Source organism: Seriola aureovittata, chromosome 11 (assembly GCF_021018895.1).
Source record: "Seriola aureovittata isolate HTS-2021-v1 ecotype China chromosome 11, ASM2101889v1, whole genome shotgun sequence".
In the NCBI taxonomy this organism is placed as follows: domain Eukaryota; kingdom Metazoa; phylum Chordata; class Actinopteri; order Carangiformes; family Carangidae; genus Seriola; species Seriola aureovittata.
In genome coordinates, this window is record NC_079374.1 from 7,260,627 (window position 1) to 7,392,711 (window position 132,085).

Here is a 132,085-nt window from a genome sequence, read left to right on the forward strand (position 1 = left end):
GAATAGATCAAATCATTTTATTGATTAAACTGATAGATTTACTGCAGGGTTGACTGCACCTCTGGGATTTTTTTTTTGGCTGTTGAGAGTTGCTGCACAGAGCTGCTGCGTCTGTGTTCACCTTGATGAAACTACTCTACAAACCAATATATGAAGAAATCAGCTGCAAGAGAAGAGTGATCACACAAACAAACATCAGGGAATGAAGTGTGAAAAGTCTGAGGACAGCTGAAGGATGGAAAAAAAAGAGCCAGAACGTAGAGAAAGGAAACATTCATCGCTGTGTGTGTGTGTGTGTGTGTGTGTGTGTGTGTGTGTGTGTGTGTGTGTGTGTGTGTGTGTGTGTGTGTGTGGTGTGTGTGTGTGTGTGTGTGTGTGTGTGTGTGTGTGTGTGTGTGTACGGTTCAGTTCAGCTAAGTTCAGTTAGTGGCCATTCAGCTCTGTTGGCTGCCTCTGCATGCACCATCACCTCATCAGTCACTGGCCTGCCTGGACGCCCAGCAGCCTCCGCCCTGTTGCTGCTGCTGCCGCTGAAGCAGCCGCATTAGGACTGCGTCTCATCAGAGTGACCCGCCACCTCATATCTCAGCGCAGGTATGGGCTCATTCATGAGTGCTGGACACAGATTTAACACGAGGCCGTCGGTGGGATGACTGGTAGCCTGGTAGGCTGATGGACGGCCTGCCTGTCGGTCGACGCTGTTCTGCTGTCTGACTGGACGCCGTTGTGACGGTGCTGAGGTCATCGCAGGCAGATGAGCCAGAGTGTGCTGCTCTGAATGAGAAGCTATTTCGATGAGCTAGTTTATTGTACGGCTTAGAAGAAACATACTGTCGCTGCCATGTAGGGGGATGCATGAAACATTAAATCACATCACAGCTACAGTAAAATCCAAACTAAAGTCAAGGCAGAGCTGGAAATTCAATTTGCATAAGTTAGAGGTAAATAATTCCTGGAAATGAGGCAGGTAACAGTGGTAAAATGCATTTTAAAGAAATAACCTTACGCAACATATCTTGGGAACAAGAAGTGTTATTTTAGCTTTAAGGTTTTTCTTCCTTGTGGTTTCATGTCCATGAGATCAGATGGTTATTTTAACTGACCAAGGAAGGTAAAATATTTACTTGAACTTACAAGTGACTATTTGAAGTGAAACAATTTTTGGTCTGAATAATTTGACCAAACTATCACTGTTCAAAAAGCTGTAAAAACAATTAACTTTTAAAAGACAAATTTGAGATTCCTTTGAGAATTACAATAATTAGAAGACAACCGGCTCAAACTTTAGGTTTCAAGAAGTGTTTAAATATAAAGCTTCTAGTGATGGTCCATGTTTCAACAAATCCCACGAAAAGGGCAAAAACAATGTGTTTAATCCATCTCTAAATACTTTCTAACTTCCCTACCCAGGCTGTGGCTCTCATTTCTATCAAAGACATAAATCTTTGAGATGGATCACAAACGTTTAGTTCAATTTACTCTTTTGAAAAAGTCTCAGTAATTTCCTAAAACAGAGGGGCACTGTAGTTTTTCTTTTAGCAAACGTGCGTCAAAGTGGAGAAAATAGTGCTTTTGTTGGGTACTATTTTCAGCTGTGGATGAATACATCTTTGGTGCCTTAATATTTACAATCAACAGGAAGCGTTTAACAGTAGACTACAAACATCACTTCCTGTTGAGCTGGAATGTATTTTTACTCTAATATACATTATCTTTAAACCCATTTGCTTTCTGTATTCTAACATGGCAGATCCTAATTAGAAACACAAAATCAGAAGCCCATTTCACTGGATATGCTGCTTATTAAAACGTATTAAAATAGGACAGACACGTATCTTTGTTGTTGTATCGCTCCACTCCAGTCGGGCTGTCTGAGAGTTGTTGTGCAAACTGTTCTACAGAGGAACAGTGCTGCTGTAACAGGACGCCCGTCACCGCCAGCAGCATCTATCTCAAGAATGGGTCATACGCATTTATAGCTCGTATCACATTCATCGGCCATAGACACCACCAAATCAAATCAGCAGCTATGAGTTGATCATATCCTGCAGTATATAATGTCATGCAGGCCGAATGATGACAGACTATAGCGGCGTAGACCGCATAAAGTAACACTATCTGCTGTCCATCAAAATGTAATGCAAATACCGGCTGTAAAATAAGCACATTATGCTGTGAGGTGGAGGCACTAACACTCGCTGCCTGGTAGCTGCTTCCAGGTGATGTGTTTAACATGTCCCATTTGTGTGGACCAAAAAGTTTAAGTAGATAATTATCATGAGCAGTAACAGCAGCATGAAGACGAGAGCACCAGCTACTAAAACATAAACTTGTGACTCAAACTCAGAGAGGAAATTTTCTTGAGGCCGTGCTCCTCAAACTAACAGATATGTTTGTTGGTCTGTGGCTCAGAGCCGACGGGCACTAAAAGTGCCGGTGATGCCTTGTGTGGATATCAGTGCAGAGATGACTACCCCTGCCCTGAGTATCTCTGCCTTGTGGCCGGCAGCCAGAGCTGGACCCCGTCCACCTCGCAACCATTATGGGCTGAGCGCTGCAGCAGGTGGTAGGAGGCGTGTGAGCTCCGAGTATGGAGCAGGACATGAGCCCACATACCAAATGGAACAAGCTTGAACCAGTTTAGGAAAAGGCAAGAGTGCCATCTAGTGACTCAAAGGTAGACGTCCTGTTCAGTGTCCTGATGTGGTTTTTCCTTTTCTTTTCTTCCCCACTGAAATTAGAGCAGAAATAACTACAACAAGTTGTATGTGACTGGACTGATCTGTCATCTGAACAACAACATTCTTGCAAAATATGTTGTAAATATGTTTAAATTTAGCTTTTAAATATATTCAAAACCTTGTAAAACTCGATAAAACAACAAAACAGCCATAATTTAAGAGAATTTGAGGCTTTTCAAGTAAGATGATGTATAAAAGACTAAACCAAGTGAATTCTCGATGTGATCAGTGTAGAGCAGGTAGACATGTCAGGTGGGTCACAAATCCACCACACAACTGACAGATTAAAGTTTGATAACTTGGATTAACATGATCTGGTCGTTTAAGTAGTTTGTCTTAAATGAAAATGCTGTGTGTAAGTTATTTGTGGTTGTTTCACTACATGAACAGGATCACTGCTGAAGCCTGATATAAACACGAGCTGTAAGATCAGCAATAACTCACTTGCAGGTTCACTGGTGTTTGAGGAAAAAACAATAAATAAACAAAAATAAATTAATAAAAGCTTCTAAATAACAATAAAGTCATGACTGTTTGCAGGAAGGACACACGAGTGAACTGGGAGAAATGTGATTATTTCATTTTGACTGTATGAGTTTCTTTTACTGAGATCAACACACCCAGATAATATATCTGTGCGATGTCACATTCACATATTATGTAAGATGTAAAAATACCAAACTTTGTCTCATACTTTAACCTCAGTTCAAATTCAATTAAGTGTCATGTAATGGTGTTATTTAAAAGTTTGGGCACAAATGAAACGTGAAAAACACACAAGAAGATTCAAGGATTCACTTCAATGTTGCATTTTTCCCTCTTTAAACACAATTTGTGACGGGTAATTGAAACTGCTGCTGGGTGCTAAAACGGCGTCCATGTTGTAAGAGTGTGTGAGCGTGCGGTCTGGGATTTTCCTGAAGAATTTTTAATTTTGGTAGGTGTGACATTTACAGCCTTGAGACCAAGTCCAGCCCCATAAAGAGCTGCTCTCCCTTTTTTTTTTCTTTTTTTCTTTTACAACTCTGTAAATACAGAGTTAATTTGCTTTTTGTCCGTGGTGAGATTAAAACATGAACAATGAGCGAGAGGTGTTTTAAAGGGTTCATTTCATTATTCCACAGCGCCCCGCAGGCAGGATATAAACACGGTTGTGGAAAATGAAATGTCTGATGTGGGTGTGAAACTTTTCTAAAGGTCACAGGATTAGAGAAAAACGCACGCTCACATCCACAGTCATCTATGAGCAAACACGGAGCTTAAAACTGAGAACCAGGATTTTCTCCCCCCGCTATGAAATATGTTTACCACATCCACCCGGCCTCGGGACTATAAATTCAGGCAAAGTTACAAGGGCTGTAAAGTCAAGCCACATCTCCCTGATTCCAGTGGAGGGTGGCTGCAGCGAGGCCAGCGGAGACCAAGGGAGTGTTTTTTTCCTCAGCGACCAGCAAGAGACTCGCTCCGTGGGGCGGTGCGGTCACACCCAGGTGGTCTGGAGCTCAGGTAGTCTCTGACAGATTTCAAAACCCCCCCGACCATGTCCAAACCTTTTTCAGCCTGGTTTGGCTCTGGGCCTGAATTGCTCCCTTTAGGCCTGTAGGAGTGAAACCAGCTTAAATCATACCTGCCCTCTGGGTGGGGTGATCGTGTAGTTCTGCTTTAAACATGAAATCTATCCACTAAGACTTAACAGAATATGGATGTATTTTATATAGAGAGTTAAAGCCGCAGAGGGAACCGCTGTGTATACACACTACATTTCTCTCTGACTTGGGGGATTTATTTGTTTTGAAAGCCTCCAACAAAACTTGAATCACTGTGAGAAAAATCCAGACAGTTTATTTGGGAAAATGAAACACATACAAAAAACCAACAGTGTAATCCTCCTGGTCCACCCCTGGAACACAGCTGGGAGGAGATGTTTATATATACAAACAGTCAGAAATCTCTGTTATGATTCAAGCGATGGTGAGGATGGCTCGCTCCCTCTTCCTCCTCTTCTTCTTCTTCTCCTCCAGCCGGCCCGTGGCGTCAGCGAAGAACATCACGTCCTCTTTGCTCTGGATCTCCCGCTGGAGGAACTGGAGGGCCGCGCTGTTGAAGCCCATCACGTCCTGAAACACGCAAAGAAGAAGAAGAGGTGAGGAAATGGGGAAAAAAGGAAGGGTGTGATGAAGACGATAGATCTGTCTCTTTTTTTCCAGTTACTTACTCTGATTTCGTGCACTTTTGAGAGAGTATTCATCCGTAGCTCATCGATGACAGACAGCAACATCTGGTTACTGGAGATCTGGCCAAAATGGATCCTAGAAAGAGACAACAAGTACACAATGACTTTCTCAGCTCATCCAGTTTTCTGTTGTTCATTTTTTTGTCTGACAGGCTGCCAGATTTCTGAACCCACACCTCACCACCACAGCCAGCCAAGGATTTCATCTGACTACCAAACACAACACCCTTTTCTTTTCCACTCACAGACGCAGATCACTCACTTGAGCAGGAAGAACAGGCAGCGGCAGACCAGCTCCACCTCCAGGCCCTGCTGGATGTAGCTGTTGAAGAGCCTCAGCAGCTCTGGGACGTAAGGGAACGGTAACACCAGCAGAGAGATCTCCAGCTCACTGGTGATCACAACACAAACACATGGAAAAGGAAAAACAAACCCCACAGAGCGTGATTACATATACAGAGAAGATGCAGATGGTGATTTGGTTTATTGAAGTCAGAGTGGAAAATCACGTGGGTTTGGTCTGGTCACCCCGGGCTCACAGCTTACCTGGATCTGACCTTCCTTATGACATCTAGAACGTAGCGGGACGGCTGAAAGAGAGACAACGATGGACTCGGTTACCTACAGCTGAAAACAACCTCTAAATAATACATTTAAATTGATTGTATATATCACTCTTCAGTTACTGGAGGCAACGCTGGCTGCTCTACTCACTGAAACATTTCCAAAGGCCACCAGGATAGGATTGGGTTTCGGTGGAGGAAGCTGCAAAACAACATCAACCATGATCGTGAAATCATAAAAATGCACAGAAAATTAAAAATAAAGAAACTGAGAGAAAGTTTTCCCATCACAGCAGTCGTTTAGTTTTAGTGTTGCATGGTAGCTGTAAGGTTGACTTGACGATGGGGCTCTACCTCTTTGCCTGCATGCTCACAGGCATATTTATGCTCCTCCATCTTCCTGTTTTCCTCTTTGTAAAGCTCCAAAGCCTCCATTATTCGCTCTGCCTGCAAAGAAATCACAGGACAACAAGAACATCAACAAAGAAGATAAAAACCTGCTAAATCTGTAGCTTCTGTACAGATCTAATAATCCTGTTTCCCCTGCTTGAGTGCTTAGTGGCACTTACAACAATCAATATCATCAACTACAGCCTCAAACTGATGCTCTGAGTGAGATTCAGCAGGTGTTATTAAGAATGAGGAGGATGTTCTTGGTAGAGGACGTGAAGTGGACTCACAGCTTTGACTGTCTCAACAGTCTTCTTGCCGGCTGGTGCCGCCTCTCCTTGAGTCTCTCCAGGTACCTGTGGATTAAAAAACATTAATGCATCACTTACATCCAGCTAACACAACAATAAAACTGATTTGCTTTTATTTAAAACAGACCCAATTTCATTTTTAATTTCCTTTAATTCGGCGAGCGTGATTCCATTCGAACTGTTATTTAGGTGATTCAAGATCTGAGCATAACAAAGTAAAGATTTAACTAGTTTGGCATTAGTTGTGAGAGGTGATTTTGACCCTTCCACCAAAAACTCTGTCCTGACTTGCTTGAAAAAGGCCGGTGTGAAGCTGTGTCACTCAAATATACATGTAAGTAACGTCTGAAACAATCGAAAGATGTTGATGAAGTTTGGAAGTTAAAAACTGAGCACTCACCACAGGCACATCTCCTTTGGCCATGCTCTCCTCAAACTCTGCTTCTCGTTCCTGTGAAAACAAAAAACGGTTTCATTCAGCGAGGCGGAGAACCCGAGCCGTGGACAATCTGTTGACCGTCAACCTCTGCCTCACCATCTCCCGCTCCTCCTCCAGGATGATGGGCTCCCTGGTTCTTTCCCACAGGCGCAGGGACTTGTCGTGGGATGACGACACGATATGGTCGCCGTTGGGGCTGATGGCCAGACACCACACCTCCCGATGGTGTCCCTGTGGAGAGGTTTGTCATTGTTACAGTGCCGGGGAGCAACAGGGGCAAAATTCCTGCTGTGCAAGGGCATTACTGGGCAGGAAAAAAAAAATCACTTATTAACAACCAATTCATCTCTAAACTTTTACTCAGAACCACCTAACAACCATCATGTCACACCCTAGCAACCAACATGTTCAGCCACAGTAGAGATGGGGCTATAGGTATGATGATGTATGTCGGTCGGCCCATTAGTCCATGTGTAATTTTACTTATATCAACAGCTATAGGATGGACTGCCTTAAGTCCTGTTAAATAATCATGCAGCAACCACCTGGTGTAAATGCACCAAATCTAGTTTAGGGGTCTCTGTATGACGAGTCTGAGGTGTGGTCAGTGTTGCATTTCAGCATTTGAGGTCCCGCCAGACGAAGCTTGGGCTGAACCTCCTGAACTTAAATATCAAGGCCGTGGAGAGAAGCGTCACCTCTAGGGTCTGGATGTGCTCAAACTTGTCCGCGTCCCACTGTTTGATCTTCCTGTCCTTCCCTGCTGTGAAGAACAGATGAGTCTTGGGGACAAACTGGAGGAACATGACGCTGTGGAGGACAAACGGGGAGAGAGGAAGAGAGAGGAAGTCAGAGAAGCAAATAGAAAATAATCCAAAGGTTAAAAAACAGGGAGCAGAAATAATAAGATGGATGACAGAAACACAAAAGCAAGTTAACTCTGCAGTCACTTGAAAAGAAAGAAAGAGAAAAGCAGGGAGGAACATGGCAGGACAAGATAGAAAGTTAACAAGCAAGAAACAGCAAAAAAGAATCACAAGATCAAAAGAGAGGCCTGCAGAGAGAAAAATAAACACAGAAAGGCTAAAAATGAACCAAAAGGAAAATTAAATAAAGTCAAGGCAGAAAAACAGCAAGGACAGAGAGCGAGATGATCCATGAGAGACCAGATGAGCGGGTGAGATGAAAGAGCAGCTGGTGTGAAGTCACAGGGCAGGCCGAGTTAACAGGACACGGATCAGAGTCCCTGACCACAACAGATGAAGTCAGAGCTGGAGACTCAGCAGCTGACAAACTGATTTCATTACCACACGTTTGATAAAAACTGCTCCAGTGAAGCTGTGACCGTTTGGTTTGTGTCTGTGTTGTTGGGCGTTACCTGTCATCATGTGCGAACATGGAGCGGTGACAGTCGCCAAAGTCCAAGCCCCAGATCTTCACGTTTCTGTCAGCGGATCCGGTGGCGATGAGTGTGTTATCCTGGTTAATAACACAAACACTAGGTCAGAGTCTTTGGGTCAAGATGACTTTCTACATGAGTCCCTGTGGTTTCTACAAGCTGATGCAATGAAAAAAGTAAAGACCAACATCAAAGAGGGGCCCAGATGTAAACGAGCGAGGTGGAAAGTGGGACTGGTGACATCTAGAAAAACCAGCGTGGTTTGCTCGTATTTAGATCTAGAAAATGAAAATGAGGTGGTATGTAGGCTGTGTCAACAAGAGCGAGGATCCAACGCACCCAGCTCACAGTCTGCCATTAGGGAAAGATACAGAACTGTCAAACCCCGAACTAACAGACTGAGGAACAGCATCTTCCCCAGAGCTGTAGCCTCCATCGCCCCCTCACTCTCCTCCAACCCTCCAACTTCTCTTATTTTGCCTTCTAGTATTTTTTGTTAAATATTTGTTTCTCGCTGTTGGTTTCTGACAAGTACCAAACATAATGTTGCTGTACGCCTACAATGACATATTAAATGTGTTATTGAAAGAACGCTGCAGGTTGCTGGCGCTGCTAACATTAGCCACACTCGGAACAACACAACACTGCAGACGCTGTGAACCCGCTCGGTCTAAAAAGGTAACGAAGCTCATGTTTTCTGAGTGTTTTGTTACTTTAAAACTAGTCCACTATTCTGAATTTAAATTTCTGCTTAACCGACAGGGAAATGAGTGGTTAACACGCAGAGGAGGCAGAGAAGAAGAAGAGCTAGTAAAGCAAGCTAGTCAACATAAATGTAAACTATTCTGGATTTAAAATACTTTTAAAAAATGGCTTGCAACATGTTTGTTTGACCTCCAGGATACACTCAACATGTTTCAGCAAGTAATAATGGATGTAAACTTGTTTGTTTACAAGAAAACTCCACAGAACCTTTGAGGATGATACGACATGTAGAGTTATTGATCTAATTAATCTAATCGAGTTAAAGTTGTTTATAAAAATTCAACCTTGGTGTTTTTGTTACCGATAAACAGCTGAGATCAAAGAAAAGATGTGAAATACTCACATGTGAGATGTCCAGACAAAGCACAGGCAGCTTGTGTCCATACAGAGACAAGAAGAACTAAAGCAGGGAGAGGGAGACGGGTTCAGTTGTCATGTAAACAGAATCTCTCACTTATATGGCATTGGTGTATCTAATACAGGTGATGTCATGTATGTGGCGCGCACCTTCAGTGTGTCTGTGTAGAAGATCTTGACGGTGCAGTCTAACAAAGAGACGGCCAGCAGCCTGTGGTCCGGAGAAAACTTCACACACAGAACGTCTTCCTCCAGCTGCAGCGTGCGTGTGTGTTTCACTGTAAGCCTCCTGCAACACACACACACACACACACACACACACACACACACACACACACACACACACACACACACACAATAATATCAATCACACAGACAAAAACAAAAATACTAAAGAAATCACCTTTATTATAGAAATGTTTTTTATAATTTCACTGAAATGAGATCTGCTGTGTCGGGGGTTCACCAACTTTTCACGTCAATGAAAAGCAGGTAGTAGAGATCATTTCTACCCTTGAAAAAACTATTTAACAAAGGTTTAGTTCCAGGAGACAGTATCTGTTGTAGCTTTATTTAAGATGTAAGGAAATATGAGACTGATTCCTGAACATGGAGCAAGGTGGTGACTTACTTCTGGCCGGTCCCCTGGTCCTTGATCAGCTCAAACTCCCAAAACTTCACTGTCTTGTCCGCACTTCCTGTCACGATCCCCCTCTATGGTGATCACACACACACACACACACACACACACACACACCATAAATAAATAAAACACACAGAAAAGCCAGTACATATAGTTGCAAGATTATTTAAATATCTGACTAAGACAGACTACGTGCTACAGACAGTCAGGGTTACCTGATCTGGGGCCAGGCACAGGGACCACAGGGCTCCATTATGGGCATCTACAGTCTCCAGGAGGCTTCCTGAGGCCAACTCAAAGATCTGCAGCTTCCCGCTCTATGACAGGAAAAAACCACACTCGGTGAAAAGGTGTAGATCCTGTAGATTCTTCTTCTTCTTAACAGGTCTAAAGGTTTTACAGCCACACTAGCAACCCTGTTCTCTCATTCCACATCCACGCGCTCTTAATTAAATCTTCTGAATGAAATACAAAACTAAAGAGCTATTCATAGAAAAGTAGAACCCCGATGCAGTTCTACTATAAACATATACTGGTTTGTGTTGGAATACCTTCGTTCCCAGGATGATCTGTCTGTCTCCGGGCACGAAGAGGGAGCAGAGGGCGTAATCACAGGACATGGTGCGAATCACCTGCAGAGTTGACCTGTGGCGGAGGATGGTGACGTCCAGTTAGAAAATCATCATCATCGACCAATCGATAACTGCAACGAGCTCTGACAACGAGTGTGATCAAATGGACTTTCTGAGGCGGTTTCACCTGTTCCACACTTTGACCGTGTCTCCGGAGGCGGACAGGATGGCCAGGTTGTCGGAGCTGAAGGCCAGGGTGCGGACGTCGGTGCGGTGGCCGCCGATTGTGAGGCGAGACGTCTTATTGGCTGTGGGGGTCTTGCCTGATGTCTTCAGGCTGTAGGTCTCAACGGTGTTGTTCTGCAGCAGCAGCGCCACCTTCAGCTCGCCACCCGCACACGACAGGCAGTCTGCCCACCTGAGAGGGGGATGGAGGGGAGAGGTGTGTGAGGTCTGGATGAGGATCTCTAACCTCTAAGCTCCTGTTATGTTCGGCTCCACGCTGACCTGATCTTGGCGGAGGCTTTGATGTTTGTCAGTCTGATGATCTCGTCTTTCAGCATCCTCTCCACCACCGGCTCTGCTGCCTCCTCTGCTGCCTCCTCTTGAGCTCTGCACAAGAAGTCCTGAACTTAAAACTCCACCACTCAGTTCAGACTGCAGCACAGCAGTGGCACAAGGTTTAAAGGTTGGTGCAATAATAGGTGAAATATTTAAAATGCTAGTTTAAGGGGAAGCAGCAGCAGTAGCACTTCATCACAGTAATACAAAATAACAAGAGGTACAGGTGGTGACAGTTGTAGAGAGAGAGTCAGGTAACTGCAGGTATCAGTATCTGTGTGTTTGTCGGCTTGTAAGTAACAAAAAAATACGGCACAGAAACAAACTACAGTTGGTCTGAGTTCGTTTAGAAACACTGTCACTGTTACACAGTTAGTTTGTTCTCAGAGACTCAGACCTGCAGTACGGACCAGGCTACAGACGGCAGTGTGCAGCTCTTAAGCTCTTCTCATCAGTAGTAACATGAGTTGTGACAGCGAGCTTGTTCTTACTTGGCCGCCTTCTTTTTTGCTTTCTTCAGCTTCTTTGTCATTTTCTTCTGCACCTCCTCCTCTGACAGAACAGTGAACAGCTCCAGGACTGAATCATTGCCCTGATGGAGGCACAGGGAGAGATACGTGTATGGCACTATTTATATTATATTTATATTATTTTAAAGACACAAGGCGCACCGATTGCATAGAAAACTACTAAACAAGAAAGTAAAAATCTCTCTGTAATAACAACAACCAACCAGTTTCCCCTCATGTTGAGAAGAACACACTGATAATAGGATTGATTTGCACTCATGCTGTCAGGCTGTGGCCTTTTGGATGAAGTTTAATGATGTTTAAACATAAGTAGAAACTGCATTAAATGAGCAAAATCACTAATTCACTTAAATAAAAAGTCACAAGAGCGCATTCAGTCCAGTGTGACAGAATTGATGGAATGATTCATGATTTCTGGGTTGTCTATTCCAGACGTTTCACGACCTTTCGTAAGGAACCGGAAAAAGCGCTTCGACACTCACGTGACAGGCGATGACTCTGGCCTTCCTGTCTGTGGTCAGAGAGACAACTCTGTCTCTGGCCTCTCTCAGGATGGAGCCCGCCTTCTTACAACTCAAGATCCGCTGGGAGACAAAGACGGAGAAAAAGTTTAAAGCCAAGTATCTATCTGAGGTCAGGAAGGTGGACTCCTGCTGTTGTAAAGTGTATATATATATATATATATTTATGATCCAGGTTTTCCTTTAGTGGCTGCAAATGAACCAGAGATGCTTTCTTCATCCGTGTGAGACATACATGACTAGATAAGGAATTAATTGAAAACATTATATATCTATTTATTCTTTATCTTTTTATTACAGTATCACATTAACGACTGCTTTTTTTACCTCTTCAAGATTTTCGTCCCCCCCTTCCTCATTGTCTTCATCGTCGTCGTCACCCAGCAGAGTTTTCCCCTTCTTCACTTTGGGCTCACCCTCAGCTTTTTCCTGAGCAGGGAGCAAACACAAACACACAGACAGAGACGGAGCCTTTACAACAACTGATGCAACTTCATCAACATGTGCACAAAACTAATATTGATACGATTTACAACCAGGTTCAATGTTCAGTCAAATTAATGTCAGACTGAAATTTTCTTTTTAGTTATGAAGCAATTCAAATTTTTTTTTTTTGACAAAGTTTCTGTAGGTTGGACTCTTTTCTTTGGCTATCGGTGCTCGAGCTAACGTCCGCTTCTTCTCTGTGTCGTCAGGCACCGGCAGGAGAGACACCTGCATGTAGCAGAGCTGCAGCCTTCCTCACCTCCTGCAGGTAGCTGATGTCCCAGGCTCGAAGCTCGCTGTCAGCTGAGCCTGTTAACAGCCTCTTCTCCTGGTTCAGCAGCGCCATGCTCCACACCTGACACACACACACACAGACACAACCAGACACACACACACACACACACACACACACACACACACACAACACACACACACACACACACACACACACACACACACACACACACACACACCAACAAATACCATCACATAGATTCATCTCAATCAGGGAGGACAATGTCAAACTGAACTAAATATCAATTTTCAAATGGGCCGTTTTTCCTCATCAGTGTCTGACAGGAAACCAAACAAACATCAGGACAGTTCAAACGTTTGTGCAGAGTTGTTAATGATACATCGTACAACACGTAACGTCCTCCCTTTCTAATAACAAACTTCAACCAGTGAACATGTATCATGTTAAAAATGGTGATGCAGAAAAACAAAAACACGTCTGGATTTCTACTGGCTTTGAGTTCATTACTTAATTTGTGGATGGAGTACAAAGGTTGCTGACGACAACGACAGAGAGCTGTTTCCCAAAGAGAAGTCGCAGAGATCTAATCGTCAGCCTCCGTTCATTTAACTGAATCCATCCCATTTCCCTTGACTAATGTCAACAACTGATGTAATACAATCAAGTGATCAATTATCAAATTAAAAATCAGGACACTCATACGACGTTATCTCTGATCCAGAAACGAGCAGAACTGAAAGAGACCGATGAGACTGTGAGAAGTGAAACCTGCCTGGGATTGTTCTGACAGCTCTGGTTATATTTACATGTTTAATACCCTGATCCTTTTTCCAGAAACTACTAAATGAAACCTTGAAACTGATTCTATTTAATCAGCTAAAGCTAAATCCTGTTAATTCTCAGTCAGCCGTCCTCAGTGACCTCTGCTCATAGAGTAAGAAGCCCCTCACCTCACTGCGGTGGCCCACCATGGTCTTGAAGCAGTGCTGCGTGTCCAGGTCCCACCACTTCACAAAGCTGTCTTTGGAGCTGTATTCAGAAAATCACATGAAACATCCAATTACATTTAAGGTTTTAATGATTGAAACATAAGCCACGTAGTGCAGCTTAGACTCACAGCCACATACATACAAAGTAACACCGTGTATTTGTTGTGTGATAACAGGTGGAAATTTCATAATCCTCTAATTCGTCTAAAATTAAAATGGAATTGCTTTTGCTTGGAGAATGAAGTTTCCTCTTGTCCCGACTCCTCGACTGTGTGTGTGGGTGTGTAGCTGTGTGTGTGGTGGGATCTCTTAAAGCTTTATTAATGGGTGAATAATCTCATAAAACTCTGCAGATGCATTCTAGACATTCTGAACTATCATTGCAAAATAAATTACAATAAATTAAGTTAAAGTTAGTTTTAAAAAATAAGCTACAGAGAGCCATCACCACTGAGGACACAGGGGACATAAGTTTGACTTTTCTGTGTGCTCAATGATCCTTGATGATTCATGATTGTAATAATCTGTTGTCTGTTTTTAGACTCTACTTATTATCAATGAATTTGTCAATCATCCAAGGCATCATGGGAAAGGTGTGTTACCTGGTGACCAGGAGGTTCTTGTCTCTGAGAAACAGCGCCTGTGTGATGACGTCTTTATGGCCTCTCAGCCTGTACAGGCCACACTCATTGATGATGTCCCACACTATCACGTCTGTGTCCTGAAGGAGGAGGAAACGGTGATAAAAGCTTAATGCACATTATAACAAACAGGCAACAAACTACTATCCCACAATCCATGTAATCTGATTCATTTTATCAGGTCTCAACAAAAAAGGATTCGCCTGCAAATAAAGTGCCTCAAGAAGGTGAAACCCAGGTAATCTTCTACTGATTTTAACACCTGTGCTTCTCAGGTGAACGTGCAAAGGTATAATTACATTAAGAATATGTACGAAAACAAACAGCAGTAAAAACCTGCCTGACTTACCCTGGAACCAGTGACGAGCCGCGCTCCCAGTCCGTCATATTGTATAACGGTGACAGCAGACTTGTGGCCGTTGAAGGAGACGTTGGTCTCGCCGTTCATCAGGCTGAAGATTCGCACAGCACCGTCCTCGTAACCCACGGCGATATGGATGCCATCAGGTGAAGGGCAGAGGAAGGTGACCTCGTGTTTCTGGCCCTGCAGGATCAGGACCTTGACGAAGAGACAGAAACACAGAAGCTGGATGAAATCCGGAGACGATCTGAGTTGGGAGAAGTTTGTGCAGGAGACCTGGAGCTGGACCTCACCTTCTCTCCTTTTCGGACATCCCAGATGAAGACCTGTTCACATGCGGCCACGGCGACATAGCGCCCTTTCTCTCCTCCTCGGAGGGTCACATATGTGATGTTGGCTTTCTGGCTACCGATTACTCCGAACACTGCGCTGGCAGCGTAGCGCAGGTATTGTTTGGTCAACCCCATGACCAGCAGCCTCAAGGTGACGCTGATTCCTATTGCAAAGGGAACATTGGTGATAGTTATTATGAAAATACACTGTTAGGCTTTGACTAGTCACCCCTTACACATAGTGTATGTCGCCCTGAATGCTGAGCAAATAGTAACTTCATTCTACTATATTTAATATTTCATCTTAAAATATGACTATAACATTTATTTGTTTATCAAAATAGTCGTAGATTAATTTTCTGTGGACTGACTAAACGATTAATCGACAAATGCACGTATGTGATTTAGCCTTTGGAATCTAAACTGATATCTCATAGCTCACTGATACCGATAGGCCGATTCAAAATATTGATTAGAAATCTTACTGACTGAGAGTGTAACTGTTTCATTTAGTCTCTTTTCTAGCCTGCAGGTGAGGGCGTTCATGTCATGTTATTGAGCATCTTAATGCATACTTTAAAGCATTTAAGTATACACTCTGATCGCTGTTTATAGAAACACAAGTCCACCTGTTTGTTTGAATACACACCTGAATATTTATTTAAATCACTGAAAATGTGTTTATTTTGTTATTTTATTTTTCTCTTGTAAATGAGATCTTGATTTCAATGTTACTTCCTGATTAAATAAAGTATGTGTGTGTGTGTGTGTGTGTGTGTTTGTGGGGGAGTCATTACCATTACAATGTAATTACACAGTAAAGAGAGCAGAGTTTGACTGACACAATTAATTAAACACCTCACAGAACAGGAGCATGAGTCATTAAAGATTAAACTTATGACTGACATTAGTGTGCTATATCACATTATTAATGTGCTACGACTTATAATGAGTCTGCCAGGGTCCATAGAGAGTTTAGACTGTTTGATGGCATTTTAATCTCCGGAAGTGTCACTTTGATATTTCTACTTGCCGGTTTCTGTAATTAACATTCGTATACTTTACTTTAATTAAGTAATAATTAACCTATAGACGTACTTTTTGGTAAATTTCTAGTGGATTGAACACGATAATCTACACAGGCAGAGGAGCGTTCGTTTTGACACAATGGACTCAGCCGCGTGGTCGGTGTTTAGCGCTTCAGACCATTGAATCGACTCGACATGCGGTAAACCCCGCCCGCCCAGATACCCATGTACAACAAATCGAGTACACGTAACCACGACACACCGGTTGTCCCTGTACCCACGTGGTGAAGTTGTTGGTTGAAACGCAGCACATAAAATCACATGTAACGTAGATTTAAGTCGGTAAATGTAAAACACAGAGTCCAGATTTCTACCGTCACTGCAGCGCGTTTAGTGTTTGTTCGGTTTCTTCTCTTACCTCTGAGGAGCGGCTGCTAGCTAAACTGTGCTGTGCTTCCTGTGGTCTGAGCTGCTGTTTCAGACCCGACCAATCGATCACACATCGACAAATTAAAAATAAAAAAATGATGGCATTACTCACTATTTTCTGAATTTTTACAAACAAAACAATAAGCTGATTAATCAGAAAAAAATAAGGAGATAAATTTATAATCTAAATAATCATTTGTTGCAGCCAATAGTTAAAATTAGCTGGTATGAGTTATAATAATCTAACGATATATATAATAGTCACGATGAGTTCTTCATTTAGTACTTTTAATATTTTGGTGATTTTTCTTACATACATTTATTTAAATAATATTTTCAATACAGGACTTTAACTCATAATAGAGAGTTTTTATAGATATATATGGTATTAGTACTTATGTAAAAGATCTGAGTACTTCTTTCACCACTGAGTGTTTTTGATCGATCGCTCTCTTTCTGTTGTTTTTGTCTGGAGTCCACGACCCCCCAGATGCTCCAGATGAAACTCAAACACTTGATTAGGCAAAGCTTTTATTTTATTGAACTGTGACGAAGAAATCCTCATATTTTAGTTGCACAGTTTAGTTTACTGATGTTGTTATTGACAGAAAAACGCAGTGACTTCCACAGGTCCCTAAAGAACCTCAGCGGAAGTGTTTTTCGCTTATTAGTCAGCTGATTAGGAACTGAGGAGATAAACCAAGCTAAATAGAAATTACAGGAATAGTACCGGAAACGGGCTACAAAATAAAAGCGTTTAATATTGATATGCTCACTTTAAATTCTTATTTCACACATATACATTCTGCAGTATAAAGGAACTTCTAGACTCTTTCAATACAGTATTAATCTAAATTATTTTTAATAATGTAATTTATGTAATTAGATACAAACAAATGTGTTGAGTGAGTATTTTACTCACACAACTATTAAACGCATATTTAGTATATGAGTGTGTTAGACATTGAAAAGTTAATTAATTGTGATACAAGGGTCTCTTCCATTCACTTAAAGTCCTTCTTTGCTCAAAATGTGTTGTACTTTCTTTGTTGTACTTATCATTACTGAATTTGTTGATGTTGGAGCTTCACTGTGCAGAATGATGTGAGTTCAGAGTTTTACACTTAGTTTTCACATTGACTGACTGAGGAGGGAAATGTATACAACACATATACATGGGAGCATGGTTTTGTACCATTTCAACCTGGAAGTCAAATTATGGTCCAGTATACAATTTACAAGCCTCCAGTGCACATATGCTGAGAATGGACTTTTCAGTGAAATTCTTAAACTTGAAATTTAGAGCATATCTGCATATTCATAGATACTGGGTTTTATTAATGAGGGAGAAGAAGTAGATGTAAATATCTTTTTTTGTGTAAAAAATATCAGACACAAACACATTTTCACAACTTATCATCTAAATTTTCTAAAAACTACATTTTAAAGAAGCGCTTGTAGTTTGATGAATCGCTTGTCGTTTTATTTTGAAACTTTAAACCGGATGTTGTTGTATATAGTTGCTACCTTTACGTGACAGCAGTGAGCACCTAGCATGTTGGCTAAATGTGTAAACCTGCTTAATTGGCACTTTTAAACTCATTTTTTGTGTGTTTTTGCGGCTACTTTGCTCGCTATTATGAGAACTGAGAAGAACGACAACACCTCTTGAGTCTAAACACGTCGTGTCAAGATTTATTGATAATTTTTTATATGATTTTTTGGCGTGGACATCACCTCTGCCTGGAGGAAATACAACTGCCTAGTTAGGTGGGTAACTGCTGATTTTACGGTTAATAGAGACACTGACTGACCGAGACACAGTCTCCGTCTATTTATAAAGGAAATATTACTCTTGTGGACTATCTTAAATATGTTTAGGAAAATAAAGGATTTAACATAAGGGGTGGAAATTGGTCTCTTAGGACCAGTCCTGCCTTTGACTTTCTCCCTACCGTCCTGTGTTATGGTTAATTTAATGATATGCAGCTGTTACGGAGCCTTCTAGCATTGAAACAGTGGAAAATTAATCATAATAATGTCGTGGTTGTCATGAAACCACGAATAAAAGCGAAAAATCCAGATATATACTCTCTGGAAAGCAACGTGTCTTCCTTATCTTTGATATAAACTCAGGTTTATTGGCTGTTCAGTGCTGATTAACCTTCTTCCTTTATAATGACCTCAAACCCAATGATGCCTTCAAACTGCTTGTTCAGTCTGAGCAACAGTGCAAACTAAAAGATAATCAAATTACGATGATGTAAAACAAATAAAGGCAAAGTTTTGATTATTTAATGTTTGGCATTCTTGCTTGATAAATGATTTAATCAGTCAATGAATGATTAGCATTGTCCATCGGCTAATCGATTGTTTCAGCACTAGATATTTGTACTAAGTATAACAGACAGAAAAAAACTGCAACTTCTCATTTTAGAAACTGGAAAGAGCTGAAAATGAATTTTTACTTCTTACATGACTTAATCAAAATCAAAATTGGTGATTCGTAATACCAGCTGATTGTGTTATCACTGACGAAATAACCAATCGACTTTAATCTGTGACACAACCTGTGACTTTATTTCTGTTGTCCTCGTGGAAGGGTCGGTGTGCTGAGTTCAGCTCAGGCTGTCACCACATGTCTGGACAGAGATGCTGCTGTCATGATGGTATTTGATGAAGCATGAAGCTCATCTCCTCTAATCTGCAGATAATGTTATTACATGCAGGGTTCTCATTCAGCTTGTGGCTGCAGTCAGACAGATGATAAAAAGATATATGAAGACTTAGTTCGTAACCCAAAACAACTGAATATTTTTAATGAAGTAGATGCAGTTTCAGTTATGCAACAATAGCTAACAATTATTTTCATTTTTGTTTAATCTAAAAATGTTCTTTTTAAATAATTGGTCTGTAAAATGTAGACCTGGAACAATACAATTATTTTTGGAAGCAACTAATCTGTTGAGAATTTTTCTTTTCAATTAATCTGTTAATTGTTTCATCTGTAAAATGTCACAAAGACAGAAACGCAGCAAATCCCAATGTCTGAGAAACTGAAACCAGCAAATGTTTTGGAATTTTTGCTTCATGTGTGACTTGAAAGATTAACTGATCAAATTATGGCGCTGAAAGTTTGAGTCCGTTCATTGGTTTAGTTGATCATTTAGTTTATCAACAGACAATTAATCTTTGTTTGGTAGCAAATAATCATTTCCATCTGTCTCTTAAGTTCTGCTGAACATTTTATTCATTATTTTCTGACAAAGTGATTCCTTGATTAACTGAGAGGAGAGAGTGATCAACAGATTATTTGATAATGGAAATTATTAAAACCCTAATGAAATAACTAGTGAAAGTTGTTGTCAGTCTGCTGTTGATTGACTGACTGTATCCAGGGAGAGGTGAACAACACTGACTGACAGATACTGAATTAAACTTTGAGGCAAATTTCCGATTTTTGATTCAAGGCTTCATGAATAAATTTAACTTGACTTTATATCTACTGCTAAAGTATAATTCAAATTTCTCTTTTCACCCTGTTTGCAGCGGGGCTGCTTGGAGACCAGGCGCCAGCCTGTAGAGCCAGAGGGGATGGATCCTCTGGGTGCTCGCTCCCAGTTTGTAGACATCCAGACTCTCCCCACGTGGCAGCAGCAGCTGGGCGAGGATGGTGAGGAAACACCGCGGGACCAGAACGACAGTCTGCTCAGTCAACAGGCCTTCCCCTCGCCCTTCCCCTTCAGAGCCGACATCAACCGCAAGATCATGCTGTTGTGAGTCACTTGTATATTTCTTCACATTGTTGCTGTCGGGCGAAAGTTAAAGTTAACAGACATGCCTCCAGTCGGGGATCAGATAATCTTTTAAATAGAGATACAAAATACGAACAACCAAAACTTCACAGTATTTTGTCCTGGATTGAATTGATCAAAACTTCCGTGTTTCTGGTTTGGTTTAGAGAAGTTTCACTAATACCAACACACCATGTAAAAAAGAGTCTTACCAAAGGCTGGAGCTTATTACCACCAACAAGGAGGTTAAGTTTCACCCACTCCTGTCGTTGGTTCGTTTGTTTATTTGTTGATCGTGCAAAAAGTACTGAACCACTTTGCACCAAACTTGGCTTTGCCAATTTCTCAGGAAATGGATCTGAATGTGGCCGATCATAATCTGGGTCTGATAGACCTGTGTAGGATTGTTTGGCCATGCTGGAAGTATGTGCTCTACTGAGTGCCAGTGTAGTTTTCATCATTTAAATCTCCTGATTATTTTCTCAAATTTAATGGATTAGGCATTTAGTCTATAAAATGTAAAAAAAAAAAATGGTTTGATGTCTTTAAATTGTCCAGAACCTACGGAGATTTAATTTACTGACACATATGTCAAAGACAATAAACAAATCTTCTGACACGAGAAGCTGAAACCAGAAAATGTTTCATATTGTCACTTGAAAAATGAGTAAAATGATTGATTGATTGATTGATTGATTGATTATCAAAATACCTGTTAAGTAAGTAACTATGAAAAAGCTTTAATTAAAGTGTTTGCTATACTTCTTCTGTGTTCAGTCACTCTGCTGAAAACACTAATTCATTTCATTAGTCTGAGTTTTTGTGGAAAGTTTCACTGTGGGTTTAAATGTAAATACTGTTTCAGACCTTGGCCCAGAACTTTTCTCTGTTTCCATAGTTGTTGTGACTGTGGGATTATGTTATTATGTTCTGTTGTTTTTGTGCCTTCATGCTGATGTTTTGGCTTCTTTGTTTAAACCTTCCTCGTGGAGTCATTCACAGAGCGAACTGACTGTCGTCCTGTTTGCACTTAAGTCTTTCAGTGACAAGATGAGAATGAAACCTGATGATAAAACATCCTTTATTTGTTCATCCTGTATTTATTTAATATTCTAATGACTGGAAAATTGATTTATACCCCTCACACTTCATTTTGCCCTGAGGTGGCCAGTTACTGAGAACGGGGAGCTTTGTTGTTTTTGGACACAAAGTGAAGAAGTTTCCAAACAAAATCTCTTTATTTGTCTTTATGAGTTTTCATTTGTTAAATGTTCGTGGGAATGTGTGGCTCTAACTCTTGAACTCATTATTACTGGCTTTTAATGTGTAGCAGTAGTTGAAGGTTTTTCTGTTTTCATGCCTTTGGAAGCTGCTGTGGATGAAAGCTGAACTGAACAGACTGAGAAGGGGGATTTTTTTTCACTTGAGCTAAATGCTCCTTTGAAATCATCTTTTCATAGACACCTTTTCATACTTCATGGACTTGTTGTGTACAAATACATCAGGTTTTCAATAGTTCTTTATATCTCAGCCAAGTAGTAGCCTCACACTGTGGTCATGCTGTTTTAAATAAGATTAAAAATATTTTTAGCCCATTTAAAGTCGTGATTTCAGTCTGTGAAATATTGGTTAATGGTATCAGAAGATTCTTACATTTACTCGTTATAAAACGATCCAGATTGGACATTAATGTTTCAGTAGCTGCAGAGCAGCAGCTTGGAAGTGACTGCTAGTTAACACGCGCTTAAATGGGCCGTGTTTCAGTCACGGTTTCACACTTGTGCCGTTTTCTGACAACAGAAACAGAAAAAAAAAGAAATGAGAACAGCGTTATTGGGAATTCAGCTGTCTGAAAATACTGAGAGAGCAGGAGAGAAGCGAACAGATAAAGACTGAAACCATCTGACACGAGGCAGAATGCAAATACAGCACGATGGTGTCAGTTGTTTACAGCGGCTCCTCAGACCTTTTTAAATACATCTTGATTTTTGCACATTGACCATACGTCCCAGCCGTATACTAGGTTTTAACTAGAGCTCCTGTAAATGTCACGGCCTTCACCAGAGAAAACATCATAGTTTTGTTGAGCGATGGAGGAGAGACGTGGCTGTGACGGTGTTTATTTTTGCTTTGCATGTGTTCTGTTCATCAGTGTCGGTCAACAGTGGTATCAGATGTGAGTGGCATCCTAGAAAGTGCAGGAGCAGTAACACAAACCCCCCCGTCAGGTTTTAGTAGCAGCTTTGGCTCTGTAGTGTAAACACTGCCTGTGTTTCTCCACGTGCTCATCCTGTTCAGTCCAGAGTCCAGATCACTCCACAAATCCTCTTTGTGGAGGAACACATGACGGCCTGGAGCCCGACTTGGCAGCGGTTTCTCTGTGAGAGCCTTGTTGTTGCGGCGACCTTCTCCTGCTCAGTCATCGGGAGCGAGCACATTCCTGCCGCACCAACATGACCAGGGAGAAAGGACCCTCGAGCAGCGAGGCCTTGTAGCTTGTGACCACTTAAAATAAGAAAAATCTCCTCTTGTGACCTCTTGTGGTTGCAAATGTCCATGAGTGGTGAGCAGCCCCAGTTGTTGATTGACAGTTGGCAGGATGGTGAGCAGCAGCAGCTTCATTATTATGGATGTGAAGGCAACAAGGTGGTAATGAGCAAAGACACTTTTAAGTGGTAATCATGGGACTGCTGTCAAAATGAAACCTAACTGAAGAGCAGCTATAATTGCATAAACAATTTTCAGCAAATTGAGTTCTACAGTGTGTCATTTAATTTAGTTTGAGTTTTATTGTTCAAATGACATATTTCCATTGCAATTTCAAATTAAAAACCATGTGTCATATATATATATATATATATATATATATATTATATATATATATATATATATATATATATAAGTAAGTCATTTGTGTTTGAAAGTTAAATTCACTGTAAAACAAATCTCTTGGTGAGAATCCAGCTCACTCTTAGTGAGTCTGCACTTTTGCAGGTTTGGGTTTAAGTTCCTGATTAATCAGAATTTAGTTTATTGCTAATTAGGTTTTCCACATACAAGGAATTTGCTTTAGTGTTTTGGTGCATATCAATAATCATAGTAAGAAGAAAAAGGAGATATAAACAAAGATAAGATAATTAAGATAAGTTTAATAAGATAATTTTAAATCAGATTTTTTTCCCCAAAAAAAATGATGTCAAATGATCAACAATCTAATCTCGAATACTTCGTTGCCCACACATGAAGGACAGGCCTCTGAATAAATCAGAATAAGGATAGCAATGGGTGAAAATGGGACACGGGACTCTGCATGTAACAAAACATGTTTGTAGCTGCTGGAGTCATGACACAGATACGTCAGCGTGTCATCATTCATATCACATGAGAAATGATGGTGCTGTTTTCATGTGTGAGTGTATTTTTGTTTATAACCCAATGCACAGTTAATAAGACGCTTGTCAGGACAAGTGCACACTTTGTATTTATACAGATGTACAGTATATGACTGAGGCTGCCAGCGAGTCTGTTTCTCACTAAGAGTTATTTTCTGGTTGGCTTTGTGTTGTGACTCATCTTTTATTAACCGAAGAAGGATGATGTAAAATAAAAAAACTAAAAAAAAAAAAAAAAAAAAGGCCTTCTCATTCCTGGAGGCTGAACTTGTCTTGTGACCAAATGCCTTCAACACATGGTCGAGTAGTTCCTTATTGTTGCTTCCAAACAAACCCCCAAGGACTTGAGAGTGAAGAAATGACTTTATTGAAGCAGTAAAATAAGCATTTTATTTTTGGCTGAATGCTGTGTCCTCGAGGTTGTTTGGATAAGTGTGTGTGTGTGTGTGTGTGTGTGTGTGTGTGTGTGTGTGTGTGTGTGTGTGTGTGTGTGGTCACCCAGTTACTGTTCCAACTATTTGGAGATGAGATAAAAGTTGAATAATCCCCAGACTGGGGATTTGCTGCAGTAAATAAAATATTAATAAGAATCTAGCAAACGGAGAGTGTTTTACCAAAGAAATACTGTTATTTGAGAATACACACCAGCAGCAATTGATCATGAAGACCCTTAGAAAAACTTTATGACAAAAACATACATAACACAATGGTATGACACCAAAATAATTGAGCGTCTCTTTAAGATTTCTACAAGATTTAGAGCGAAACTAAATCTTAAGATGTAATCGGAAGTGGCCAGATAACAACGCATACACTGAAACTTTAATGGAGTGACTTGTATTTCTTTCCTCGGCAGCACCGGAGACATCGCCCTGCTGAACTGCACCGCCATCGTGAACACCAGCAACGAGTCGCTCAACGACAAGAACCCGGTGTCTGACAGCATCCATCAGCTCGCGGGGCCGGAGCTGCGAGACGAGCTGCTCAAACTCAAAGGTAGAGCTGACCTGAAAAACTGGAGGGAAGGTTTGAGTTTCTCTTGTCAGCGATGCCGCAGGCAGAACAGCATAAATGTCAGAGGGAGAAGACAGAATATGAGTGTGTGTATTCACTGGTGGTTTTATATAGACTTAACCAGCCACATGATGCTCAGCCGAATTTAATTTGAAAAAAAAAAGGTCATACTGCTGTAAACGGTAAATGATCTTTTAAAGTGTTTCCACAGCTGTTACTCATTAACAAATGCAAGAGATGAAACCGAAATAAAACTTCTACAGAACGAGAACATTAATACAGATTGTGTTTGGAGAATTTTACGTCATAAAGTGTCAGTTTCTCAGATCTGTGCAGTCACCTGTCACCAATCATGCTCCAGACACACACACACACACACACACACACACACACACACACACACACACACACACACACACACACACACACACCCTGTTCCTGTCTGTGTCTTCACTCCACAATATAAATTATAGCAGCAGTATAATATAACATATAGAAGTGATTTTCACAGCATGTTCTATTATATAGAAGAAATGTTGCTGATTAGTGGATTAATTAATCAGTCGACTGTGAAATAATAATAATAATCTGCAAGTGTTTTGATAATCATTTAATCGTTTCCGTCGTTTCCAGCTTCTCAGATTAAACTATTTGCATCTTCTCTTTGTTTTATATGATGGTAAACTGAATATATTTTTGGTTTGGAGCTTCGGTTGGTCAAAAAATCAAACATTTAATCCATTAATGGAGAAAATAATCCGCAGATTAATCAATAACGAAGGTAGTCAAGTTGACAAAAACTAGAAAACAAGAAGCAGCTCTACTGTGAGCATCAAAAATATGTTGTTCATCCAAAACATACTCGGGTGGTGACACGTTCCAGGTGTTAAAGGTGAATATCTCAAAACTGAAAATATCTGCATGAGTAGACTCCAAAATGTTTTTTTTTTTTTTTTTGTAATTTGGACAGTTTGAACCTTTTTAAAGTCTTTTAGGAATCCGTTCTTGAAAAGTCAAATTTGTAAGTTGCCAGATGTTTTTCTCAGTCAGCTTCACTTTCATCTGCATGTTTGTGTGCAGGATGTCGGACAGGGGAGGCGAAGCTGACCAAAGGCTTCAACCTGGCAGCGAGGTTCATCATCCACACGGTGGGACCAAAGTTCAAGAGCAAGTACAGGACGGCGGCTGAGAGCTCGCTGTACAGCTGCTACAGGAACGTCATGCAGCTGGCCGCGTAAGAACCCATCACATCAGCCGCTCAGTCACTCAGTCAGTCAATCCTCAACTCACATCGCTTGTATAAACACTCAGCTCTCACTATTTCTAACGTTGAGTTCATCTGACAAAGCTGCTCGTTATACAAGGGAGTCCGTTCATTAGGGTCGAGCCATCAGGACACAATCTTTCAGATTTCAGCCTCTTACATTCTCTCCGCTCAGATTGTGTTTGATAAACATTATTTGCGTCTGACAGGTGCAAATAAACAGTGATGTGATGGAAGCCACTCAGAGCTCCGCAGCTCTCCTCAAAAAATGTATTAGGAGTAAACATCTGAGAAACACTGTTGGGAGAAAAGCTACATCTGCCTCTGGGGTGGAGGGTAAAACCTGAAATTTAGAGAGATTTATTAACTCAATTAAGATTTAAAATATTGAAAGAGGCTTGAGGATAATCAGTTAAATACATTTATGCTATACTTCCACTAGGAGGTTAATTGAAGACATTATAAAACAATATTTTCTTTGTGGCTTCTTAGGCTGTTTAATAACATGATGTAATTAACATGTAAAATACAATAAAAAATGTGAACAAAGAGTAATGTACTGCAACAATTACTTTTAACATGATAAAGTACTGTTATCATTTGGTTTTGTGTGTGTGTGTGTGTGTGTGTGTGTGTGTGTGTGTGTGTGTGTGTGTGTAACCCGTCACTGGTGTGAAATATAAATTGTGGTGTAGTATATGTGAGACTTTCTGTTTTTCTTGCCGCCACAGAGAGCAATCAATGGCGTCTGTTGGCCTCTGTGTGGTGAGCACGACCAAACGGGGTTACCCACTGGAGGATGCTACACACATCGCTTTCAGTAAGACACACACACACACACACACATACACACCCATATGCACACAGTTTTCATTTTATCAGCGAGTTACAGACATACACAACTTGTGGTAAAATTGGTAGTGATAGGATTTTATCATGTCGGATATCACACTTGTTTTTTGATACACAATCACACACACACAAACACACACACACACACAAACAATCCCATATTGTCACAATTGTCTTGGAAACTAAGTTATACTGCAGCACTTCATGACTTGTGGCCATATTTACTCTGAATTAGGTCAACAAATTGTACAGGCAGACAGTCATGAACACACACTGCAGATCACACGCTGACACGATAAGATCATAATCTGATAATGGAAGCAACAGAAACATCCATGTCTCGATTGCACCTGAACCCACCCAGTGACCTGAACTGCCTCCTGAGGAGGTGAAGCATCAGACCACATGAACTGAGTGTTCAGGACACGTGTAGGAGCCGCTCTGTATGTACATAGAGACACTTCACAGTCAGTATAACAGGATATAATTCAACAGCAGCACAAACTACAGAGTGACTACAGATAAATCAGCACCTCTCTAAAGCCGTTTGAACAAAAGCTGAACATTATAACCTTCATGAATGGAGGATTTACTGCAGGACTGTTGTATTAAAGTGCATTTGTTAGTTTTACAATTAGATACACAAGTAAAAACATACGTGTTTATTATTTTTCTAGTTTAGAAATAATTTGTCCAGGTAGCGACAAAGTTTGTCAAAAAGCGTTTAAGTTTCTTATCAATGCAAACATTCAAAACATTCAGTGGTTCCGTCTTTAACGTGTGAATTTCTTTTATGTCTGTGAAAGTCTTTTGGTTTTGCAGCAATAAGGAGAAAGTTAAGTTTCTGGCGTTAATGTGTTTATAGGAACAGTGCGCAGGTTCTTGGAGAATCATGGGAACAGCATCGAGGCGGTGGTGTTCGCGGTGACAGAAACAGAGGAGGTGTGTATTGTGTACATGAACGAGCCAAGACTCTCCACACACACACACACACACACACACACACACACACACACACACACACACACACACACACACACACACACATTACACTGATTATCTCATAACAGCAGCACATGTCACCGTCTGGGAAATGTTAGACAGTGAGTGAACAGTAGTGGGGTGCACCCTAGTCAACGGTGGTGAGCACCTACCGACAGTCATCTGAGGAGGGACACACCATGGCAGGGTGTCGGGGTCTGTGCTGTGTTTACAGTACTTAAAGGATCTGTTGCTAACGTCTTGGTGTCAGATTCCACAGAGCAGCGTCGGAGCTGTTTCTGTGGCACATGGGAGAACAACAGCATATTACACAGAGAGGTGGTCGAAATGTATTTGGCTGAAAGCTGTATTTTTAGAAAGACTAAAAGATTTTTCTCACTGGCCACTTAGAGTTTATTAATGTCAATGTAATGATGCTACTCAAACTGTAAAGTAAATGTGCCCTCTATATTTAGCTCTTACATTTAAACGTTGTCAGCTGTTTGAGGACATCTCCCTGATGATGAAGACGTAGAGGTCTGACTTTACAAGTTGATGCGAAGCGAACAAATGCAGCATCAGTTTCTTGGCAGTGTTCTGGAGGACCCGCCTCCCCGGGCTGCGTCCCTCATAAGAGTCAGCATCGTTCCTCTTAATCGAGGAAGTGTTAACCGCATGAAGGGAACAAGTTCATACGACATGTCAGACGAACACAGTTTCAGTACACTTTTTAACTGTATTTCCTTTGAGGGTTCATAGTGCTTCACTCATTCACACACGTGAGAACTGACAGAAATATCTGTGTAAAGAAATTCAAACCCTGCTGTACACCCGGCCAGTCGCTGCACGAAGACGGCACAGATACTTCAGATGAAGCATCCTGTCGCCTTTAGTGTTGGACTGAACCCACATGTTCCTCTTATTTAAAACCAGACTTCCTTATGCTTTTCTAATACGCCACTGTGTATATTTTGGGGCATTAATATGAATCCTGACGCGTTCGTGTGCTCTTCCAGCTGGTGTATAAGAAGTTACTGCCTCTGTACTACCCTCGCTCTGAGGAAGAGGAGAAGGCCTGCCTGCCTCTCATCCCCGCGGACATTGGCAACTCCGAGGGTGAACCCGTTGTCCCAGAGAGACAGATCCGCATTGCAGAGAAGCCAGGCAGCCTGGAAGGTACACCACGTCCACACAAAATCGTTTTTGTATAATGTGATGAAATGTTTCCCAGCATTACGAAGGACGTGTACTGTAATGTGCTTCACCCACATGTCAGTAATGTGTTTATATGAGTAGGAATTATATTTTTCCAAGTGGTTGATCTATAATTTTGGAATCAGATTTAATTCTCGTGTCAGTTATAATTAATCCATGATCAGCCGATGGGACTTTACGTCTGCGAAAGTCAGCTAAATAAACACACACAGGCACAATTTAACATTTGATTCCTCCCCATTTCTGTCCTCACTCATCTCTCGCTGAGCAAAATGAATCGTTTGTTGTTTTTGTCTTCCTCTAGATTAATTTCTTTCTGATAACGACCAGTCAGCACGGCCTGTCACTTCACCGGTTAATCAGCCAACAAACCACACAGTCAGTCAGCCAGTCGGCCATTTGGGCAACCCGTCAGTCACCCCTCACGCGTCACAGTCAATTACTCAACCGCTCGGCAACTCACCATGTCAGCGAAAACATCAGATGTAGCCCAGAAATGAAGGTCTGCACAAGCATTAAATTTTGATGAGGACAATATGTTGGAGCTCGGCCAGTCAGTGAGCCGGGCGGCGGACATGGAAGAGCAGTGTAGCAGGATATTTTGTAACCGTGTCAGTGGAACATCTGGCCGCCTGGATCCTTTAGGCCGCACTTGTACCTCCACACACTCACACACACCTACTTCAGCTCTCTCTCTCTCTCTCTCTCGCTCTCTCGCTCTCTCTCTCTCTCTCTCGTATCCAGAAAGCTGTGCCTGTTGTTGTGGAGGATGTCATGTTTTCCACAGAGCGTCATCTGCATATTACAAAGAGTTTCATTCGGTGACCGGCAGGCTTATCTAACACGGAGCAGGTGTTTCTGTGTTGTTCTGAACTCACGGGTTGTTTTAGGACATCCTGTTTATATTTGTCTCCAAATGAAATTTCACTTTTTCCTGGAATTTCCTCGAAGTTTGTGTCATCAGCTCAATTTAACAGCAAGGACGTGTCGCAGGCTGCTTTTATAGGTTTTATTTTAATTCAGAAAGACGTTATATGAGTTAGATAGTGTTTGGTGGAGGGCAAGGAATTCAGTTTTTAATTGTTTCAAATAACAAATGAAGCCTAGAGGATGTTTTGAAGGATCTTTTAGATGAGGGCATGTTTTCAGTGCTTAAAACTTAATCAGTGTGAATTAAATTTAGTTTCTTATTTAGTGTTTTTGGACATGAGAGAAGTCATTCCCATCTGTTCCTGAAAGTCTCATGAAGGAGGTTTCATTTACTGTCTACATGTGATCAGCTAAGAATCAATATGAGGATTTTATAAGAAGGATATCAGGCATGAATTGACAATTATTCTTCCTCTGAAACCTTGAAAGACACCGAACTTATTTCAGATGTCGGCATCATCCACTGCTCATGTACCAGGGTGAAGGATTTTTGTTACTTGTTGTTGATGTATTGGGATTTCTGTGTTGTGAGGTTGTTATAGAGGAACTAGTTTGGGAACTAAACCTGGGAGGATTTTAGTCTGGTTTCAGTGACGACTTGTAGTCTCTTGAGAAGGACTCAGTTTCAGTCTGGGAGTTAAACAATGTTGAGTGGCGAGCACTCAGTGATGCAGGGCGACGGTCAGGAGGGAGAGGAGAGGTGCCCGCACTGAACACTAACACTGAAAGGTTTGCACACAAAATACCGTCGTTACTTTAGAGCACTTGGCTGCAGCTGCTAAGCTGTTTTTTCCCCTCCCCTTTTTAATCAGTGTTTTATTGGCACTGCTGCGTTTTACTTTCTCTCCAGCCAAGTGCCAGACTGCCAACTTGGCAAGACTGTCCAGCCTTCAGATCCAGGTAGCACTGCTCCCCCTACTATAGACTTAATCAGGCCATAAATGGACTGTGTGTGTGTGTGTGTGTGTGTGTGTGTGTGTGTGTGTGTGTGTGTGTGTGTGTGTGTGTGTGTGTGTGTGTTGTGTGTGTGTGTGTGTGTGTGTGTGTGTGTGTGTGTGTGTGGTGTGTGTGTGTGTGTGTGTTGTGTGTGTGTGTGTGTGTGTGTGTGTGTGTGTGTGTGTGTGTGTTTTTAAGGACACGGAGAGACCGCAAATGCTTAGCTTCATCAGTTCCCTTCACACAGTAATCAGCCCAGAATAATACCGGCCTGCCATGATTTCTCCTGATTACTGCTCCACCACTCACTGTCTCCTTTGATGCTCTGAATGATTAACTTTATTATTATTTTTTTTTCTTTTTAATTAGATTGTATACAGAAGAGATCTGACAGGAAATGAGGAGAGAGAGTGATGCAGCAAAAGGTCCGTAGAAGGACTCAAACCAGCGATGCTGCAGTTAGCATCTTAACCCTCCGAGTGAAGTTACAGTGACTGGGAGGATCCGTGTCACAGCACGTTGAAGCTGCTCCGGAGGCTCGATGTGACACTTTGTGTAGACCTCATAGTTTTTTACTGCAGCCAACACTTACGACTGCATGTACAGCAGTTGGCTCCGTTGCATGTAAAAGACAAAGGAGAACAGAAAATGGAAATGTTTTTTCTGTTGGCAGCTTCAGTTCAAACTCCCTCCCAGGCCATAAACCCTCAGATAAACTACATTCTGTATGACCTCTCTAGTTTACCAGTCGAGGCTTTTGCTTGCACTTTGTCTAAATGTTAGTTTTTGTTGAAGAGGATTGTGAAAGTAACACCAGCCCATGTGTTCGTGAGTGTTTGCGGTTTTCTGCGTCGAGCCTGTCGACTCCGCTGACCTCCAGTCTGATGTCAGCTGGCCTGATGCTTCAGAGAGACGCAATGTGGCTTTGAGGTGTCGATCCAAAGCAAGCAGGCCGCCTACGAGTGAAACCCAATAACAACAGGCTGATGTGCACACACTGACAGACACACATGCCCATTTGGACGTAGATAAAATGCGTGGACATGAATACAACAGTACATGTGGTCAAAGACAAACAAGCAGGGAAACAGATTTGAACTTGAGCCTGAATCCTGTCAAACTGAGTTTGTGACCTCAGTCGCTGCTTTTTATACACACAAATAATTTCACGCTGGCAGATGAATTAGGATTCATGAAAAGAAAATAAACACAGGCAAGAAAGCACACGCATGAAAATGTGGTGAAGAGACGTACGACTTGAAAAATTTAAGCACACAGTTGAACTTTTGAGGAAAAATGATCATTTCAAAGATCAGAAAGAAGCCAGATCCAGGATTCTTCACTGTTTTCATTCTGTAAGCAGTGGACTTAGTGTTTCGTTTGTGGGAGCAGCAGAGCACTTATTTGTTTTAGTGAATATGCTGTAATATCTGCCCGATGTGCATCTAACTTTACTACTGCCATAATGAATCCATTAAAGCTGGGAAAGGAAATTGAATGTAGAAAATCAGTTATCATCTACTTGTTTGTTTGTGTAGATGATAGTGAAGAGGAGAGTCTGGAGTCAGATCTGGGTCAGGTGGGGAATCACGCTTTCGCCCGGATGGAGGGCGATGTGGATAAACAGCGGAAACTGATCCTGCAGGGCCAGATGTCAGAGGCAGCCATGCAGAAACAACACCAGAGGAAGTAAGAGTCCCACCTAGCGCTGAAGTCACTGGAACGTCCTATTGGGAATTTGAAATCTTATATGATAAGACGCATCGCTTCAGTTTTCAGTTATGGTCAGGTGAATATTAGCATTACCTATATTAGTGTTAGAAAAGGCCCAGACAGAACTTGTTGCATATATAAATCATAGACCACTTGTTTTTTCTCACAAATTAAAGAGAGTAAAAGAGTAGAAAACAAAAAGGCCACAAAATAAAATCCCATTTATAACACCGGCAGTTGTGTTTAAACTTTAATTTCTTGATGGATTTAATGTTTTGTGATCATACTTTATTCAGAGGAGTTTGACCTACAAAATTATTTTACTGAATAAATGAAAAAACATAAAAAAAAAAAAAAAAAAGTTTCTACAAGTCATAGCAGAGATCATTTACAGCTCTCACACAAGTGGACCGAATTTTACCTGATGATTTTTATTATCAAGATGGGTAGAAGTTGTAGTAGTTTTGCTGCATGTTTAATCTGTATAATATGCTGTTTTTGTGAGCCTGTGTAACTATTAAACTATTTGTGTGTGTGTGTGTGTGTGTGTGTGTGTGTGTGTGTGTGTGTGTGTGTGTGTGTGTGTGTGTGGTGTGTGTGTGTGTGTGTGTGTGTGTGTGTGTGTGTGTGTGTGTGTGTGTGTGTGTGTGTTTCCTCTCTGCAGTTATAATCGCTGGCTGTGTCGAGCGAGAGCGGAGGACCTGTCAGACATCGCCGCACTGAAAGCCTTGTATCAAACTGGTATGTGTTCGTGTGAGTCATGGACAGAGGAAAGTCCTATTTTATCTTTGTCTCTCACCTCTGCAGTATAAATGTGGAGGTGTTTATATATATATGTGTGTGTGTGTGTGTGTGTGTGTGTGTGTGTTTCCATTCACCTCACCTCACACAGCGCCGGTGTGGTTCGGGCATCTTTGTTTGCGGGATTAAATACAGCATCTCTTGTCTCCTTCCTCAGCTGGTTACAAGGTGCAGTTGAAAGTCATTACCAGTAGGAGGCAGTGTTGTTATTCAGTTTAGCTCCTGTTGTTATCTGACCCGCCTGACCTTTAAAATGATATTTGAAAACTTCCATGACTCTGCATTACCTGCTTTCTCAGTGAAATGTTAAAAGCCCATATGAACTCACTGACCGCACTCTTCTCTGATTAAGTTAATTGAAATGAAATTCTGTGGCATAAAACTAAATGTACGAGGACAGAAGAGACTTTACGAACAGAAATTACTGCTTTTTCTCTCACAGTTGAATTATCTAATGACACTGATCATGACTGGAGGCCTCTGTTGACCAAAGTTTACTACATCATCATGACTTAACTTAAAAAATATATGAATATTTATCACCCACATCCTGCGGCAGAAGATTCATTTTCTGCTTTGATATCAGCTGATGTGGGATGATAAACATTTTTTTGGTTGAAAATCGCATCTTCAGATAATGTATAAAGTTTTACTGTTATTTGAAATGTAAGTTAAGTACAGGTGAAATTAAATAATGTGTCTTTAAAACCAGAGTAAAAAAAAAACCCATAAACATATAAACTGGTGCAGGAAGATCAGAAAGTAATAGAAGACTGACTGTTGAAATAATGTTCGTATAGCAGAGTTAAAAGTTAATATAATAAGATACAATAAATTATGTATACTGCTGTTTATTGTTTGTTTCTCATGGTCAGGAATAAAAGGAGAAAAAGGACAAATAAGGGATAGAAAACAGTGGAGTGGGTACATTGGACACAGAGGACCTATTAAAAAAAAAAAAAAAAAAAAAAAAAAAAACGTTTTTTAAACAAAACACAGCCCTCAGAAGAATTTTTCCCAGAGCTGAGCTGCTGTAATGTTGACCACTGCTCAGGCTTTTCCAAAGTGAAGTTGTCACCTCCTTTTGTGGGGACAGGGTTTGATTTGCAAGGGGAGGCAGTACACCAAGTGCTGGAGGAGCAGAACGAGCTCCAAGCTGCAGAGCATGTCACCGAAGGGGTTTTACAGGTCGTTAAGTTTGCACAGTTATTACTAAACTTTTGGAATACACCAAAATGAAACACGAGATATCGATTGGCTCCGTCATTATATCGTTGCAATGTGTGGCAGACGTAGGCAGGTTACACCCACTGATAAATAATAAATAACATTTTTGCTTCAGGGGTTTAACCTCAATCATCCCCAATTCCCATTCGCTGGTCTGAAAACTCAGAGAGCAGCCACTTAGGATTATTTTCCTCATGGGGTAAAACTCTTACGTGTAACCAGCAGATCAAACTCAAAATACATGCAGTTTACATACAAACAAACAAAACTGTGAGAAGCAGCGAATCCTCACAGTTGAGAGGCAGTAAACAATGAATGTTTTGACATTTTTCCTTTTATAAATGATTAACTGAGGACTGCTGCCTTCTACTAACTGACTGACTGATTCAGCCCTGAAATGTCTCTTTCCCCTTTCTTGGAAAAATATAACCAAATCACACACATAAATATTTGATCTGTGAAGACTAAACAGAGCGTTGTTACAGTCAGCAGTGATAAGCATTAGCATGGCCGACAAGGGAAAGAAGAACTGCATCAACGGGAATTCTAGTGAGGAGGAAATAATGCTGATCAGTCATCACCCATGACTGATTGTAAAGAAGCTCCGCAGTCACCGAGCTGATCGTCAGCCAGAGTTCATCTGTCTGTTTCAAGACTGAACCTGTGTGTGTGTGTGTGTGTGTGTGTGTGTGTGTGTGTGTGTGTGTGTGTGTGTGTGTGTGTGTGTTTTTGACCTTTTTCTACTGTCCTCAGGTGTGGATATGTGTGGCAGGACAGTGATGGTGGTGGTCGGACGAAACATCCCAGTGACCCTTATTGACCTTGAAAAGGTAACAAAATAAAAAGAATTACTTCAAAATAAAATACTTCAGTCAGACTCAACTTCACCTGCGTGTCTGTGAACACATGTTCAACTTTGTGTTAATCTGAGATACCACCTTGTGCAAGTGTGTGTTGTGTTTTTTGAGCATCTGTGCATGTTTGTCTGCCCTTTCATGTGTCCATCTGTATTTACATGTGCTTGCGGCTTTTTGAAAATTATGCAAATGTATTTAATTTGCGTGCACGTAAGTTATGTTCTGTGTTACTGTTTGTTTCATGTCTGCAACTTTTGTATAAATGCAATGTTTGTGAGAGTTTATGTCATGTTAATCTTTCTTGACACATTAAATATGTTCAGGGTAAAACGAATAAGTTAACTTTTTGTTCAATGGACAAAAATTTTATAGGTCCCATATTTTACACTTTCCTTGTGTTTTATTTGAAGTGTTGAGCCATAAGAAGATATACTTGTAGTTTTAGGAACCAAAAACCATCTCAGTGTAGTTTTACATCTCCTCTCTCAGGCTTCTCTCTGGAGCTTTAGTAACAACAGCCAATCGGTGAGCCAATCAGAAGAGAGGAGGCTCTTAGCCTCTCTTCTGATTGGCTGACTGTTTTCTGAGTGATCCAATAGAAATATAACAGATTTCAGGTAAAACACTTAGAGAAACCAAATCCTGCAATGTTGGATGGTGGGTCCAGGTGGGCGGGAATTGGGGCGTGGCTGAGAGTGGTGACTGTATAATTGTGACATCACAAAGTTACAGAAGTCCTGACAGCTGGTTTTAAGGTTCAGTTTCTGAATACAGGCTGTGTGCATTTCTCTGTGGACTGAGGATTTGATACTTTCACAGTATTAATATAGAACCTAGACCTGATCTATAATCAAACAACACAAGATCAAATCTCATTTCATACAATATTGGACCTTTAAAATGATCTGTTTGTATTTTTCAGTACCTGTTGAACACAAATACTGAAGAGCTATTCTGAACTTATGTTATTGTACTTTAAAATTTACCACCACCTCTGAATATTACGGAAACTTGAACCAAAAAAAACTGCTATTAAATAGTGAACATAGTCATAGTGAACTGAAATTCAAACAAGAATGTAAACTGTAAAAGAATGAATGTAAACAGGTGGAGTGTCCAGGATTATAAATGTGCATGCACACTGATTTTTGTCTGTGTTTGCGTGTGCAGGCTCTGTTGTACTTTATCCACGTGATGGACCACATCACGGTGAAGGAGTATGTGATGGTTTACTTCCACACACTGACGGGCGAGCACAACCACCTGGACTCCGACTTCCTCAGAAACCTCCATGACATCGTCGACGCCAAGTCAGTCTGACATTTTACACTCCTTGTTAAACTGAGCCAGTCATACACTCAAATGAACATGATCTAAACCTTAGACTAAATGCATGCTGGGGTATGTTGCATTTCATAGATGTTCAACGTGTTAGTTCCCCTTCTTTTAGTCTTTCCGTTCTGTCTCATCCCTCTGCCACACACAGGGATTAAATAAGAAAATTTCAGAGCTGTTGTTGCTTTAACCTCCCCCACACAAGGGCACTGACTTTAATGTTCTGTGCTGTATGTTTTGGGTTTGCAATAGAATTAACGTCATTTGGCGAGCTCCACTGGCCAGCCTCATCTCTGGTCTTTAATGGCCAGAATTATCAAACGTAGAGCGTGAGGGTTTTCCTTTTTAAGAAATGATTCAAGAAGTTTTAGAAAGCTCGTCCAGATGGAACAAAGGTCCGACAGGCTTTGACAGTTCCCTGGTATTTGCTGTTGTTTCTCAGTTTATATTATTAAGACGATAAGTCTGGCCAGTTGCAGTATCTCACTGAAATGTAAAAGTGCTAAACGCAGCATCTTCTGCGAGGCTTTGCCGTCACGTGACCCCTGCTTGACCTTCATTTGGCCCTTCACTCGTTACCTCTCTGACTATGCTGACTTCTGCAAACGCGGTGAAGCTCAGATACATTGTTCATGCTACAGTACGACACCGCCAAGTACAGTTTTTGAAAAAACAGAATCTGCTGTGAAACGGTTTCATTATGGGTTTTTGAAAATCTGGAGCCAATATTTGGAACAGGACACCCAAAGTTGGAGCGAGCTCTCGGGGTGATTTATTGGCTGTAACTCATCCTTTATCAGAGGGGTGAAAGCTTTGAAAGCGCACCCTTGTTCTGAACTCGCTCCGTGTTAAAGTTGAAGAATCTCATGATATCTCTGAGCAGAGAGAGTCCACACTAGTCCACTCAGTTCAGGTTTACAAACCTGAAAAACAACATCTGAATCACACATGGACAATTAATCTTTCTGTTGATAAATACAGGACAGAGAAACCACTGTTTAAGATCAACACAAGGATGATGATTTGTGTCTGAACACCCGGTAGAGTCCGGACACCAAACCTGGATCTAAATCAGATTATGTTGAGAAACTTGAAAGATTCTGAACATGCTGGAGGAGGATGTCTGTTATCACAAACACGACGTTATTACATCAGATACTCTACACTGGGAGTCAGATGTTGAATCTGGGATCAATACAAGCCGAACATTGCATCTCTTTGTTTGCAGTCTGCTGTGAGGTTCTCCATAGATGAATATTTTCATCAAGCTAAATAGGAGCCACATCCTCCAAATGAAAACCAGAGCTGTTTACAGTTCTGTATTATCCAAAGTGATAGTTATGCTCTTCAAGCGTCAGACTCCCTGATGGTTCCATTGTTCTGCTGCGTGCAGTCAAGCGTTGTTTGAACCTACTTGACGTTTTAGTTGAGGGCCTGAAATTTTTCAAAGATACTGAAGATGACAATCTAAGCTGTAGGAAAATGTGGTTAAAATGATGCTTGAGGTGCCCTGTTTGAAGCAACGGTGCAGTCACGGAAAAAATGGGTTCTTAGGTTTTAGAGGACGTGCAGCATCCAGACGACCAGACTGGTTTCAACAAACCCGCAGGTTAGAGTTAATTTAGAGGAGAAAACATAGTGAGTTATAACCCAAACAGTCTGTTGTGAATCACAATCTACAGACTGACTTCCTACTTCAGCTTTGACCTACACACAGTGCGCAGCAACATTTAAAGCCCCGCCCCCCCATGTCCGTTTTACCTTCAGATATAGATGTTTATATAATCTGGATGGCAAAATCATTAATTATTATCAATAAATATCCTTTATTGTTTATTTCACTGTAAGTATAACACGCTGTAGCTTTAATAGAACATTTGAAGCAAGTTAAGATTATTGTATAGCACCAGTCAATAAACACATAAGGCACAAAACAGATAGAAAACACATAGGTGGAAACCACTGCTGGGAAAACTTAGAGAGGAACTTGAAGGCTCAATGAGTGAGTTCAACTTTTTTAAGTTCTTGTCTCTTTCTAGTTTCTAGAAACCACAACTAAACAAACTTTTTGTCAGTGGGAAACTCCGCGCAGCTATTTTGGCCGTTCAACCCCTGCGTTCCTCTGTTGATTACTTCCTGTGACTGATCATTCAGTTGGTTTCACCACACCTTTCTTAACCCGTGTCTGTCTGGAAAATTCAGTCAGGAGTTAAAGAAGTATTTAGAAGTTGCTTTTCCTTCACAGACGTACTTGAAATAGAGGAACATATTCCAGATGTTTGCACTTGTTATTTTCTATATTTCAATTATATAGTGAACAATTTGGGGGAAAACAAAGAGAGTACAACATAAAAATACCCTGTGCATACAGTCAGCTTTGAATACAGATGAAGACATCGTCACTCAGCTTCCTCTATCATCTAACTCATTTCTAACTGGGAAACCCCATTCAGTCATGAACTGTAACTGTGACTGCTCTAATACACTTTGCTGATTTGTCACAGACAGTAGCAGCTCTAGGCGTGATGCTAATTACCTTTTTAAAATGTCAAGGTTATTTAAAGTTCCACTAACTCTCTCTGCAAAGTTTTAGCTTCGGCTCATTAAACCTTATCATGAGAAGATGGAGCGGTTAGACTGTAGTCAGAACCGGTTTGACAGCCACTAACCAGCCGATTTTAATGTTATTATTGCTCTTTGATTAGAAAACAAAGAACCTGTTTGTTAGAAAGGGTTTGTCATTTAGCAGTGACTGTGGATTGGTAGCTCTCTATGGTTTGGTCAGCTGCCATCGTTTCTCTTTAATCCATGATTTATCTTTTATTAGGTTTTTCAGTGGATGGATTTATATAAAGGATGGTGGTTTAGTGTCGTGGAGTCTTGAACCCTCAGTGAGAATCAAACTCTTTCCCTTCTGGTACTTGATGTTCTTGCTTATTCTGGTCTGCAAAGCGAGCAGCAGAAAGTTCTGCTACTACTGTTTCATGTGTTTCATGTTTGGGGATTACATTTCATCTAAACACAACTTTCATCTGTAAACGTTATTTGAGGCTTACAGTTTCTATTTATGCCCCAACTCTTTTGTCAGGATGTGTGACTAATTTAGAAGCTTTTTTTTTTTTTTTTTTTCTCAGTTTCATTTCTCTGCTCTTTTGGTTTGGCGATAAACCGCTGGTCTACACAGGCAGTGGAACCACTAACCCTAGCCTGGCATGTCCAGCATGTTCAACCCACCGAGCTATAGATTGGCTGCAGATTCATTTTGGCTCCACACAAACTAACCAGCAGACTAAAGCCAAACATGAACACAAAGAGTTTCCAAAATTGTCTGGCTAAGTGGGGGAGATTGATTACTTTCTCTAGGAGACAGATGAGCTCATGTGGGGTTGATTATTATTATTTTTTGTTCCCTCAGGGTCCAGCGCTGGACCGGAGCAGAAGTCCCACGTCATGGTTTAGTCCTTTGAGTTAGTTTGTCAACTTGAAGATCGAGTTCCCTGCTCTCCTGACTGACTGTTTTGTATTATATGAACAGATGCCACGTACCACAGCCAGACCAACACTGTGTGTGTGTGTGTGTGTGTGTGTGTGTGTGTGTGTGTGTGCAGTATGACAATGCAAACTGTCGCAAATGTGGTGGGTTATTGTCAGTGTGCTGCCATGAATTGAACAGCCAAGTGTGCACTACCTCTGCTGTTCAGTTACTGAAACTTGAATATAGCTGAGGTTATTTGTTTAGTCTGTAATTCCAGTTTCAGGTACTTTGTTTTTTGGTGTCAGAGATTCACCGTCAGGCTCCAGCTGCAGGGTTTCACTGTGACTCTCGAAGGGCCAGAAAGGCTTTTGGTGGTTCCCATCTTCAGAACGGAGAGGGGATGGTTTCCTCAATTCATTAGGGAATCACCATTTGAACTGGCTTTTACTGGTTTGGTGACCTCAGGGTTCCTTCTGTGCTTTCTTTTTCCAGTAGTTTTATTCCTCCCCCTGACTACGACATCCAGTTGGAGCCGTTTGCAGCCAAGGGTGAAGTGGGTGGGATGAGGGGTCAGCACCTCCAGAGTTCAAAGTCATTTGCCAGATAATGGATGTGTTGCTCCCTTCAGGTTGGGAGCGAGTTGCTGCCATAAGAAGACGAGTCCTTTCCATCAGCGAGAGTAACATACATGAGATTGGTAGAATGGTGCACCATCTGTGGTTTTGGCTGCATTGAACCTGAACATTGTGGTGAAAAGAGCTTTGTCTGAAGGTGAAGCTCTCAATTTACACGTTGATTCCAATTCTCACCTCTGGCCATGAGCTCAGGGAATGAGATCATGGAGACAAGCCACTTAAATGAGTTTCCCTCACAGGCTGTTTGGACTCAAAATGTTTGAACTGAACTGTTGATCTTGTGTGCAAATTTCTCGATTAAGATATTTGCACATTCAAATGTCTTAGATGTGGGTCTGGAAAAAAACAGGAACGTTGTATGATCAATAACTTGTGATGCTGAGCAAGAGCAGTGCGTGGGATATTTCTTTTCAAGACTGAAGAGATATCTTGTGTACCAAGTTGACAATCTGATCTGTGGGTGCTGCTGAAAGAAAGGCCAGGAGGAAATCCATGTAAATCCTGCTATTACTGACTGCTTACAATATCTTGTCATCAACTTAGATGTTGGATGAGTGTTGGCAGTCGTGACGTCATGGTGGCACCGGAGGAAAAATCAAGGAAACCTCAAAACCTCACAGGATTAGAATAAATCCTCTGGGGATCATTAATTTCTAAAACAATTTTCATGGCATTTCATTTTATATAGTTGTTGAAATTTAACTGGATGAAACTACAGACAGAACAAAGACGCTGTCATCCCAGAGTGCAATTCAACCAGGTTAAAAAATACCCTATCCAGCTGAGAGAGTCATCTATTGGAGATGAATAATGGCACTGTGAAGTGATTGTTGGATACACTGGCATCTGTTGCATTAGATCCACAAGTGCAGAGTTTGCCTGTTTAATAACTGAACATATACAGAATGAATACTGCCCCAGATGCAGTAATAAGTGATTTTTGGATTCAAGTACTTTTTCCTGTCAGCAATAGAGCAGCACCTGAGAGGTTGACTGGCCGTTTAGGTCAGGGTGTCACTCCTTACTTAGTGCGCCACTTTTATGTCTGAAACATGTTTCATATTCATGCCTGGGCTCCTCCTAACATCTATCAAAACTCTTCAGTGCGGCCAAGAAGTTGTCCGTCATCTCTCCATGATATTTATCGTAGAAATAAAGGTCTATTCTTCTGTAACTGAAGGATGTGACACAGCGGGGATTCCACTTGTTTCCAGTTCATGGAAGCTTTTCAGTTTGCTGTATTTTTAAAAACCAATCCAAAGCCAGTGCATGCAGCACAACCAATACAATATGTCAGTCTGTCCTTAATATTTTCAGACTTCTCCAGCCTCCCTGTGGCACGTAGCTCAAAGCCCATTCATGCCTGGTAAAGACGGATCTATAAAAACGAAAATATACATTCAATTTTACAACAAAGTGAAATAATTTCCTTCCACATTTTTTAGCAAATGTCAGTCGAAAAGCAGGAAATGATGCATTTTGGAGCGCAATATTTTAGCTGCAGATTAATATGCATTTGTTGCTCTGGAGCCTGTTTAGTGCAGCAGGACAGTGCATGTGAGATTGACTGAAAATAAACCACGTTCATGGTAAAGAAGGAACAATGTCACTCGCTCACTTATGTGTTCTGAATCGTCTTTGGACACCAATGGCACAGAGGAATAAAATACTGTGTATAGGGGTTTGGATACAACACATGTTAAAGGTCCATTCATTGTTGGTTTTGGTGTTTTCATTGTAGTTGTTGACAATAACAAAAATAAACAGGTTCCTCAGATTATCCTTTAACATTGGGGCTCTTGTAGCTCTCACCTAGGAATCGATAGGTTACATTTTTTGCTTGGAGGTAAATTAACTGTATAATTACTATAAGCGCCATCATCATGAGGACGAGAGGACGAGTACCTTTACATACTAGATGTCAAACTTCACATCATCTACCTGTCTGTGTATACATTCTTCAGGCTATTAAATAAGGATCCACTGCACAAAGGCAGTTGTGAGTTAATTGACAAGTACATTGACCTTAAGCAGTCTCACACAAGGTTGGTGTGCTGCATGAGTAAGTGAAGGGCAGTGGGATGTTAGCGTTGTGTGTCTGTGTGCTACATGTTTCCACTCTGATGGAAGGGCTGGAGTTGATTGTCTGTGTTTTTCTTGGGACAGCACCTCGCACCTCTTGGAAACAAAAGCACAGTGACTTCACACTCATCCTGTCTTCTGTTTGAGAAGATTAATCCCTTTCACTTCATCTTTGTCACAGTCCTCGTTTTCACGCATCTTCTGTTTTTCTTGTCTCGTTGTATTTAAGAAACTGTGATTCACTGTGAAAACCTTGCTGTAAGTGTTTCTTGCTGAGGTGTTCTGGTTTATGTGTTGCAGGTTTAAGAAGAATTTAAAGGCTTTCTACTATGTACATCCAACATTTCGCTCTAAGGTGAGATTATGTCATCATGTATGTAACTGTCTGGTATTTGCAGTGTCAACAGAGCTTATTGTATATCTAGACTAAGAGGATCATATCAGTTTATAAATTTCTCTCAACAAGCACTAGAAATGTAAATGTTCGTTAATGTTGTAGTGACAGAAGTGGAACTGTTAGTTATAGTAGTTATAATAGAGTTAATGTCATTCTATTATTTACTTCATTGCATGTTCTGACTCATAACTCCTACAATATGAGACATAAAGGCAAAGTAACTTCATAGACTTCTGGGTTAAAGGAGCTATTTGTAAGTTTTGCAAGTTCAGCACCAAATTTCATTCCTTTACTGACCAAGAGCTATCTCCAGAGATGGAAAGCAACGACAATGTTAACTCTTGTTTCTGTCGGGTCTTTTCTTCTGCCAAAGTTAGCATGCTAACCCGCTAGCCCCAGCCCATCTTGTCACTTTCCAATACAAACTCTCCTCCAATCTGGCCTGAAGAGGTAGCGCTGCTCAAAGGTCGTATTATAACCGCTTGACTTCTAAACGCAACATCAAGTGACATTCACCACCATCCGCTCCCGGCAAGAAACCAAGAAAGCACCAGTGAAAACTTACAAATGGCCCCTTCTAACACAAATCAGTTAGTTGTGCTACACTCATTTCCTTTTAGAGAGATGTTTCACCGTTTTCAAATTCTAGGAAACCTTTTTGCAGGACTTCATCATTCATCACACTTCATTTCACATTCATTAAACTTGGCTAGAAATTCTTTTTCTAATGGGGTTGGACTTCACGAAACCTGCCATGACAATTAAATACATTGCGCAAGTTGCAACGGAATTTTATTTCTTACAAACACACATCAACCCTGCACAATTTTCCTGCTCCAGTAACATTATGATTTTAAACGTCTCAGTAATCATGAGACTCACTTGGAATTGCGAACAATTTGGTCCTTGGGCAAAGGCCTCACATTCCCAAGGTGAGGCCTTATCCAAAAATCTACATGATTGTCCACCACACTGTGTATTTAGATGCTAATCCTGATCCAGATGCGAAGTCAAAAGTTATAAATATTTTTCCGTTATGAAAATAACAAATCAGGAGAAATGTGCAGCCTTGGCAGAGACATGCGCTCTCTAAGTGCTTGCTGGTTTATATTTGTTTCTTTATTGTTTACTGGAATTACAGTACTTGTTTGCTGCAATAGTGAAACTTTCCCATGAGGATCATTAAAGTCTCATTAGATGTAATCTAGTTTTTGTTATTTGCTTTAGAAAGTTGAGTTCGGTTTTGTCTTTGTATGTTATTTATTAATCTTGCTATAGCTAACAATGAAGATCAAACGCTCAAATGTAACTGAAATGTTCCTTATTTTCTTTCTTTCTTCACTTTTAAAACTCAATCCAGGTCTCGACGTGGTTCTTCACCACCTTCAGTGTGTCAGGGATGAAGGACAAAGTCCGCTACCTGGACAACCTGCACCAGCTCTTCACCTGCATCAAACCTGAACAGATTGACATCCCTCCGTTTGTCCTGGAGTACGACGCACGGGTAGGCATCGATCCATAACACACTCACAGATACACACAGAGATGTTGGCAGCACATGATCTATACTGTCTTATTTAATCATTAAAAACCCCCATTAGGTAATACCTGAAATCCTGAAAGTTTTCTTATTGGTCAGGCAAGCTGCTGACCTGACAGCAACGATGTACAGGTATTACATTATATCCCTCACCATCAGATAAATCAGATGGTAATTGTAAGGACTTCTGGAACTTTATAACAATGTTTAAACCTTATCTCGTCATCTTACTAAGGACAAGATTAGCCTGTCAAATAAGCAGCTTACATGCTCCTGTGATATGCATCCAGTCTGGGCAGGGCTTTAGATAAATCACGTGTAAGTAAAGTACAACCAAACTAAACCTTTAACCTTTAACTGTCTATTAATGGTGCTGGAGATTGTCACATAGACACCAGAGGATCGGTCCCATTTGTTGAAGCACACGGTTTAGCCCAGGACATGCTTTGCCACGTCGAAATATTCAACTGATGTCTGAAGAACATCTGAAATATCAGACAAATGATCCCAGTTACTCTGCGTTTTCAAGTTAAGAAAGCCACATACTGCAGCTTTAAATAGCTCCCATGTCTGAAACTTATAGCCAGGGACCGACTTCCTTTTGATGTTTGAATGTTTGTGCCTGCAGCTCCCTTTTTGTATTTACAGTTAGGCTTACTTTTGCAGGTGGCAAGCAACACAGGCGTGAGTTTCGAGTTACATACTGTATAGCTTCACATCTGCCTCCTGCCTTATTGTGTTTTGATGGAAACCTAACCTCCCACTGGTCTCCCTGTGTCCTCACATGCCAAACGCAAACACTTAAATGTGTTTACACTCATGTGTGTTTTATTCTGAACTTTATTCATCAGCTCTTTTTTTGAAAGAGGAAAAGCAGAACTGAGACGAAATGGGAAAAATAACCGACTCTGTTTATCTCCATTTGATGTTCCCCTTGGTGATGTAAACCAGAGAAGGATTAGCAATCAGCTAATGACTTGTTTGGTGTGTGTATATGCATGTGCATTCGTAGAAATGACACCTATTAATCAGTTAGCCTACGAACTCAATTAAAATGATATTGTCCAGGATGATCTGTGTTGATTTCCCTTTGAAATTTGGGATCTGATGTGAAGATAATTCAGTGAAGTCATGGGTATCACTGGCTTTGATGTAGCAAGTCTCTAGTGCTGTGAAGAGTTTACTCTGTACTTACAGCAGCTTTATTCTCATGCATGAGCTGAGAGACAGTGCTGCGAGTCCTTAAGAAGAAAAAAGGACTAAAGACTGAAGCTTTAAAAAAAAAAAAAAAAAAAAAAAAAAAGAAGAAATGTCAAATTAGGACATCAGAAATTCTGATTTTCACGTCCAGCTGCATAGATCCATAAAAAAGATCTGGTGACCTTGTTGGGGATTGTTCATGATGTGTGATTGGCTGCCATTTGATTCTTTATTTTCACTTTGTGGTGGTTTGTAGTTTGTGTTGGCCAATAAAAGGTATAAATGTGTGTCTTTTCCTTCGTTGGATCCTGGATCTTGGATCAGGATCGAGAGGTATTCGGCCCAGTCGAGCAGTAACCTTTTGCTCATTTTGGATTCTTCAGTCTGGATTTGTATGAGGTTCCTTGAAATGATTTTACTCCAGTGGTGACACGTGAACGCGTGAATCAAGATGTCAGGGCTGTATCATAGACGTGAAAGCTACACTGTTGGAACTGAGGAATGTTAGCTTGTTTTGTCTGTTACAGTTTATTCACACTAGGAAAAACATGTTCTGTAGTATTGTTCCAGCTTCTTTGAAATTAATCAGGTTCAGTCATTTCGATTGCACATGAGTGAATGGGAACAATATTTTTGCAAATACCAATGTACAAATCCACATATTGGATTCGTCTTACTGCTGCTATTATGAGTTAGCTTCAGGGTGAAAGCAGACCTGAGGGTTTTATATAATGGGAGAACTTGTTGCCTCGAAATCACTAAAGTGTCAATATATAAATCTATCCCACAGAATCTTTGGCTCATTAGTCAAGTCATTGAAAACAAGGCCAGAGTGCAGACTTAAAGGGTATTTAAGGGTGTTAATAGCTGTACTGGCTGTACATTATAAGACTCTTGGGGGTTTGTGTAAAAATGGCTACAGTTCCTACAGTATTCATCTCATATGGATGCAAACACCCTCTAATTAAAGCTGAGAGTTGGTACTTAAACCTCACAGTCTTTGTTTAAGTTCATCTCCAAACCTGCTGGAGTTCAGAGTGAAAACAAAACAGTCCTGGTACTTTCTGAGTGAACTGTACAATCTGTGTATCATAATTAGGAGTGGATGGAGGGATTAGTACATAAATATGTGGTTATAGATGATGTTATCCATACATTGACCCTGTGTAAGTCATGCTTTGTGGTACTGTTGTAGTCGGATGCTGCTCAGACTCTCTGTCTCCATAGTCTTTGAGATGCTACAGTGTCACTGCCAGTGTATTAGCCATCCCTCAGGCTTCGCTTACTCATCAGGAATCTATTTTTAGGACAACCTCAGTCTTTGCAGAGAACTTCACTGTCAGTTCGTGAACATAATGTGCTTTAAGGCTGCAGTACGGCGCATTTCCCCTTCAGCACTGCAGCCAGCCAATGAAGTGGGCAAGAACATTCATATCAACACCTGTGAGTGGCTGTTACCCAGAGAGAGTCTGTTCTGCTAGGATGAATTACAGTGTGGGCAGAGTCCAGGAAATAATGATTTTTCTTGTTCACTAAAAATGGAGCCTGATAGCAGAAACACTTCACCACTCAGGCACAAGCTGTGTGCAAAGATCATTGGTTACCTGAGTAAATACAGAATATATGATTCTGCCTGACAGAGTGTAATGTGATGATTCTGAAGTGGCTATTAATGTTTTTTTGTTTTTTTTTTTACAAGTGAGAGGTGTCACTCACTGATATGGTTCAATCTGCTACCTGGTAAGCACCAGATATTTAACTCAGGAGTTGCTAGGGACCAAAAAAAGCAGCTAAAAGAGAGTGAAGCTTGGACTTAACATTTACATCTGGAAGTGTGCAGAAAAATGTTTCAATTTAAAAGATTATGTCTACTTTGACGTTTTTATGCCTTACTATATTGTGACCTTTTTTGGCAAACTATACTATGATGTTTTTATGACGTTTTTTGACATACTATACTATGCCTTTTTTTTTAAAATGCCGTATTACAATATGTTTCACAATTATTATTATTTTTTAGTGTAATACAACGACGTTTTTTGGCATACTACACTATGATGGTTTTTTTTTTTACGTATTATACCATGATGTTTTTTTTACATTCTATACTATGACGTTTTTTTTTTTTTTATGCCTTACTATACTGTTTTTCAACATTCTATACTATGCCTGTTTTTTTTTTTTTTCCTTATTAAATTATGACGTTTTTATGCCTTACTATACTATGACATTTTTTTACATATTATACTATATTTTTGACATTTTTATGCCTTACTATGACGTTTTTTTTTTTACATACTATACTATGACGTTTTTTTTTTATATGCTATACTATGATGTTTTTTGGCATTTCTATGCCTTAATATACTATGACGTTTTATTGCATTTTTATGCCTTGCTATACTATAACGTTCTTATGCCTTACTATACTATAACGTTCTTATGCCTTACTATACTATGACATTTTTTCTTTATGCCTTACTATACTATGACATTCTTTTTTTATGTCTTAATATACTATGACTTTTCCTGACATTTTTGTGCCTTACTATACTATAACTATTTTTTTTTTGCCTTACTATACTATGACATTTTTATGCCTTACTATATTGACTTTTTTTATGCCTTACTATACTATGACGTTTTTTGACATACTATACTATGACATTTTTTTTATTTTTATGCCTTACTATACTATGACATTTTTTTTTCATTTTTATGCCTAGCTAGACGTTTTTTGACATACTATACTATGACATTTTTTATGCCTTACTATACTATGACATTTTTTTTTCATTTTTACGCCCTACTATACTATAACGTTTTTTGACATACTATACTATGACGTGTTTTGTCTTACTATACTATGATGTTTCTCGACATACTATACTATGCCTGTTTTATTTTTATTTTTATACCTTATTACAATGTGACGTTTTTATGCCTTACTATACTGTTTTTTATGCCTTACTATACTATGACGATTTTTGACATTTTTTTTTATGCCTTACTATACTATGACATTTTTATGCCTTACTATACTATGACATTTTTTGACATACTATACTATGACGTTTTTTTTTTACTTTTTTTTACATACTATACTATGACGTTTTTATGCCTTACTATTTTATGACGTTTTTTGACATACTATGACGTTTTTTTCACATTTTAATGCCTTACTATACTATGACTTTTTTTCACATTTTAATGCCTTACTATTTTATGAGGTGTTTTGGCATTTTTATGGCTTACTATTTTATGACGTTTTTTGACATACTATACTATGACGTTCTTTGACATATTATACTATAACGTTTTTTTTTTACTTTTTTTACACACTATACTATGACGTTTTTATGCCTTACTATTTTATGACGTTTTTTGACATATTATACTATATTTTTGACATTTTTATGCCTTACTATGACGTTTTTTTTTTTTACATACTATACTATGACGTTTTTTTTTTATATGCTATACTATGATGTTTTTTGGCATTTCTATGCCTTAATATACTATGACGTTTTATTGCATTTTTATGCCTTGCTATACTATAACGTTCTTATGCCTTACTATACTATAACGTTCTTATGCCTTACTATACTATGACATTTTTTCTTTATGCCTTACTATACTATGACATTCTTTTTTTATGTCTTAATATACTATGACTTTTCCTGACATTTTTGTGCCTTACTATACTATAACTATTTTTTTTTTGCCTTACTATACTATGACATTTTTATGCCTTACTATATTGACTTTTTTTATGCCTTACTATACTATGACGTTTTTTGACATACTATACTATGACATTTTTTTTATTTTTATGCCTTACTATACTATGACATTTTTTTTTCATTTTTATGCCTAGCTAGACGTTTTTTGACATACTATACTATGACATTTTTTATGCCTTACTATACTATGACATTTTTTTTTCATTTTTACGCCCTACTATACTATAACGTTTTTTGACATACTATACTATGACGTGTTTTGTCTTACTATACTATGATGTTTCTCGACATACTATACTATGCCTGTTTTATTTTTATTTTTATACCTTATTACAATGTGACGTTTTTATGCCTTACTATACTGTTTTTTATGCCTTACTATACTATGACGATTTTTGACATTTTTTTTTATGCCTTACTATACTATGACATTTTTATGCCTTACTATACTATGACATTTTTTGACATACTATACTATGACGTTTTTTTTTTACTTTTTTTTACATACTATACTATGACGTTTTTATGCCTTACTATTTTATGACGTTTTTTGACATACTATGACGTTTTTTTCACATTTTAATGCCTTACTATACTATGACTTTTTTTCACATTTTAATGCCTTACTATTTTATGAGGTGTTTTGGCATTTTTATGGCTTACTATTTTATGACGTTTTTTGACATACTATACTATGACGTTCTTTGACATATTATACTATAACGTTTTTTTTTTACTTTTTTTACACACTATACTATGACGTTTTTATGCCTTACTATTTTATGACGTTTTTTGACATACTGTACTATGACGTTTTTTTCACATTTTAATGCCTTACTATACTATGACGTTTTTTTCACATTTTAATGCCTTACTATTTTATGAGGTGTTTTGGCATTTTTTGACTTACTATACTATGACGTTTTTTGACATACTATACTATGATGTTTTTTCACATTTTTATTTCTTACTATTTTATGACATTTTTTTACACACTATACTATGACGTTTTTATTTAACTTTTTTTACATACTATACTATGACATTTTTTGACATACTATACTATGACGTTTTTTTTTCCTTTTTTTACATACTATACTATGACATTTTTATGCCTTACTATTTTATGACGTTTTTTGACATACTGTACTATGACGTTTTTTTCACATTTTAATGCCTTACTATACTATGACGTTTTTTGACATACTATACTATGACGTTTTTTTTTACTTTTTTTACATACTATACTATGACGTTTTTATGCCTTACTATTTTATGACGTTTTTTTCACATTTTAATGCCTTACTATACCATGACTTTTTTTCACATTTTAATGCCTTACTATTTTATGAGGTGTTTTGACATTTTTATGGCTTACTATACTATGACGTTTTTTGACATACTATACTATGACGTTTTTTTCACATTTTAATGCCTTACTATTTTATGAGGTGTTTTGGCATTTTTATGGATTACTATACTATGACGTTTGTTGACATTCTATAGTATGACATTTTTTGACATACTATACTATGACGTTTTTTTTAAACTTTTTTACATACTATACTATGACGTTTTTATGCCTTACCATTTTATGACGTTTTTTGACATACTATACTATGACATTTTTATGCCTTACTATTTTATGACGTTTTTTGACATACTATACTATGACTTTTTTTCACATTTTAATGCCTTACTATACTATGACTTTTTTTCACATCTTAATGCCTTACTATTTTATGACATTTTTTGACATACTATAGTATGACGTTTTTTTTAAACCTTTTTACATACTATACTATGACGTTTTTATGCCTTACTATTTTATGACGTTCTTTGACATACTATACTATGACGTTTTTTTCACATTTTAATGCCTTACTATACTATGACTTTTTTTCACATCTTAATGCCTTACTATTTTATGAGGTGTTTTGGCATTTTTATGGCTTACTATACTATGACTTTTTTTTCACATTTTAATGCCTTACTATTTTATGACGTTTTTTGACATACTATACTATGACGTTTTTTGACGTTTTTATGCCTTACTATTTTATGACGTTTTTTGACATACTGTACTATGACGTTTTTTTCACATTTTAATGCCTTACTATACTATGACTTTTTTTTCACATTTTAATGCCTTACTATTTTATGACGTTTTTTGACATACTATACTATGATGTTTTTTTTTACTTTTTTTACGTACTATACTATGACGTTTTTATGCCTTACTATTTTATGACGTTTTTTTCACATTTTAATGCCTTACCAAACCATGACTTTTTTCACATTTTAATGCCTTACTATTTTATGAGGTGTTTTGACATTTTTATGGCGTACTATACTATGACGTTTTTTGACATACTATACTATGATGTTTTTTCACATTTTTATGCCTTACTATTTTATGACGTTTTTTGACATACTATACTATGACGTTTTTTTTTACTTTTTTTACATACTATACTATGACGTTTTTATGCCTTACTATTTTATGACGTTTTTTGACATACTATACTATGACGTTTTTTTCACATTTTAATGCCTTACTATACTATGACTTTTTTTCACATTTTAATGCCTTACTATTTTATGACATTTTTTGACATACTATACTATGACGTTTTTTGACGTTTTTATGCCTTACTATTTTATGACATTTTTTGACATACTGTACTATGACGTTTTTTTCACATTTTAATGCCTTACTATACTACGACTTTTTTTTCACATTTTAATGCCTTACTATTTTATGACATTTTTTGACATACTATACTATGACGTTTTTTGACGTTTTTATGCCTTACTATTTTATGACATTTTTTGACATACTGTACTATGACGTTTTTTTCACATTTTAATGCCTTACTATACTATGACTTTTTTTTCACATTTTAATGCCTTACTATTTTATGACATTTTTTGACATACTATACTATGACGTTTTTTGACGTTTTTATGCCTTACTATTTTATGACATTTTTTGACATACTGTACTATTACGTTTTTTTCACATTTTAATGCCTTACTATACTATGACTTTTTTTTTCACATTTTAATGCCTTACTATACTATGACTTTTTTTTTCACATTTTAATGCCTTACTATTTTATGACGTTTTTTGACATACTATACTATGACGTTTTTTTTAAACTTTTTTACATACTATACTATGACGTTTTTATGCCTTACCATTTTATGACGTTTTTTGACATACTATACTATGACATTTTTATGCCTTACTATTTTATGACGTTTTTTGACATACTATACTATGACTTTTTTTCACATTTTAATGCCTTACTATACTATGACTTTTTTTCACATCTTAATGCCTTACTATTTTATGACATTTTTTGACATACTATAGTATGACGTTTTTTTTAAACTTTTTTACATACTATACTATGACGTTTTTATGCCTTACTATTTTATGACGTTTTTTGACATACTATACTATGACGTTTTTTTCACATTTTAATGCCTTACTATACTATGACTTTTTTTCACATCTTAATGCCTTACTATTTTATGAGGTGTTTTGGCATTTTTATGGCTTACTATACTATGACTTTTTTTTCACATTTTAATGCCTTACTATTTTATGACATTTTTTGACATACTATACTATGACGTTTTTTGACGTTTTTATGCCTTACTATTTTATGACGTTTTTTGACATACTGTACTATGACGTTTTTTTCACATTTTAATGCCTTACTATACTATGACTTTTTTTTTCACATTTTAATGCCTTACTATTTTATGACGTTTTTTGACATACTATACTATGATGTTTTTTTTTACTTTTTTTACGTACTATACTATGACGTTTTTATGCCTTACTATTTTATGACGTTTTTTTCACATTTTAATGCCTTACTATACCATGACTTTTTTTCACATTTTAATGCCTTACTATTTTATGAGGTGTTTTGACATTTTTATGGCTTACTATACTATGACGTTTTTTGACATACTATACTATGATGTTTTTTCACATTTTTATGCCTTACTATTTTATGACGTTTTTTGACATACTATACTATGACGTTTTTTTTTTTACTTTTTTACATACTATACTATGACGTTTTTATGCCTTACTATTTTATGACGTTTTTTGACATACTATACTATGACGTTCTTTGACATATTATACTATAACGTTTTTTTTTTACTTTTTTTACACACTATACTATGACGTTTTTATGCCTTACTATTTTATGACGTTTTTTGACATATTATACTATATTTTTGACATTTTTATGCCTTACTATGACGTTTTTTTTTTTACATACTATACTATGACGTTTTTTTTTTTTTTTATATGCTATACTATGATGTTTTTTGGCATTTCTATGCCTTAATATACTATGACGTTTTATTGCATTTTTATGCCTTGCTATACTATAACGTTCTTATGCCTTACTATACTATAACGTTCTTATGCCTTACTATACTATGACATTTTTTCTTTATGCCTTACTATACTATGACATTCTTTTTTTATGTCTTAATATACTATGACTTTTCCTGACATTTTTGTGCCTTACTATACTATAACTATTTTTTTTTTGCCTTACTATACTATGACATTTTTATGCCTTACTATATTGACTTTTTTTTATGCCTTACTATACTATGACGTTTTTTGACATACTATACTATGACATTTTTTTTTATTTTTATGCCTTACTATACTATGACATTTTTTTTTCATTTTTATGCCTAGCTAGACGTTTTTTGACATACTATACTATGACATTTTTTATGCCTTACTATACTATGACATTTTTTTTTCATTTTTACGCCCTACTATACTATAACGTTTTTTGACATACTATACTATGACGTGTTTTGTCTTACTATACTATGATGTTTCTCGACATACTATACTATGCCTGTTTTATTTTTATTTTTATACCTTATTACAATGTGACGTTTTTATGCCTTACTATACTGTTTTTTATGCCTTACTATACTATGACGATTTTTGACATTTTTTTTTATGCCTTACTATACTATGACATTTTTATGCCTTACTATACTATGACATTTTTTGACATACTATACTATGACGTTTTTTTTTTACTTTTTTTTACATACTATACTATGACGTTTTTATGCCTTACTATTTTATGACGTTTTTTGACATACTATGACGTTTTTTTCACATTTTAATGCCTTACTATACTATGACTTTTTTTCACATTTTAATGCCTTACTATTTTATGAGGTGTTTTGGCATTTTTATGGCTTACTATTTTATGACGTTTTTTGACATACTATACTATGACGTTCTTTGACATATTATACTATAACGTTTTTTTTTTACTTTTTTTACACACTATACTATGACGTTTTTATGCCTTACTATTTTATGACGTTTTTTGACATACTGTACTATGACGTTTTTTTCACATTTTAATGCCTTACTATACTATGACTTTTTTTTCACATTTTAATGCCTTACTATTTTATGAGGTGTTTTGACATTTTTATGGCTTACTATACTATGACGTTTTTTGACATACTATACTATGATGTTTTTTCACATTTTTATTTCTTACTATTTTATGACATTTTTTTACACACTATACTATGACGTTTTTATTTAACTTTTTTTACATACTATACTATGACATTTTTTGACATACTATACTATGACGTTTTTTTTTACTTTTTTTACATACTATACTATGACATTTTTATGCCTTACTATTTTATGACGTTTTTTGACATACTGTACTATGACGTTTTTTTCACATTTTAATGCCTTACTATACTATGACTATTTTTGACATACTATACTATGACGTTTTTTTTTACTTTTTTTACATACTATACTATGACGTTTTTATGCCTTACTATTTTATGACGTTTTTTTCACATTTTAATGCCTTACTATACCATGACTTTTTTTCACATTTTAATGCCTTACTATTTTATGAGGTGTTTTGACATTTTTATGGCTTACTATACTATGACATTTTTTGACATACTATACTATGACGTTCTTTTTTACTTTTTTTACATACTATACTATGACGTTTTTATGCCTTACTATTTTATGACGTTTTTTTCACATTTTAATGCCTGACTATACTATGACTTTTTTTCACATTTTAATGCCTTACTATTTTATGAGGTGTTTTGACATTTTTATGGCTTACTATACTATGACGTTTTTTGACATACTATACTATGACGTTTTTTTCACATTTTAATGCCTTACTATTTTATGAGGTGTTTTGGCATTTTTATGGCTTACTATACTATGACGTTTGTTGACATTCTATAGTATGACATTTTTTGACATACTATACTATGACGTTTTTTTTTAACTTTTTTACATACTATACTATGACGTTTTTATGCCTTACTATTTTATGACGTTTTTTGACATACTATACTATGACATTTTTATGCCTTACTATTTTATGACGTTTTTTGACATACTATACTATGACGTTTTTTTCACATTTTAATGCCTTACTATACTATGACTTTTTTTCACATCTTAATGCCTTACTATTTTATGACATTTTTTGACATACTATAGTATGACGTTTTTTTTAAACTTTTTTACATACTATACTATGACGTTTTTATGCCTTACTATTTTATGACGTTCTTTGACATACTATACTATGACGTTTTTTTCACATTTTAATGCCTTACTATACTATGACTTTTTTTCACATCTTAATGCCTTACTATTTTATGAGGTGTTTTGGCATTTTTATGGCTTACTATACTATGACTTTTTTTCACATTTTAATGCCTTACTATTTTATGAAATTTTTTGACATACTATACTATGACGTTTTTTGACGTTTTTATGCCTTACTATTTTATGACGTTTTTTGACATACTGTACTATGACGTTTTTTTCACATTTTAATGCCTTACTATACTATGACTTTTTTTTCACATTTTAATGCCTTACTATTTTATGACGTTTTTTGACATACTATACTATGATGTTTTTTTTTACTTTTTTTTACGTACTATACTATGACGTTTTTATGCCTTACTATTTTATGACGTTTTTTTCACATTTTAATGCCTTACCAAACCATGACTTTTTTCACATTTTAATGCCTTACTATTTTATGAGGTGTTTTGACATTTTTATGGCGTACTATACTATGACGTTTTTTGACATACTATACTATGATGTTTTTTCACATTTTTATGCCTTACTATTTTATGACGTTTTTTGACATACTATACTATGACGTTTTTTTTTTACTTTTTTACATACTATACTATGACGTTTTTATGCCTTACTATTTTATGACGTTTTTTGACATACTATACTATGACGTTTTTTTCACATTTTAATGCCTTACTATACTATGACTTTTTTTCACATTTTAATGCCTTACTATTTTATGACATTTTTTGACATACTATACTATGACGTTTTTTGACGTTTTTATGCCTTACTATTTTATGACATTTTTTGACATACTGTACTATGACGTTTTTTTCACATTTTAATGCCTTACTATACTATGACTTTTTTTTCACATTTTAATGCCTTACTATTTTATGACATTTTTTGACATACTATACTATGACGTTTTTTGACGTTTTTATGCCTTACTATTTTATGACGTTTTTTGACATACTGTACTATGACGTTTTTTTCACATTTTAATGCCTTACTATACTATGACTTTTTTTTCACATTTTAATGCCTTACTATTTTATGACATTTTTTGACATACTATACTATGACGTTTTTTGACGTTTTTATGCCTTACTATTTTATGACGTTTTTTGACATACTGTACTATGACGTTTTTTTCACATTTTAATGCCTTACTATACTATGACTTTTTTTTCACATTTTAATGCCTTACTATACTATGACTTTTTTTTTCACATTTTAATGCCTTACTATTTTATGACGTTTTTTGACATACTATACTATGACGTTTTTTTTTACTTTTTTTACATACTATACTATGACGTTTTTATGCCTTACTATTTTATGACGTTTTTTGACATACTATACTATGACGTTTTTTTTTTTACTTTTTTACATACTATACTATGACGTTTTTATGCCTTACTATTTTATGACGTTTTTTGACATACTATACTATGACATTTTTTTCACATTTTAATGCCTTACTATACTATGACTTTTTTTCACATTTTAATGCCTTACTATTTTATGACTTTTTTTGACATACTATACTATGACGTTTTTTGACGTTTTTATGCCTTACTATTTTATGACATTTTTTGACATACTGTACTATGACGTTTTTTTCACATTTTAATGCCTTACTATACTATGACGTTTTTTTCACATTTTAATGCCTTACTATACTATGACTTTTTTTTTCACATTTTAATGCCTTACTATTTTATGACGTTTTTTGACATACTGTACTATGACGTTTTTTTCACATTTTAATGCCTTACTATACTATGACTTTTTTTTCACATTTTAATGCCTTACTATACTATGACTTTTTTTTTCACATTTTAATGCCTTACTATTTTATGACGTTTTTTGACATACTATACTATGACGTTTTTTTTTACTTTTTTTACATACTATACTATGACGTTTTTATGCCTTACTATTTTATGACGTTTTTTTCACATTTTAATGCCTTACTATACCATGACTTTTTTTCACATTTTAATGCCTTACTATTTTATGAGGTGTTTTGACATTTTTATGGCTTACTATACTATGACGTTTTTTGACATACAATACTATGATGTTTTTTCACATTTTTATGCCTTACTATTTTATGACGTTTTTTGACATACTATACTATGACATTTTTTTCACATTTTAATGCCTTACTATACTATGACTTTTTTTCACATTTTAATGCCTTACTATACTATGACTTTTTTTTTCACATTTTAATGCCTTACTATTTTATGATGTTTTTTGACATACTATACTATGACGTTTTTTTTAAACTTTTTTACATACTATACTATGACGTTTTTATGCCTTACTATTTTATGACGTTTTTTGACATACTATACTATGACGTTTTTTTCACATTTTAATGCCTTACTATACTATGACTTTTTTTCACATTTTAATGCCTTACTATTTTATGAGGTGTTTTGACATTTTTATGGCTTACTATACTATGACGTTTTTTGACATACTATACTATGATGTTTTTTCACATTTTTATGCCTTACTATTTTATGACGTTTTTTGACATACTATACTATGACATTTTTTTCACATTTTAATGCCTTACTATACTATGACTTTTTTTCACATTTTAATGCCTTACTATACTATGACTTTTTTTCACATTTTAATGCCTTACTATTTTATGATGTTTTTTGACATACTATACTATGACGTTTTTTTTAAACTTTTTTACATACTATACTATGACGTTTTTATGCCTTACTATTTTATGACGTTTTTTGACATACTATACTATGACGTTTTTTTTCACATTTTAATGCCTTACTATACTATGACTTTTTTTCACATCTTAATGCCTTATTATTTTATGAGGTGTTTTGGCATTTTTATGGCTTACTATACTATGACTTTTTTTTCACATTTTAATGCCTTACTATTTTATGACATTTTTTGACGTTTTTATGCCTTACTATTTTATGACGTTTTTTGACATACTGTACTATGACGTTTTTTTCACATTTTAATGCCTTACTATACTATGACTTTTTTTCACATTTTAATGCCTTACTATTTTATGACGTTTTTTGACATACTATACTATGACGTTTTTTTTTACTTTTTTTACATACTATACTATGACGTTTTTATGCCTTACTATTTTATGACGTTTTTTTCACATTTTAATGCCTTACTATACCATGACTTTTTTTCACATTTTAATGCCTTACTATTTTATGAGGTGTTTTGACATTTTTATGGCTTACTATACTATGACGTTTTTTGACATACTATACTATGATGTTTTTTCACATTTTTATGCCTTACTATTTTATGACGTTTTTTGACATACTATACTATGACATTTTTTTCACATTTTAATGCCTTACTATACTATGACTTTTTTTCACATTTTAATGCCTTACTATACTATGACTTTTTTTTCACATTTTAATGCCTTACTATTTTATGATGTTTTTTGACATACTATACTATGACGTTTTTTTTAAACTTTTTTACATACTATACTATGACGTTTTTATGCCTTACTATTTTATGACGTTTTTTGACATACTATACTATGACGTTTTTTTTCACATTTTAATGCCTTACTATACTATGACTTTTTTTCACATCTTAATGCCTTATTATTTTATGAGGTGTTTTGGCATTTTTATGGCTTACTATACTATGACATTTTTTGACATACTATACTATGATGTTTTTTCACATTTTTATGCCTTACTATTTTATGACGTTTTTTGACATACTGTACTATGACGTTTTTTTCACATTTTAATGCCTTACTATACTATGACTTTTTTTTCACATTTTAATGCCTTACTATTTTATGACGTTTTTTGACATACTATACTATGACGTTTTTTTTTTACTTTTTTTACATACTATACTATGACGTTTTTATGCCTTACTATTTTATGACGTTTTTTTCACATTTTGATGCCTTACTATACTATGACTTTTTTTCATATTGTAATGCCTTACTATTTTATGAAGTGTTTTGACATTTTTATGGCTTACTATACTATGACGTTTTTTTACACACTATACTATGATGTTTTTATTTAAATTTTTTTTACATACTATACTATGACATTTTTTGACATACTATATACTATGACGCTTTTTTTTAACTTTTTTTACATACTATACTATGACGTTTTTATGCCTTACTATTTTATGACGTTTTTTGACATACTATACTATGACGTTTTTTTCACATTTTAATGCCTTACTATTTTATGAGGTGTTTTGGCATTTTTATGGCTTACTATACTATGACGTTTTTTGACATACTATACTATGACGTTTTTTTTTTACTTTTTTACATACTATACTATGACGTTTTTATGCCTTACTATTTTATGACGTTTTTTGACATACTATACTATGACGTTTTTTTTTAAACTTTTTTTACATACTATACTATGACGTTTTTTTCACATTTTAATGCCTTACTATACTATGACTTTTTTTTCACATTTTAATGCCTTACTATTTTATTACGTTTTTTGACATACTATACTATGACGTTTTATGACATACTATACTATGACGTTTTTTTTTTACTTTTTTACATACTATACTGACATTTTTTGACATACTACACTATATTTTTTTTATTTTTATGCCTTACTACACTATAACGTTTTTTGACATACTATACTATGACATTTTTTTTTACATTTTTATGCCTTACTATACTATGACATTTTCTGACATATGATGTGTTTTGTCTTACTATACTATGATGTTTCTTGACATACTATACTATGACATTTTTTTATTTTCATGCCTTACTATACTATGAAGCTTTTATGCTTTACTATACTATAGCGTTCTTGACAATTTTTATACCTTAATATACTGACATTTTTATGATATATTTGCCTTATTAAACTGACATTTTTTGACATTTTAATTCCTATCTATACAGTTTTGGTTTTTTTTTTGTTTTTTTGTGGAACCAGGGGATGAGGAGAAGTAGCAAATGTAAAATATTTTCCAGGAGGACAGAAAGATTGAAGAAACCAATGAATTTATTATCAAATTCAAGCACAAATTAAATCACTGCAAATGCCAACAAAAAGTGTTAGTTTCAAATAATTAGAAAACAATAGATAACCAGGATTTTTTACAACTACACACTGACAGGAGGAGACTCAGGTAATTAGGGAACAAAGCATCCTTCTTCACAGCAATCGCACTGACATCGGCTTGGACTCTACGGTGACACTTCTTGCCAATCTGCAAGTGGACGCATCAGTTCATCTTCTCCACAGAAGGAGAACATATACCTGAAGGGAGAGAGAGAGCAGCAATACCACATAACACCTGTTAAGTTTTTTGACATAGTATGAAATGTTTTATGTCTTATACTACTACTACTACTATACTACTATGTCTTAGTAAGGCATAAAAAATGTCATAGTATAGTAAAGTATAAAAATGTCATGGTATAGTAAGGCATAAAAATATGAGAAAAAGTCTTAGTAAAGTCATAGTAAGGCATAAAAATGCCAAAAACGTCATATTATAGTAAGGTATAATATATCAAGAAGTGTTATAATATAGGAAGGCAAAATAATTTGAAAAAACGTCATAATATAGTAAGGCATTAAAATGTGAAAAAAACGTCATAGTATAGTAAGGCATAACAAGGTCAAAAAAACCTCATAGTACAGTATGTAAAAAAACGTCATAAAATAGTAAGGCATAAAAACGTCAAAAAACGTCATAGTATAGTATGTCAAAAAACGTCATAAAATAGTAAGGCATAAAAACGTCATAGTATAGTATGTCAAAAAACGTCATAAAATAGTAAGGCATAAAAACGTCATAGTATAGTGTGCAAAAAAAAACGTCATCGTATAGTATGTCAAAAAACGTCATAGTATAGTAAGGTATAAAAACGTCATAGTATAGTATGTCAAGAAATGTCATAAAATAGTAAGAAATAAAAATGTGAAAAAAACATCATAGTATAGTATGTCAAGAAATGTCATAAAATAGTAAGAAATAAAAATGTGAAAAAAACATCATAGTATAGTATGTCAAAAACGTCATAGTATAGTAAGGCATAAAAATGCCAAAACACCTCATAAAATAGTAAGGCATAAAAACGTCATAGTATAGTGTGCAAAAAAAGTAAAAAAAAAAAACGTCATCGTATAGTATGTCAAAAAACGTCATAGTATAGTAAGGCATAAAAACGTCATACTATAGTGTGCAAAAAAAGTTAAAAAAAAACGTCATAGTATAGTAAGGCTTAAAAAAGTCAAAAAAAAGTCATAGTATAGTAAGGTATTAAAATGTGAAAAAAACATCATAGTATAGTATGTCAAAAAACGTCATAAAATAGTAAGGCATTAAAATGTGAAAAGTCATAGTATAGTAAGGTATTAAAATGTGAAAAAAACATCATAGTATAGTATGTCAAAAAACGTCATAAAATAGTAAGGCATAAAAACGTCATAGTATAGTATGTCAAAAAACGTCATAAAATAGTAAGCCATTAAAATGTGAAAAAAAAAGTCATAGTATAGTAAGGCATTAAAATGTGAAAAAAACGTCATAGTATAGTATGTCAAAAAACGTCATAAAATAGTAAGGCATAAAAACGTCATAGTATAGTATGTCAAGAAATGTCATAAAATAGTAAGAAATAAAAATGTGAAAAAAACATCATAGTATAGTATGTCAAGAACGTCATAGTATAGTAAGGCTTAAAAAAGTTTAAAAAAAAGACATACCATAGTATGTCAAAAAACGTCATAGTATAGTAAGGCATAAAAACGTCATAGTATAGTATGTCAAAAAACGTCATAGTATAGTAAGGCTTAAAAAAGTAAAAAAAAAGTCATAGTATAGTAAGGTATTAAAATGTGAAAAAAACATCATAGTATAGTATGTCAAAAAACGTCATAGTATAGTGTGCAAAAAAAGTAAAAAAAAAAAGTCATAGTATAGTATGTCAAAAAACGTCATAGTATAGTGTGCAAAAAAAGTAAAAAAAAAAAGTCATAGTATAGTATGTCAAAAAACGTCATAAAATACTAAGGCATAAAAACGTCATAGTATAGTATGTCAAAAAACGTCATAGTACAGTATGTCAAAAAACGTCATAGTATAGTATGGCATAAAAACGTCATAGTATAGTATGTCAAAAAAACGTCATAAAATAGTAAGGCATAAAAACGTCATAGTATAGTATGTCAAAAAACGTCATAAAATAGTAAGGCATTAAAATGTGAAAAAAACGTCATAGTACAGTATGTCAAAAAACGTCATAGTATAGTATGGCATAAAAACGTCATAGTATAGTATGTCAAAAAACGTCATAAAATAGTAAGGCATAAAAACGTCATAGTATAGTATGTCAAAAAACGTCATAAAATAGTAAGGCATAAAAACGTCATAGTATAGTATGTCAAAATACGTCATAAAATAGTAAGGCATTAAAATGTGAAAAAAAAAGTCATAGTATAGTAAGGCATTAAAATGTGAAAAAAACGTCATAGTATAGTATGTCAAAAAACGTCATAACATAGTAAGGCATAAAAACGTCATAGTAAAGTATGTCAAGAAATGTCATAAAATAGTAAGAAATAAAAATGTGAAAAAAACATCATAGTATAGTATGTCAAAAACGTCATAGTATAGTAAGGCTTAAAAAAGTTAAAAAAAAAGACATACCATAGTATGTCAAAAAACGTCATAGTATAGTAAGGCATAAAAACGTCATAGTATAGTGTGCAAAAAAAGTAAAAAAAAAACGTCATAGTATAGTATGTCAAAAAACGTCATAGTATAGTAAGGCTTAAAAAAGTCCAAAAAAAGTCATAGTATAGTAAGGTATTAAAATGTGAAAAAAACATCATAGTATAGTATGTCAAAAAACGTCATAGTATAGTGTGCAAAAAAAGTAAAAAAAAAAGTCATAGTATAGTATGTCAAAAAACGTCATAGTATAGTATGGCATAAAAACGTCATAGTATAGTATGTCAAAAAACGTCATAAAATAGTAAGGCATAAAAACGTCATAGTATAGTATGTCAAAAAACGTCATAAAATAGTAAGGCATAAAAACGTCATAGTATAGTATGTCAAAAAACGTCATAAAATAGTAAGGCATTAAAATGTGAAAAAAACGTCATAGTACAGTATGTCAAAAAACGTCATAGTATAGTAAGGCTTAAAAAAGTCAAAAAAAAGTCATAGTATAGTAAGGTATTAAAATGTGAAAAAAACATCATAGTATAGTATGTCAAAAAACGTCATAGTATAGTGTGCAAAAAAAGTTAAAAAAAAAGTCATAGTATAGTATGTCAAAAAACGTCATAAAATACTAAGGCATAAAAACGTCATAGTATAGTATGTAAAAAGAGTAAAAAAAAAAAACCTAAAATAGTAAAGCATGAAAATGTGAAAAACTTTTTAGTATAGTAAGGCAAGCATCATAAAATAGTAAGGCATAAAAACGTAGTATAGTAAGGCTTAAAAAAGTTTAAAAAAGTCATAGTACAGTATGTCAAAAAACGTCATAGTATAATAAGGCATAAAAACGTCATAGTATAGTATGTAAAAAAAGTTTTAAAAAAACGTCATAGTATAGTATGTCAAAAAACGTCATAAAATAGTAAGAAATAAAAATGTGAAAAAAACACCATAGTATAGTATGTCAAAAAACGTCATAGTATAGTGTGCAAAAAAAGTAAAAAAAAAAGTCATAGTATGTCAAAAAACGTCATAAAATACTAAGGCATAAAAACGTCATAGTATAGTATGTAAAAAGAGTAAAAAAAAAAAACCTCATAGCATAGTATGTCAAAAAACATCATAGTAAGGCACTAAAATGTGAAAAAAACGTCATAAAATAGTAAAGCATGAAAATGTGAAAAAAACTTTTTAGTATAGTAAGGCAAGCATCATAAAATAGTAAGGCATAAAAACGTAGTATAGTAAGGCTTAAAAAAGTTTTAAAAAAGTCATAGTACAGTATGTCAAAAAACGTCATAAAATAGTAAGGCATAAAAACGTCATAGTATAGTATGTAAAAAAAAAAAAAAGTCATAGTATAGTAAGGCATAAAAAAGTCAAAAAAAAGTCATAGTATAGTAAGGCATTAAAATGTGAAAAAAACGTCATAGTACAGTATGTCAAAAAACGTCATAAAATAGTAAGGCATTAAAATGTGAAAAAAAGTCATAGTATAGTAAGGTATTAAAATGTGAAAAAAACATCATAGTATAGTATGTCAAAAAACGTCATAAAATAGTAAGGCATAAAAACGTCATAGTATAGTATGTCAAAAAACGTCATAAAATAGTAAGGCATTAAAATGTGAAAAAAAAAGTCATAGTATAGTAAGGCATTAAAATGTGAAAAAAACGTCATAGTATAGTATGTCAAAAAACGTCATAAAATAGTAAGGCATAAAAACGTCATAGTATAGTATGTCAAGAAATGTCATAAAATAGTAAGAAATAAAAATGTGAAAAAAACATCATAGTATAGTATGTCAAAAACGTCATAGTATAGTAAGGCTTAAAAAAGTTTAAAAAAAAGACATACCATAGTATGTCAAAAAACGTCATAGTATAGTAAGGCATAAAAACGTCATAGTATAGTATGTCAAAAAACGTCATAGTATAGTAAGACTTAAAAAAGTAAAAAAAAGTCATAGTATAGTAAGGTATTAAAATGTGAAAAAAACATCATAGTATAGTATGTCAAAAAACGTCGTAGTATAGTGTGCAAAAAAAGTAAAAAAAAACGTCATCGTATAGTATGTCAAAAAACGTCATAGTATAGTGTGCAAAAAAAGTAAAAAAAAAAAAAAGTCATAGTATAGTATGTCAAAAAACGTCATAAAATACTAAGGCATAAAAACGTCATAGTATAGTATGTCAAAAAACGTCATAGTACAGTATGTCAAAAAACGTCATAGTATAGTATGGCATAAAAACGTCATAGTATAGTATGTCAAAAAACGTCATAAAATAGTAAGGCATAAAAACGTCATAGTATAGTATGTCAAAAAACGTCATAAAATAGTAAGGCATTAAAATGTGAAAAAAACGTCATAGTACAGTATGTCAAAAAACGTCATAGTATAGTATGGCATAAAAACGTCATAGTATAGTATGTCAAAAAACGTCATAAAATAGTAAGGCATAAAAACGTCATAGTATAGTATGTCAAAAAACGTCATAAAATAGTAAGGCATAAAAACGTCATAGTATAGTATGTCAAAATACGTCATAAAATAGTAAGGCATTAAAATGTGAAAAAAAAAGTCATAGTATAGTAAGGCATTAAAATGTGAAAAAAACGTCATAGTATAGTATGTCAAAAAACGTCATAAAATAGTAAGGCATAAAAACGTCATAGTATAGTATGTCAAGAAATGTCATAAAATAGTAAGAAATAAAAATGTGAAAAAAACATCATAGTATAGTATGTCAAAAAACGTCATAGTATAGTAAGGAATAAAAATGTGAAAAAAACATCAAAGTATAGTATGTCAAAAACGTCATAGTATAGTAAGGCATAAAAACGTCATAGTATAGTGTGCAAAAAAAGTAAAAAAAAAAACGTCATAGTATAGTATGTCAAAAAACGTCATAGTATAGTAAGACTTAAAAAAGTAAAAAAAAGTCATAGTATAGTAAGGTATTAAAATGTGAAAAAAACATCATAGTATAGTATGTCAAAAAACGTCGTAGTATAGTGTGCAAAAAAAGTAAAAAAAAAAGTCATAGTATAGTATGTCAAAAAACGTCATAGTATAGTATGGCATAAAAACGTCATAGTATAGTATGTCAAAAAACGTCATAAAATAGTAAGGCATAAAAACGTCATAGTATAGTATGTCAAAAAACGTCATAAAATAGTAAGGCATAAAAACGTCATAGTATAGTATGTCAAAAAACGTCATAAAATAGTAAGGCATTAAAATGTGAAAAAAACGTCATAGTACAGTATGTCAAAAAACGTCATAGTATAGTAAGGCTTAAAAAAGTCAAAAAAAAGTCATAGTATAGTAAGGTATTAAAATGTGAAAAAAACATCATAGTATAGTATGTCAAAAAACGTCATAGTATAGTGTGCAAAAAAAGTTAAAAAAAAAGTCATAGTATAGTATGTCAAAAAACGTCATAAAATACTAAGGCATAAAAACGTCATAGTATAGTATGTAAAAAGAGTAAAAAAAAAAAACCTAAAATAGTAAAGCATGAAAATGTGAAAAACTTTTTAGTATAGTAAGGCAAGCATCATAAAATAGTAAGGCATAAAAACGTAGTATAGTAAGGCTTAAAAAAGTTTTAAAAAAGTCATAGTACAGTATGTCAAAAAACGTCATAGTATAATAAGGCATAAAAACGTCATAGTATAGTATGTAAAAAAAGTTTTAAAAAAACGTCATAGTATAGTATGTCAAAAAACGTCATAAAATAGTAAGAAATAAAAATGTGAAAAAAACATCATAGTATAGTATGTCAAAAAACGTCATAGTATAGTGTGCAAAAAAAGTAAAAAAAAAAGTCATAGTATAGTAAGGCATAAAAACGTCAAAAAACGTCATAAAATACTAAGGCATAAAAACGTCATAGTATAGTATGTAAAAAGAGTAAAAAAAAAAAAACCTCATAGCATAGTATGTCAAAAAACATCATAGTAAGGCACTAAAATGTGAAAAAAACGTCATAAAATAGTAAAGCATGAAAATGTGAAAAACTTATTAGTATAGTAAGGCAAGCATCATAAAATAGTAAGGCATAAAAACGTAGTATAGTAAGGCTTAAAAAAGTTTTAAAAAAGTCATAGTACAGTATGTCAAAAAACGTCATAGTATAATAAGGCATAAAAACGTCATAGTATAGTATGTAAAAAAAGTTTAAAAAAAACGTCATAGTATAGTATGTCAAAAAACGTCATAAAATAGTAAGGCATAAAAACGTCATAGTATAGTATGTCAAGAAATGTCATAAAATAGTAAGAAATAAAAATGTGAAAAAAACATCATAGTATAGTATGTCAAAAACGTCATAGTATAGTATGTCAAAAAACGTCATAGTATAGTAAGGCTTAAAAAAGTCCAAAAAAAGTCATGGTATAGTAAGGTATTAAAATGTGAAAAAAACATCATAGTATAGTATGTCAAAAAACGTCATAGTATAGTGTGCAAAAAAAGTAAAAAAAAAAGTCATAGTATAGTAAGGCATAAAAACGTCAAAAAACGTCATAAAATACTAAGGCATAAAAACTTCATAGTATAGTATGTAAAAAGAGTAAAAAAAAAAAAAACCTCATAGCATAGTATGTCAAAAAACATCATAGTAAGGCACTAAAATGTGAAAAAAACGTCATAAAATAGTAAAGCATGAAAATGTGAAAAACTTATTAGTATAGTAAGGCAAGCATCATAAAATAGTAAGGCATAAAAACGTAGTATAGTAAGGCTTAAAAAAGTTTTAAAAAAGTCATAGTACAGTATGTCAAAAAACGTCATAGTATAATAAGGCATAAAAACGTCATAGTATAGTATGTCAAGAAATGTCATAAAATAGTAAGAAATAAAAATGTGAAAAAAACATCATAGTATAGTATGTCAAAAATGTCATAGTATAGTATGTCAAAAAACGTCATAGTATAGTAAGGCTTAAAAAAGTCCAAAAAAAGTCATAGTATAGTAAGGTATTAAAATGTGAAAAAAACATCATAGTATAGTATGTCAAAAAACGTCATAGTATAGTGTGCAAAAAAAGTTAAAAAAAAAAGTAATAGTATAGTATGTCAAAAAACGTCATAAAATACTAAGGCATAAAAACGTCATAGTATAGTATGTCAAAAAACGTCATAGTATAATAAGGCATAAAAACGTCATAGTATAGTATGTAAAAAAAGTTTTAAAAAAACGTCATAAAATAGTAAGAAATAAAAATGTGAAAAAAACATCATAGTATAGTATGTCAAAAAACGTCATAGTATAGTGTGCAAAAAAAGTAAAAAAAAAAGTCATAGTATAGTAAGGCATAAAAACGTCAAAAAACGTCATAAAATAGTAAGGCATAAAAACGTAGTATAGTAAGGCATAAAAACTTCATAGTATAGTATGTAAAAAGAGTAAAAAAAAAAAACCTCATAGCATAGTATGTCAAAAAACATCATAGTAAGGCACTAAAATGTGAAAAAAACGTCATAAAATAGTAAAGCATGAAAATGTGAAAAACTTATTAGTATAGTAAGGCAAGCATCATAAAATAGTAAGGCATAAAAACGTAGTATAGTAAGGCTTAAAAAAGTCATAGTACAGTATGTCAAGAAATGTCATAAAATAGTAAGAAATAAAAATGTGAAAAAAACATAGTATAGTATGTCAAAAACGTCATAGTATAGTAAGGCTTAAAAAAGTTTAAAAAAAAGACATACCATAGTATGTCAAAAAACGTCATAGTATAGTAAGCCATAAAAATGCCAAAACACCTCATAAAATAGTAAGGCATAATAACGTCATCTCAAGTGAAAAAGGATCAGTTGTATGTTCAGGGCTTGAAAGTATCAGAGCGTACACAAACTCCTCCCTCCGCCCCATGTCCTCTCCCTACGATATAATACATAAGCTGTAACACTTGTAAGCAGCAAGAGAGAATAACAGGTGAGGTTGAGTTACCTCAGTGAGTTCAGCTAATTGTCGCTTTCCTGGAAGTGCATTAAAAAGATAAAACTCACTAAAGACCTTCCATGCAAAGGTATTACACATTATTTTGTCCATTTTTATGACGAATTGCAGACTTCTCTGGCTGGCGAGAAAACCTGAGGAATGTATTTAATTACAACATTGCAGTAAATCGTTTGTCAAGGCACCCCACTTGGTCTCACAGGGAACCGGTTACTGTTAAAACTGGGCAGGGAGAAGTGTTTCTCATGTCTGATTCTCATATCCAAACAATTCTTTTTTTTTTTTTTTTTTTTTTTTGTATTTATCACTTCATTTTTTGTGTGGAGTCTGCCAGAACGATGCATTCATGTCCAGTGCTTAGTTAGCTTGTGAACCGAGTGCAGCTGATTCACAAAGCTAAGCCTCCCTCACCTCCCTCAGCGCCGATCGCCACAAATAAATTATCAACCTGTGGGAGGCAAATTATGTCACTGCTGTGACACTTTTTTGTTCCTGAGGGGACATGTTTGCTGTTGACTGTTACCATAAATTCACAAATACTGTCCTTTATTCAACCCAACTGCGGCGTGCCAGGCCATTATTGGAAACAGGCTTTTATTCTCAGCTGCCAGTTTATTAGCTACACAGAGCTAAAGCTAATGCAGTGTAATACAACAGTCCTGCAATAACTCCTTCCTCGTGAAGGTTATAATGTCAGAGTGGTGTCAACAAGGCTAAATAACAAAGAAACACCATGATGTATATTTCAGCACAGTTCAACAGCACCACAAACTACAGTGTCCAGAATGATGACAGTTGAATCGTCACCTCTCTCATGAAGGACATAGACTACATTTACAGGTGTACCTAATAAACTGAGTGTATGATAGACAGTCATATCTTTAATGAGATGTTTCCTGATTTGCTGCAGTTTTAATTTGTTGTTGATGCTTTTTGCCTGCATGTTTACCTGTTGTCGTGATAAGACGCATAATTTCGTACTCTCTGCTCTGCTGCTCCGAGTTTCTTTTCTCTAACAGAAATACTGTTTTTAATTCTTTTGATTGATGCCAGTTGTGTCCAGTTCGCTATTTTTCAAGTGCGGTCAGTTCAGAGTCACTGAAACTTTTCCTGCGTCAACGTTGCACATTAAAGCCTTCCAGCATCTTCCAGTCCCGCTACGATTTTAATTTTAAACATTTGCAAGAAATATGACAGTGACTCAGTGAGACTCTGAAAAAAAACAGGAGAGCAGAAATGATTTTAATTGGTGAATAAAAAGTGTATTTGTGATAAAAAGCAGAAAGTTGGTGAGTCAGACATGACTGTTTTTGTGATGATGGAATTAATGCTGTGGAAATTTACCTGTATAATGTACTATACAGGTGCGTTTCACTGTGTCTAATCTGTTGTTTAATTAATTAGTTTGAAATTTACCACATGATGATGGACTGACGTTGCCTCCTGCGATCTGTCTCAGGTGAATGGACCCTACCATCCCGCCCAGTCTTCTGGCCTGTGACAGACGACCAATCAGACCTCTCTGCTGGATTGATGAGGTGGTGACGGCCTCTCAACTGGAGGCCATTAACGGACATCATGTTGCCCGTGTGGTCTGACCTCGTCCCTTCCTCTTCAAGGCTCCGAAGCATCGTGGGGGAAATTCTCCTTTTGTTCTGTCCCTGCCAAGAAGGACAAAATGAACAGTGGCAGGCCACATTCAGCAGCGTGTGGCCTGGTGAGCGGTCGTTCTCATTCACCGCAGACTATTTGTGGATCTGGTATGGTTCTTGGATTATGCCTTACACAAAGACTTCTTATTCAGCAGTTTCCTCAAACATCCCTAAATATGAAGCATCGTGTCAAGCCTGACAGTCACTCAAAGCCTTTTCCATCGTGCGGTCAGATCAAATGTCTTTGCCCATGCCTCAAAAACTGTCAGACTTTTCAGATGCTGGACACTAAAGGATGACTTATGTCTGGATTTCCACACTGTTTCATTCCACACCGCTCTGGACTGCAAAAGCTCTGTATGAAGTAAAGACTAATGCTGCGTTTGACTCAGTCGGAAGTTGGAAATTCCTACCCGGTACAACGCTGTAATAACAACCTCTGTTCTCATGCAGTCATAGCTGGAAAACCCCAGACGTGAGAGGAATTAACGCCGGGGATATTTCCTTTGATTGACACAAACACTGCTCCTTATACAGCAGCTAATGTCCCTCTAATCGTTGGCTAGGTATCACAACAGCATTAAGTTTACATCACAAAGTCGTGTTTATCCATTTAGCAACTTGACATTTGGGAAATACACTTATTTGCTTAATTGACTCAAGTTAGATATTTGATATTTGTGCGTTAAATATGAAGCTAAGGGACAGTTAGGTTAGTCAAGCATAAAGTCTGGAGGCAAGGGGAAAAGGCTAACTTCGCTATGTCATAAACAAACAAGACATATTGTGTTAGTTTGTCAGCTTTAAAAATGTTTTTCTTACCTTTTGAACAGCTGTAGCTTCATATTTAACACACAGATATGACAGTTTAATCCCTCTTCTCATCTAATGTCTGACAGGAGAGCATATAATAATATTTCCCCAAAATGTTGGCGTATTCTTTAAGCTTTAAATCCACGCACAGTTTCCAGTTGGATTTAAGGTGATGTGCTGAAAGTCTAAGGAGTGATGAAATACTGCTGATATCTGCATCACAAAAAACTCATTAATTTCCACTTGGCTTCTCTGTTGCATTTTCTTAGCAGGAAGTTCATAATTTCTTACTGTATGGTTTGTCTGGAAGGCAGCAGAGCATCTATGTGCTTCTACCTACAACTCAGCATCATTGTTAAATCAATCAATTAAGAATTGTCAAACATTCACAGGTTGCAGTTTCTCAAATGTGCGAATCTGCTGCTCTTTCTGTTTTTATATTGTCATAAACTTGATATTCTTTTTGTCACATAAAAACGAGCAAGTTAAGGACCTCACCTGAGCAGTTTTGATCTTGAAACTGTAGAGATAAAACTTAAATCACGAGGCTTCTCTTCGTCTATAGTAGTGCCTGTCTGAAGATACACTGCCCAGTCTTTGTTAAATCAGCCTCATCGTCCAGCTGATCCTCCTCACTGTCTGCAGAAGCTTTCTACCTGGAGGTCAGGAGATGATAGAAAGGATTACAAACAGTATTCTCTCACTGTCTCGTGTATTTGCTTCTAAATAGTTTTAGGATTGTACGTTTTCTCTTGTGAAATGCTGGATAGTTTTCAGCTGCTCTGCTTCCTCTGATATTTACTGCTTGACAGCGTCACTTTGTTTTAACGGTGCACAAGCCAACAAGGATCAGAACTGCTGTTTTATAGCCTTTCTCACTCTCGCATGATGAAGGAAAGGAGACTTGTTTGATTTTTCTTTTCCTCTTGCCTTTGCTAATGGAGCTTGAAATCTTTTGTGCCTGTTTGTCTGTTTTGTCCCTCACTCACTAAATTCCTCTTTATTTGCACAGTTAGCTCCACTTTACTCTGTTTTCACAATCCACAAGTCGTTTGTTTTAACTCAGACTACCACACTGGTGGCTTTACTTTATCAGGGCAAATCAAATGTACTGAACTTTTTCCAGCAGTCATTATGTAGCAAACCCGATCTGTCTGGTACCCCCCCCCCCTCCCGGAGGTAACACTGTCACCATGTAAATGTAGATTCTGTTTGGGATTTCACCTGCATGTAGTTGTGTCTTCACCCAGTTCTGTCTGCTGTGTTTCCACATCATGAATCAGCATCTGCATCTTTAAATCATTTCACTTCTGCTGGAAAGAAACAAACAAAAATAGTGACACTATCATAAAGTTCAGCTTCAAACTTGAGGCTTCTTAAATTGTAACTTACACGTTTTTTTTTTAAGTCTCTTCCAGAGGGGAGATGTCGTTGCCGTGTCAGTTGCTCAATGACATTTCTGTGGCTCCGTTTGAAATCGCCCTGTTAAGAAAATGCAAACAGTCAAAAAGAAGAATTTTAGTCAGCTGTTAAACGTCTTTGATTCTTATTTTATTAAAGATAAACAAGGGGCGGGGTGACATGAGTCCAAGTAGAGAAACTACAAGACGCCCCTCGTGCTTTTACAAAAATAAAGATTTAAAGACTGAACGTGACAATGTGCTGTTCAGAATGTCATAAATACTGAAACTGGAGAATCTGAGTCAATCTGGTGTCACTGTTTTCCCTTCAGCCGTCTCCATTATGAAGAAACGACCTGAAAATGGCTTCAGATCAGTGAAGCTGTTATTGTCAGAACTGTGATCATGTCAGAATGTATATATAAATATATGATGAGCCAAATTTAGACTTTCTGGAGATGAATATTATCTTTTTTTATGATTTCAAAGTGATGAATGCAAAAGACTTACAGGAAATGACTTCTTTGGTGTCCACATGTCCTGTACTGTTTTTATTTTACTTTACACTGATTAAAATGATTTTGTTAAAGTGTTTTTCAGTTCCTGTTTGATAATAGACGCTCTGATTGTCCATCGTCTTTCAATTTTGGTCAAGAACGAAGCTGAACAAAGACAATAAAGTACATATCTATCATTTAGTAGAGGACTAATTTGTTTTTACATCATCTCTCTAAATCAAACACAGGTGGCGCCCATGCTGCATTTTAACTCCTATGCTCTTATTTATTTTGTGCTTGGGTTGTCCGTCCATCCCATTCTCGAGGACACAATAGCTCAGTAACACCTTGAGGGAATTTCTTAAGATTTGGTAAAAATTTTCACCTCAACTCAAGGAAAAACTGATTAGACTTTGGTGGTTAAAGGTTAAAGGTCAAGGTGACCTCTGAAAACAAATTTTAGCCATAACTCAAGACCTCACACAGCAATTATTACAGAATTTCACACAAATGGTTAAAATTTTATATGAGTCTGGATAAACAGGGATGTGACCTGAAACTAGTGGCGGAGGCAGACAACCACAAGGTGCTAATTCTAGTTAGCATGTGAAACACCCTTAACAACTGGACCCCAGGTTATATTTGCAACTGCAATGACAAACTGAATTTTTAGCAGAAAGAAGAAAAACAAAAAGCCATAAAATGATGTGTCTATATACTGAGAACAGTGTGTTCAGGACCTGAGATGAATTCAGGTCAGCCAGAGAGGGAAAATAATCCATCACTTGCAGCTGGTAACTGATAAAATAGCAATACAGCCAAACCAGGAAGACTCCCAAGTCTAAGAGAGTCAGCTATTACATGCTGAAGAGCTTAAAGCCTGTACTGCAGTCAGATTGCTCTGTGAAGAGAAAATCAGAGTTCACTTGGAAGGTGTCTGACGATGCTTTATATTTCAGAGAACCTCCTGAGTTCAAGCATTTTAACATTTTGGGATGAGTGTGCAGCAAGAAGACGTAAAACCATCACACCTGTCAACTTCTCAGTGAGAGAACTGAACAAACCTTCCTGTAAATTCATTTATCAAAATGGAAAAGAAGATAAAATCCAAAAATTGTTTACATCAACTAAGATTCAAGTCAAAATGTTAAACTAATGTAGGATTTTATTTCCTTACCTTTCAGCCTCATTGAATGAAACATCTAGGTGTTTACATCTTTCTTCTCTTTAAAACTCAAGATTCAACCCCTTCATGAATCATGCGCATCGAGACTCCATCTACAATCAGAGCAGATGTGAAGCAGATGTGACATCCATAACATACAAAAAGTCTATAAAATTTATCCGGTGTTGAAACAAGTAATCAGATCCTTTACTCAAGTTAACGTCCAGTGATCAAAAGTTTACTTTACCCCGTCACCAGACACCCACATTTTTCTGCACAAGCGTGAAAATAATGTCAATACCCCAGCGTCCTTAAAGGTGCCTCTTTAAATTTTACAACCAAAAACTCAAGATGAGTTGTATCTTTTGTTTGGAAAACACTTTGGAGCTACAGCCACAAGTCTGAACAATCTCTGCGACAGATGTTGCAGTGATGTGAGGATCCTAAAATGCACAGATTTGCAAAGATAGAATCAGGAGACTTTGAGCGTTCAGGCAGTGTATAATTAGTAAGGTTGTGCGACGACTGTGAGTCTGGTACAGACCCAAGCACACGGGTGGGAGGGTGCATTTTAAAAAGGTTAAAAGGTTAAATGTGCATTAATATTATCAGCAGAAAAATGTAGTAAAGTAAAAGTAGTTATTATACAGGAGAATGGCTTTTAGTATTCTGTCATTTCAACTGATGCGTTTATGTGTAAGCATCATTTTATAATATTTTACTATATATTTACTATATTTCCTTCTAAAATGCAGTTAAGTATAAAATCTAACTACATTAGTATTAGTGGACACTTGTTCATGAATCACCATCATAACTTCAACAAGCTAGCAAGCTAAGAGGCTACATCTTTTAAATGTAGTGGGACAGTCAGGCTTAAACACAAAATAACCTCCCTACTAAATCTTTAAAAATGAATCACATATGGTCTAAAAAAAAAAAAGTCCAGTAATTTCTTAAAACAACTGTTAGCAAACACCACTCTAAAGCTAATGCTATAGCGTAACTTATAGTGTAACAAATGCTAATGCTATAGCGGTTTTCACACCGGCAGGATGGTGTATATGGGACTGATTCAAAATGAACTAAAGTGTCCGTGTCTATTGTGATGAAGGAACATGTCAGCCGGTGTGGCTCCATGTGTTTTTAATAGTTTTAACAACAGTTTAAAAATGGAGTCATGTGGCCCAGAGGAACATGATATATGAGGCTTTGACTACACAGACAAAACCTGTTATTAGGAACAATTTGTGGATGGTTTTGGTCTATTCATGAGTTTTGTTGACAGTAATTAAAATACAGAATATCAGCATTATCCTCTCAGTGGGATGTTGCCCCACAAAATCTTCGCTGTTTTGAGGAAGGAAAGGGGATATCGAATATATCATGATTTGTTTTGACAGTGCAGCTATAAAGACTTACTTCACCTTATTTGTTTTATGGTTAAATTCATTTTATAGATACAGGAAGTGAATAATCTTTATAAATGTGTGTCTGATGTGTAGACTGGTGTGATTCACCTGCAAAGATGAGACAGAGATCGAATCCAGAGGCTTCAGGTGCCTTTTCCCTTTAAGAACACAGGAAAGATTGAGACACATAAGTGGCTGAATTAGAAGGATAAACAGCAGGTGTTGCACTCAGTGTGTTTTTTTTCCACCGGTCTCACCTTCCCTCCACAGAAAACAGCATCATGTTCCAGGAAGTGAAGAAGTGGCCGTGTGCTGATTAAAAATCTCCAGCCGGCATGTCTGCTCTCCGCTGTCCTCGCCGCCTCCCGTCTCCTCACCTGCCCACATCCTGCTGACCGCGGTGACCCTCTTTCATCATGTCTCATCTTCGGCTTTTTAATCTCTCTATTCGTTCTGGCCGGATTAAAGTGCTGAGCAGGAGATGGGGACGGAAGGATGCTGCTGTCCTGTAAATGAAGAGCTGTGGCGGGTGGAGGAGCAAATCCATCTTTTATGGACCTCCCTCCGTGACAGGCAGGGATTAGCTGGTCAAAACAGAGAGGCAGCCAGAGCAGGAAAACACAGGAAATCATCACAAGCCTTTGCCAGTGTTCAAATGACACTGAAGAGTAAAACATGCAGATCACTCTTATATGACGATATTTTTTTTTTTTTTATCTGCATTGCTACATCTAAAAAGGAAGTTGGAAACTGCTGCTGACATGCACGACAATAATAAACATACATTAGTTCACATACAGTCCAGACAATAAATATTTGGACAGTTACACACTTTTCGTTCTTCAGGCTCCGAGCTTCAGCACATTCAATTTGAAATAAATGAATGAAGGATTAAATAAAAGTCTCGGCTTTAATTTGAGGATGTTTACGTCAGTAATTAGAAACTGTGTAGCTGAAGCCCTGAAAGATTTGTAATTGAGCTGGAAACTGCTTGCAGACTTGTCCTTGTGGGGGTAGCCCTTAAAGGAATAGTTTGACAGTTTGGGAAAATGCTTTCATTTGTTTTTCTTGGCGAGAGTTAGATGAGAAGATTGATACCGCTCATATTTGTAATTAAACATAAGGCTGCAGCCAACAGCTGGTTAGCTGCAACCAGCTTTCTACAAACAGTAGAAACAGGGGCAAACAGCTTGACTGGCTCTGTCTGAAGGCAATAAAATCTGCCTAGCAACACCACTAATACTAACTAATTATTTCTCTTTTGATTAATACATACAAAAACCAGCGTCTAAAAATAATGATTCACTGTTTTACAGGTTACTAACATCCAAGACACAGACAATGACCAGCTGAACAAGGCCTGTTCACTGATGCAGGCTCGTGACAACAGTTAAATCAAACGGGAAGTTAAATGAAGCCATTTCACTGAGCTCATTAAGTAAATGTCGTTTTAATGAATAAAATGTATTGTTAAACACTGTTTTTGTTCTGACCTTCTCTCAAACATGAGCTCATCGTGTGGCACTGCTTTCTGTGAGGATTTTTTCCCTTAACTTAAAGTGACATTTCACCTTCAGAGAAGTCCAGGAAAAATCTAGTGTTTTTTTTAACATGGCCAATAGATCTGTAAGTATATCTTTGGGAGAAACAGACAATACTGTTGCGTAAGTGTAGACGGTGTCTTTTGGGTGCCATGTTCATTTCCCTGCAAGTAGTTTGAAGGTTAGTTAAATGGGGAGCGTCACTCATATACTGGTTGTCTATGGGATCAGTATGTTTATTCCTTAAAGCAGGAAACAGACGTTTACTTTTATGTATTGACAAAGTCTCTACATTACTATTAATAACTAAATGCAAATTAAGTGACTTTTGTATGAGCTCAGAACTTTACAACATACAACGTTATTTAGTATGTCTTCTGATCATGAAAAGAAAACATTTCCCCCAAATTATGCCGCAGTTTCCTTCACTCTAGATCGACCTAAACTGCATTAGGATCACATTTGTACTGTTTGTACTGAGATGATGATTTTGTGTTTGTTGCCTGGGCGATTAATAGGCTTTGTTTTCTGTACACAAGCTGTTAGCTTCAAGGGGGACGCTGCTTCTAGTACCATTAACCATTCTGACTCAGAGCCCAACAGAATTTAATGCACCAGCGGCCTGTAATTCCCACTTGTGGCTGCAGAGGCCGCTGTTGCTGCTGCTCAGCAAAAGTTACGTCGTCTTGCGTTAATTAGTAGCTTTAGAGATTTTGATACCTCAAAGTGTTTCCTCGTCTCCAGTATTTATGCTAAGCTGCTCAGCGTATAGGGAAGGCTATCGATTTAACTCCACACGAAAAGTAAATAAGAATATTTTCCATTATGTTGTTGTTATGTTTCTGTGGCGCAACTAGAGTTAAAAAAAGACATTATCTGCTCTCACCTGGTCAAACAAACTGATTCCAGACTCCTCCTTCCAAAAGATCCTCGTGACTCATCTCAGCTTGTAGACCAACTGAATTCACGGACTGGTGTGCAGCTGTTTTACACAGCAATGTTTCCCATAATGAACTCAACTTCACACCTGTAGGGAGAATGACAGAAAGGGAAAGGCAGTGAACCTGAATGACTCATCAGCAGGATCCTTGTACAACAGCAGGTTCACACATTTGCACACATTCAAATTGAAGATGAACATGATAAAAAGAAAAAGTAACTAAACAGCAACTTCAAATCAAACACAGACTTCAGTGCAATGAAGACAGGAATAACAAACTTTTAACCACACACTCGGCACCCATGTGTGGATGCTATCAGAGTTTTCATGACCAACATGTGCTCAGAGCCATTTGGTCTCAGCATCCCCCTTTGAAGCTCAGATTTAGACAGTGCTGAGCGATCCCTGGATCAATCAAACCAGGTCTGACCTCCAGATGATAAAAAATTAAAAACTGGTCTTACTGGTAATTAGTAGAAGTACACAAAGCAACAGGGGAACGGTGAAGTGCATGAGGAAGCTGTGTGACGATTTGTCGAGTGTGTGTTCGGTCAAGATCACGGTCAAACTCATAAAAAGTGTGTGGCTGCACTAATGAGACCTCCTAGGGAACGCTGAGCAGTTGAGTAGTTTCCAATGTCATTACCTCTCCTCCTGCTGATATTTTCCCCTGTTTTATACCAAGACTTGAACACCGATACTGCTGCAGAGAATGACTCATTTTCTTTGGTTGTGCATTTTATTTACTGTCACTCATCCAATGTGCTGGTTTGTCCCTTTTAACCGCTGGTAACCACACTCCAAGCATTTGTGACCCCATGAAAAGTCTAGATTGGTCTGAGACGTCTGCTGTTTGACATAATAAAAAGGGAGGCAGAATACAAACAGAGTTAGAAAAAAGCCTGAATGTCAACACAGGCAAATAGCACATAAACCAGAGGAAAATCTGACGCATGCCACACTGAGGTGACACTAAAACCAAAGTGCAAGAACAAACTAGACTAAGAGTCTGCAGCGGTGCTAGCAGCTCTATGAGGCTGTACTGAGAAACAGCAGTGCTTAGAAGGCTTGACGTTTACCCTGTTCACCACCTTATTTTTTGCATGCTAGCATTTGCTAGTTAGCGCACAGAACACAAAGTAGAGCTGAGGCTTATTAGTTTTGCAAGTATCTAGTCAAAAACTGAGGTATTAGACAAACTTCACCTGATGATTGCGCTTATCATTGAGAAAAAATCAGGGCATCAAAGTTACGTTTCATCCTGAGGGGACAATGAATGTCTGCACCAAATTTCACAACAATCCATCCAGTAGCTGTCGAGATTTTTCAATTAAAACAAACACGTCACCCTCATAATGGCACTAGAGGATAAGTCAGCGGATGATTCATCCTCTGGGGAACATGAATGTCAGGATAAAATTTACTAAGACGTTTCACTCTGAACCAACAATGTCAACCTCATGGTGGCACTACAGTAAAAACTACAGGATCACTTATGTCAGCAGGATGCATCCCCTGGGGACCTTAGAGGAAAACTCATGGGTTCATCAAAATCGGAAGGATACACCTTCTGGGAACCATGAATGTCTACACCAACTTTGGCCAATCCATGTGATAAATGCTTTTACAAAGTCATTAAAGTGTGTCCACTAGGGACCTTGAGTTGTCAAATGTCAACCTCATTGTGGCACCACAGTAAAAGTCAAGGGATCACAAAAGTCAGTAGGATTCATCCTCTGAGGCCCATGAATGCCTGGGCCAGATTTCATGACAATCTAATTGTTGTCAAAATATTTCAGTCTAGAACAAAGATGTGAACCGATGTGAGATGACTGCTTTCCAAAGACAGGAGCAAAGTCACGTCACAACAATAGCCCTACAATCCACCCATATGCCTCAGGTCAGCCTTGAATACTACACAACCCACCTCACCACTCCACAAAACATACGATTACGTATGGAAATTGATCAAAGACAGATGGTGTTTAAGCTGCGTCTGGAGGCAATATTTTAATCATAGAAAACAGCTTCATGGAACACGTGAGGTGGGAGTTCAACCGGCTAGGTGCTGGCCTCTCTGTGTGTGAATGTGCCTTGGTCAACATAGTTGTCCGGCCTGTCTTTTATCACAGCCCAGATATGTGGCAGCGTTTCAAGCCGAGCATGTGCTGGCTTGATTAAAACTGAACGCCCACCCTGGCTCTGCCGCTCTGAATGGTGTGTAATGCTGAGGGGGCAAGACGGGGTCAGAGCTCAGTGAAGGGGTGTGGCCACTAGGGGGACGAGCTGGGCTTGAAGTACAGAGCGGGCTGATGGACGGCGCCTGCAGAGGTCAAGCTGTTCATTGTCCCCTTTTGATTTGATTTTATCTACTTTACATTCTATTTATCCCGGATATATTCATTTTCTTGGTTTAATGTCTTTTTGCAAATCACTTTAACTTGTAAAAAAGTGCTATATTTTATCATATCAGGAGATGCTTTGTGTTAATATACGTGTTGACATGTTGACTGTGTCCACATGTAAACAAGCATTCACTGAGGCATGCTGTATCTGAATGCAGCACACACACAGTAACAGTATCAGTGGTGCAGATGAGTTGTTGTACTGATTATAAGAAGCTCCAGTACAACATCTGTAGTGCGGTGACAACAGCGGAGACACTGAGGCACGTAAACACATTATCTCCATTAATACGTTATGCTTTTATTTTAAGTAATGTGGTGCTTCAGTCATCTGGAACATTTAACTGGTGTGTTTACTTACAGTGATACATGCATGTTTTAGACGGCTTTGACAGCTTTGCCCAAATAAACACAACTTTTAAATGTCTACAGATTCAGTCAGCGGATCAGACTGTATACAGTCTGTGGTCCAAACAGAATAATAGCAGCTAGCAGACCATGCATCCAACAGACTACCAATTATAAATAACCAACCAGCTTCCTGAATGCAGCTTCACTTGAATAAATCAGAAAAGGGCAAAAATTACACTTTAAACAACAATTTAAAAAAAGGCTGTATGGACACTATGGTGGTGCAACAAGCATGAATTCAGTGGTCGATTGTAATAAGTACATTTACTCTAATACTTTACTTTGTTACAATTTTGATGCACTTGTATTTGTATTTGTATTTGATGCCACCTTGTACTTCAGTACATTTCAGAGGGGAATACTGTTACTGCGACACTACACTGGTTACATTTTAGTTTATAAGATACATTTATAAATGCATTGCCACAGATTAAAGCAGAGGTTCCCAACATCTTAAAAAAGGTGTCCACTTGTGGCTCCTCTCAGACGAGGTGTTAACTAAAGAGACATTTCCTCTCTAAACTTCAAACGCTTAAGAAAAGTCTAAATAATGAATACAGGTTTGTGTGTCAGAACTTATGTTCTTCTTCTTTCCTGCACATTCATGATCTCAGGACCCCTCAGATTTATCATGTGACCCTGAGAGGGGCCTGAACCCAAGCTTGGGAACCAATGGGCTAAACTATCAAGTACAGTAAAATGTTCTTCACACATATGGTAGGCAATTTTAACAAATTAATAATGTATTCTAATATAATAATATATCAATATCAATATCACAGAGACGTTCTGCAAACCATTTCTTTAACTTTTGATACTGTCACTTTAACCTGCAGTAACTGATTTTTATTTATTTATTTATTTTTGTTAAGGGTAAGTTGTGAGCAAACATTCAGACATCACATTTTAAGTGGATCCAGCAGCTACAGAGCAACACGGTCTTTCATTTGAAGTGATGTTTGTGCACCTGATGTAATTAAGTCCAATATTCACTCACTTTTAGCTGTTTTTGAAAAAACGTCAATCAGTCAATCATCAATCAGCACAGGTATAGTCAATATCAACTGCATGCATGTTTTAGCTTCATGCAGCTGCACAACACTGCAGTGCCACGCAGCGCGTTCATCGTGGATATTAACTGTGTTATTGTTGTTGTTCTCACCTGTTTGAAGGAGATTCAGCAGCTCTGCGCTCGTGCCTGAGGTTCTCTCTGCTCGCGCTGCTTCTCTCATTGTTTTTATTTATCGTGATTCTGCAGAATGAAACGATGAATGTCAACGCCTCCCGAACAACAGGTATTGGTTAGCTTTGATAAATCAAGATTAAATCGTGCACCTGTTGACATTTACATTCTGGATGCGTTTGATTTCTCGCACTTATCACCCTGGCCGGGTGGGTGCGGCACTAATCCATCACCATCTAAAGCTGCATGAAGAAACTTCTTTATGTTAACAGCTGTTATCATTCAACCCTGCAGTTCTCCTCCAAACTGCTTAATTATACAGTTTATTGTTTTTCACTGTTGGAAAGTAACTAAGTACATTTACTCAATTACTGTACATTTACTTTTCCATTTCCAGCTTCTCTTACTTTATCAAATCCAGAGATGTGGATTTTACTTTTTACTCCACAAAAGTTATTGAATAACTACTCGTTACTTTGCAGATACAGATAAATAACACAAAATATAATCTACAAATAATAATTATAGATTAAGACATGGTAATATAAAAATTATCTGATCCTTGGAGGGAAATTCATAAGCTACCCAACAATCTATCAGATAGGCTACTCAAAGTTATCCCCACCTTTATCAGCTGCAACATTGAAGTGATGAACACATTAATGCATCAATAATGACCTTTGGTAGTTTGTGTATATTTTGACATTAATACTTTTGTACATTAGCGCCATTTCCAGCTGCAGCAGACAGCTGTTTTCAGCAAAAAAGCTCTAATGAACCTGGCCAGCACCAAACCGCCAACAGAGGGTTAACGACTAGCATTATGGAGCACGAGCAGCTACAGAGCCAGTTGTTTCCCTCATGAGAAAATCTTCTCAAGAGGAAATTAAAACAGAGATAAAACACAAGGTGAATAATGGACTTATATTCATCAGACACAAACATGAGTCATCTCACTGTTATTCTGAAGGTCTTTTATGGTAACAGCTGAGGCCGTAGTGATGGTGATGTGATGTGTTACTTCCCATAAATGACTGGTTCAGCAGACACTAACATCACCAGCTGTATATCCATGTCCAAGGATTACCAGAGAATCCTGAACAAGACAAGAACACTGCAGTAAATGTCATAATGTTATGATTTCACTTATAAACCAAAGCAGCCCATTCTTCTTATTGTATGTCAAAAGGAAATGCTCTTAGTGTTTGGTCGGACAATTATAAAATTACAGACTGTATTCACAACACATTCTCACATTTACTCTTCAAACTCCTCCCATAGGGAGAGAAAAATACATTACAGTCATTACTGTGCTTCAAACAAGGGAGAAAGTTAAAAGGTGCATTTGCTTAAAGTGGAACCCTGACAATTATACACATGAAGATCAGGCTACTGTTCACAAGGAGTAGTACTCAGTCTGCAAAAACAGTTTGTTTAACATGGATGTATTATAATTGGACACTAGACTGAAAATTGCTCCCTGAGCATATAATGCTAAAACATTTTCTAGCTTCTGCTCACTGTGGCTATCTTTCCTGAGCTTGGGAATTTTTTTATGTACGGGCCCTTCATGATTTAAAGATCCCATATTTTATAGATTTCCAGTGTTTTATTTGAAGTGTTGATCCATAAGAAGATATATTTGTGGTTTTGAGAGCCAAAAACAATCTCAATGTAGTTTTACATCTCCTCTCTCAGGCTTCTCTCTGGGGTTCTAGTAACAACAGGTCGGTGAGCCAATCAGAAGAGAGGAGGCTCTGAGTCTCTCTTCTGACTGTTTGCTGAGCAATCTGATAAAAATGCAGATATTAGGTAAACACTCAGAGAAACCAAATCCTGCAAGATTTGGATGGTGGGTCTAGGTGGGCGGGGCTTGGGGCATGGCTGAGACATCACAAAGTTACAGAAGTCGTGACGGCTGGTTTCAAGGCTCAGTTTCTGAAACAGGATGTGTGCATTTCTCTGTGGACTGAGCGTTTTGATACTTTTCACAGTATTAATATAGAACCTAGACCTGCTTTATAATCAAACAACACAAGTAAATATACTTTTATACTATATGGGACCTTTAAAAATGAATACTATAAAGAGTAATATTTGACCTTGTTTGCCGCTCTTGGTGTTAACTGTTTTACATACGTGTGTTTTATAATGGTGGTCTATGTGGAAAATGCTTTTTGGGGTTGCAGTGCCTTGAGTGGCCATTAGAATTATTTATTTTATATATTTATTCATGTATTAAATAAATTAGCAGCAAGGCTGAGTGGTGTCACCGTATCCAGCTTTTAATACATCCATTACTGATCCATTACTCAATAAAGAATTTAATGCAAGCTTAATTTGATTGCTGTTCTCCTGTTACCTGTGAAAACCTGGCAATTTTAGTTTCATTTTAAGCAAACTGTGAGCTTTACACGTCAGTGATGTCACAGCAGGTACTTTACCTGTGAAAGCTGATTGGAGGACATCTGTTGTGACAGGCAAAAAATCGAACAGCTGTTTTTTTCCTTGACTTAAATGCATCACTATCTTACTTAAATTCCTGAAATAGATGCTTTATATATTTTGCTAAGTGACTCTTTTCAACTGAAGGTCACAGGTTTAAAGGCACTAACAAAGTGTGTGTGAGAAAATAAACATCCACTCCCTTCCTGCTAAACTGTGAGACAGTTACATGCTTACAAATATCAAGCAAATGAGCTGAAGAATTATGAACGATGTAGTATGAGGGAAAATGGAATAGAGCCAGTTTACGCCACACACAAACCACTCTTTGTTGAGTTCAGTTTTGGCTTTTCTGATTTACTTCTTCAAAATTTCCAACTGCTGAAAACGGAAAGAGAACAAAGAAAACAAAGGTGTGAATGTGAGGTGAAAAGAAACTTACAAAGAAACATGTTCTTCCTTGTACTTCAGTTTTGAGTGCGGCGTTACGATCAGTGAAACACGGTGGCTGACAGAGACTGTAAAACCCAGTCTTTGGATTCAAGCCAGTTTATGTTTCTTGCTTGAACCTGATGCTGAACATGAACTCAGCAGATGCAACTGCAATGAAAATAAAAAACAAAATAAATCATTTGGATGTTGACGCAAATAAGAGCTTGGTAAAACATACTGCTTGGTTGCCTGGACGCCAAGTAAATAAGAACATCTACTCAAGTTCAGCACTTTAAAATTAAACAAATGTTTCTTAGTGACTCCTTGTGATGTTTCAGATGTCTGTGAGTTGTTAGAAGTTTCCAGCAGAGAGACATTTCCTCTCTAAACTTCTCACATGGTTTCATTTCAATAACATTTCAAATTATCAAATATCTCACAAAAAAGCAAGAGCAGTCAAAAAAAATTGAAAACAGATTAGAACTTATTGTTTTCCCTCTTTCCTCTCTCATCAATCATTTTACAACCCCTCAGATTTATCATGTGACCCTTTGAAGGACTAATCTAAATCTAATCTATAATCTAAGACTTTTACTTTGATACTTTATGTACATGTTGCTGATAATGTTCTGTACTTTCACTAACGTAGGACTTTAAATGCAGGACTTTTAAATAGTGCTGCATTAATACTTTCACTTAAGTAAAGGATTACAGTACTTCTTCCAACTCTGGTCAAGCAGAGAAGATTCAAAAGTGTTATTCACTGTGAGTTAGACTGCTGAAGCAGGTGACTCATTGCATAATAAATTTCTCCTGTGCAGTTTCAACATGAAAGTGAAACGTGTTGTTAGACATTTGCTTAAAGATAAAAAAAAAAGTCCTCTTTGTCCTGGGGATGTATAGCCTACGAGTTTGAAGTCAATCATGACCCTTTCTAACCTCTGTTCTTCACTCTGCAGACATGGTGTGAGACACGTGCTGTCTGACAGAGTGCACAGACATATGGCCAATTTTCTTATGTGTCTGGAAGGGGATCAGACACCCTGAGGGAAGAGGGCTATATCTTAAAGGGCCATAATGAGAGCAGCATGTCAGAGTGTATTGAAAGTACAGAGACTGTTAACAGAGTCTGGAGAGGAAGGACACAAACGCAGTCAGATGGAGTCTGAGGTTCTTTAACATTTATGGCCAAACACATGCTGCACTGACCTTGCTCTGATGAGAATGTGAAAAATGACTGTGGTGGTAACACATATGTAAATCCTCAGGAGATAGACATGCAAGCACAGCCATCCTGTCATGCTTGGCACAGGATCTGTAAGGCTGCATGTGCGTATGCTTTACATAGATTGAGGGGTAGATGGGAGTTGTGTGTGTGTGTGTGTGTGTGTATTTGTGCTGAAGGGGGTTGAATGCAAGTCCCTTCTGGGAAGTGAACCACCAGTGCGTGGAAAGGTACATGAGAACATGCTGAACCCCATACTCCCTCCTCTCTCTCTTTTTTCTTTCTCTGTTTCAGCCACAGGTCGGTCGCCCTCCACACAGCACCCATCACCTGTTTCTCGGGACCTCGGTGTCCTCCTATATATGGCTCTCCTCTGGGGCTCTACATGGTGGGGGTGGGAGTGGCTGCTGATGTTTGCACAGCTTGCTTGATTCCTGAGAATGGAGGACAGTTTACATGAGCTGCTCAACTTCTCACACTTTTTATTTTTTTTATGTTCATTTGTTTCCTTCACAGGTCAAGGTCCAGACAGTGGCCACATGGAGAGGGAGTTTAATGGGTCTAATGGACCTCCAGACTGTGAATAGTTCTTAGGTGGTGTCGCTTTTAAATCCTTGTACATTTCAGTGAGGGAATCTTATGCAGCGTAACACAGACTGTAAGGCTTTAAATCCAACATACAATATATGAAACTTTACTAAAAATAGTGTGTGAACTTGATTTTAAAAGAAGGGTCAAATGTTACTGCAAACTTCTCTTGAAGGACTATTTTTTTTTGTTTTTTGAGCACCCCTGTCCACATACTTTTGGACCGAGAGTGTTTGCATTGTTCAGAAAATCTTAATGCTGTTGTATGCAGTGATATTTTAGACCTCAAGTGTGCTTTCAACTTTGTGGCAACATTTAGGTAATGCTTTTATAGAAGCGTCAGCGCATTGTTTGGGTGTCCACATACTTTTGGCCATGTAGTATGTTTAGTTTTGCATTCCAAGGAAATATACCCTAAGCAACTTCTCATGCAGGCATCTCCAAATGGTACCAGCTTTACTTAAAAGGAGCTATTAATAAGTTTTGCTATTGCTACATAGCCAACGTTAGCATTAACAGCTGTTTACTTACTAGTCTAGCCAAGAGCTTCAGCCATTGTTGTTTTTACAAGACAAGAGGTTATAATGCGCCCTCTGAAAAGAGCTACTACTTCAGGGCAGACTGGACGCTACAGTGACTCGGTGTCGGAAAGTGACGAGACAGTCCGACTGGGTTGGGGCGAGCTGGTTAGCATGGAAAAGAAGTGATAAAAATAGAAGCAAAACGAGAGAGTTGCTTGTCACCACTGGATTCAGCCCTTGGTTGGAAAGTTTAATGCTGAAGAGACTGGTAAGTAAACAGCTGTTAATTCTAATGATGCAAAACGTACAAATACCTCCTTTGAATGTTTAAATTTCAATACCTAGATATGCTATGTGTCAGTAAACTGCACAGTCATGTTACAGCCCAGCTGTGAGTCTTTATAATTACACATATCAAAGGCAGGTTTGCACTTTGCTCTTTAGTTTTTATTTCTCATGTCCTGTGGTCAGAGAAGTGTAGATATCTTAACAGTGAATCTGGAGTTTTAGTTTTTGGGGATTTGATCGTCTCTTTGCAGCCACACACATCAGACAGTGCAGCTTTAAAGGGATAAGACTCACATTTTTAACATAACTGGGGCTTGAAAGTAATTTTGTGAAAAGAAGATGTGAATCAACTGCTCCTAATCTTTATTATCTAAGACTGTTTTCTTGAAATAAACCAAACCCCAGTCAACTTTTGAACTTTTGAAAAGTTCGTTTATGCAAGAAGGAAGCCCAGCAATAACATTTGGCGTCTTGGATCTGACCCTCATAACTCCCCGAAGCGTACACTTACAGTAAATAATCCTGCAGAGAAACAGCAATTATAATATTGATATGTAATAGCTTCCTGTTGGAGACTACAGCCAGAGTGTACAGGAGGATGCTGCTATGCTGGTGGGGCTGATAAAAGCTGAGTAAGCAGTGGCAGCACTGGCAGAGGAGAAGGAGGGTGGTTGGATAGTTAATACAGACTGTCAAACTGCCCAGGTGTTTAAATATGTGTTTACGTTAAACAGTGGAGCATGTTGTGTATGAACATAGCAGTGGTTTGTAGGCTTTGCTCCATTGGGAGTCACAGCATCCACCGCAGTGTATTTATTATCACAAATAAAATACATAATATAAATCTATAATATCATCAGAAATGCCATGAACATGAGGTTTGGATGTCTGGGTGGCAGGGAATCAATGCAAAACTAATGCAGAGTTAATGAGTCACAGCTACCAGGAAAGTTCGTCCAAGGATTTCTGCTTTAGGGAGTGAAGCATGACATAATAAAAAGGTTATGAGGTGAGCCCTTTATGCACTGGTGACCTTGGATGGTACCAGCTGGAGGGAAACAAACACAAGAGATAGCAGCTGTATTAATTCCAGAGACCTAATCAACAGTTAAATGTTTGTCACAAAGACGTCCAATGAATGAATTTCATCCATGAATAAACCAAGAGCTCACGCTGAGCTGTACTCTGACACTCACTGTCATATCACCAATTAATCCTGCTTATTTATTATTGTTCCACAGTTCACAGGCTCACAACTGTTTACCACTCATGTACACAGGAATGTGAATAACAAATGGGTGACAAATTAATAGAATAATCTGAATTAAATGAGTGGAGACACATACACAAATACAAGCAACAGAAGGAACAGGGGGGTTCACTGAATGGTTTGATGAGTATGAAAATGGTGTAAATTACATGATATGACTTTCACACTCAGCAGAACTCAATGCAGCTATTAGGGGATTTGGTAGATGATGATGATCAGGGTCTTCTCTTTCTTTAGAGAAGGCCAAACATAATCAGCATTTTTAATCTTTTTCATTTAATGATTATTCTCTTCTATTTTTTTAATTTTGGCCTAATTTTCTATCAAGTGTGTTTCAGAAATGAAAGGGTTGGAGTTAAATGAAGCCAACACAGAAGACACTTCTTCAAATGGCTGCTGGAAATTGGCTCCAAAAGTGAATCAATCCCCGTCGACTCACATGTTAAGATTCCCAACTTTACAACAGAAATAAACAATGGTTTTAGTCTGTATATATCCTCATTCATTACACCTGTGTGGGAGTGAATTTTTATATTACTCACTCGTCTTTATTAAGGCTTAAAGTTCTGCATAATTGAGTGGGTGTATGTTGGCCACAAACCGACATGTACCAAAGTCTCAGCGTTCTCTCAGTGTTCAGCGGAGTCAGGCTCTGCCAAGATGTTGATGGCGGGAAAGCTCACTCTGAGCTTCAAAACCGCTCTTCAGAAACCTATGGGTGACATCACAGAGAAAAGGTTAGCTGGCTCAGTCATTGGTTAGGACTTTATAATCGGGACAGAGGCCCCAATAGCTGCATGTTTGTTTAGAAAGTAGCAGGTGAATTAACCAATCACATTTTGATCTATACTGGGTGGGACCAAAAATCACTGCTCTAGGCCTTCCTGAAGACTCAAGGCCAGAGCTATCGCACAGGGGATCTCGTCACTGGCTTTTTGAATAGGTGCGCTCGCTGAAAACTCAACAGAACGTTGTGGGGACACTTACAATTTGTAAGCAGCAAACTAATGAAAGGAAGCATGCCCAAAGCCCCGCAGCTGGAACTTGAAAAAATTGTTTTGGCAGACCACCTGTTGGAAGAAGTGAAGAAGAAGAGGGTATGGGGGGGGCGAGGGTTGGTCAGTTGAGTTGAGTTGAAGGCCCAGCTCGCCGCTGTCCACTACCAATATCAAAACACCAAATGAGAGAATATCCTTTGGAGGAATGGTGTTCATTTCTCCTGTAGAGGTCCACAGACCTGGAGAATATATGTTGAGGAGCATTGTAGCTGTTCTGGAGTCCTACTTAGACTTCTTGTGTTGATTCTTCCTTCGTCGGCACCTATCTGTATGCTCTGTATTAACCTTATACACCAAATATGACCAAAACCAGGACACTGTGCACATGTAAGATTTCTCATTGATGGTCAACACATTGTTGATGGACCAGCATGGACTAGAAGCTGAGTAAACATGAATAAAATTGAATGAAACAAAAATATCGCAATATCTTTTGGTAATGAAAAAGATCAAATCTCTCAAAAGCAGCAAAGTCTTTGACATCTGGCTCAAATCATCAAAATGGGCAGAATCAGACGTGGTTCAGCCAAAAAAGACGCCCAGTGTTACGGCAGCTTATCCTCAGCCGGGACAATCAAACATGTGGCAGGTTCGTCAACACGCTCCCCTGCCTGCACCGCAATACTTTCACTCACACACATGGAGGAACAAAACACACACACAACACATAATCAACAAAATCATCATCCCAGAAAACAGATGCTATCAGTGCCACAGCTCATTACTCTTGGATCTTTCGCATGGATGCTGATGAGGTTTCTCAGGGATCTACAGTACATCAGCTTCAATCGAGCCAAGCACTAATTAATCTGCACTAACCCCTAGGACCCTGCGCAGGCCCACCAAAAACAGGAAGGAACAGAGAGGATATGAAAGCACTTTTCGACATTAATTATCACACAAATGAGTTCAATTTATCTGGTGGCAACAAACATCTTCTGCTGCGGCGCTGATGATCAACAGCTGCAGAACATTTAGTGCCTGCCGGAGCATTTCTCAACACGACACCCTGCCGAACTACGCTGCATCATTTCTGCTTCACTCAAATTTTACAGTACTTAGGCTCACAGTGCCATAACAGTTTGATGATTCCTAAAACACAGTCTGTTCTGGTAATGACTAATCATGCTAACTTTATTCTGTCCCACACAGTCAAACAGCAGTGGGTGTTGTGAAACAAGAGTCAACTCTGTAAATACTGCTGATTCACAAGCTACACTTGAATCATGACCTTTGTTCTTTGAAAGACAGTTTATTTTTGATGGACTTTGTAGAGCAATTTTGTCAATAAAGTCTCACTAAAATAAGAAATATCATAATATCATCCCTCAGTAACTGCAAAGTAGTCAAGCTGCAGGTGACCACCAGCACTGTAGTTTTCAGTTTGAAGAATGCTCAGTCTATAGGTATTGTACACTGTCATGAAAAGTCCTGGTGATGTTCTGCTGTCTCTTCACAATGTGTGCCAATATTTCCTGTGGAACCAGCAGGGAAAGTACTCAACTACTCAACTCAATCACCTGAATCACCTGATTTTTGATATAAATTTATACACCACCGCATTGTTTGCCACATGACTCAGTGATGTTAACGGGAAACTTTTTTTCATCCCTATGAAGTACCACACAAAGGTTGTATGAAAGCAGTTGGGGTGGATGGTGGGAGTGCAAAGTGTAGGACTGACTGTGGGTTGTCTACGTTCACATGTGGTTAGATTTCTGTAAATATAAACTTAAATGTTTGTTAAAGGTCAAGTGTTTGGTTTAGTATTGAAATTTGGACTGTACAAACAAAGGCTGAGATCATGGACAGCAATTCATGAGAATATTAAACTGATCATGGATCAGGAAATTCAATTTCTACCAAACTCGGCCCGTCTAAGGCAGATATTTGAACCTCAGGCGATGTGGATCCACTGAGTCATCGGCTGGGACGAAGGCTCCTCATTAGGGGATGAAAATTATTAGATCTTCCTCAGTGGCAGCCAATGAAGAACTGATATATGCAGTGGGATCCAAAAGTCTGAGACCACTTTCCCAATCAAGTGAATGAGAAAGTGGTGTCAGACTTTTGGACCCCGCTGTAGTATGGTAAACCGGTTAGACCTGTACCACGCCAAATGGGAGAAATGTATCAGTCTCATTACAAGGCCATGATGATCACTAAGCCACATTTCATATTAAAGCAGAGTTCCTCCACTAAACAATCAACCCAGGCCTGTGGTTACCATCATAGGACTATTGTAACCCTACCAAGCTTGACTTATCTTGGAGGGTTGATGTCAACTTCTAACCCCTGTAGTTTGTTTTTTGGCTCTAAGTCCTGTAAACAGTGGACAAACAAACGCTGACACAGTTTGTGAATATGTTGTTCAGGGTTTCTGTACTGTTTCCTGTCACTCATTGTGTTGTTGTTATAGAAACATATCAAAAATAATAAACTTTTGTCCAAAAAAAAAGGAAAAAAAAAAAGAAAGAAAAAGCAGACACAGCTTGTGCTTGACCTCCATCTTTCTCTTACCTTAACCAAGTGCTGTGAGTGGTCACGTGCACACCCACAAAACCTCAGTAGGATTAGTGCAGGATACAGAAAGTCAATAAAACAGCAACTGCCTAGTATAAAAGCAAATCTCTAATTATAGCCAAGAAAACTATGGTGGTTAACTATTGTGTAGCTGATATGAGTGGATCTTGCCATAAGCAAGTATCATCACCTATTAATTTGTTTTCCACAAATTAACAGCATTGTCAATCAACAGATACACTCATTAACAATGTTTCCTCATTATGTTGATTTAAAAAAAAAAACAGCATTACATTTCTCTCAAACACATGAGCGGGTCCAAATTAGTAAAATATCAATGTAATTTCTACTGGAACCTGTTTCTGCCAAAATAAATAAATAAACCAAATGGAAAGTGTTGACACTTCAGTCTGTGGATTATCCATTTTCTGTGAGCACCACAGGCTACAGTCAGTTCCATTCACCTCAGTTGTATTGTATTGGATGGTAGCAGAAATCCAATAGACAGACACCTAAAACCAAAACTATCTACGTGGCTAGAGATACAATAAGAGAGAACATTATATCATTTCAGTGAAATCACCACTTCCTGTTCCCATCAGTAATCACTGGTCTGCCAAATTAACTTGCACAATGAGAAGATTCTTTCAAGTTAATGCCTGAAAGTTGAAATTTGATCCCTCTGCATTTCTTTTATATCAGGAGGATTTCTCAAAGCATCTGAAAAATCCTCATAGTCACAACAAGACCGAGCTGTAACTTCTTTTCCAAAAACAGCAGGATACTTTGTCAAAACATCTAAGCAAATGAGTCATCGCAAACCTACAGGGTCTCTACACCTCTGCTGAAAATGACATCATGAACATTTGCCTCTCATAAAACACAAGAGAGAAACTCAGGACACGACCACAGCGAAGGCATAAATAAAGTGTGGCGAAAACTAGAGGTACAAAATAGAAACATGGGAAAAAAATGAACAAATTCAGCTGCTGTTAGAGACCAGAGGCAGGTGTGTGAATCAGAGAAAGATGTATGGTGACAGCGCCCGCATCCCCACGCTCTCTGCTCTCTGTTAACTATCCATTGTCTCACTCTCCCCTGCATACTTGTGTCGGTATTTTTCCAGAAATCATGCATTGTTTGAACTGGCCAAACACTGCTGGAGGGGGTTTTGTGTGTGTATGTGTGTGTGTGTGGGTGCATGTGTTTCACGTAGGGTTGTGTTTGCATGCACAGGATGGATAGTGGAGGGGTGGGAGGGGTTGTATGGTTTTGTTGAAGCCCTGAAACGCCCTCATGGAGACCAGTTGTCATCTCTCTCTGTGTTTCTGGTTCTGAAACTCAGGCAATGAGACACATGGTTGCATCAGAGAAAAGGTGACAGCTCAGTAAACGTACAATGACAAATATGTGTATTTTATACTTCATACACAAACTGTTCTGTATTGGTAGGTTTTGCATTTATAGGGATAAGAACAGTAGATCTCTCTTGTAAAGTTCACAGCAGATGTGTAGAAACTTTAATATATTAACAAATACAGAAAAGTGATCAAGTATAAATGTTAAATCTGTGATATATTACATATCATTTCATATTATTCAAATGAAAAATGATCCCTGAACTTTAATGCGAATTCATAAAAGGGAAAATGTTCATAAAAACCAAGCTAGAATGAACAGAGTAAATATCACTAAAATAGTATGAATTCAATAGTCTGTTGTCCAGATACAGCAACGTTAACAAAGCCTCCAAAACCATATACGACATCTGCCATCACACACAAGTAAGGAGAGAGGAGCTAGTCTGAACTGAAAAATGAACTGCCATGCCAAAAAATTTGCCCTGCCTCTAAAAATAAACCTCGCTACCAGGAAGAAAATCTTGAGTTGAAAACCAACCAGGAAACAACCAGATAGAAAAATCCGCCAACAGGTGAGAAATGCTGACTCATCTGACAAATCAAGCTACCGACCAATAAAAGTTTAACCTGTGTAGCGGAAAATCGACTTCCTGTAAAGGCCTGTGACCGCCTGCGCCTGATATCCACAGCTACTTTGAAGGAGTGTTCTTGGAAACAAACAAAAATGTACATCCAGTGTGGATTTTGTGTGTCCCTGAGGTCAAACAAATGGGGTGAATGAATTTCCTTCCACATAAAACATTTAAACAAACAATTTAAACCCTGTATTGTTTACATCCATGGCTACTGGCTGACAGTCTTCTTCTCCCCTGCCTTAATAGGTGGATTCCTACGGCTGTGAGCACTGTGCTGCCACCTGTTGATCAGTGGATTAGCGTGAACCCATTGGCAGGACTGTGTATCGCCTGCACACGACAAACAAAAAAAGCTGTGACTCATTCCTAAATAAACAAATCTATACTGCTCAAAGAATCCACAGGGGAACTTAAATAAATAAAAGTATGAGAGGTTGTTGAGATACATTGTTGGGTTTCAGTGTTTCTAGTTGTCAAGTTTACGTCAGTAGCACAGTTACACAAAAAGTGTAAGTGATATAATCAACATTTTTATAGAAATAAATGGCATATATTCTTAGCTCTAGTGGCATTTAGTCATGTGGATAGTTTTGGTGAAATGATCTGACGTTTTGAAGTATCATGAGGCACAAGGGATTTCTTCTTCTTTGAATCTTTCATAAAATGTATTTCCAATAAAAACTGCTGCCTGTGGAGTTTCCAGGAATCCCACTCTCTTCCAGTGTACATGTGTGGTGGCTGAAATAGGCTAATATGTAAGAGCAGTTTAAGAAGGGACAGGGGGGAAGGAAAAAAGACACAAAGAACAGACAGAAATAAGAAGAAAGGACGGAAAAGAAGGAAAACAGAGGGGGCAAGAGGAAAACTACTGGAGCCAAGTCATCTTTCAGTCTCAATATTTTTAGGTACGCCAAGTCTTCAAGTTTCTCAGTAAGAGCGTGACTGACTCCATGAACATAACTTTGTGAACCAGAGGAATATTTACGGTTATTTATGGCTGACAGCTTCGATCTGGGATCATGTGTTTTGTATTTGGACCTTAAAGAGGTTTGTCTTATTTTTATTGTCTAGTTAGAATGGAAACATTTCATCTATTACACGCTGCTGACTCCAGATATTGATCATGTACCAAACAGAGAGTGCTGAACGGAATCAGGCCAGGGATCTCAGGTTGAAATCTCACCTGGTGGAGTGTGTGTGAGTTGCAGAGCAGAGGGTCTGAGCCAAAGCTCCCTTATTGCTTCTGGACTGTTGTGTAGACGTGCTCAAAGACATGTGAGATACTCAACAAAATAAATGAGCAGCTCATTCCTCACCTGACCACTCGGACAAGTACCGACTGTACTGGTGCGTTACTATGCTGCTTCATCATTTTGTGTTGAACTTACGATGACATTACGAGAAGCTGACAGCATATTGGAGGATCGAATGAACACCAGTTTGACTAATCTAAGTCCATCCTGTTCGAACAAAACTCTCCATGAATTGATTATTTAATTATTTTTAGTTTAATTTATCATGTTTATTTAGATTTTCTTAAGGAAATCAATAATGCAGAAAATTATTGGTATAAATCTGAGTCAATCTGATTCTAGCAAACTTACTGTTTTGTTACAGACTGCAAACTGTCAGTTATCATATTAGTTGCTTAACCTTAAGGGAGTTATTTGTAAGTTTTGCTACTGCTACATAGCTAACGGTAGCATTAACAGCTGTTTACTTAATATAGAAGGAAATTCAGTTATGACTCTACTTTTACAGACACATGCACCATATTACGGTCCCAACAACATATCTATTATTGTGTTAATTTAAAGAAGTATATTGTATAATTTAAAGTGAAAATATTGAGTTTAAAAGAGGTATTTGTAAGTTTTGCTAATGCTACATAGCTAACGTTAGCACTGGCAGTTGTTTACTTACCAGTCTAGACGAAGCGTTGTGACTTCATCAACAAGCGTCATTCCTTTACTTGCCAAGAGCTGTGTCCAGAAGTTGAGAGCAACCATCCAGTGTTGCTTCTATTTCTATCATGTCTTTTCTTCGACTGAAGTTAGCACGCTAACCAGCTAGCTAGTTGCTCGTCGCTTTCAGATAGTGAGTCACTGCTTTTTCCAATGTGTCCTGAAGACGTAGCACTGCTCAGAGGACGTATTATAACCTAAAGTCTTCTAATAACAACAACGGTCGAAGGTCTTGTCAATAGTTAATAACCATCATCCGCTCCCGGCAAGAAACCACGTTCGATGGCAAAGAAATCCTTGAGTTTAGGAGGTTAAATTGGGTTAATGTATCGTACATAATGTAGCGTCCCTACTTAAGCTACGGGTCTTGAGCTGGTTTCACCAGTACTTTATTCGTTCACTTAAACACAGGCTACTGTAGGCCGTAGCCAACGCCAAAACAACAAACTTTAAAGAGCTTTCACCGTGTAATCTCAGCGCTTTTCACAACTTCAACAACTCCCGCCGTAGACTAGCTCCTCCCGCTCCCCAGCTAACAGCCACAACGACAACCTGTCTCCCACATTAGCCGCGAATCACAGGTACATAGTCGCACATCAATCACTGTCATAGGTTGTTGAGATAACTGACAGGCTTCACAGCCCCTAAACATAACACACATTCACTGACAACCTGTAAAACTCAGTATCTGCACTTAAGAGCCATTTCTACCATAACTGCAGTTAACCCCCTTAACACAGTAACCATATAACAGAACAGTTACGTTAACATGTCACCCAGTCCGTTACAATAATCCTGTGTAGCAAATTACAATACTGGTAATATTAATATTAAAACTCCTTGTATCAACAGTGCTCTAACTTAAATAAGGCAGGAAATCTGTCTAAATTTTGAAAGAGAAAGACTCACTGAAAAACATGCACAACCATCAGTATTATTCCTAACTGTCAGATCATTTGCATATATCACTACATGAGTTTATTGCTTCCATCTGAACCTTTTTGCTTCAAATTCAAAGGGCAGTGATACCAAACTTAATACTAAAAATACATATGCCACTATATCCCATCAAAATTACCCTCAGGTTTTGGGATGTGAACATGATGAGCTGAGTTGTGACCAAGAAAAAAAAAAAAAGGTTGCATGCTGTGGCTCTTCAGGCTAGTTTCATAAGAAACAGTGTGGCTGGCTGAAACTCTGCAGCTTTGCCAGGCAGGAGCACTGAGGGGGCCAGGTGCTGCTTTGCAAGTGATATTAGCACCACCTGGTTGGGAAAAGACTGTTTTCGTGTCGCTGGTCCAGCTGCAGTGTCGTATAAAAAACTCTGAAGCATGATGACATTCAAATTCACACAATCGAACCAGAGTTTTCTACAATAAACTACATATTCATTGCATTTCACAATGAAGAGGGAACTCTCTAGAGAGATTTTTGCAGCTTTATTCACATGAAACCACAAACCACAGTTGAGAGAGGAAGAGGAGGAGAAAGAGGAGGAAGGGAGTCAGGGTTGGTTAAAAAAAATTAAAGGTTAATACAGTCCATAAAGCAGCATCAGCACATGGTCGGAGGGGAATGGAAAAAGATGTTGGTGAGGGCAGATTGCTGCGTTACCTAAGTCCACACAGTGAGTCACTGCCTGTAGATAAGTCGGTGCGTTTTATGAATGGCAGCTGGTGACTCAAAACTGGAGGGGGGCTTCCTGTCTGCGTGGAAAATGACATAGCTTCAACGGCCTGCATCATAGGATGGATGAGCAGACTACAACCACACAACGCAAGTGTGTGATAGGGAAAACAAATTTACAACCACACACTCACTTACTTCACAAAACACAACCCATTTGCAGTGAAAGCTTCACCTCTCATGTTTAGTTAGAGGCAGCGACTCCGGAGAGCGTGTGGTGATGTAAATGCATGTCGAGGCCGATACACTTTGAAGTGCTCCTAAAGCACCGTGTTCACAGAAACAATGTCCAGGCTGTTATTACCCAATAAAACTCTGGCAGGGGTAGAGTGTTTTCCACTGTGCCCAGATCAGCAAGAACGGGATTTAAAGTTCTGAATGCTGATCTCCCCACTAACCGCTTCCCCAGTAATGGAGATGGAAAACATCTCTGGTTAAAGTCACCATCGGGATGCCCACAAGACTGAAGCGAAGAGAGGATGGAGCTGGACTGGATGGTAAAAGAAATATGTTAACACCACTTTCTGAAAGTGCACACAAAGATCAAACATCCCTTCAAACTACGGCGAAGCAGTCAGGTTAATAACCCCCTTCACTGTAGCATAAACGTATGAATCTGCTGAGAGAATATCAATCAAGACGTTATGGCTGTTTATTCAAGTCACTTCACCCAATTCCCTGTTGAGGAAATACTCTTAGAAATAGATGTTGTTGGATTGATTTTTAAAATAATAAACTTGTGAGCAGCACAAACAAAATTCCTTTCACCACCATTGTTTGCTGTTATCAATTTTCAACATGCAACGAAAAACCAAATACACCCTCATCCCCCACTCCACAGCAGTATCCTCCCTCTGCACTGTACTCACTGCAGTTAATTATACTTTCAACACCTTATAGTGCAAATGTATTATCATATGAACAGACTACAGGATGATGGGTATCTCATGCATGTGTCGCCCCCATGTCCCTCATGCATGTGGGGGACACACATATTTCCTGAAGGTGTCAGGATGACTTCTTTGATTTGACATTTTAAAAGTGAAGATGTTTCACAGCAGGACAGCAGAGTCATGTGACTCAAAAGGGACTCAATGAGCGTCATGTGTCACAGGAGCTCTGGCTTCGGGGCCTTTTGCATTCAAAGATGGGTTTAAATTCCATAGTTCCTGGTGAGCTTCTGCAAACTATGGTGAAACATTCCTGAGGATATTCCTGCTACTCTGTGTTCTCCAGTTTCTACTGCGTCTTTTATTTTATTGAGTTTGTTTTGCATTAACCTTTATTTTTCCAGCTGCTTTACTGTATTTATTGTACTGTACTGTACTGTATTATACACCGATCAGCTACAACACTAAAACAGGTGAATGGTTTTAATGTTGAGGCTTATAGGTGTATCTTTTGACTTCAAAGCCCTGGAAAATAATTGAAACAAAAAGGTATTACATCACATTTCTAATGGCTCAGAATAAACTCTTGTTTTTTTTAAAATTGATGATTCACAACATTAAAACCTATACCTGTTTTTAATGTTGTGATTGATCGTTATTCATACTTGCTTCACACTCCTATGCAATACTTTGATTTAAAATAAAAATTTACTTGACTTAAATCATATTCATAAACCAGACAAGTTTTGCTTACCTGTTTTTAAATTATCACCTCTGGCCAGGCCAGACTACCAATGTGGCTGCATACACAGCATTTTCTTTTGTCAGAGATAAAATACCTTGAACAAGAAGACTGACCGGGCATTCATTTTATTTTTCAAATGACTGTTCCTCAGGTAAAAAATAAACTTTTATTGTAGTCTGACAGGTCTGGCAGTTTAATGTTGGAGGGTGTGTTTGAGTTTTAAGTAAGACGCATTACCACCTGCCAGCCACAATAAAACTTGTCTTAACATTTTTACACATACAGCACTTTAAGAGTTTATTCTGGATAAATTTGTAAGACACAGCTTGACATGTGATATTCCAGTCACCAAAAACAGCTGAAACAGGTATTGCATTTAATACTCTTTATTCATTATTTCCTCTTCAAACACATTTTCCTGATGTACAAGTACATTTCCATTCAAAGGAAAAACTCAAGTGAGGTAAAAGTGCTGAAAAATGAAATAGTATAATGGTTGTAACCATCAAAGTCACTGTCACAATCACAAAGCTGACAAAAAAGCTCTTTTGCATTAACTATTTCAAAAAAAAAAAAAAAAAAAAATATATATATATATATATATATATATATATATATATATATATAGTGCCACAAATGTCATATTTTCCCCACTTTTTAAACTTGTATTTCCACAGGCATCCCTTCATACACACATGCAAACGAGCACACACACATCTCCACACATTAACGTAAACAAATCTGCTGCAAAAAAAAAAAAAAAAAAAAAAAAAAAAAAAAAAAAAAAAAAAAGGATTTCACAACTCTTCATATAGAAATTGCAGGAGAGCTTTCAGAGGGCCTCCGTCACATTCCTATGGTGTAAGACTTGTACTTCAGACAAGCGTGACCACTAAATATCTAATCCACAGCTTTCTCTGCACCCCCTCCAAAAAAATACATCTACAGGTGTCAAAGAGAAAAAACACACCGTACTAATAAACAAAGGCCCAAACAAGTGTGGGCGACCAAAGGCGAGGTGAGTGAGAAGCAACAGGATCAATAGCAAGGACAAGTTTACAGCAGAAAAAAGCGGGGGCAGAATATCTATATAAAAAAAAAAATTTAAAAAAAAGGAAAAAAAAGAAAAGCAAAATACACTTCATCCTCTTTCTTTTTCCACATTGTCCTTCACAAAAAATGTGTACATCGACATACATATGCCAACTCTGACGAAGGAAGTGATTTTATATGAGCCCTGCTGCATCCCACTCTCATCTAGTGGGGAAGGTAAAGCTTTCATAAACAGGAACACAAGTTCAGTCGTCAGAAAAAACAAAAGCCACAATAACCGTAAACACGTAAAGTTAGGTTGGACACAAACAACGTAGAGGATTTACATTCTAGGCTACATTCACCATCGACTTGTCTGGAAAATGCAAGTTTTTGTTCATTGCATTTTCTTTGACCTCACTCGTGACTTATTTTAAAGCGAGCGATGTGAAGAAGAAGAAGCCCAACAAGAGACTAGACCTGATCATGCTCAGCAGACTTCGACCTGCAACTGTGAGCCGCAGCGTAACCGGGCTGCTGGTTTTGAATGTGGCTCCAAGCTCTGATAAAAATCAATTGATCTTCACTCAGAGAAGAATTAAACTGGGGAATGATCGAGAGATTCTGGGCTGCCATTCCATGAAAGGGATTTCAGCACTAAATCAATGTTTTGTCCCCTGGCTTTCAAACAAAGCAAAGATCATCTTAGGCTTACGAGTGTGGTGATAAATCCATCTGTTAGCACCAACCTGGGAGGGGACTATCCACTGAGTGATTACGAGGTTTCAGAGCATCTGGATGCACAGATAAAAACCCAGCACTGCTGTCAGGCCGGAGCAAGCTGAAGTCTGCTGGCTGCCTCCAACTTCAGGTATGATGTACCCTAAATAATAAGAACCTTTAGTTTTGGTAAGAAGAGGAGAGTCAGTGTTAAAATTAACACAGAGAGAACAATAGACACAAAATGAAGGTGAATATTAGGAGGTGATGTCTCAATGTCAGGGGGAAATTAAACCAATTCACCCTCCCAAAAACAAAAAAGGGACAAAACAAAGCCCGCAAAAACACAGTATGTCCCTGAGAACCAGCTCAACTCCCTCAGCAATTGACAACATTAGCTTATTTACATTCCTCTCAGGTGGCTGGGTTTGGAGTAAAACAAGGCCTCTTTAAAGTGCTTCTGTTAGTACGGGGTCTCTGCTGAGTGACCTCCAGCTACTGTGCCACGGTATGGCTCATCAGTGCACTTCAGGTATTGCTTTGGTTTGGATGGGGACAGAACTGTCAGCAAAACAAATTTAGCCCGGTTGTGTCGGAGCAGGCAGAGCTGCAATGCTTGGCGGTCCATCAAATTAAGGGCGTAAATATATAACATCTGTTTCAACAATCAGAATGAGTCAAAAGTTGGATTTCAAAGGCATTGATGTGAGACTGAAGTCAACATGGCTGCTAGTGACAGCAAGGCCCAAACGTGTAGGAAAAGACAAAGGAGGGAGTAAAACAAAATGGTTGAGAAGACCAACGGGAATGACTAGACAAGGGTTTCACAGAGAAGTATGATTTGGGACTGAAACTAAAACAAAAAAAAACAAAAAAACAAAACTCAAATTTCAAATTCAAACCAAAGTTATTTTGCTACCCCCAAAAATGTGTTCATCTTCCCATAAACTAGTTTCAAAATACAATGATGAGGCTTGTATCATAATTCAGTTTCACAGGGTTTAAAAGGGGCAGAAAAAAAAAAAAAAAAAAAAAAAAAAAAAAAAAAATTGCTAACCCTTTCCCTCCTGATCGCCATTAAAAAACCCTTTAAAAAGCTACATCACTCTCCAAAAAGTGATAGGCACTTGAGTGCTTCAGTTGCTGGTTGTAAAGCAGACTTTGGTCCAGAGTGAGAAAGTATGTGGCACCTCACATGTTGTTAAAAAGGCTATGGCAGTTCCCATACCAAAACTCAGCATCTGAGCCAGCACATCATACCCTGACCCCCAGGCGTGACCTGCAAAAGAGGCCGGGCTGACCTTCCACTAACTATTCTCCAGCCAGGAGCTGTGAGCCAGCCCGATAAGAGACGCTCCTGGTTATCTGGTATTAACATGAGCTGCCGCCGCCGCAGCAGCAGCAATGCAGTGCGCAGGAATAAGCCAGGGCTTCTGAGGAACTGAGGGCGAGGGGGGATGACACACAGCAGCTGCCACTTAAATAAGAAGTTTAAGAACAACTTTTCTCCTCTCAAACCTGGATGTGATGTTGTCAGGGAAGGGAAGAGGAGAGATGAAAGGTTGAAGTCACAGCTTAGCCCGTCTGCTAGTAATGCCACACTGCAAATGCTCAAAATTCACAGATAATAATAGGCTTGGCTAGAAATAGAAATTCATAGGGTTGGGGGTTGATGTGGGGGTGGGGGGCAACTCCATCACAGCTGGTGTGAGGGGCCTTGTGGTTGTAGATTCCACGATAAATCAATATGCTAGTCCAAAAGGGGAGAGGTATCCCTCTAGCAGACATGCTGGCGTTTCTCTTAACATACCAGTCGAACTCTGAGGTGTCTGTCCTCCCATGACCACAAAAGGGGTTTGAACACTATGTGGTCCCAGCAGACACCAGAAAGGGGAGGACAGGAAGTGATTCAGCTCCCACACATGTAAGGTTGCAGGACTGCTGCTGCTGCTGCTGCTGCTGCTAACACACCCATCCCTGGTTCCGTACTCTGAAGGTACCTCCCCTGGGAAAAAAGGAGGATAATTATAGTCGGCCTGTAGTTGGAGAGTCAGACTCTGTGCTGAGTCAGAGGAGGATCCCGTTTCAGAGCTGCTGTCGAGCCTGCAATGGTTGTGAGGGACGACCCTGCGGGCCCACCATGTGCTGCTCCTTTTAAGGGAAGGGACAGCCAGTCAGCCTGTCACTCCAGGACTCCCAGCCAGCTCTTGCTCCAGGCAGTGAGGCATTCTGTCAACAGGCCCATGTTCACTCTGACCTGAGGGCCAACCTCCAACAATAGCCAGAGGATTGTGACATCTGGAGGTCACTGGTGGTGGCTTTGGAAGTGACTTGAAAACAGGGAAAAATAAAGTCCTCAGACACACAGGAGCCCCGTCTATCTGAGGCCTGAACTGTCTCACTGCAGATTTCCACTCAAAGCAAGTCTCGACTGGAAAGTACAGGGCTGAGAAAACTGGATAGAGGGGGAGGAGGGGAGCTTGTATATTTCCCCTATACTGAAATTCACAGTGGAAATAAAAATACACACATTTTCTCTCGCATTGTTTACAAATCACAGGCACTGCCGGCATATTAGGGAGAGCACTAACATCTGTGAGCGATACTTACGTCTCAAAAATAATTAAAACAAATTGATTCCTCTCACTTCCCCTTCACTTGTGATGTGACCAAAAGTTATTCATATACCACATTTCTTCCCTCCCCAGTGACCTAAACATTTTAACACCAGTGCTCTGCTTTTTTTATTTTTTTTGGGGACGAAAACCTTTAATACTACTGCCCCTCCCCCAATAACACTATTTTTCATATTTTCTGTATTTTTTTCTGCCTTTTCACACTTTTTTTTTTTTTTTTTTTCTTTAATCACAGGAGAAAACCAAATTTAAGGCTCTAACATTTTCTTATTCCCTTACTTCAAAAACAGCCCATACTTAAATTACTGGGGGGTAAACCTGGAGGTTAAGGCACAAAACACAACTCCATTAAGAATAAGGTTGATAAACAGGGAAACAACCAAACATGATGAGAGAAAAAAAAAAAAAAAAATCTAAATAACACTTAAAAAATATCACTTTCTATTCAATGACCTAGACACCTCTGTAGATAAGGAATGAGAAAGGATTGCAAAAAACAAAGCAAAACACTTGTCCACTTAAACATAATTGTGCCTTGAGAGGAACATAGCATTTATTGCCTCTATATAAATTTTTTTGGGAGTTTTTTTTATGCCTTCTCTCTTCTCAAAAGCAGCAGCAGCAGTGCCCTCTTGTACATCCTTCCACTTGCTTGTTTTGTCAGTTACATGGCAGCCATGTTGGAATGTTCTGGTTAGCCACATAATAGTTGCTGAAGTTGTGGTCTCGGACGTAAGGCGCTGGCTGATAGTAGCAGGTGACGCAGGACGCGTCTGGGATGGCGTTCTGCTCTGCCAGCACTCGGAAGGCCATCAGCGAGATGAGGTGGAGGGTCTGCCGCCGCTCGTGGCCCATGAGGCACACCGTGCTCTCGTTGACCACTCGCCGCAGGATCATGAGGTAGTCATACTTGCTCTTCTCCTCACCTATAAAGTGGCTCTGGAGGTAGGCCTCCACCTTGCGCTGCTGCTCACCAATGTCTGGAAAGTCAATGAAGAAGCGTGAACACATGTACCGCTCCAGGCCCTTGAACTCCTCCTCGCTGGCAGGCCGAAAGTCCCGCACCAGCAGATTGCAGTATTTCAGCAGACCGCCGCCTCGGATCTCCTCAGGCCGCTTGGTGTCAATGAGCTTGTTCCGCAGGTGGCTCAGTGCCATGTTGAAGTCCCCGTACATGCTCTCCCCACTCACAGTGGGGTGAAATGCCTGTGACATGGGCGTCTGTGCCAGCTCGTAGTAGGCCAGCATGGAGTCCAGCACTATCTGAAAGGAGTCCACACTGAACTCAAACTGCCGGCGTATTGAGTCCACAAACTTCAGCTCCACATTGCGGCCATTATTATTGGAGAGGGAGATGAGGCTCCAGCGGTCCTGTTCTGTGTTGACCTTCACGAGCTTCTGGACGTAAGCCTCTTTCAGAGTCATGGGTGTAATTTTCTCTTTGTTCACACCCTCAGGCAGAAAGTCCAGCAGGGTACCCAGCACCACATCTTTAATGAGCCTGAACTCTGCCTCATGTGGCAGGTCCACCCTGAAGATGACGTCCAGATCCTTATAGCTCCATCCAATATCCTGGACCAGCACATGGCTGGCTGTAGAGCCATTGAGCCGTATGTCCTTTACTCTAATGCCACTCAGCTCTAGGCGTGAGCGCACCCATGCCACAATGTCTTTCAGGCGCACCTCTAAGGTAGGGAAGTTCCCCCGTCCATGAACAGGCACAACCTCTGTCAGGACTTCATTAAGCCGGCTCACCTGCTCCCAGGACAGAACACTGACAGAACAGCTCTTTGATACCTCCTTGTTGTCCATCTTCTCACAAAGTTCAGATTAACTAAAATGGTAAGAGAGAAAATGATGATGATGATATTTAAAGCAAACCAAACAAACCCTACAGAATCAGACAATTTTTAATCTATTTTCTTTCTTATCAATAAAAAACACTGAATGACTTAATTGTATCAGTAAATCAGGGCTGTGACTAACACTTTTTTTTAACATTGACTAATTTGTTGATTAATCATCAAGTTGTTTGGTTAATAAAATGTTAGAATATTGTGAAAAATCTCAACCCAAAATTCCCAGAGCTCGAGGAGACATCTGTAGACGTCCCAAAGATATTAACTAAACTATCATAGGCATTAACATTTGGGTCTTAAAATGTCTCAAGACATTGATCAATTATCAAAATAGATGCTGATTATTGATTGACTATTAAATGAATAGAAGCAGAATAAATACAATTCTAATATCGATTCGATGAATAAATATTTGTAATAAATTAGTACAACTGCCTTGCCAGCGTTAAAATATCTGTTGAAACAGCGGCAGCATCAGGACCCCATTCAGCACGAGCGGGGCAGAATACGAGCACGAGACAACCTGCTCGCTCTCAGTAAAGGGCAGAGCGCGTGAGGCTTCTAGAACAGCACACCGCGCGAGCTTGCCTTTTATTCCAGAACCGCTGAGACACAAACACCGGGCTAGCTTAAAGTGCTCGGAACCCGGCGTTTTCCTACATAAATAAGCACATCCGAGATTAACACGACAAGTTACACACACTTCACTAAAACACCAGCAGTAATTATTTGCTCCAGCTGACTTATCAATTTACCCATGATAGGCAACATTTGCTCTTACCTTTAACGTTACTTCGTGCTAGCCGTTGTTAAAACTAGTACCAGTCTGGACTTTAAACCAACTCCTGTTTCCGTTACGCTACCTAGATAACGTTACGTTTGACTCAATATCATCCATATGGCAAAGAATCCCTCAGTAAAGTCAGTAAAGTTACGTAAGTAAACATATGTTAAGAACGAAGTTAAAACAATCTATGTAACGTTAAAGTGTCCTAACTGATATCACGCTTTTGAATCATGGCTGCGGCTTGGGTAAACTTAAATTTAGCGAAACTAAATTAGCGTTACTTTCCAAACTACGGAGTAAAAGCACGGTTTCCATAGACAGAAATAGCTAAATGATGGATGAAAGCAGTACATACGTTTCCAAAAGTGAGCTCTGAAAGCATTCAAGATCCGAAAAAGAAGACGTTAACTTGGCATTCGTGCAGACGCATCCACATAATCCACAGCCTGAGAGAGAAGACACAGCCACCGCTTAAAACAAACTGTTTAAACCACTCTCGCTGCTGAGGACACGCCTGCTTTATACAGCCGAAGTACAACCCACTGAAACAGATGCACAGCCGTGACATGACACAGTCCCTCTATCTATGTAACGTCACTTTTACGTTATAAAAGTACAATATTAATGATTTTACTAATTTTATGATAAATAAAACACACACACATTATATATTTACCTGAAACTCCAACTTTCATCGTCAACGGTTCACACAGTGGTAAAATCGTCGAGTTTGATTGTACCAATGCGCCCAGCAAAGCGTCTGATTGGTCGACGAGGTTTTTGCGTTGCTAGGTGACCAGGAGTGTCTCCGGGCACGTTCTGTGGGACTGAAGCTGTTCAAAAGCAGCAGTTAATCTGGTTGTCAAAAAGATTCAACCTCAATAACTTTAAACTGTCCCGTGACTTTACTCTTATTTTTGTTGTCCCAAAATCTCTACAACTATATATAATATATATATATATAAAGTTTTGCTTTTGGTAAAATTTCAAACTTGAATACTTGCTAGTTTACCCTAGTTTTCAATGAAAAAAATTCAAATTCAAAATGTTTCGGTTTTTCGACTGTTGGTCAGTGGTGAAAATGTCTAACAAACTTGCGGCTAATCAAACTGTGTAGACAGAAATTATATTTAATTTTACTAATTTGGGAGACTCTATGGAATAAACCTGGGGATATTAATGGTAAATATTAATTCATTATCAATTGAAAATGCATCAATAACAATGATAGAAGAAATACCTCTCACTATAAGGCAGCACAGCTCAACACACCTTCAAAAAGCACTTATGAACTGAACCTTATATCTCATATGATCAGGCACTAGTTTTTATCTAGGTGTAAACGAGCAGCTGACTGTACTGTACAGTATCCATATGACTTCCATTCATCTGTAACACCCTCACTTACGACATAGGTTGGGGCTGTAATGGGGCTGTGTTAAGGAAAGCGCCTCAGTTGATGGTCCTAACATTTAGTACTTATTTTTTCAGGGAGTGATAATCTGACTGAATGCCAGTTCCAAAGCAGGGGAATTGTCCCCCTGATTTCTATGGAAGAAAGTTCATTTCATTAGAACAGATAAAAAAAATTGCTCAAAATGTGTTTTATGCATCAATTCTACACGGACTGAAAGCACAGCTGCATTGCAGAAGCCCCTTTTGACAAACTATGGAAGTTAGTTCTTCCTTCACTAACTGACTGAGAGGTGTATTCATGTGAATTATGCAAGGAAACTACGAAATGTATTAGTGGTGGTTCTTTGGAAAGTAAAACACAGACATAAACCACAGAGTCCCCCCTGCAACATTAAGAGCTTGTTGCCTTGTAAAGGTGATTTTATTTGGAAACAAATACCTCTTTGTGAAAATGACAAACACACAAAATGGTGTGAAAAGTATTGACTCAGTATAACCCAAACAGAGTAATACATTGTGTGATCTCAAAGGCAAAATGGTGGCTTTACTTCCAAAAACTATTTAATTTTATATTGTGAAATCGCAATATTGTCATTGTCATCTTACTGTCTCTTACTTGCTTTACCCTCACCTCCACGTTCTCACAACATTGTTGCAGAGGCTGTTTTTGTCAGGACCAAAAAACATATTTGCAACACAACACAACACAAAGCCTCACATTTGATTCAGATGCTACAATAAGTGCAGGATGTTTTAATCTCCATGTGACATGGACAGTCTATCAGCTGTACATCTGGCCTATGATGACCTACTCTTAAATAGTTCAGTGGGACTCATCAATCATTCAACTTTTATTTGTTTGTTTGTTTTTGTTGTTGAGAGTTAATCACTGTGCTAACTGTCCTTTCTGTGTAACTGTCCAAATGTGTTTTCTGCTTGACTAGAAGACATGATGACACATGTTTCGATAGCTGCAGGAAACATACACATCAGTAAGTGAGCCAGCGAGGAGCGGCACTGGGAGTTACAGCGAACAGATGTGTCGAGACGCAGTTTCTCAAGTAAGAGCTTTTTTTCCTTCTCTCTGCTGTATCAGTGGAGGGGAAAACAACGAGGTGATGAGACCATTGATCACCAGTGTGGAGCCTGAGGCATGTCAGCTGTACAGTTGTGGTTTAATGCATTTGTGTGGGGGCAGCCCCTGGGGGAGCGAGATATACTTCATCTCAGTGTTGGCAAGTCAGCAGCAGCGCTGATAGGAAACTAGTAGACCAGAGAGGGGATTCCCTCCCTGTGTGTGTGTGTGTGTCTGTGTGTGTGTGTGTGTGTGTGTGTCGGCATCATATTCTCACTCAAATCTAATGTTAAACTGAAATTTAGAGAAGTGACATGAAGCTTTTACTCTGTCATCATAAGAAACTCAAGTAGAGACACCTATGAGGGACTGGAGACAGATCCTGATACTCACAGTATTTAATATTTATGAAGAAGTTTTCATTTGAGCAAACATGAGGAAGTGCCGGAAGTGTCAGATGGTGAGGAAGAGAGAGCACATCTGTGTGATGAGGGCTGATGAGATGTGTTTTGTGCATATATATCTAAGTATATTTATACGTTTTTTAGTTGATGAACCAAACAATCATTTCAGTTCAGTTAGTGCGACCAATAAATCCTCTGGGCTGTAACGACCAGTTTTACCTTGTGTTGTATATATGTGTGTGCTATGTATTCATATGCACAACAAAACAAAACAAAACAATCCTCAGTTTCCAATCTTGGTATCAGCCTCAAAACTCCGGTTTCTACACTAAAGTAAACAGACTCACACAGTAGCTGTAAATATGCACATGATGAAAATACACGAGAGAGAGCGGGTCGTCCACTAATCATAAGGTCGGTAGTTTGATCCCTGGCCCCTCCAGTTCTCTTGGGCAAGATACTGAACCTCAAATTGCCTCCGATTGGCTGTTCCATCAATGTATGAGTGTGTGTGTATGGTAGAAGCACTGCGTGATTGTGTGTGTGAGTGGGTGAATGTGGCTTGTAGTGGAAAGGGATTTGAGTGGTTGATGAGACTAGAAAAGCGCTACATAAGTGCGGTCCATCATTTATTTTAGAAGTTCAAAAACATCAGGTTATTGATAATGTGACCTCGGTGGCTGATTTGGATAGAATCAAGCTGCATTGTTTACAGGCGGATAGACAGATAGGTAAATACTTTATTTATGCACATATAGTATATTTATAGATTAGCTTTGTTGTTATTTTAATACTAGATTTATGATTATTTCCTGGGATGGACAGAGTATCGCTCAGACCAGACTCATGGTCAGACTGATGTCAGCTGTCAACACATTGCCTCAGTCTGGATGTGTATGACCTTTGACCTCTAACCCTGGCTCTTTAACCTCAGTGGACTGTCAGGCTGACAGCACCACAGCTGAGGTAGGGGAGCGGTGCAGTGAATGTGACTGTATTAGTGACTGTTTTTCCCACCCACTTAAACAAATGTGTTGTCAGTGGTAGTAGCTGTGTGCTTTTACCACTGTTACCTGTGGGACTGAGAAACTCAGCGTTGATTCAGAAAACATATGGGTCTAGAGTCTGAGTGTTATAAGTGTAGAACTGTTTGAATTCAATAAACAAGACCCTGCCTGGTACGCCAGATTCCCAAATTCACTTTATAATCCTATATATAGTTGTCAAAACTACCACTCACAAATCACCTTAAAGACCATTTAGTAACTAGTCTGGAGCTTTCAGTCATGTTACATGAGTTCACCCAGTTGTCAGGGAAAGGCAGATTATGGTTTATAAGAATCTCCAGTTACGATGACAATTGGCAAAGAGCACGACTGAAAGCTCCAGAACAGATACGACTGTTTTGTCAGCTGCTGTTTCAAACATCAAAAATGAACTGTGGACCTCATCCTATATTTACTGTAGGTGTAACTACGCTGTGTGATTGTGTTGATGTGTTGTTGTACTGTATGCGGTAGAGGTATTAAATGATGCTGCTGTGGTACAGTGATGTGTTCACCTGAGTGCAAGTGAACTTTTAGACCTCAATCTAAACTAAAAGATGTCCTGCTGTAGAACAGAAGACAGAGAATCTTTGCTTCATCTGCTCAGAGTTCTCTCTGTCAGTATGTACAGTATAATTTATCATTTAATATGGATGATTTTTCCACTATGACACAATGGAAATCCACTGCACTGCCGCACCTGGTCTCTAACTTCCTCTCAGGTGCTCCAATTCACCCAGGGTGTTGGACTGGTGTTGAAACCAGGGCTCTGTGCAGGCCACATAAAGTTTTTCCACACCAAACCATTCTCTTTATGGACCTGGCTTTGTGTATGGAGGCACCGTCATGCTGAAACAGGAAAAGGCCAAACACAAACTGTGACTAAGAATTTGGAAACACACTATTGTATAAGTAGCAGTACTGATAGCATCCTGTGCATTTAAAATTTTAGGTATTAATTTCAATAAGAAAAAAAGCATGTAAAGCAGAAAATAAATTTGAAAATTATGCAAGCACTTAGCAGCAAGGAGGAAAACACACCCTCAGCAGATGTTATTACTGTAAATCTACTGTATCGGTCAAAGAGTTTAATGGAAGAGTTATTATTTTAATGGCTTCCGCTGCGTGTGGAAGCGGAATAAAAGGACCAAGCAGATCTGGCCAGCTCAATGTCTCCGAAAATATTATCACAATGTTTTAAAATCGCCATAAATTCCATGTGCATGAAAATACCGTAAGTGTTTCCTAACATGATGATGACATAAAGGAGGCTCGAGTAGATAGAGGGAGATGTGGTCTGACATAGAGTGTGTGTAGCAGAAAGTAAGGGTTACGCTTATGTGCAACAGGTTTGATTTCAAGATTTCTGTTCTAATGAAGGCGTTATTGCATCATGAGATTCCATCAGTTGCCTTATCAAGCAACAGATGTTTCAAAATATTATTCCTCATCACATCACACTGTATGTATCTGTTCACATCACGTTGTCAGTATGTGGATAGGTTTACTCACTTAACAAAATGTAATGAAAACCATAACATGGGGGCACCAAGCATGTTTGATGCTGAGATAAAATACCCTCAATAGGTCTGTTCACGCAAAGGAACATTTTTTTTCAGATTTTGAGATATCTTTTTGTTGTGCTGCTTAACCTGGATAATCCACAGAACATGGAATTCAACAGTTTTCATAGGGACCATTTCTAAAGAGATGTCAATGGCTAATTTTCAATTGGCACTGTTACATACTGTGAGTGCCGCCTGCAACAGTCCATGCTCCTCAGTTGTACTGGGGTGGAGGTGCACATCTCAAAACCACATCAGACAAAATTCAAACTACCCGCAAGGCAAAATACCACTGGATGTTTAGTCGGGAAACACATTTGGGAGAACTGGTCCTTTAATAACTTAGTGACTGTATAATGAGAGGCAGCAGAGGTTTAGAGGGAGGACGGATGGAGCAACAGACACAAAGATAACTAGAGACTGAGACTGAGGACGTGGTGGGTTAGTTACTGCTAACAGGAAAGCACCTACACAGAAATAACAGTGTTGGGAACTACAGACAGTTTATTATGTGCTTCTGAAGAGTTACTCCCCTACAACTGGGAGAGATCAGCTGCCTGGTAAATAGGCTACACTCTGAGTTATGAGCTGTTCTCTGGAAAAAAAAAGCATCGAGGCTGGATTTCCAATAATATGGTAACATTTCCTAAATCCACAGAGCATTTTCTTTGGGAATGAAACCGGCTGGAATGTTGGACTTTTATTGTGAAGTGCAGTTTAGTTTTCCAGAATTTTAAACACACACACAAACTAACTGGTTTTGCTATACTTGTGAGGTCTAACTATTATATACTTGTATATTTGCCACCACTTTTTGATAAGGCACCATCTAAAAAGGCTTTATAAAGCTTGGTATTGTTAGTGGTCAATAAACCATTTACTAATGCTTTACACATCAGTTATAAGGAATTAACGACAGTCTTTGGGTTGCCAGGTTCAGGGGGAAATCCTCATTCAGCTTGACACTTTACAAGACAATTAACAAAGGGTAATGACTTTCTCCCGTTAAATGTTGAAATATCATTAATAATAGGTAATCCATTAATTAATCATTATTAATTAATTAAAGCTAAATAGACCAAAGTATTGCGCAGGATTTTCCCAAAAGGTTGTTTTTATTAATGGCTTATAATTACCTTGACTGAGGAGGTTATGTTTTCACCCGTGTCTCTTTGTTGGTTGGTTGGTTGGTTGATTGATTAGTTGGTTAGTTTGGTTTGGTTGGTTGGTTGGTTGATTAGGTTTGGGTGAGTAGGTGGGTCAGTCAGTGCAGGATTTATGCAAAAAGCGATGAAACGTTTTGCAACAAACTTGGTGGGGGATGGGACATTTTTTTGATGACTTTCCTTAACGTTGGAGGATAGAGCTTTTAACATTTCGTCAATTCCTCAGGAAATGTTTGGATCTTGATTTGAGAAATCAGACATATTTATGGTGTTGACATCTATGAGTACAGTAATGATACAATTTGGTTTATCAACCAAACCTAAACATAAACCAAACCTTAACCTGAAAAACCAAAATTGCCCAGTGTTTTCTAAGACAACGTTCAACACTGTTCATTTCTGATTGAATTTAGTGATTTCCATCACCCCCTGTTGCAAGGATTATGTTGACAAAACAAAACCGTCCTGTTTATTAGGTGTAATGTTAGATGTTTGTGCCGGACCATCTGCTTACAGACTGTGAAAACATCTAATATGTGTGGAACAGCTCCCCTCTGGCACCCTGAATAAAGTATCTGAGCTGACGACAGAAGGTAATCATCATGCTCTTGTTAAGGGATGAACGCCCACAAGTTTGTGAGGTCTGCAGTTTCTGTCTACCTGAACCGAGTGTGTGTGTGTGTGTGTGTGTGCGTGTGTGTTTGTGTTCATCCTGCTGTGCAGCTGGAAGTCTGCCACCTGCTTCTCTGAGGCGCCGTGCCATCTGAGGAGTGACTCAGTGTGTCCAGGCCACGGCTGGGTAAGCAGCACTGGCCATTAACACATTAAACACACAATGAGACACACAATCACAATCGATTTGCATGTACGTGGATACACATATTGTTCCCATGTAAGCAAACAGACTGACACATAAGAGTGCCATTAAAGGTTCCACTACGTCTGTTGATGAAAGTATTTGCTAATCTTCTCAGAATGACTGAGTGCTGCGGTTAAAAGCCCTGTGCTTCGTGTGACATCACTCTGTTGTAGGTTATCAGAGGGCACATTACCCACTTCAACATATGCACATTATTACTTGATTGAGCCTCATCTGGAAGTCAAATGCAGCCCAATGAGTGGAGCTGGCTGGGGCACTTTTACAATGCTCCAGACTGGAGATGAAAAGAAAAAGTTTCCCCCTCTTCCTCTCTTCAACAGTGATTTATATCGTCCTGCAGAGTCACTTCCCAAATAATTTATTATATGCATAAAAGAATAATAAAAAGGAGTTTTTGGGCTGACTCAACTGTGGAAAGAGATTTGAATGTAACTTGGTGTTCTTCCCCATAGCACGAAAGATTTTTCTATGCAATGGTCTATGAGACATTTTAGGCCAGTGGAAGGAAACCCTGTCTGTCTGCTGACAGTGGTCAGTGAAAGAGTGGTTGTTGAAACCACAGCGATCCAGACGGAGAGAGAAATTCAACAGTTTAGGATAGAAGATTCAAAGAGAGAATGTGACAGAGAGAAAAACATTTTCAGCAGATGAAATTTTAACGAGTGATGGACTGAAAATCTCCAGGAAAGAGACACCAAGCTCAAGTGGACGCAAGATGCGAGATGACAGATCTTCTGATGGTTTCCTTCTATCTGTAAAGCTGTTCAGAACAGTCCGTCTGCCCGTTGGCGGACAGACCATGTTTACTTCAACAAACCCCCAAACAATCAGTTTTTCCAATAACCTCACTCTGTCTGGACAACAGAGAGGGATTTGTCCCCACATTAGATTGACTCAGCACACTCCACTTTTTGTTCTATTTTTAAAAATTAGAACATCAAGAGCAGAGTGGAAGATCAAGAGCACAGTGGAAACAGGACTGCGACTCAGTTTTAGTTCAGTTAAATCAAACTGAGATGAAACAGGCACTAGAGAATTCAGAATTCATTCCTTATTAAGTTATCAATGATATCAATAAATGTGTGTTTTGCTATTTTCTATCACCAAAATAAACTTGGTGAAGACTGTATGACTTTTGGTTTATCAGAGACGGCACAAAATTTCATACTCATGCACCTCATGGTGGCTGCTCTAGTCCAATAGTTCTCAAAATGGGTCCGAGGACTCCCAGGGGTCCTTGGGGGTCCCCAGCAAAAAGGGGAATAATTAATTTTCACTATAATTCCATCCATAAGTAGCACAATGACAGAATGTACGATTACTCAGGTCATCTGGTTCAAAAACTTTGTCTAATAAAAGATCTTTCCAGATGGGGTCTGTTGTCTAAACATGAAAAAGTTTGAGAACTGCTCCAGTCCAGTTCAACATGTTTCGATGCTCGTTATCACAATATATCACGTCAGCAATGTCTGAGTGTAATGCTGAGAGTTTGATGTTCTTGTAGTCAGCACTAACTTTTTTATTCAACAGAGATTTAACCTGCTGTGAAGAAATCATTTCACACAGTTAAAATCTAGTAAAGATGCTAATTGGACAAATGTTGAAATTAAAAACCCTGCAAACAGCAGTAAAACTTCCCAGGGAACTCTGTTTAACACAACACAAGGTACGCTGCACTGCGGCTGTGTGAGCTCCTACATCAGCTCATGGCCTCACTGAGCGTCAACGCTTCTATATCAGGGAAACTGTCCACAGCAGTAGAACAGCAGTACTGGTCATGTGTTCAAACACTTCCAATAATAAGGTTAACTGAGGAATTTGAGTTCAATATTGTCCTTGGAAACGGTGGTTTGACAAAAATATTCTCACCTCAAGGGAAACTTACATGTTTTTTCAGGAGCTTTCAATGTGTAGATCATCTTCAGGGTTCACCAAATGAAATCTAAAGCGTGTCTGGGTTTTTTAAATACTACATAAAACACATTTTAATACCTTTTTTTTGGTCAAAACGAAGGCCATGTTGATTTATATCAATTTATTGATTTGATTAATATCCCATATTTATCTGTATATAACAATAATTGCTGGTACTTCAATTCAGTTAATGTGACCTGAACCCAGAGAGGCGACATCAAACTGATGGATGGATTAGCTGATGAAAAAATAATTTAAGTTGATGTGAGTTTTTGCTGAAATATTCACTTCACAGTCCGTCATGAGTGGATGAGCTTCCTTGCTACTGCAGCTGTAACAGCAATGACAGGCTGTTTAATCCTCCCGCAGTATAACCCACCGTCACAACAACAGTATTACATCTCCTGAAAGCCGCCGTCACCTTTAGAACTAACGTTACAGTCTACAGCAGCCGACAGGCAAGATTCAAGAAGGGTAAGAATATCATGATAACATCTGGAAGGTGATGAGATCAACTTCGTCGTTTAGGCTGGATGACCTCCTGGCGGTGCATTGCAGAAACACCACAGCTAAATAAAACCCCAAAACATCCCATGGTGCCCCTGACTCATCGCCACATCATCCCCCCTTCACTTTCAGAGCTGCTGATTGTTTCTTTCCTTCCCTCTCTTTCTTCATGTAAACAGTTCAGTTAATTCAGGATTGCAACTAACCTCAGTCTTACTCACGTCTCCTTCTCTGAACATACTGAGGCCATTCCGTCTTCACCGCTGCGAGGCCAAATAAAACAAGGGGTAAGAGCAATTTTATAAACAGAGCAGCTGTTGGTCAGGACGAAAAGTTGCATTAACAAAGCGAAACGTGTTGAAACGACATGCGTTTGGGATGGAGAGGATTAGAGGAGCCTGATGACACTGTAAAATAAAAGCATACATCAGCATAGAAACAGCTTGAATTATTAATGCTCCGTGTACGTCGACATGTCACGCTTCATTCTGGGGAATACATAAAAGTAAGCTAATTATCAGAGAGGAAATAACTGACATCTGTGGTGAGTGAGAGAAATTTCCTGTGACTACTACGGTGGTTTTTCTGTGACACTTTCTGTGGCAACATTTTTTGGATGACTGGTTGCCGTGGTGGTGATGTAAGAGCCAAATGTCACACAGCGCCGCTGCCCTACATGCGTTGTGGTGGTACAACGTAAGCTTTGTGTCAAAGTACTGCAGACGTGTTTCCATTGAGAGAACAGGCTGCTATGTTCCTCAGAAACTCGTCGACTCATTCATGTGGCATTTGTGCAAACTTGTCAAAACTGAAAGCCGTAACACCTGTGATAGATATTTCTTAGTAAGCATGATTTTGTGATAGGTAGAGCACCAGATGAGATGAAGCAGCAGGTCTGTTTCCTGATTTACTTTTGCAGAAAAGCATTTCAGCATTTTACAGTGTTTGTTTTTAACTGATGACTGTGGGGACAGATTAAAGGCCCAATATAGTATAAAGGAAGATTTCCATGAGTTGTTTGATTAGAAAGTATCAAAGCCTCAGTCCACAGAGAAATGCACACAGCCTGTATTCAGAAACTGAGCCGTGAGGACTTCTGTAACTTTGTGATGTCACAACAAAGCAGCCACCACTCTCAGCTATGCCCCAAGCCCCGCCCACCTGGACCAACCATCCAACCTTGGTAGGATTTGGTTTCTCTGAGTGTTTACCTGAAATCTGCTATATTTTTATTTGATCACTCAGAGAACAGTCAACCAATCAGAAGAGAGGCTCAGAGCCTCCTCTCTTCTGATTGGCTCACCGACCTGTTGTCACTAGAGCTCCAGAGAGACACTGAGATGGTTTTTTGTTCTTAAACTCACAAATATATATTTCTTATGGATCAACACTTTAAATAAAACACAGAAAAAGTGTCAAATATAGACCTTTAAAATTCAGAGTACATTAATCTAAATCTGGCATGAAAAGTGGCATGAAGTGAAATATGCTGGCAGGTGTAGTACTGTTTACAAGCAACGCAGAGGTTTCTGGCACAACTTCACCTACTTCAAAGGTACATGGAGAAAGTAGGAAGTCTAAAGAGGTGAAAACTCCAGCAACACTTCAACAGTACATTGTCGAACTTTATTATTAGACCTACACTCTCCGGCTTGACCCCGATGAAAGTAAAGAGTGTGTGAAGAACAAAAAATGAAAACTATTATAACCTGGTCAGAAACTGTATTTCCCCTGACTTGAATCTAACAGAAAACCTTTGGAGTATTTTAAAGCTGAAAGTAGAGCAACACAATCGAATCTGTCATCAAACATAAAGTCAGACAAACAAAATATTAAAAAATAAAAGGCTGGAATCTCACTAATGACTTTTGCTGCAGTTAGTTCTTAAATGTCGACCTTCATTGGCTTTATTCCTCTATTGATAATAATAATATAAATATATCAAAAGGACAGGATTCAGGAATGTAGTTACTTAACATTTTGGGGTGTACTGAGTTTTGTTACTTTATTGGCTTTCTGTGACTGCAGTGTGTTTCTAATACGTAGGCAGACTACGACTGGACTCCTCCACCTGTTGACACCAACAAATTCCCAAGACAAAACGTACAGAAACTCGCACACACTGACGTAACGATCAACATTTAGCCTGTACGTTCACATATGCACAGACAATGCACTTATTATGTGTGTGTGTGTGTGTGTGTGTGTGTGTGTGTGTGTGTGTTTCTACAGCTTTCCCGTTCACAGCGACCTTTGCAACAGGAAGCACCTGTTCACTTTCCCTCTGACTATCTCACACACACAAACACAAAATACCCCACGTGCCAGGAAAGATTTCTAAACATAAATCCAAAGATCTCAACTTCAGATCGTTCCACACGTCTTTGTCACATGTAAAGGTTCAGTTTCTCTCAAACACACACACACACACACACACACACTTGTGAGTGTGAGTTGAAAGTGTGAGTCTGCACAGTAAAAAGAAACACTGGCAGTTGTTCAAACTAAATATTTGCCATCAGGTAGCACACAAATACTTCCTGCTGCTCTTCATCTCAGCTCCATCACGCAGAAGCCAAACAAATCAGCCCCGCGTGTCAGAATGAATGAAATTTACTCGACCAGAACGGCGACATGACAAGCGGCTGCCTTAAAATACAGATGTTAGTCACATTTGTGCTATGAGTTTAGAAACGACAAGTAACTCAACTCAGACTTCACTGATGACGCGGAGCTGCTAACTGCCAACATGAACCTTGGGAATTCTTCAACTCAGACGTTTTGCATCTCTTCCAGCAGCAGCTTGGAAACAGTTTAAGTTAAAACTTCCAAAACGGTAAAACATATAGATGACAGTGCTGCACGGGAGCAGCAGCGATGCATATTTAGTGAGAAGTACAGATGGGTTATGACTTGACTTGGACTAACAAGTAAAGGACAACACTGCTCATGTGAGAGTGAAGACTGAGAGTAGAGTAGTGGAGTAGAAGTATAAAGTAGAAGAGAAGTACCTGGATATTTTACTTAAGTTTCACCACTGTTTACACAGATGTCGTAAAAAGGAAGTTGTTAAAAGGAGTTAAGCTCAGACAGGATGTTTTAACTGTACAAGAACAACAACCCAGACAAACCCCGATCTCCATGTGTCTTCATGTCTCTTTTACAACTTAACTGAAGGAATCGTGGTTGGAGTAAAGAGATCAGGTGTGTGTGTGTGTGTGTGTGTGTGTGTGTGTGTGTGTGTGTGTGTGGTTCCTGGGTGGAACCATAAACACACGTCACAACTGGTTCCAAGGCAAATACACATCCAAGAAGCATTTGTGCGTTTCTTGTGAATATGAAACTGCGTGTTCTGGCTGGACAAACACACACACACGCACACACACACACACACACACACGCACACGCACACACACAGACACACAGACACACACACGCTTGCAGGATGTAGGCTCGCAGCAGTACGTGACAGAACAACCTGTCAATCCAAATATTTGCCTTCATTAACAAGGACATTCAGAGCAACTGCAGGCATCAAACACAGATCAGTTCATTCACCTCCATCACTCGGTGTTCAGTGGAGTGGAACAGACCACAGGCCTGTCGCACTAAAGAAAAAACAGAAGCTGCTCAGCAGGTTCAGTATCACATCTAACACGCACACTACAATGTTTCGCCTTGAGATCCCTGAGCGATGAGAGATTTCAACTCGCAGGTATTTTACACAGCTATAAAATCATTTACTGCTGGATGACAAGTTTAGTTAGAAGTTCCAGGGGGTTAATTGTTTGATTTTTTTTTGGCACTGCGGCACGTGGGACGTGGGACAGTGTCGGACTTCCCTTGTACCTGCACTCCAACTCCATTGTCAGGCCTCCACCCTCGAGGACACGGCTCTTCGTTGACAAAGTGAAAGTCCGAAAGTCAAGTGTCAAATGGGAAAAGAGAGAGAGGGGGGAAAAACAAAACAAAGAGCTGACGACATGTGTTAGTTTCCATTTCCAATTCAAGGTTTCAATGAGTTTTTCCTCTTCAGTTTTTCAATTTCTGTTTAATTCCATGTGACTTCCTGTTTTTAATGTGGATTTTTCTTATATCCATGATTTTCAGTTTTTTAAACATATAATCACAAGTTTATTATGAGGCTGTACTTAGTCACAACATAAACAATGCCAGGTATTAACATGCTGGTGTTTGTACCAATGTCACCATCTTAGCTTAGCATGTTAGCATGCTGATATTTGCTAGTTATCAAGAAACACAAATACAGCTGAAGATGAAGGGACTGTCAAGTTTTGTCAGTATTTAGTCATGAGCCAAAGTATTGGAGAAAAGATGTGACCTAATGATAGCGCCAGATGGAAAATGAAAGTGTCACCAAAGTGATAAAAAAAAAAAAACAGATTTATCTTCCATCTTCTGTAAATTTTTTTTTGTGGGAGAACAAAGCAGTTTGCCTCCATCATCACCAGGATGTTCAGTTTTATTTATATATACAGTTGTGTTCAAAATAATAGCAGTCCCACATCACTAGCAAGATAAATCACTGTTTTTGTTAGAATTTCAACTTCTACACTGCAAGTAAGTTTCTAGAAGGTTTAGTAAAGGTAAAGAAAACCAACAGACCCAACAGGCATGAGGTGCATGCTGCTGATCCTGTGAAACTGAATCATTTACTGAAAGGGGCGTGTTCAAAAAAATAGCAGTGCCGAGTTCAATTAGTGAGGTCATTGATTATGTGAAAAAAATAGGTGTTAAACAGGTGGCCCTTATTTAAGGATCAAGGCAACTGACGCTAAATATGCTGACTGTGCATTTGTCCTTGAAAAACAGAGTAAAATGGGTCGTTCAAGACACGGTTCAGAAGAAGAGCGTTCTTTGATTAAGAAATTAATAAAAGAGGGGAAAACCTATAAAGAAGTGCAGAAAATGATAGGCTGCTCAGCTAAAATGATATCAAACACTTGGCAGCCAAAACCAGAAAGGCGAGGAAGAAAAAGAAAAACGAATATTCGAATGGATCGGAGAATAACCAAAATGGCAAAGGCTCGGCCAATGATCAGCTCCAGGAGGATCAAAGAAGATCTAAGATTGCCTGTGAGTACTGTAACAATCAGACGACGTATATGTGAAGCCAAGATACCAGCAAGAAGCCCCCGCAAAGTCCCATTGTTAAAAAAAATACATGTGCTGAAGCGGTTACAATTTGCCAAAGAACACACTGACTGGCCTAAAAACAAATGGCGTAATATTTTGTGGACTGATGAGAGTAAGATTGTTCTTTTTGGGTCTAAGGGCCACAGACAGTTTGTCAGACGTCCTGCAAACACTGAATTCAAGCCACAGTAAACAGTGAAGACGGTGAAGCATGGTGGTGCAAGCATCACGATATGGGGATGTTTCTCGTACTATGGTGTTGGTCCTATTTATCGCATACCAGGGATCATGGATCAGTTTGAGTACATCAGAATACTGGAAGAAGTCATGTTGCCGTATGCTGAAGAGGAAATGCCCTTGAAATGGGTGTTTCAACAAGACAATGACCCCAAACACACCAGCAAGCGACCAAAATCATGGTTCCAGACAAACAGAATTCAAGTAATGGAGTGGCCAGCACAATCCCCGGACCCATAGAAAACTTGTGGGCTGACATAGAGAAAGGCTGTTCATGAGGCAAAACCAAGAAATGCAGAGGAATTGTGGAACATAGTACAATTGTCCTGGGCTGCAATACCTGTTGACCGGTGCCAGAAGTTGGTCGACTCCATGTACCACAGATGTGAAGCAGTTATCAGAAACCGTGGTTATGCAACTAAATGTTAGTTTATGATTCTCAGGAAAGTTGAATCTTCAAGCATTTCTTAGTTTATACGGTACATTTTTGACTTTGTAAAGAAAGATGTCAACACTGCTGTTTTTTTTAACATTATATTTCTTGACTTTCTGTAAAATATGATCAAATTCAATTACTTTTTCCAATTTTCTTGCTTTGAAATAGAATGTGCAGCGTCCCCAATGCATTTGTGTTCATTAAAATACAATTTATTTGAAGAATTTTGAGGTTTACTCACCTTTTTAAACACACTGCTATTATTATGAACATAACTGTATATATTTTTTCAATTTGAAACTGAAGTGAAAAAGCTCCACTAGACAAATGTACTTTATTTGATCAGATCAGCTGCTGCTGTGGGTCAATCAGACAATCAGTGTTCAATATTATATGGGCTCAGGTTTCAAATTCAAAATCAAAGGATACAAATGAATCTACAGCCGAGTGCAGCTGAGGATGATGAGAACTCCCTAGTTTTACAGCTATGTGGTCATGAACCAAAGTAAAGGACAAATTACAATTTTGACCTGATGACGGCGCTGAATGAAAAGAGAGAGAATCATTATTACAGTCCAGGGCTGAGAGGAGCATCGATGTGTGAACCACATATTTAACTGAAAACCACAAACGTCAACATCACTGTTGCACTAGAGGCAAAGTCAGAGGATCACGTAAGTCGGTAGGATTCGCTCTCTGGGGACCATGAACGTCTGCACAAACTTTCATGGCAATCCATCAGATAGTTGTTGAGATATTTCAGTCTGGACAGAAGTGACGGACCCACCAGCCGACACTGTGATACCAACACAGCTTCACAAAGAATCGCAGGATGAAGCTAAAACAAACAAACAAAAGGACATACTCTTAGTGTCTGATCACTTTTCATAACATCTTTATTGAATTTGTGTCTCAGTTTTAAACGTATTTACAGATACTTTTGATTTTATCTTTTTTTTGTTTTTAGTTCAGTAAAAATACAAATACAGAACACTCAATTTTCAAAAGCGACGTCGCTCCCAGCGACTCGATGGACGCCCGGGGTTTCTCCTTGGGCTTCCTCCTTATCAGATATAGGTGGTGATGATGTCAGCATGATGTCAGAGACTGCGGGAGGGGGAGAGAGGCTGAGAGCCAAAACTGTACTGCATCAATGGACTGTGAATGACGACTGCCACCAGAGTTCAGGTGAAGGAAGAGATGATGCTGGATGGATGATGGAGGGAAATGAAACGTGTGTTCATGGAGGAGGGAGGAGGAATACGGTCGACGCTGTAGAAGCGTGAGGCGGGAGGTTCCCCTTCACTTGCTGCGGAGAACTGTTGTGTTGCATCATAAATATATATATATTAAAAAAAACGCATAAAAAGCTGATTGATTGAACGTGATCTCAGCCAAACCTCGACCTGATAACTGGTCAAAGTCAAATAAACCCATCTACCAAGATGATAAAATGATGAAGCTGTCGATGAAGGCGGAGTAAAAATTGAGACGTTTCCTACTTCCTGTAACAGCTACATACAATATTTCATGAAATCAGGTCCTAAATATTTCTGATAGCATATTAGATGTTAAAATATGAACCTCTATCGTGTATTCATGACTTTTTGTGCTCGTCTGGTGCTGAACTTCTCTTCTTTCTGCCTCGAACCAGACACTGCGGTTTACCAACACCACATCAGTTTAATCCTGATGATCTGTTTCAGACTCTGCTGCCAGTGTTCATCAAGTCCTGCAGCTAAACTCTGTCCGCACGTGTGATGTGACGGTGAGCAGCTCTGTCTCACACGGTTCGGCTTTATTGACCCAAAGAGGGCAAATGTCAGGTAATTCAATTTTGGTCACGAGGGGAAATTTCTGAGTGTTTACCAGTTACATTTGAGAGATGAGAGGAGGAGGAGGGAATAAGGAAAGCTGTTATGTCGCTTAAGTGAATTAAATCTGTGATTTTGATGCTCGGAGCAGTTTCTCCTTTGTAACTTTATTTCTACTCCGTCACAGCTGTGAATGGATCTGCACGTCACAGGACAGACCACGACTGTGCAAACGAAAACCAGAGGGATTTATATCATAATGACGAATCGCAAAACAAGAAGTGAAGATTGTGAAAGAGCAGAGTTGCATTTTAAGATTAGGCTTGAAAGGAAATGGGACACAAACACACACACACACAAAAACAGAAATCTTCAGTTCCTGTTCTTCAGCTTTAACGCCTCTCTTTTCTTAAAGCAGTCAGCTGATAACGCAGAGATTCATGTCAGTGTCATGTAAGTGGCAGCCAACAGGCTTATTAATGAGCCCCTGGACACTAATAGAAAATATAACATTTTAACACAGTCTCATCAGTCTCTCTCTCTCTCTCTCTCTCTTTCTCACACTCATTGCATCAGGTTTACGGAGCCCATCATTAAGCCTGTCTGTATTTTTGTAAAGTGAATGATATATTTTTATTTTAATAATGGTTTAAAATCATGGTTGAATTCTTTCCAACATGAATATCAGATAAGACGGGTTTGAAATAAAGAATAAAATAAAGATGTGGAAGCATGTGGCTAACGGAGAAGGGAGTGCTTGTTTTGTTGACGTCCTCCTGGTTAATAACTCACATTGCAGAAGACACCGGACAACCGCTAATGTGTCCGCACGGCATCTAAAAAACGGTTGTTGTCATATTTTAGATCTTCAACACATGACTTGATGAACTAAGGAATAAAATCTGATTCTTGTGATATATTCTCACGTGGTAAGAATCCATATGATGAAGGTGCTTATGTTTCTGTCCGATTTGCTTGATTTAAGGTGCGAGTTGGAGAGTTAGAGTCTGGATTTGCACTTGCAACTAAGTCAGAGAGACTGAGATGCTTTTCTGCTGCAGTAAGACAAATGAATGTTCACATAACCTTTCCTTGTACTTGTCAGTGAATCCTACAATAATGTTTATACACTAAGTTGCATTCAAATGACGAGTTTAAACCCTTTAAACAAAGTCCAGCATTCAGTCATCAGGGAGAGCTGTTTCAAAGACAAATTGTTTTGGTTGTTTGCAAACGAAATACTTCTGACAGACTGTATTATCTGAGCAACCCGAGCAGTAAATCCCTCGCGCTGTTTTGGATGTAGTAAAGAGCGTCGTGTCAGGAGCGATAAATGGAGGCAGAATGGTGCTGGTGACGGAGCGGACAGCGTGGCGTGTGGCGGCGCTGACTTCTCTCAGCGAGGCCAAACTCTCGAGGCGTCGTACAAAGACACAGGCGGGGATGTGCAGCTGAAACTGTACACGAACCAACAGTCGGCTCAGCAGCGGCCCAGGTTCGAGTCTGACCCGTGGCCCTTTGCTGCATCATCACCTCTTTCTCTCCCTGCCGGCCCTGTCTCTCTGTCCCTGCGGATTTCAAAATAAAGGCCAAAAACAACTCCTTGAGTTGAAAAAGTCCTTGATTAGTTCTGTGTCAGAGTTCCCAACTTTCCCCCCCAGACTTCAGTTTCCTCTTGTTGGTTTGATGATATGTCGTCGACATTTAGGAGTCTCGATAAATCTGTACGTTAGCTGGCTACGACTGTTCTCTAAACAACACGGAGGGAAATTTAACAGGTGGATGTGTTTCTGAAGTTGAACACAATATTTCACATTGTATCTGAAATCGTTTGTATTCATGGAGATTTTAAATTTCATCCAATAAAATAAGGTTTCAGACTTTTCAGACACCCAAAGGCCTTCAAGTTTGTGGACTTTTTATGGTGGACAGGTGAGGTAGGAGTTGAAATGGAGAAGAAGGGAGAAGGCAGAAATTAAGAGACAGGGATTCTGGGAAAAATGATGGAGATTTCTGACACCACGATGAGTTAACGAAGCCTACAGCTCACCTGGTTGAACAGAGAAAACGTGGCATATGAGCTCAGCAGGGAGACATAAGAAGGTGGTTTATTCAGCTCTTTCAGTGCTACACCTCTACTCTCCTCTTCGTCAGTCTTGCCATACAAAGTGCACAAACAAATGATTTACAGCAGGGGTTGTTTTAACCTCCACACACACACACACACACACACACACACACACACACACACACACACACACACACACACACACACACACACACACACACACACACACACACATACGTAAGCACGGTTGGGTTCCAGCCTCATCTCACAATGAATGATGTGCAAATGATGTGGAGTGATTGATGAAAAGGCGGGAAACAAGTGGACGGGAGAGATGAGAGAGGGGTTGATGAGCCGGGGGGGAAACTATGCGACAGTGTGATCAGAAAAAATATGGAGTGATAAAAAAAAACAGCAGCATCCCATCGAGTAGCAGCAGAATGGTTGGGGGGGGGGGGGGGGGGGGGGGTGAAAGGTTGCGGCTCTGTGAAGAGAAGCTGGAGAGATGTTGAGTTGAGCTGGGGGGGTGGGGGGGGTGAAGGTGGTTGAGGCCTGCTGCTGTCCCCTGTGTAGTTTCTGTTCCACGTATAATGGTCCACTTTTCTGAAAAAGGAGGATTTGAGGAGGCGGGGACTGTTGCCACGACCCGCTCGGACACTGATGATGTGACGAGCTGCTAACAGTTCCAGGTCAAAGTTCATCTGATGACGATTAAACAGGGAGTGGAGCGGGGGAGGGGTTGGGTCAGGGAGAAGCCGAGGGCTTTGATTCAACCCTGTGTCCCCAATTTAGGATTTGTCCAACCAAAAAAAACAAACAAAACAAACAAAAGAAAAACACCTTATCAACAGACCCTGTAAAGTCCTAAAGTCCGTCTGCCTGGAACTCCATCAGTGCAGTGTCAAACTGACTGCATGATCCTTCACAAAATCCCATAATATGCACTCTCAGTGCCTCATCTCGAGTCTGTATGGGAGCAAAGTTTGGTCAAATAAAACACTAAAAATAATAACCAAAAAACTAAATCAAGCCTCGGGTTCTGGAGCTCGGTCCTTCAGAGAAAAGAGTTCATTCAAGCCGAACGTGAGGCTGAGCAGCACACCCACCGTCCTTCTGATCAGAGCAGAGAAGACAGAGCGAGTCAAAGAGTAAAACATAGAAGAAGAGAGGGAGGGTCGACACCCGAGTCCTCTCCACTCTGCAGTGGTCTGTGCTGGAGGCTCTCGCTCCGTCTCCTCCGGGTCGATGTCTGCAGTCCAAAAGCAGTTGAGAGTCTGTAGAGCTGAATGTAAGTTTTTGTCCAGTGTTGGTGGGTGGGTTTTTTTTTTTTTTTTTTTAAATGTTTTTTTTGTATTATTATTATTTTTTTTTAGGGCAGGCAGGCAGGCAGGCAGGCGGGCGGACAGGTGGCGCCCCCTGGTGCTGTGGTGGAGGAAGAGGGCCTGTCCGTCTACCGCTGAGCCGGCTCACTGCCGGGCAGGGTGATGTTGCCCAGGTGGAGGACAGGAAGCGGGTGAGCCTCCGTGTTGAAGACCCAGCTCTCCAACGGCATCAGGTCGTCGCTGGAGAACAACAGGTACAGATACCTGAGGGAGGGGTGGGTGGGGGGTAACGGAGGGAAGCAAAGGGGGTGAGGAGGAGAGGGATCAGGTAAGGAAGGTGAGGAGGAAGAAAAAAGTGAGTGATGTCACTGCCACTGAAAACCGCAAATCATTTCTGATTAAAGGTACAGGACACTTAAAATCCTGAATGAGCAGCTCACTGGGTTTAAACACTGACTGCTGTCTTTTACTTTATTTACATTTCACTGTCTTTACGCTCTGGTTCAGCTGCAGGTTTGTAAACACGTCTGGCTCCGTTTGGTCACAGAGGATGTGATTGACAGTCATTAGTCTAATCAGTGTTGACCTTTGGGCGGTGCAGGACTTTTACAGGTTCTGGGGCTGCGTCCTTCAGAGGACGTGGGTCTACGGAGGCGTGGCCGTCGTAGACTGCGAAAGCCGGACCGAAATGAGACGGCCTGGCCTACGGCTTTGCGTCGCTGTCGCTGCGTCCACAGCTACGGACATGTGGTGACATTTCTCAACATTAAACTTCCATGGAGCTCATCCCAAGTGAATCAGCATAAGGACATTTGTGCGCAGTGAGAGTTTCAGCCACAGCTCTATATAAATTGACCTGGTGCGGTGAACAGTTTAGTGCAGGAGGAAACGCAGCGGCTCTATTTGCTCATCGTTGGGGGCTCCTCTGTGGGAGTCCTGCGTTTTCTTTACACAGTGTCACAACAACAAGGCTTTGCTGTTTCTGCAGACGTCTTTTATTTGCATCTGAAGGCCCACACTGTCCTGGTGTCTGGACTTTCATTAGAGAAGTTCAACTGGTTTTCTGTAACTCCAGATGCTTTGCACAGTATCTCACATACATTCCAACACATCGATATAAAAGAAACACATTTCTAAATCAAGTTTTTAAAACCCTAAATTTATTTTCCAGCTAAAATAATCTGCAAAAAATCCCCCTGTTCATGCATGTGTGTGTACAGACAAGAGCTGCTCACTTGCCTGTGACAGATTGGGCGTGTAATTCTTTGTGAAATCTAATTAAAACGCACACATGCTGCTTCGGTCATGAAGTTTCACATTTTAAAGCCTCGCTATCCACGCAGCGGAGGAACAGAGGATCGCCGTGACAGGCAGCCAATCAGCGGCCGGGTCGACACGCAGCTTTGATGTGGCAGAGACGGAGAACAGATAGACACCGAAGGCTGCAGAACACCGAGCCATTCAAATGTCGTCGTCTCACAAAGTTACCAGGCGGAGTGGCGGGTGACCTTTAATGACTTATACACCAAAGACAAATTTTACTGGCGTCCGATGCTTTGAGGGAGTTAATTTCAGACACACTGAAGCTAAAACTGAAGGGTCGATAAGTAGCTCCCTGCTAATGTGAGCCTCATGTGCTCCGTCTTATGATTATCTCTGACCCGTCAGGCGGTTTGATTGACAGTAACAGCCGTGGACACCTCCATTAAATCAGGTCAGTTTACAGATGCAGTATTGTGTTCACAGAGCTGCCAGCAGGGGGAGTCAGAGAGCCGCAGTAGGCTTCATTTCCCCCTCTGGGTCACAGCCTGCATTCAGCTCCTCATCTCCCATCATCCATCAGTGATGAAGATGATGCACCACACAGACAGGAGAGCCGGCCTTTGCACCAGTCGGCCTTTAACATGTTTTGTGGCTGAGTACAAAGCGTGATGCCTGTCCACTGCGCTCAGAGCAAAGGCCTCTAATGGCAAGAAATAACAACAGATGCCAGAGCGTTAACCTGTTATTACCCTTTGAAGAGCGCTGCTGATACACACAACAATAGAACGGACACAAAGAACAGTCAGTGATCTGGGCTTTTAAATTCCAAAATATAAAAGGACTACGAAGCACCTATTTAGCAGTGATTGAATATTCATTTCTCCATTATATCACTAAATATCTGTACTGGATGTGAACAGAATCCTGTGTAAGAAGTCTAATTTATTAAATTATTCTTAACAAACAATAGACTAAGATGAAATAAGTATCATCAGCTGCATTTATACCATGTTTAAAACTCACTTCAGGGACAAATGAAAGTCTACTTGGATTTAACTTTTCATTATTTGTTCAAAAAAGCAAAACAGTATGTTTATCTTTGTTAAGTTTGTATTAAAGCAACATTCACATGCTAATATCTGCAAAGAAAATGATTTTTGGTCACTGCAGTTGTTCGTCCTGTCCAGACTGGCTGCAAAGAGATCCCCTCCTAACGCTAATGGCTAATAGGAACAAAATCAGTCTATGTCGTACGAAATTCAGCGTTTCCTGTCTGCGGGGAAACACAAACTGGAAGTTTTATGCTCACAAGATTATAACTGAAGGATTATCACTTGAGTTGTCAAACTGAGGCTGATAAAACCTCACGAGCTCCAGCTGAACTTTAAAACGATAAACTACGGATCTTCAGTGCCAGTACGGACAGGAAGAACTACTT

At 38.4% G+C, this 132,085-nt stretch overlaps 4 protein-coding genes and 1 long non-coding RNA gene across 13 annotated transcripts in view; 1 reads left to right on the forward strand and 4 right to left on the reverse strand.

The window, feature by feature from the left end:
- Window positions 1–4,561: 4,561 nt before the first annotated feature.
- On the reverse strand, window positions 4,562–16,592 carry wdr3 (WD repeat domain 3). Its single transcript, XM_056390238.1, has 27 exons — window positions 16,537–16,592; window positions 15,052–15,254; window positions 14,747–14,956; window positions 14,359–14,477; window positions 13,718–13,796; window positions 12,771–12,866; window positions 12,353–12,454; window positions 11,987–12,088; window positions 11,466–11,566; window positions 10,921–11,025; window positions 10,601–10,831; window positions 10,393–10,486; window positions 10,057–10,158; window positions 9,830–9,912; window positions 9,349–9,487; window positions 9,185–9,241; window positions 8,056–8,156; window positions 7,376–7,487; window positions 6,774–6,908; window positions 6,639–6,689; window positions 6,218–6,283; window positions 5,892–5,984; window positions 5,689–5,739; window positions 5,521–5,564; window positions 5,237–5,365; window positions 4,957–5,050; window positions 4,562–4,858 (listed from the first exon to the last, which is right to left on the reverse strand). Exons 2-27 carry the CDS (start codon window positions 15,223–15,225, stop codon window positions 4,703–4,705), a joined length of 2,826 nt encoding a protein of 941 aa, XP_056246213.1. The 5' UTR covers window positions 15,226–15,254; window positions 16,537–16,592; the 3' UTR covers window positions 4,562–4,702.
- A 1,494-nt stretch (window positions 16,593–18,086) lies between these two features.
- Window positions 18,087–77,614, forward strand: gdap2 (ganglioside induced differentiation associated protein 2). 2 transcript variants are annotated; one of them, XM_056389113.1, is made up of 14 exons: window positions 18,087–18,317; window positions 20,097–20,323; window positions 24,590–24,729; window positions 25,828–25,981; window positions 26,743–26,831; window positions 27,729–27,805; window positions 28,861–29,020; window positions 32,464–32,614; window positions 33,303–33,379; window positions 35,420–35,496; window positions 36,694–36,833; window positions 43,351–43,405; window positions 44,808–44,951; window positions 77,503–77,614. In XM_056389113.1, exons 2-14 carry the CDS (start codon window positions 20,142–20,144, stop codon window positions 77,527–77,529), a joined length of 1,473 nt encoding a protein of 490 aa, XP_056245088.1. In that variant the 5' UTR covers window positions 18,087–18,317; window positions 20,097–20,141; the 3' UTR covers window positions 77,530–77,614. The 2 variants fall into 2 exon arrangements, with proteins under 2 accessions (XP_056245088.1, XP_056245087.1); XM_056389112.1 differs by lacking the exon at window positions 77,503–77,614 and adding an exon at window positions 71,753–74,856.
- Window positions 61,631–98,512, reverse strand: LOC130177400 (uncharacterized). 6 transcript variants are annotated; one of them, XR_008829009.1, is made up of 13 exons: window positions 97,982–98,512; window positions 91,093–91,193; window positions 88,145–88,248; window positions 86,600–86,757; window positions 84,670–84,808; window positions 83,692–83,781; window positions 79,660–79,800; window positions 77,490–77,816; window positions 77,341–77,390; window positions 75,833–75,933; window positions 73,983–74,240; window positions 71,710–73,414; window positions 61,631–61,906 (listed from the first exon to the last, which is right to left on the reverse strand). It is a non-coding gene; the product is annotated as an uncharacterized LOC130177400 (long non-coding RNA). The 6 variants fall into 6 exon arrangements; XR_008829013.1 differs by having other exon boundaries at window positions 71,710–71,948; window positions 73,257–74,240; window positions 97,982–98,511; XR_008829008.1 differs by having other exon boundaries at window positions 71,710–71,954; window positions 73,257–74,240; window positions 97,982–98,509.
- Window positions 98,513–101,713: 3,201 nt separating this feature from the next.
- Window positions 101,714–109,117, reverse strand: tent5c (terminal nucleotidyltransferase 5C). Of its 2 annotated transcripts, none has more exons than XM_056390175.1 (2): window positions 109,054–109,117; window positions 101,714–107,565 (listed from the first exon to the last, which is right to left on the reverse strand). In XM_056390175.1, exon 2 carries the CDS (start codon window positions 107,541–107,543, stop codon window positions 106,392–106,394), a length of 1,152 nt encoding a protein of 383 aa, XP_056246150.1. In that variant the 5' UTR covers window positions 107,544–107,565; window positions 109,054–109,117; the 3' UTR covers window positions 101,714–106,391. The 2 variants fall into 2 exon arrangements, with proteins under 2 accessions (XP_056246150.1, XP_056246149.1); XM_056390174.1 differs by lacking the exon at window positions 109,054–109,117 and adding an exon at window positions 108,733–108,859.
- An 18,959-nt stretch (window positions 109,118–128,076) lies between these two features.
- The window catches only part of man1a2 (mannosidase, alpha, class 1A, member 2), a 129,425-nt gene continuing 125,416 nt past the window's right edge, over window positions 128,077–132,085 (reverse strand). For both annotated transcript variants that reach the window (XM_056388563.1, XM_056388564.1), the window contains exon 14: window positions 128,077–129,648. In XM_056388563.1, the coding sequence (XP_056244538.1) occupies window positions 129,513–129,648 (136 nt within the window). In that variant the 3' untranslated portion in view covers window positions 128,077–129,512. The remainder of the gene's footprint in view (window positions 129,649–132,085) is intronic.

Coding starts and splice junctions, on each gene's coding strand:
- wdr3 (XM_056390238.1), bottom strand. CDS start 15,225: ATGGGGTTGACCAAACAATACCTGCGCTACGCTGCCAGCGCAGTGTTC. Junction 14,957..15,051: donor ATGTCCGAAAAGGAGAGAAG/GTGAGGTCCAGC, acceptor CTCTTCGTCAAG/GTCCTGATCCTGCAGGGCCA. Junction 10,832..10,920: donor AAAGCCTCCGCCAAGATCAG/GTCAGCGTGGAG, acceptor TCCCCCTCTCAG/GTGGGCAGACTGCCTGTCGT.
- gdap2 (XM_056389112.1), top strand. CDS start 20,142: ATGGATCCTCTGGGTGCTCGCTCCCAGTTTGTAGACATCCAGACTCTC. Junction 25,982..26,742: donor AACGTCATGCAGCTGGCCGC/GTAAGAACCCAT, acceptor TTGCCGCCACAG/AGAGCAATCAATGGCGTCTG. Junction 44,952..71,752: donor TCCTGGAGTACGACGCACGG/GTAGGCATCGAT, acceptor GATCTGTCTCAG/GTGAATGGACCCTACCATCC.
- tent5c (XM_056390175.1), bottom strand. CDS start 107,543: ATGGACAACAAGGAGGTATCAAAGAGCTGTTCTGTCAGTGTTCTGTCC.